Source organism: Drosophila hydei, unplaced genomic scaffold (genome assembly GCF_003285905.1).
Source record: "Drosophila hydei strain 15085-1641.00,03,60 unplaced genomic scaffold, DhydRS2 tig00000211-arrow-pilon, whole genome shotgun sequence".
NCBI lineage: Eukaryota > Metazoa > Arthropoda > Insecta > Diptera > Drosophilidae > Drosophila > Drosophila hydei.
Window position 1 is genome coordinate 1567065 of NW_022045685.1, and position 144179 is coordinate 1711243.

The 144179-nt window shown below is 43.6% G+C and overlaps 7 protein-coding genes across 7 annotated transcripts in view; 4 read left to right on the forward strand and 3 right to left on the reverse strand.

Moving 5' to 3' along the window:
• Positions 1–15141: 15141 nt before the first annotated feature.
• On the forward strand, positions 15142–71795 carry LOC111603177 (LIM/homeobox protein Lhx1). Its single transcript, XM_023320658.2, has 7 exons — positions 15142–16251; positions 34464–34659; positions 36263–36489; positions 58698–58888; positions 59247–59465; positions 70109–70370; positions 70921–71795. The coding sequence occupies exons 1-7, from the start codon at positions 16209–16211 to the stop codon at positions 71256–71258; spliced, it is 1476 nt and encodes a 491-aa protein (XP_023176426.1). The 5' UTR covers positions 15142–16208; the 3' UTR covers positions 71259–71795.
• Positions 71796–107908: 36113 nt separating this feature from the next.
• LOC111603163 (probable U3 small nucleolar RNA-associated protein 11) lies at positions 107909–108821 on the reverse strand. Its single transcript, XM_023320641.2, has 2 exons — positions 108221–108821; positions 107909–108154 (listed from the first exon to the last, which is right to left on the reverse strand). Exons 1-2 carry the CDS (start codon positions 108701–108703, stop codon positions 107948–107950), a joined length of 690 nt encoding a protein of 229 aa, XP_023176409.2. The 5' UTR covers positions 108704–108821; the 3' UTR covers positions 107909–107947.
• Positions 108822–109085: 264 nt separating this feature from the next.
• On the forward strand, positions 109086–112669 carry LOC111603152 (RNA cytidine acetyltransferase). The gene is made up of 5 exons (XM_023320629.2): positions 109086–109505; positions 109568–110015; positions 110079–111348; positions 111403–112396; positions 112506–112669. The coding sequence occupies exons 1-5, from the start codon at positions 109303–109305 to the stop codon at positions 112621–112623; spliced, it is 3033 nt and encodes a 1010-aa protein (XP_023176397.2). The 5' UTR covers positions 109086–109302; the 3' UTR covers positions 112624–112669.
• Positions 112627–114471, reverse strand: LOC111603153 (ribosome biogenesis protein NOP53). The gene is made up of 5 exons (XM_023320630.2): positions 114244–114471; positions 114001–114174; positions 113615–113941; positions 113156–113554; positions 112627–113094 (listed from the first exon to the last, which is right to left on the reverse strand). Exons 1-5 carry the CDS (start codon positions 114369–114371, stop codon positions 112695–112697), a joined length of 1428 nt encoding a protein of 475 aa, XP_023176398.1. The 5' UTR covers positions 114372–114471; the 3' UTR covers positions 112627–112694.
• A 389-nt stretch (positions 114472–114860) lies between these two features.
• Positions 114861–116832, forward strand: LOC111603116. Its single transcript, XM_023320587.2, has 2 exons — positions 114861–115697; positions 115750–116832. Exons 1-2 carry the CDS (start codon positions 115243–115245, stop codon positions 116555–116557), a joined length of 1263 nt encoding a protein of 420 aa, XP_023176355.1. The 5' UTR covers positions 114861–115242; the 3' UTR covers positions 116558–116832.
• Positions 116833–118613: 1781 nt separating this feature from the next.
• Positions 118614–135125, forward strand: LOC111603219 (tumor necrosis factor receptor superfamily member wengen). Its single transcript, XM_030223451.1, has 5 exons — positions 118614–118643; positions 126845–127521; positions 127602–127836; positions 133935–134123; positions 134641–135125. Exons 2-5 carry the CDS (start codon positions 126847–126849, stop codon positions 134757–134759), a joined length of 1218 nt encoding a protein of 405 aa, XP_030079311.1. The 5' UTR covers positions 118614–118643; positions 126845–126846; the 3' UTR covers positions 134760–135125.
• A 7749-nt stretch (positions 135126–142874) lies between these two features.
• Positions 142875–144179, reverse strand: part of LOC111603204 (cohesin subunit SA-1-like) — a 3813-nt gene continuing 2508 nt past the window's right edge. Inside the window, exons 5-7 of the mRNA XM_023320693.2 lie at positions 143849–144179; positions 143479–143781; positions 142875–143408 (exon numbers count right to left, since the gene is read on the reverse strand). The exon at positions 143849–144179 is cut by the window's right edge and continues 1174 nt beyond it. Coding sequence (XP_023176461.1) covers positions 142896–143408; positions 143479–143781; positions 143849–144179 — 1147 coding nt within the window. The 3' untranslated portion in view covers positions 142875–142895. The remainder of the gene's footprint in view (positions 143409–143478; positions 143782–143848) is intronic.

Here is a 144179-nt window from a genome sequence, read left to right on the forward strand (position 1 = left end):
ATGTTTCAGTTCTTTTGGTTGCCTTCAAATGTATTTCTAGCAGAGAGTTCTTAAGCTGAGCACAAAGCAAATGTGCCTCAAGGCAAAATCAAGTTACCCAACATAGCGACAACACAGTGAACATTGTTGTTGTTGTTGCTGCTGTTGTCAGCGTCTGTTTATTACGCATACGACGCATTGGTTGCGTCGACGGCATCAAATCACAATTGGCGCCAGCGCACGTGACCGTCGCGACGTGCCAGATCTGGTCAAGTTGAAATGCAAATTGGAACTTCCGTTAAATTGATGCAGCTGGCAAAAGGCTGAAAAGGCAATTGCAGTGCGCAGCTCGCTGTCCGCAGACTCATGACGAGTAGCCGTGCATGGGCAATCAATGCACTCGAGTGCAACAAAACAGCTGCCGTTGGCACTGCCTATGCATGTGTCAGTGGCGATGCCGATGCGATGGCGATGCGATGGCGATGGCTGTCGCATCTTCAACCTTTGGCCAAATGCTCTGGCAGTCAATCAGACGTTGCAGCCAGCTGGCAGCTGGCTGGCAGCTCGTCAGCAGACCCCCATCGGACCCACCGGCCAGCCGAATGAGTTATGAGTCTTGAGCCACAGCAGCCTTCCGACAAATGAGCTGAAACTGAGACCCGAAAACCCCCAGAGTTTGGGGGCTCTGAGTAAATCTGTTCGCTTGCAGTTTGATTTTCTAAATTGATTTATGTGTCGGCAGCGCTCGCTAAGTTTCTTTTTTAATGGCACGTTACGCTTTTAATGGCTTTTAATGCCAGTTCATTTTCGCTTTAGTTCTTTTTGGTTCGGCACGGTGTGTTGCGGTTCGGCTTGGCTCGGTTCAATTTGGTTTGGTTCGGCTGCGGTGGACTGTGGTCTGTTCCGCAACTTTTTACCAGCGTGTTCTTTATTTGATTTATGAAAAAAGTTGCAGCTAATAAATGTCACATCAACGCAAGTGTGTGCGTGTGTGTGCAAGTGCTCAACCTATTCAAATCTCTGTCCCTACAGACTCCCCTCTGCCCCCGTCTGTTGACAGCTCCTTATCACATTCGTTAGCTGGTTAGAAAATTTTCTAATTACAAAACTAACATTTACAATGTAACTTAGAGACAAGCACAGTAACAACAAAGTGTAGATGTGTGTGTGTGTGTGTGTGTGTGTGTGTGCAAACAAAGCAGCAGTTGGCAGCACTCTGCTTGTAAAATGGGCTTCACTGCGTGTGTGTGTGTGTCAAAAACAGTGCCAGGACGTTGATGCAACAAGTTGCATACACAATTAGCACACACACACACACACAGCACACACATGAGCAACGAGCAGCGTCCTTTCTGCTTGCTCTGCTTCGCCTACCCCATGCGTCCTGTGTCCTGCGCTCGGCTTGTGGCTGTCGCAGCGCCAGGAAGCGTCTGCTCAACTTTCAAGTGCTGCTCGACGATACTCATAAAATTCCCTCCAGGTAATTTAAGTGTGCCTGTGTGCGTGTGTGTGTCTGTGTGTTTCTATATTGTTATTGTGGCACTGGAGCTGGAGTCCGGGCCTGGCTACGCATAACAGCAGAAAGTTGTGTCCTCTTGCTGTCCTTCTCTGACCATGTTGCACTTTTGGCCACTTAAGAGCCATACACTAGACACAATTCGGATCATAGACGAATCTGCTATTAACTCAACTAGAAAACCAATCAAGGAGCTCGCATATAAACAAATCAATACAAAAATAAATATAATTAACATAAATAACATAGCTAAGGCGTGTGTGAAGCCATAAAATATATTCCTTATCGATCTCTGAGCTGTTGAGCTGCAACCAGACTTCTCTATGCCAGTAGCGACTGAAGCTGTGAAGCTGCTGGATTGAGAAATATATCTAGGCTTCAGTCCACATTGATCTTGAGACTTCACTATGAAAGTTGACTTAATAAAACTTTATAGTTAGTTAATAAATGCAAGAGTCAGGCGATATAGCTCGATAGGTTTATAATTAATGCGAATATAAAAAAAAATCATTTCTATAACTTAAAAGCCACAGCTTAGCCAGATTGCGCTCTCTATCACTTCCTTGTTTTTTATTCTTTTTAAATATTATACGCATAGATAACAAAAGGAAGTCACATTTCTAGTTACAAAACGCAGAGTATGCGAAAGTCGTTGAGCTGCAAGTTGTTTGTGTTTAAAGTGCTTTGGCAACCGTTGAGCAGTTTCTAGTCAGACTCATTGTTGTCGTTGAAGTTGTTGCTGCTGTTGTTGTTGTTGTTGTTGTTGTTGGTAACGTTGACATTGCTTTGATTTGCTGCATTTAATGAGCGTTGCTGTTGCGCCTGCAAGTATGCAGATAAATTTTGGCAAATGCATTAAAACGTTATTAAGCGCTGCCCCCGAAGCAACTGCATGAGTGTGTGCCGGTGTGTGTGTGAGTGTGTGGCTTGCATGTGTTTTAAATATTTAATTATATTTAGCTGCCTTAAGTACTTACAGTTTTGCGCTCTTAGTGACATAGGCACAGACAACGTCACTTGAACAAATAAGCCACAAATTGTAATCGTGTGTGTGTGTGGGAGGCTGGCGCTGTGTGCACAACGTTGCGTATGATTAACATTTGCGCTTGGACAGCTCAAAACTGGCCGTCGGCAAATGCTGTGGCAAGCCGTTGTGGCTGCCGGTGCTGCTGCGCTCATCTAATTTCTTACGCAAGAATTCTTTTAATATGCCAAGACAAATTGGAAATTAACCAAAGCTATCGGAACTGCTGGCTGCTGTTGCTGCCAGATAGGGACAGCTAGCTGTAGCCGCATAGTTCGCCATTTGCCACACACACAATTTTCCATAAATAATTTTCATAAAAACTTGTTAAAGCCCAAGACAAGTGCGAGTAAATAAATAAATGTCTGCACAAACAGCAACGGCAAAAAAGCAAGGAATACGCGAGGAATATACTTAAGCTCGTCCGCTCGCTCGCGTGTTATTTGTTGCAGCTACATGTGGCAAGGCGAGCACTTTATGCCCCGCAGCACAAAGTAAACACACTTTTTCCAGCATCTTCATTGCACTGAGCTACAATCCGAAATGCGTGGCGTATCGATTGGCTCACATTGAAGTTTGATTGCATTTCTGATTGTATTTCTTCTAAATTCATATAAAAATACTTATAAAATAGTTGGATTATATTATATCAGGATTATCTTTAAGAGTTGTCGTATAAGCAAATATTATATGTATCCATGTTGCAATACTTTGTTATTCAACTACTAGAGGTTCTTTTTTGCATTTCCTCCTTGATCTGTCTCCCCAATAGACTTAACGCAGCCAGTGAAACGATCACGGAAATCAAGCAACAACTGAACTTAAAATGATTTCTATGCCTCAAAACTATTCTGTTAGCTATAACAGAGCTCAAGAGTTAATACAAAAGAAGAGCAAACTGAGAAATTTTAATTAACTTTAATATTAAAATAAAATATAAAAAAATAAAAATAAAATACAATTTAAAATAAAATATAATAAAATATATGTATACAAAAATTAATTACTGTTAATATTAAAATGTAGTAAAATATGAAAAAATATTAAAGAAATCTTTAAAATATAGTTTAAAAATAAATTTAATTTTGTTAATATTAAAATTGAGTAAAATTAAATAATCAATATTAAAATAAGTAAAATATGAAAACAAAAATATTAGAAAAATCTTAAAATCAAAAAAATATTTGAGAATCGTGATATAGTACAGATTTTAAAAAGTGTAAAAAAGAAACAACAAATTTTAATATAGTAAAATATATGAAATGTATTATAAAAGTTTAATTTAAAAAAAAAGTTAAAAATAACAAAAAATATTATTAAGAACTTAATATTAAAATACTGTAAAATGTATAAATGTTAATAAAATAAAATGTATAAAAACTATTACAATAATCTGTGTATTTATTTATAGTAAATTATGTAAAAAATTATTAAAAACCTTCAATTTAATTTCATCTATATACAAAGCAGTTAGAAATTTGTATTTGAACTGATTTCGCAGCCTTATTTAATTCTAGATTTTTGTTAGGGGTTCTTATCCTGCAATGGATGCAATGGATGGCTTTTCGTATGCAAGTTAACTCCACTGCAATTGCAGCGCATTTTTGCTTCGAGCTGTCATTGTTTCCTTTGGGTGCTGTCGACCTGCGGATTGCTGCAATTGCTCCTCCGTTTCCTATGTCTCCCTACCACGCCCCCACTCAGCCTACCTTAAAGTGAGTGCCCGTATTCATAGTCGCATTCGCATTCGCATTCGCAGCTTCCTTTCGCATGCCATTTACTTCGTTTGGCGCGGTGCGCACATTTTTCTTCTGATTTCTCCATATATACGTATATATACATATATATATATATATATATATATATATATATTTTTTTTTTTTTAGCTTATTCTTACTTTATTTTCTTTTTGCTTGCATCGTTTTGTTCGGCAACTTTTCGTGGCCATAAACACGTACGCGTTGCCAAGCAGTATGGGCAGCTGCTTTTATCTCTTCACTCCCCGCTCACTCAAACACATGAGCACACTCTTACACACTTACACACACACACACACATTGACACACACTCACATGTTTGTAGTCCCAGCAGAGATCGTTGTTGTTGGAAAAACTCAATTTAGCTTTTTGCAACCTTACCAAGAAAAAAAAGAGAAAGAAAAAAGCGATAGAAATAGAGAGAGAGAGAGAGAGAGAGAGAGAGGGAGAGAGAGAGGCAGAGGGAGAGAGAGACGCGCAAAACGAAAGAGCAGCGGAAGAAGAAACAAAAAGTAAAATTTTTTTCTCGTGTCATTTTTCTGACTTGCTGTGCACACACACACACACACCCGCACACACACATAGAGTTAGTAATAACAGGAACTACAAAATGGCTGTCGACGTTGCTAACATAACCAAAAATGCCGAGCTGCGAGTTGCGAGCTGCGAGCACTGCTCAAATGACTTTCTGGCAACTCTGGACGTGCCTCACTTGCCGCTTATTAGAAATCAAATCCCATAAAAGCCACACTGAGCCCAGCAGCAGACCAGCACGAGCAGCAGCCATGGAACGTTAAATGACACAGAAAAACTAACCCAACCAAAAACTGACTGCTCCCGGCCCTGTACCGGCTGCCAGACCAAGCAGATTAGGCGTTGCCAAATGTGGGCGTGTCAGAAATACAAATATAGCGAAACAGCAGACAGCAGACAGCAGACAGCAGACAACGACTGCTGTTATCTAAAATATATATATTTCTTGCAGAAATCAATATTAAACAAAGTTTTGAAATCAATTCTTAAAGAATTTTAGGGGAAAGTGGACTCTGTTGGTTGTAGAATATGAATGGAAAGCAGATCAAAAATAGTATTTAAAAATAAATGCACATTTGTATGCTTGTAAGCTTAATCACTTAATATCGCCCTTCTTTGCGATTCACAAAGATTTAAGTTAGAGCTGAGGTATGATAAAGATAAGTCTGAAAGCTCTGTTAATTTCTTGATCTTTTTTCTATGCAGCCAATTCTAATGTGAGTAACTGTTAAAGCAATTGCTATGCGCCGTTCTATGTGATTCACAGCAAGTCTATTAGCTGTGCTAAGCAAAGCTGAAGCCAATCTCCCACCCTCCCTCTCCTTTCATACCCTCAATAGGAATATTTATTCAAGCAATTCAAGTCGTTTTATTTAGTACTAAATACATTAGAAAATACTGGAAAATATCCGAAATATGGTAAAAGGGATCGTTAATTCAGTGCGAATCCTTGCAGCTGAAATGAACTTCTTTGGTTTATGTCAAGCGGCAAAGCAAACCGACAAACAGTATTTATTGTGGCCACGGGGCTCGATTTCGGTGCCCAAGATATGGTCAGGAGTGTCTCTGATGCAAAGTGACCATGGAGGACAAAGTCGAGCTGGAACCTTGTAACGACTTTCGCAATGACTTGCACAATGCCAGTGCTTGTAAATCTGAAATATTGTCTTTGGCAGCGTGGCCCGAATCAGTGAGCAAATGGCCAATGCCCGAGGGCAGTTGATATGAGGCGATGGTAGGAGGCGTGGCGGGGGATGAGCTTGAGTGGACAATGAGCTGACACTGCACACAGTTGCGATATAAAACCGAAATCGAGACACACACCACACACACACACACCCACACGCGCGCATAGAAAGTTGACTCGCCTGTGGTTCGAGTGGGCGTGTGTGTGTGGGTGCGTGTCTGTCGGTCGCAAATCTGCCCCCGGAGCGGCATCCAAGCAGAGCAGAGTAACAGTTGCCATAGCTTTAGCCATTGCCATAGCCATAGCTATGGACGCACAGGACGTGGGACAAACAGGACAACACAGGACACGGACACAGCCACTGCCACAGCCACAGCTACATCCATAGCCATAGCCATAGCCATAGTCGTAGTCATAGCTGTGCGGCTGATATTTTGTCATTTGTGTCACGTTCGCCATTCATGATGATTTCGTTCGTGATGCCCGTTTTCTCTATCTACGACTCTCTCTCTCTCTCTTTCTCGCTCTCGCTCTCGCCTTCTCCCTTGCGCCACACAGCAAGTGCTCTCTCGCTCTAACCGTTGTAACTACATTTGTATCTGTATCTGTAGCTGTAGCTGTAGCTGTAGCTGTATCTGTATCTGTGGCTGGCATTTGTGCGCCATTTTATTTATGGAATGCAGCTACTCTGTGCCCGTGTGTCCGCCTGTCGGCTGTCGCCTGTCTCCGGTCTCCGGTCTCTGGTCTCTGGTCTCTGGTCTTCGGTTGGCTCGTTGGATCTTATGCCAGCTCCTGCTACGTGTGTTATCCTTTGCCAGCCGCACATTCGTTTTGCCCATTTCGAATGCCGCAATAATTCTCACGTAGCCAGCTTCGGCTCGGCTCTGTGTAAATGTATCCACTTTCAGCATTTTTTGTGCAAGCATAAATTTCCAGCATTTTTCCCATGTTCAACACAAAACTAACAAAAAAAAAAAGAAATAAAAAAATAAATCTGAAAAAGTATAAAGAATAATAACAAAATCCATAGAGCAAAACTTACCTACATTTTTGGGCTTATCTACGGGGAGAGCGGGGCAGCAAGAGAGAGAAGCGGAAGGAGATAAGCACAGTTAGCGTCAAGCTATTTTCTATGCTGGCTTGCGAGGGTTGCTTGGTTGGTTTTCAAGCTTGTAACTACATGCAGCTTCAGCTTAATCAAACAATTTTAATTTTTATCTCAATAGAATCTGAGGGGGGGATTTATCTTTTTTTCTCTCTATCAAGTGTTTTATCATTGGACTTATGACTTAATTTCCTTATAAATGCTTAGCTGTAAAGCTGACCCAATGCAACAGCTAATGTTGACTAATTCTACTGCCTTTCTATGCGATTTTCATGTATGTAATGCTTTAATGCTTTCATTATTCATTTGAAGTAGAACTCAGTTACCATCAGTGCTCGCTCTATCCCTCTCTCTTCTCTCTGTCTCTCTCTCTCACTTTCTCTCTCCATCTTTCCCTCTCTCTCTCTCTCTCACTTTCTCTTCTCTCTATCTTCTCTCTGTCTACCTGTCTCTCTCTCTCTCCCTCTCTCTCCCTCTCCCCCCCTCTCTCTCTCTTCCTCTCTTTCTCTTCTCTCTCTCCTTTTCTGCCTACGCCCTTCTATATTTGTCATTCTTTATCACCCCCTATCCTTCCCTATCTATCTGTCTATCTATCTATCTTTCACTACTTAACTTTCGTTTCTACCCTCGCCGTTGGCTGGCCTGCGGTTTCAGGCATCGTTTGGTTTTGCGCTGGAATAGGTAAGCTCAGTTTGTAGCTGGCAACGTTGTCAAGTCCATGAGGGATTCCCATTTTATTAGCCCACCAAAACTCATGAAACAAGCACGGGGCCGTGCATAGTTCACAATTTCCCTGACCCCACACGGCCCACTCGATAGGGCTTGTAGTTCAGAGTTCAGGCCGTATTGCAGTGCACGGGAAATGTATTTGACAAAATATTTCAGTTATTTACTTTTGTCCAACATAAAGGCAGCCAACTTTTAGGCTAACAAGCAGACAGCCGGAAAACCAAACATAAATCTTGTTACATTTATGTGGCTCTAACACCTTTGTCTTTTTATACGCTGAGCCCACCAAGAGTGGAACAAGCAAAGGTATAATGTTTTTCTGCAAGTGTATGTAACGTAGGCACATATATTGATGGATGCAAACGAACTTAAGCAAAGACAGGTTATTTTTGCATTCATATTATGAGCAGATATATTATTGCTTGTAATATTATAAAAAAATTAATAAGGATAATTAATTTGTGTTCTACATCTTTCTCTTGCTTTGCTTGCTTAAGCATAGTGCGCTCAGAGCGAGCCTAGTCGAATACGAATTCTAATATTCCCGTTAAATCGAAACCACTCTCGTTTATCGATAACTTTTTCGATACATAAGATAATTAAGTTTTATATTAAAATGAACTGAAAAGCAAGTTAATTGTTGTGAGAAAGCTAAAGTTGTTTAGATCAGGGAAATCTGTGGCAAAACTTTGGAAATAGATTTTTATAATTTTTGATCAGGTTTGCTAAAGTTTGCGCAAAATGTCCATCAGAATCCATTTTACAATATAATGAAATTCAAATACTCCAAATGGTGAATATTCAAATCAAAATTAGTTTCAGCTGCTGCAATAAGACTAAAAGTGTTGAAAAAAAAGTGATTAAATTGTGAAATTTTGTGAAGCTGAAGTCGAGCATCTTTAGGATATTTGCAGTTAGCCCTTGGCATAAGTCTTGCCAGAGCATCTGCTAGTCGGGCACTCTCGAGTGCGGAGCACTTGTTTATTTTACTTTTATTTTTTGGTAATCGCTACTGTTTGGCTCATTGTTGTTGTGTGGCCCGTTTCGGCTGGCCAAAGTGCAGAGCCGGGTCCGTCGGGGCTAACGGCGCTGCCCGAAAACCAAACGAAACTTTATGCATATTCAACTTTTTACATTATTCTTTGTGGCCGGCGAAAAGTTGCAGCAGCAGCAACAATAGCTGCTCAGGCTGAATATGCGTGGCAAGAGTTCCAAACTGGAGAAAATCCATTTAAGATACATATAGAGATATATAGAGCGAGAATTTAGCTTAGGGAGCTGTCTGTAAGCAAGATAATTAGGCTCACAGCAGCTGGCTGGGATGTGGAATTAAGTTCGAATCAGAAATGCCATTGGAATGGAGCTGGTATTGTGACCTTAGCCGAAGTAAAGCTGACTATTGTGTTGCAACATCTAGCAGCTGTCTGCGAACGTGTGGCAGTTGAATTATTAATCAAGCAGCAGAACTGCAAGGCCCAGATAACAATTTCTATTAATCCCAAGGCCTGCGAGTGGCCAAAAGGCCGGAGTGCGTAGAGTTGTGACAAATTAAAATCAAGTCTGCGTACCTTTTGCATATGTTGCGAAAAGTGTGTCGTCCATGAGAAGCAAAGGCTGTGGACAATGGCGAACATGGACACAATTTATGCGCAAAATGTTCACAGTTTAATTTAACAATGCATTTCGCATGCTTCACTCAGCCGATGCAGAGATAGAGATGCACAGATACTGATGCAATTGCAGATACACAGATGCAGATACAAAATGGCATTTGCCAAGCAAACGCACAGTGCAGACGACGACGATAAGACCGAAAACTGAAGACCAAAGCTGCAGCTGAAGCTCAAAGCAGAGACACTCAAATCAAAGCCAAAAACTAGACCATAAATAACAGTCTCTCTCTCTCTCTGTGTGTGGGTGGCTGTGGGTGGGTGGCTGTGCAGTCATGTCAAAAATATCATCACTGAGGCTGGCAACAAGGAGAACAGCACTGCAAACTAGGAAAATTTGAATTTGAATTGTTGACGCAACTAAATAAATGCGAAGTCGCCATGATTCAGAAATACTCTATTCCTTTCTCTCTCTCTCGCTCTCTCTCTCTCTCTCGCGCTCTTTTAGTCTGCCTAAACGTAACGAAATCAAAAATCTGAGCCAAAAACTTCCCAAAAATTTAAGGCTGCGTGCGTAAAGCTTGACTGACTATAGTACCATAGGAGGCGTGGCATGCGCTGGGAGGCGGGGGCGGCCTAGCTAACTGTATGGATAGCTATGCCCTAGCTAGCAGCGCGATGGGCGGGGCCATGCATGTCACAAAACTTGGAATGAATGACGTTACGTGAAGTTGACAACATGTCAAAATGGAGAAAAGATACCGTAAATGGACAGACAGAATGGCCAAGCCTGGGCGTTGTTGGCCGTTGCCTGCAAAAGTTACCTACGGCGATGTGGAGCAAGTTGCAAACAAGTGACATTTATGTTGCCAAAACAAATAACAAAGCGCTGCGGCAAGCCAGTGTGGTGACGGCAGGCGCTACAGTGTGTGTCTGTGTGTCTGTGTGTGTGTGACAGGGCGGGCGTGCTGTTGTGCCACATTTTGTGGCACGTGAGGGGCAGCGCTCTCGCTCGCTGGCTAAATCAGAAATCGCAAATATTAGAATAAAGACTGTGTGCCATGTGCGAGCGAGACGCAAACAGAGACAAGACACACATGTGCAGCTGTTGCAGCCATATCAGTGCAGTGCCAACACACACACACGCATACACACACACACATACACATTGTGTGCAGCTCGCACACGAAGCTAAGAACGGAGCTCAAATCTCAGGAAAAAGTATTTTTCCGCAACAAACAAGCAAAAGTGACACACAACAGCAGCTTATTGTTGCTGTTGTTGTTGTTGCTATTGTTGCTGCAACTCTTATGGCGCCAAGCATTCAACGCTAGGCGTGGCACTTGCGCACCGCCCACACAACGACAACGACAACGCTCTCAACTGTTGGCCTGGCTTTGATTTGGCTTTTAATACCCTGCAAGCAAGCCCCAGCAGAGCGGGCATATTGGCTGTGCCTGTGCTAGCAACAAGCTTATGTTCATCAGACTATACTTTCCATACGACGCTAGACTCAGCGAGAGCTCTCATCAGATTGCAGGGTAGCTGCCAGTCGTACACTTTGGCGCTGTCTGTTTGCTCCTGTGTCGATTGTTGTTGCTGTAGTCGCAGTCGCTTTTGTCGTCTCTTTGTTGTGCGTCGCATCGTTGGCCGCTTGCCGTAGCCCCCTCGCATTGGTGGGGTGCGGGCAGAGGGCGCTGCGCGCGTGTGTTTGCATATCTGAGCTCTGCGATCGCCAAGTGTTTTCGTAGTCGTGGTCGTCCTGCCAGTCGAGCTGTCCTTTAGCCCGAGGCAGTAGGGAGAGGGAGCGGGAGGGGCACTGGCACTTGACTCCTGGCCGCTGCCATGTCTCGACTACACTCGCATCCTTTTTGTTTGCCTCGTGGCCCGCGTCGCCAGAGCCAAAAGTTTATGGAGCGTCGCGGCTTTTGTTTCGCCGCTTTTGCTATTTTGGTTATCCTTGGTGTTGTTGTTGTTGCTGCCATCGAAGCGCCGCCACCAGTGGGCGTGGTGCTGGCCACAGCAAGCAGTTGGCCAACATTTTCTTGCCACTTGTTTGTCTGCGCCAGCGATTTTTGATACTGACATTTGTTTGCCGTTCGCCACGGCTACAACAAATGGCGCCCCAAAGGTGAGCAGTCAGTGGCCCAAAACTAATATTCCGCTGGCCGAAACGCTTTGAATGTGCAGCAGCAGATTGGCAGCGCGATACGCGACCAACTGGAGCGGCTGCGCTCAAGTTTAGCTCAGCTATGAGGTAAGAGCTTAGAGCAGTTCCTTGAAGTGCCCACATTGACCTACAGGCGAAGTCCTTGCGTCGGCAAGAGTGAGATAAAAACAGGAATAGATAAATTCGAATTTATTTAATGTTTGCATTGCAGTTGTAATTAATCAATTTCCACGGATTTTTATTTGTTGCTTTCGGTAATTAAGTTTTTGATGTATTTATGAAACACTCCACAGGCCAGCTAAATAAATATGAAAGATTATTTTATGCCTGCGACACTGCAGCCCAATGAGGACCAAGCAAATGTTTTTAAATACAAAATTTATTCGCCTTTCCGACATAATTCAAGCTTGAAATATGGCCAACTCTCCCCAGTCAAAGCCGCTGAAAATTAAAAGAAAATTATTCGAGCTCCAAATAAGTGAGAAAGCGGAACCGAATTATGCAAACATTTCCATATTCGCTTCATTTGATGTCACTGAAAAAGCTTTCAACTCGACTTGGCTAAAACAAAGAAAGATCTTTCAGCGAACTTACCTGGGTTAAGATACCTTAGACAATGCGAACTGCAATTCAGAATATTCGAATTGGCATTGAATTTGGCAACTAAAGCTGATAAGTTTTTCAATTATATAAGAAGCAGTCAGCGAAAGGTATAAGACTTATAATAAGAAAAAGTCGATCGGGAGCTGAATAATATATAAACATAAATATAAGAGAAGAGCTTGAGAATTCTCTTCTACATCTATGTACTTCGATCAGTTTAGTTTCAGGTGTAACAGGATCGAAAACCATTTCCATTTGGAGCTATCGATTAAACTCGATATCGATCTCAAGTTCGTTGCTTAGAGCAATAAAAATAAATAACAAATTTGATATGTAAATTGTTTGAATTGTTTCTCAATATTCGTTTCATCCAAACTTTACGTTAAAAGATAACTGATCAAATTTGCCATACCCAAGTAGAGACAGTTATAATTTATAGATGCCTCCTGCATTCCCCTCAATCTGGGAGCCTTACAGTCGCTGCCGGCCATTTCCTAGTCGGCTAATCCTGTTAAAAGCTTACCTTCTAGCCACTCCACTGATATCACCTGAATATTAATGAAGTTTTACATACAAAAAGATTGACTTTTCGTTGTGGCTAAGAAGTTTTAAGGGCTAGAAAATCCTCGTTGTTGATGTGCATTAATGACCCAAGCCAGGGTAACTTGGATATCTAGCGCTTCTTGGATGATCGCACTTTGAGAATAGCAAATTGTTGATAGCAACATCAGCAGCAAGAGCAACAATTTAGCATTAACTGACGACAGCTGACAGCTGCAGGCCGTGGAAGAGGGGGCGGCAGGGCGGGCGGCACGCGCGTAAGTCGGCCAACTGCAACGGGCAAGGACATTGACAAGTGAAACATCAGACAAATGAGCGCGCGCGGTCTAAACGCTAAAGCGCCAGTACACACAAACACACACGCACATACACACACACACACACACACACACACACACACATACGCAGAGTGGCAGACAGACGTGCTCAATGTGGCGCAGGACCAGGACAGGCAGAGGCAGCCAAGCACTTCACAGCTTAACACCCTAATGTGCAATATTTTTGACTCACACACACACACACACACACACACACACACACACACACACACACACACACACACACAGAGACAGATATACGCAAACACACAAAGCAAATGTATAAAAAGGAAATACAGAAGGCTGGCAAAGTCGCTCCCGCTTCCGCTCACGTTCCACGCCCACCCACTCATCATGCCCCAGCTGTCGAAGACGAAGGCGCGACTGCGTTGCCAGCAGCAGCACTCGCATCAGCATCAGCATCAGCATCAACTTCAGCTTCAGCGGCAGCCGCCAAGCGCCACTCACTCAGCACGCAGCGCTCCGCTCTGCGTCCCTCCTCCGTGGCAGCAGCAGCAAACGACAATGGCGCTCACACACACGCACACACACATAGCCAGATAGCGGGCGCCACCCACTGGCCAACAACAAAGCTCATTCACTCACTCACTCACTCTCTGTCGCACTATTGCCGGCTCGCTCGCACACTCACTCTCGCTCTCGGGAGTGTCAAGCAGCTGCTGCTTCTTCTTTCCTTATTTGAAGTTTGGCATCTTTTTTTGCAGTTTTTCGTGTATTTTTTTACGTTTTATTTTGGTTTTTGTTGTTTTTTTTTTGCTCATTTTTTATTGCGCTTGATCTTTGGCTTATTACCATGTCACGTTGAATGCGAAATGCGAACGCTGCCGGAATACCAAATACACACACACACACACGCATACATATACATATATATACGGCTGTATTGTGTTTTCTTTTTTTACAAATTTTTTTTATTTATTTTTTTGCTCCAATGCGTTAAAACGCCAAAGGGGCGTTGAATTTTTCTGCTTTGCTGCTGCTCCTGGCTTTGACAACGCTAACGACAAGACTCTGGCGGTGGCAGCAGAGCTTGCTGCTGCTGCTATTGTTGTTGTTGTTGCTGTTGTTGTTGTGGTTGTTATTGTTCATGTTGTTGCTCTGCTTGTGCTTAAACTTGGGCTTTAAAAAGCTACGGCTTCGTCTTACCAATGCAAAGTTGGCGCAAGCACAGAGCAAAAGTAGAAATGCAAAAAAAAAACAAACAAAAAAAAAACAAGTAAGAAAAGTTGCGACCAACAGTTGACAGTCCAAAAGCATTTGACATTTTACCTTGGCAAGGCAACAACTCACACATAGGGACACGCACATACAGAGACAACAAATATACACTCACACTTACACACACACACACACGCACACATGTGCACAGACAGAGAGACAGAAACGTGAACGTGACTGTAACAACAAGAGCAAAAGCGCCAAATGTCACATTGAAAAATGCCATTGGTTCGACAAACTTTCTGCCCCAACCAGCAGCAGAAGCAGCAGCAGTGGCGGCAGCGTCAGCAGCAGCAACAGCAACAGCAACAATAATAGCATTCGAATGCTGCCAGTGCCTGCAGAGAGGATGCGCAGCAGCAGCGACAGCGACAGCAGCAACGGCGGCGATATGCGAACGCCTCTGCCATGAAACCGAAACCGAAACCAGTTGCTTAGCAACGCCCCCTTCTAACCGCAAACGACGACGTCGACAGCAGCAGCGGCAACGGCAACTGTCGCCGCAGCCGATGACTGCGACAAATGTCAGCAACAGACTCCATTGCTATTTTTGCAGCAACACCACGTATCAGCTAGTTGTCTCGCTCTGGCCCAGGCAGCTGCATGCGCAGGGGAAATTGTTTGCCATTGAGCAGGCCCCGTATGTGTGCGTGCGTCTGTGTGAGTGAGCGCGCATGCGATTCGTACACGACCAACGTTAAGGGGTAGGACAGACGCGAGCAGCAACAGCAACAGCAACAGCAGCAGCAGCAGCAGCAGCATCAGGTATCGAACTCGGGTACCGGTTCAGTTTGTGTTTGGCTGTGTTTCGCCTTCGCATTGCCATTCGCTCGCGCTCGCTCTGCCGCCGTCGTCGTTGCCGTCGCCGTCGCTGTCGACGCAGCGAGTTTTCGGTGTGTTCGCCTCGTTGCTATTGCTGCCCGTTGCTGCCGTCGCCGTTTTCAGTTTTTGTTTGACGTTCGCGTGGTGCGCTCGCATGTTGCGGCCCGTTATCGTTATCGACATCGATACGTACCGTTACCGTTACCGTTGACGCTGCCGTTGCCGTAGTCATTGCCTCTGCCGTTCTTTCGAAAGACGTTGCCAAAAAAAAGAAAAAACAAAAGCAGTGGCCGAACACACAACAAACAAAAATTGTTAAACAGCTGTTCTCTGGCACTCTTCTTCTTGTTTCTCTGCCTCGACTGCTGCCCCGTCGCGTTGCGCGTCCTTATTTTGCGTCGCGTTTCGATGCGATTCGATTTTTTTTCGAGCACACAAGAATTTGTTGCCAAAGTTTTTTTCAAGTGAGTTACTTGCCAAGGAATACAACAACAACAACAACAAATAGCTTCGCCTGCATAAGAAAGTGCCAAGTGGATTACAAGCAACAACAACAACACCGACAACAGCAAGAAGAAGAAGAATAAGTTAACAACAAATACAAATCAAAACAACGACGACGACGACAACAACAACAAATAAATATCAGCTGCCAGCTGTCGCGTGTTTTGCCGCCGGCATTAAACAACACAACAAACACACACGTGCTCCACACAGCTCGCGCTCTCTCCCTCTCTTTCTCGCTCTATCTCTGTCTCTCTTTGTGTTTGTCTCTCTGTCCTTTAGCCTCCCGCTCTCTTCTGGTCGCGCCCGCATTCGCATTCGCATCTACGCTCTGCCCGCGTGCGAGTGTGTGTGCGCGTTCGTCGCGTCAGTGCGTGTGTGCGCCTCATTATCATCGTGACCATTATCATCTCGCCCCCCAGCCTCGATATATTCGATAACAAAATTCTCACCGAGGCATCCAAAGCGCCCCTCAGGGCTGTCGCGCTGGCGTCATTTCTGGGCGACGGTTTTGCCGCCCTCGGTAGCCGAGCACCACCCGTCAAGGATCTAATGGCATTTGGTGCGGTCCTCCACACAAACCAGCACAACATAGGTGAGTCACAGATCAAAGATCCCGAGCGAAAGTCTCAGCCAAGGACTTGCCACAGCGATCAGCCTCAAAGTTGCCAGAAATTTGATCGTATCTAAAAATCATATATATTAAGATTTGATCGATTGCTGATCTCTATATTTAGAGAGTTTGGAAATGCCAAAGATTTTTTGCAACAAGCCAAAACTTGATCAAGTTCTATGTATAAAAATTTCTGTTTTAATAAACTGATCGAGTGGATTTCAGTTCAACCACTTATATGATATATCTGATACTTGATTTATCTAAAGAACTCTTTAAAGAAGAAGCAGCTTGCTCTGTGTAGTATTGTCTCGGGAGACTAAAAAGTTCTTTGTAAGTTGTTTCATATAGTTAAACATAAGTCATAAGTTCTTGCAGCGAAGTTAGTTTTGCATTAGGGATTTGTAGTTCAATTTTTTCTTTTTCTTTTTGTTTTTTTTTTTTTTTCAAATTTCGCGTTTACAAATTGTTGCTTCACGAGCATTAGCTGTGTAGAGTGGGCGCACATGGGTTAAGGCTGTGATTGGGCTGGACAGAAAAAGTTTGGCTCGTCGGCTTTGGGTTAAGCATGAAGCAAAGTTTTGCACTTTTGAACTTGCTGCAGGGTCGGGTATCACACTACCCCAGCTAAGGCGCAACTGTCCTGGACTCTTCTAACTAACTAAAGGCTAATGTTGCTGTTGTTGCTGTTGCTGTTGCTGTCTGCGTCTTCGTCTTGCTCTTCTTCTTCTTCTGGCTCTTGGTTTGCGCCCATTTCCCATTTTGTGCGCCTTTGCAAGTTTTTGTGTGGCGGAGGGCAAAAAGTTTGCTGCGACTTGTCAAAAAGTTTTCTTGTTGTTGCTACTGTTGGTTGTTGCTGTTGCTGTTGCTGTTGCTGCTGCTGCTGTTGTTGTTTGTTGGTTGTTTGTTGGTTGTCGGTTGTTTGCTGTAGTTTGTTTGACTGTTTTCCCTTTGTTTTATTTCATTTGCTCTCATGTCAAATTTTCACTTTTGCTGACTGTTTAATGTCAGCCCAAAACTTTGAATTTTGTTACCCAGTTGACAGCTTTTGCTGCCGTCGCTTCTGTTTTTTTTTCGGTTCTTGCTGCCTTTTGTCCAAATGGCCAACAAATCGCGTCAACAAATTTGTAAACCTGCTGATTTGTGCATGCACTTCGCCAAATGGGACTCAAAGCGACTCATAAAACTGCCGACTTGCAACTTGCAACTTGCTGCTGCTGCGGCTGCGGCTGCTGCTGCTGCTGCTTTGCTGGCTGCAAGTTGCCAACTTGGTAACTTGGCAACTTGGCAACTGCCAACTGACGACTCATAAATTGCTGGGCTCGCTCGGACAGGCGCTGCACAGAGTGTGTGGCGGGTGTTAGGCGTGCCTCAAAAGGGGGGCAACAGAAGTCAAAAGTCAAAGCTGTCAACGGCACAGAGACGCGACGCAACGGGCCACAGAGTTGGGGCACACACATAGAACAAAGCGCGCAGCCCAAAAAGTCATAAAACATTGCAACCTTTTTTCTCTTTTGGTTCTTTTGTATCTTCTGGTTGCATCTTTTCAATTTTGTTGTTGCCGTTGCACAGCAGCAGCAGCAACAACAAAAGCGCAGCAACGCCTTTAACAAAGTTCGCCTGCTGTTCATCAACATTTATGACTGTCCCGAGTTGCTGCTGCTGCTGATGATCATGATCATCATCATGCTGATGATGATGACGTTGACTGGCCTAGCTGGCTGACTAACTGCCTGGAAGCTTCAAGCTGCCACAGGCAACAATATTTGCTGTTGCTGCTGCTGCTGCTGCTGGTGCAATAGCAATTGCTGCTGCTGCCACCTTCGCCTGATCTTCCAGTCAACGTTAGCGCAGTTCCAAGTACGTCAACATTTTTTATGCGCCATTTTCTTCATCATTTTTACGGTCAACAGTTGCTCAAGTCGCTTTACGAGCCAAGCAAACAGCAGCAGCAACGGCAGCAGCAGCGGCAGCAGCAGCATATACGGCAGCAACTATTCTTACTCGGATAGACAAAAAGTTGGCAGTCTTAAGTCGATTCTATGGCCTTTTCTTGCTCAGCTGTTTTGATTTATTGGACAAAAAGCGTAGCCGGCAGCCGGCTGCCGGCTGCCGCGTTTAGCCTCAAGAATTGCGCACTTCATGTTCGGCTATGCATTCTGTCACAGCCGCCCGTTTTCGATGACCAAAATGGGTGTGGCAAGCGGCTATAAATTTAGCGGCATAATGAGCCGTTGAGATGCAAAAACGTATGGCCCGCGAAGCCCACAGCTGGCTTACCCACTGGGTGGCCACAATTTGTGGCCAGTTAGTTGGGCAAACAGAAAAAAGTCGAGTACTTAAATGCCCTTCGAACTGAATTATCTGCAGGTTAACAATTAACAATACATACATACACACATATATACATATATATATATATATATATATCTATATATATATATATTTATCTATATATAGTGGTATCGTATTGTGGCAAAAAGCGTAAGTTATGAAGCAGCCCTAAAGTTGCTGGAAGGACACGCGACAACAGCGAAAGTTCCTGGAATTCGCAAAGCAAATTATGCGCCAAACTCGGTCTTAATTGTTCCCGGAACGATCGCAGCTTAGTCAAATGTCAATCAAATGTAATAATTGCCAGTCAAAATCTTACTTTGATCTTCATTTCGCATGGCTAACTTAAGTCGAATTCCTTTTGATGCCTTCAGAGCTTTGGTCTAAATTGAAGGACTTAGGTTGAAGTTCATTAAACTTGTAGCGAAATTTGATCATACATGTTTTTTATTTAGACAAAAAATACTTAACTTAAATTAAAAATTATTCTTAGTTGTTGACTTGCCTAAATTTTAGTTGTCCGATTTGGTTTTAGAACCAATCAAATCTGATTTAACTGAACTGAAATTTTTGTGGAATTCTACTTGAGAATATATTCAATATATAAATATTTATATATGCATATATATAGTGAAAATAAAACAATAAATTTTAATGAGTAAAATAGAAGCTATTTATACATATTTTTTTTAAATTTTTTTATTTTTTTTTTAATTCTTTTTCAACTTCAAAAATCCAGCACTACTATTTCTATGAACAAGCGATTTTCAATGCACTTTTTTAAAACCGTCAAATAGAAATGAAGCCTGGCCGAAAGTAACGGCACTTTTTAATAATTCTCTCTTTTGCTTTTATGCTTTATTCCAAATTGGAAAAATAACGTTTCAATTGGCTTAGGTTTTGTGTGGTGCAACGCTACTAGTTTTATGAACACAGCTGTATCTAGATATAGATATAGATATAGCTATAGATATAGATGAATATGCAAAAAGCTAAAAAAAATTGTGACAAACATGTTGAGCACATTTATCTCTCTGCCGAAATGACAGATTGTTTTCTTTATGTTAAATGTCATAATACGAATGTGAAATTAGTTTAAATATTAAAATTTGAACGAAACTCGTTTCGAGCAGGCGCTGCTGCTGTATCGGAGTATATATACATATATACATGTATATATATATATATATCTATATATAGTTAATGATAGCGCTGGCATTATAAATCATGGCTGCTCGCCCGATGGCTGTTATAGGGTAGCTAATGGCTGCCGATCTCTGGCATATTACAGATCTGAGACGCTGCCGAAAGCTGGCTTAGTGAAAATTATTTGACGGCCGTCAGGAATTGAATGCTTATCGCTAGCTGTCTCCGAAACGCTTCGACTCGCCCTGGCCGACCTGATATGCAAGTTATGGGCCCCCAACTGTTGGGAACTTTTCCATTTTGTGCAGACCGCTCGGGCCAGGACTGTGGTGCGGCAGGCACTGTGGGGCTTGGCCTGGCCTATGCCACGACATGGCCACATAGGACGTGGCTTTGGGGCCAACGTCGTCGCCTGTCTGACAGTCTATATATATATATATATATATATATATATATGTATTTATGTATGTATATATATATAAGCATATATTCTTTCTTTTTTTGGTATTTGCAGTTTAGCTTGAAGCTGAAATAGTAATTCACATTGAATGGCTCCGGTGGTGCGGCGGCTGCTGCTGCTGCTGCGTCTGTTCTCGTTTCGGTGCTGCTTCGTGGCTCTTTTATGATTTCTTTGCCGTTTTACGATTATTTTAGAGCTGTCAATAGTCAACGTGTGAGATAATTTATACGCCATAAATTTCAGTGCAAGCACAACTTGAGCCCGACTTCGAGTAGAACAACAACAGCAACAGAAAACAATAACAAAAAGCCAGGCAACTTATTTCTTTTTTTAGCGGAAAGTCCACGAATGGATTCACTAGCTGAGAAGTGGGGCAGGGGCTGCGCGGTGCGGGCTGCTGTCGACATCATCAACAGGTTCTATTGCGCTTTTTTATAAGTTATTGTTGTCGTGGCTGTTGTTGTTGTCTGCGACCATTTCGACTGGCCCACAATTCATTTGTGTAGCTTATCGCCTTTTTGGCTTGATTTACAGCCCCGGCAATAGCAACAACAACGTTAAATGCACTCAACAGGTTGTTTAACACTTGACACGGGACATTGGGAGCCATAAGGCGAGCAACCGAAACGGCAACCCACAAACTAAAAAAACAGACTTTGAAATATATAAATATTTTTAATTTTGAGCGAGCGAAAAAAGAAACAACAGAAAAATTATAAACTTTAGTTGCTCGCTTTCCTTAATTAGAGCTCAAGCAATGTGCAGCTGGCAAGTGTTGTTGTTGTTTTCTAGTTGATATTTTCTTGTTAAGATTTTATTTATTTAAGTTTTCTCTTCCGCCATGGCTGAAACGGTAGCCAAAGCCTCAGAAGTTGATTTATAACCAAAAGATTCGCGAAGGCAGAGAAACAGGCAATAACAAAAATCGAATATAAACAATAAAAAGAAAAACAACAACCAATAAAACGAACAACAATTTGTAGCGAGTGCCCAATTGAGCCACTTGACGCGCTCTCACGCAGCCGCAGCCGCCGTAGGGTGTGCTGGGCGGCGAGGGGCTGGGGGTGTAGTAATGACCTTTAACCCGCAAGTTGCAAGTCCAAGTCAGGACTGCGTCGACTGGCTCTGGCCTCTGCCACCGCCCCTGCCCAGGTTGCCCGTCTTGCGAGTTGTCTTCGCTTCGTTCGCTCATTCGGCTGCTCCGCGCTCTGCCCGTTCGGCTGGAACCAACCAAGCCCAAAGAAAAACGATCGCGGCGCAGATGACCGCAGCTAAATGCGATTAGTTCCGAGTGCTCCGACAGCAGCCACAGCCGCAGTCCCAGTCAAAGCAGCGGCGGCGGCAGCAGCAGCAGCAGCAGCGATAGCCAACCGACAAAATTGTTCTAAACGATGTGGGCTTTCATGAATAGGAAGGAGTGAGAGAGAGAGAAAATAGTGAGAAGAAGGAAGAAGAAGACAGAGAAGAGCGAGAGAGAGAGAGAGAATAATAGAGAAGAGACGAAGTAGGCAGCGAGAGAAAAATGAGAAGAGAGAGAGAGAGAGAGAGAGAGCAAGTTTACGGAGAGAGAAAAAAATATGAAAACAATGAGAATGATAAAGAAGAGAGAGGAAAGACAGAGAAAGGGAGATAGAGAGAATAAAGAGAGAGAGAGAGATAGAGAGAGTAGGGAGTGAAAGAGAGAGAGGGAGATGGAGAGAGTAGGGAGTGAATGAGAGAGAGAAGAGAGATAGGGAGACAGAGACAAAAGAGTCCAAGAGAGAGATTGAGAAATAAGTGAATAATAGAACAGTAAGACAGAGAAAGGATAGAATGTGGGAAGAAATCTCTTTTGCTATATCTATAAACAGATGTCTAGATATTTAGAGTGACTCAAAGTAGTTTCGTACGACTATCTTTATATGATTTAGTGCAACTTGATCGATTGGCGTTAATAAATGGAAATATATACGAATAAACACATTTGATTGATGCCTGTTGGCTTAACTTGTTTACAAATCAAAAGTCTGAAAGGAATATTTCCATGTGATTTCCCATATAGTTTAAACAATATCCATTACAATTGAAGAGATAAAAATAGCTGTTATTATAGATGATACAGTATGCTCTATATACATACTTATGTCCATATATATCTATGGATATCTGCAGAGATTCTTAATAATGCTGGAGCTGCAATAAATTCAAGCCTCAAACGCTTCACTTTATATAAATTGACATTTTTGTGTGGTGTTCCTATTAGGTTGAATATATATTTATTTTCCTTTTATTTTTTTTGTGTATCACTCGCTCTCTCTCTCTCCCTCTTTCTCCCTCTCTTTCGCTCTGTGTGTGTGTGCAGCAAGTGAAGCATTGCAGACGGTGCGGGCGTCCCTGTGAACCGGGTCTATATCATCAATAACCGAAAAACGCTCAACATAATGATGCGTGTAATGTTGCTGCTGTCGCTGGTCGCTGGTTGCCGATCGCAGCGACAACGGCAACAACAACAGCCACAGCCACAGCCTCACCAACAGCTACAGCTACAACTGCAATAGCAACACCTTCGCAGTGTGTCTCCATCTTCAGCTGGGTTCTCGCTCTGCTTCTTTTCGACATTTGTTGAAGATCTTTCGGATGATCGGCGATCGGCAACGGGCAATGGGCAATCGGCTCTCGCCGCCTTTTGTTCGCCGCTCCGATCTCAATGAGCGGCAATTTGTTATGCGTTTTTATTGTGCGTTTATTAATTTGATTATGGCTGCATTATAAACTTGGCGGCAAATGGTATTTATAGGCATTGGCTGCCTGCACGACATCGTGTTGCCGTTGTTGTTGACACGCCGCACAGCAACATGTTGCAGGCGCCCTCTCCTCATCATCATCAGCATCAGCGGCAGCAGCAGCAACTTAAGGCACGTTTTTACTTTTTAATACTCATATGCAAATTAATTAATCAAAATCGCGCGCATACACGTGTCGCGGCTGTTGCTCGTTGTTGTTGCCAAATCATTTGCGGCAAAACTTCAAAACGCAGCGCAAACCACAAGATAATAAATGTATATATATAAATATATATATATATATATATATAGATATACCTTTGGTTATACACATAGCTGCGTATGTGTATTGAAAGAAGAAGCAGCGGGCGGCAGCGCCGTCGTCATTACCGAAGAGCAGCGTAAACGTGAAATTTGTTTGGCAACGAACCATAGCGAATTGCAACGCATCGTTTGGTTAACCCAAATCGAACCGAACCGAACCGAACTAAACTGAAACCAGAAGCGCTCAGTTCGCTGAAACCCCAAAAGTCTTTGAAGATTTTAATTCAGCTGCCAGCCTGAAAGTTCAGCTGACTTCTCTTTTATGACAAGTCAGATCTTTATTAAGTTAAGGCCAGGAACTAAACTAACCTTGACTTTTGAGGAAGATGCTTTATCTTTGACTTTGATCTCTCACATACAAGCAACTAAAAGCTGTCTGCATATTTCTTGCAATCAGCTCAACTAAATGCCAAAACAGTTCTGGCTCGTTGAGTAAAAATTGTTACCATTTTTATTATTTTATCTCCGGCTGCAAGTGCTGTAATCAGATAGCTCTGTGTGCTGCACAATCGGCAGCTGGGCAAGATTTAGAGGCTGCTGCTGCTGCTGCTGCTCCAGATGCTGGTGCCGATAAGGCAATGTTTCTCTGTTGACTTTTGCCACCCCAAAGCACAGGCCACAGCTCCAGCGAGGGTTGCTTCGCCGACGTGCAGGCGCAGTCAAGGTTAATGCTTTGTCGCAGCATCGCCCGACTGAACCCGAGATATGGCGATAAGAACATTCTGTATTTTCAGTATTTTCCTATTTTCGAAATTTTTCCCTTTTCTCCTTTTGTGTGTGTGTGTGCTTAACTTTTTGTCGGCTGTTTGACTTTGGGCGAAAGTCGGCAAACCGAATTCCAGAATCAGAGCAGCGCATAAATTGCGCTTATCGCGAACTCTGCGGCAGCTTATGAAGCTAATGGCCAGGGGTCGCAGTGGTAGGGGCTGAAAAGAGTGGAGTGTGAAGCGGGCGGGCGCTGCAGGGTAGCTGAAAGTTTGGGCCAGAGTTTTGCGGTCAGCAGGCCGAACGCTTTGAGAGCTGATTTCAAATATTATTTTGCCTGTCAAAATCACATAACAAATTTCTCACATATTGTTTGTTATTAATTGCATTGCTCCATGCAGGCGCTGGCGGGGGCATTAATAGCTAGAAGAGCGTGGGGGGGGGGGGCTGGAGCTGCTCACTTAAAAGCAATAAATTTGCAAAATTAATGTGAAAACCAATTAAAAGACATTTGATAGCCCAAACAGCAGACTTAAGACATCTACTACAAACTGTCTACATATATTTATAGAGAGAGAGAGAGGGACAGAGAGAGACGGAGGCGTTCATAATTAGAATATAGCATAATATTATGCTACCAAGAAAATGGTTCATTGATGTTGATGCTGTCGTCGTCGTCGTCGATGTTGTTGTTGTTGTTGCTGTTAGGCCAGTTAGAAAATCAAAGCGATTTGCAATCGCATCTGGCATTGTGCTTTGAGCCAGCCCATTGCCAAAATTTCCAATTGCAAATTTAACAAAATGCACTTTGCAGCCGAGGCAATGAGGCAGCCATGGTAGCTGGGGCAGTTGGGGCAGCTGGAGCTGCGTTTGGGCCGCACGCTTTATTTGGCACAAAACTTTAAACCTTTAATCGCATTAAACGCTGCCAAAGTCATTCAGCTAAACGGGTAGGGCGGGCGAAGTGCATGTGTGTGTGTGTGTGTGTGTGCGTGCCCGTGTTGCAGCAATGTCTGCCACATTAAATATTGAAAAATGCAAATTTACAAATACATAAATTTTAAATGAATCGCCAACACCAAAAGCATTTAAAATCAATCAATGTGGCTGCTGCAAGCTGCTGCCACAACAACAGCACTACAAAAGCCAGCTATAGCTGATATTATGCTACAACATACACACACACATGCACACACATGTATATATATGCATGACATATATATATATATATAAATCTATATATATCTATATATATATATTAATGTGCAACGCCGATAGGCAATGTCAAACCGACCCCGACGACCACATCAAACGTTGCCAGTTTTTTGGGTGTGGGCCATGTGTGTGTGTGTGTGTGTGCAAAGGGTATTGGCTGCACTGGCGCAACTCCATTGATATTAACAAAATAAACAAGCAACGTCAGCGACATCAGCCGCAGCACTCTAAGAGCAGCAGGAGCCGGGGCACGAGCGTGAGGGCGGGCGCTTGGCTTAGGAGCAGGGGCCAGCGGGTCGACAGCTCTGTCGCTTACAGCTGGCAGATGTCTGTGGCTTTTGGTGGGCTTCACTTTTGGCACAGACATTCCACAAATAATGTAACCGTTGCAATTTATTTGTATAAAAAGAGGAGCAATTTTTATTTGTTTAGCAAGCGTTACGTGAGTCCGTACAAATCAGTTCGGATTTAAGCTGAAAACAGAAAATGCTCTATTAAATATATGCAGAAGCCTTCAAACTTAATTGAAGATCTTGAATTTCTACTTCAAACTCTTGTTGCTTGCTTAAAAAGAACTCAGAAGAACTTTGGATAGAGAGAGGAGAGGTCTAGGTAATCCTACTATATAGATTTATGCTTCATTCAAATATTTTAGCTATGTTCAAGTCTTGCTTGACTCAATTGTCTCTCGATATATGTCCAAACAGATGATGAAAGCAAAGACTAAACTAGAATTAATCATATGTTTAACTATCTAAATGTAGATTATAAAAAGATACAAACTCAATAAAAACTCGTTCGAGATACAGGTCCATGTTAAAGTGCCAGTTAAATTTGGCAGAAACAAATAAAAACTTTCAGCTATAGACAAAGGTAAAATATATATATATAGATATAGTTATATGTGCTCATATAAGTCTTAAGCTATGCCCATCTTCGAACAGAAACAATCAAATGGTTGGGTGGCTGCGTGTGGGGGTGGCTGCACACGGAACAGGGTGGTTGGAACAGGGCAGCTTAGGCCGGGACAGGAGCACATCACTCATACGCTAAGGCTTATCATTGGCTATCTGTCTGCTGACAAACGCAAACAGCTAAAACAGCTGAACAGAGGACGAGCCGCAGGACGAACGCCACAGCACGGACGAGCTGAGGTGCGCGACGGCGTAGCGAGGCGAGGCGAGACAACGACACGACAGCCACGCGAATCATGAAACGAGTGGGCGCATTTCACTGAACCACCCAAAGGCAGCAGAGTTGGGGCAAGTAGACAGAGTGAGTGAGAGCGTGCGAAAGCGAGAGGGAGAGAGAGACATTGATATGGACAGCACAAAATAATAAAAACAAAAAAGCAACTCTCGAGCCTATAAAAATGAAAATCTGTGCGTCCTGACGACAATGTTGATGACGATGGCAGCCAGACTGATGGCAATGAAGATGAGAACGAGAGAAATGCAAATGAAAATGAAAATGAAAATGGGAATGGAAATGTGAATGTGAATGGTATGGAGATGGAGTATGGAGTGTGGAGTATGGAGTATGAATCATGGAGCATGGTAATGCGAAGACGAATGCGAATGGAAGTGGCCATGGATATGGATATGCTAATGGTCATGTTGACGAACTGATCGTGCAACAACAATAAGCCGCTTTTCGCAAATCAAACAAAAACTGGAGCGAGACTTGCAACCTGCTGAGTCTGAAGCTGTACGCAGAGCAGAGAAGACGACGCTGGACAACGACGGAGGTGGAAAGCAAAAAGTCTTCAATGCCAAGAAGCTAAGGCTTTGCACTGAGACACTCTGCATTTGCCTACTCCCTCAGCCTGGCCCCTCCGTTTCCATCTCTTTTCCTCACTCTTTTCTCTCGTTGTCTTTCTTTTTTGCTCTGCTTTGCTGGCCTTTCCCCTGCTGCTCGGCTATATCGCATTCACATTTTGCAACGCAACATGAATTTTAATGCAGAGCAACAACAACAACATGCTTGCTTGTCCGTGGTGGGGAGCCAGGCGGGGGATAGGCAGTGACAGTCGGTCGGGCATGGCCAGATATAAGGCAGCTGATAGGCAAAGAGCGATAGCTGCAGATACTTTTATTTTATTTTATTTTACTTTTTATACATATTTTTTTTGCCTTGGCACAGGGTTCAACAAGGCAGTTGGGGCGGGTCGGGGCGTTGGGGTAGCTGACTGGCAGCCCCCTCTGGTTTTGGTTTTGGAAATATAATGGCAAAGTAAACAGTTTCGCGATGGAGACGACAACGAGAACGACAACGACGACGACGACGACGACGACGACGATGGCGATGGCGATGGCAATGGCCATTGCTTCTGGCTGCCGCCGCCTTCTTTCAACTGGCTCTATGCTTGCGAGGAGGAGCTGCTCCTTTGCTGCAGCAAGGCCTTCTGCCCACCTAGCCCCCTTCTGCACTCAGACAACAACAACCACAGCAAAACAGCAACAAAGCAGAGCCACTTTCATGTCGCTTTGTGCGCTAGCAGATACTTTATATGCATGAGTTACAGAAAAAGAGGCGTATTTTGTATCTTGTGTGCGCATAAAATAAAAACAGCAACACGAACAATAACAACAACAACAACAGCAAGAGAGAGATATTGTATGTAGCAAAATATAAATATAAAATTTACATGGCGAAAATGGCTGAAGCGCATTCAAAGCTGAGAGAGTGAGAGCGAGAAGTTGGACGAACAAGTGGCCCCAGAAAGGGATAAAAGATAAGCCAAACAAAGGAAAAACAATGCTGAAAAGAGTAGAGCAGAACACACACAACATTCGACTCATTTTTTATTGCCTTGTAATGACAACTACTTACAATGTTATATCGATAAACGATTCTTACAGCGAGTCTTTCGAACAAACATATGGAAAAACGAAGGATTGCGCTGTGAATCTGGTTGCATAGAAATTTAGCTGTATTGAAATCTAGCGACAGTGAAATATAGCTATTTATAATGAAAGTCTAGCTTTATATGAATCTAGCTATAAGGAAATGAAGGTCTAGCTATAAATCTAAATTATATATATAAATATATAGCTATATAGAAATCTACCTAGACAGAAATCTAGCTACTAAGAAGTGTAGCTATACATAATGAAAGTATAGCTATATTGAAATCTAGTTGTAGTGATATCTAGCTATATAGAAATACTCCTATAAAGAAGTCTAATTACACAAATATAAATATGTGTATATGAAAGTCTGATTCCAGAGAAAAGTAACTATATAGAAATCTAGCTATATATATATATCTAGAAATCTATGTATTTCAATTTTTAACTTTATATATATATCTAGCTATATAAAACTCCAGCTTTATAGAAGACAAGCTACATATATATCTAACTATATATCGAAGTTCTATTCATATATATATAAGTCAGCTGCATAGAAATATGGAAATATAAAAATCTAGCTAAATATAAATAAAGTAATATATAATATCGAATATATCGCATCTATAGCTAAATGTAATATATAAAGTATATGTAATCTATGTCGAAATATATACAAATTATGGCACAAGGAGATCCAGTTATATTAAAGCCTAGCTATATTGAAATCTGGCTACATTAAAATCTAGCTATATAGAAATTTCCTTCTCTACAAATAGAAAACGAAATACAAATCTAACTAAATGGAATATATAAATAAATGTCATATTCTTAGAAATCCCGACAATGGATGACGGCATTCATTGGCTGTAGCTGTGTGAATGCATTTAAAGCTTAGCTTAATAATTGGTATATATTATATATTTTTCAGCATCAGCGAATCTATCAGAATCTATCAGCTATGCATAGCTAAGTTTTATGGCAAAGTCTTTAATTCCTTGTTTCTGGTTCTGTTTTATAATTTGTGTTCCGCGACAACAATCTTAAGTCCGTTAGCCTTTAGATTTGCATCGCCGAATCGAATTCCTCAAAACAGTTAAAAACACTTTAAGATCTTCGAAGCAGCTCGACTACTGTTTGTGTCTATTCAGCTCGACTCATTAATATTCCGAATATTTGCAACGAAATCGCAACTAATTATGTAATTAAAATGTTAACAAGTTTAATGTGAGCGGCGCAGCCAGTAAGGGCAACAGAAAAGAAAAGGCCTCAGAAATAGGTGTTAAATTCGTATAAATATTTCAAGCCTATTAACAGCCGAAACAACAACAATAACGACGACGACGATGACGTCTAAGACGATGACGGACTTTAGTCTCAGATGCGCGAAACGCAACATTAAATATTTTTTATGGATTTTTCTACATTCCCAAACTCACACACACATATATATATATATATATATATATATAAAGTATATATATTATAGGTATGCTTGTGAGTTACTAATTTACTCATGCCCTCGTAGCCCTGCTGAATGTAATCAAAATGTCAAATCAGGCGCAGCGAATCGCATTAAAAATAGCAGCTCAAGTAGCCAAGGCCCGAAAGAAAAGAGGAGAAAGAGAAAAAACCGTCGGCACCGCAACACAAGATGCTTAAAACGGGGCGAAGGCGCAGTCCATGGAGAAAGGCAAATGCCGAGCAAGCATTGACTTGGATAGGTGACAACACCTCCAAAGACCCATAAAGACTTACGAGCGCTCTTTAATGTTAACGCATGGCTTTATGTGGCCAAATAATGTGCACACGCACACTCACACACACAGTTACATATACTCCATATCATATATAGCTTATCATGAAAATATTCAACTTTTTGGCTGTCGTTTTATTTTTAAAAGAAAAAATGCAGACGACTTTAAAGAAACATGCAAAACTTTAGCTTTGGGAGAGAGGGAGGGGGAGAGAGAGTTAGAAAGGGAAAAATATAGAATTAAATAGAAAGACACAGAGAGATAGAGACGGGGATGGAGAGAGAGAGAGCTAGAGGCTCTCTAGACGAAGAAAGAGTGCTGCTTCGATATAGTTAAATGAGGAAGCAGCGCTTCTATTCGCTTCTCATGTTCATTAAAATTATCTTTGAGTCCAATATACGATTCTTGATTCTTAGAGCTGGTCGGTTATTCAATATTTTATAGCTCAGTAATTACTTATCGTTCTCTTCTCTTTGCTAAGCCGCTTCCCTCTGAGTCGCTGCAGCTGCAACTTTAGCTCAATGTGTGTCTAACGTTTTGGCTGCCTCATTAGCATTCGCAAATGGCTAAAAGCCGAAATCCAAAAAAAAAAAAGAGAAAACAGCGCTGAGCAAGAGCTGTTTGCAGCTTGCAGTTTGCCGTTTGCAGTTTGCCGTTTGCCGTTCGCAGCTTTGCAGCTGGCTGGCAAACGGTATTACGCATACGCCGCATATAACCACAAATTGCTACTGGTAGAGCGCGCCTCGGCTGTCAACCACCATATCTTTCACTTTTCTGCTTTGCTTTCATTTCTATGTTTTTTTTCTATTATTATTATTTTTTTCTTTTTAGTTTTTTTTTTTTTTTTGTGGTCTGCCTGCATTTCCATTTGGAATTTTGCATAAGATTTGCTGTCAAAAAAGAGCAAAGAAAGGAGAAGAAAAGCGGGAGAGAGAGAGAGAAAAAATAATGATTGCGATTGAGCGACGGCTGCTGGTTTGGATTTTCTTTCTTGGAGCTTTAACATTTTAGTCACGTTTTATAAGAGGGCAGGGGGCAAGCAGCAGATGGCTGGGGAGCGCAGAGGGGCTAAGGGGTAAGGTGGGCTGGGTTGGGTGGAGATTTATACAATAGGCGTAACCAACATGGCGCAGCAGGCAACTGCTGCAGCACAAGTGCTTTTTGGCCGGAGTTGCAACAAAAGCTGAGCTGAGCTGAAGTTGAAGCTGAAGCAGATTTTTTGCGCTGATGTCGAATGAATTTTTCACAGTCCGCAGCCAAAGCTGAGCAAAAAGTTGCTGCTGCTGCTGCTGCTGCTGCTGTTGTAGTCGCTATTGTATATTTATATATTGTTTTGGTCAGGCAGCTGCTGCTGCTTTTGCTGCTGTTGGTGCTGCTGCTGCTGCTGCAGCTATCGTCCATCCATGGTTGCTGCCTCTTGCTGTGTTTTGGGGCTGGCCTTTTGGGTGTTGCCCGGTCCGACCCAGCGAGCCATGAAGAACCTGCTGCTGCTGCTGCTTCTGCTGCCGCGGCTGCTGCATTATAAATGCAGCTAGCTCTGCGCGGCTCTGGGAGTCGAGTCTGCTGCCTGGACACACAATTATTGGCCTTTGTTGAGCGCGGAAAATGTTGTGCAAAATGCTTTGTACGTGCTTCGTTCTCCTTGCCAGCGGTCAATGGCTGCACAGTGGCCAAAAGAGATCCATGAACCTGCGATTGCGATTGCCACTCACGGCGCGTAAGCGAGACAGCGGACGTTGAGGCGCGAATCAAGTGGGTGCGAGCGAGATGCCAAATCGTTTTGTTGACAGTGAATTTTGGACGCTCTTTCCGTAGCCTAGAGCTGACTTCGTGCCTCGCCGCCTCTGCGTCGCGCCCTGCCTGTCGCATCTGCAGTAGCGGCAATTTTTCCACATCGTTACATAAATTTCAGCGCAAAATAAATGGCCAACGGTAGCCAAAAGTGCACTCAACAATATTTAAATTGCGACACTTAAGCGACAACAACAACAGCAACAGCAACAGCAGCAGCGGCGGCAGCAACAGCAACGGCGGCGTCTGCAAACAACAATTTGTCGCGTTTTAAAAACGCGCCAGAAGCAACGAAGGCAGCGACAAAGGCGACAACCGACAACCGACAAACAACGACCAGCAACCAGCAACCAGCAACCAGCAACCAGCAGCAACAACAACACCAAACGGTGCCTGACAAAAGTTTAAAACGAATTGTCAGTGCTCTGCCAAACATCGTTAACTGAATATCAGAAAACGTGGCACAGATCATTGGAATTTGTCTTCATAGAAGTCTCTCAGATATGAGCTAGTAAGCCTAAAACTCTTCTGTATCTAGGCTAGCCAACACTTTAAAGGCAATTCATAAAGTCTAAAATCGTTGCAATTCTTCATTCAACAAGTTCGATTCCCAGAACTCTTCTTATCGGAACGTAAACTCTTTGAGCTCGTTAGGAGCACATTTTTCTTGTTCTTTGTTTTTGTTTTGGAACAGCTGCTGCTGTTTTGTGAACGATTCGCAAACTTTGCCAGGCAGTGTAAACGCCCCGAAATAAGCGCGCTGGGGCGACTTGATGAAGATGGTGATGTAGCGCAGCAACCGTTTAACCTGAGCTAAAAAGTCTTGCGGACTGCAGCAACTGCTGCTGCTGCTGCTGCTGCTGAACTGACTGTCCGTCTGTCCGTCGGTCCGTCTGTCTGTCTATAAACGTCTATAACCTTCATTAAAAATTGTCTGCAGCGGCATAAAATGATTGATAACATCCGTCAATTTTGACATATGCGAGGTCTGGTACACAGCAACAGCCCAGCCCCCTCGCTTGGCCCCTCGCTTCGGTTGGGAGTCGCCAAGTTTGAGTGGCTGTCGCTGGCTCTGTCTGTGGTTGTGGCTGTGGCTGTGGCTGTGGCTGTGGCTGTGGCTGTGGCTCGCCCGCTCTTTGCCTGCAAAATGAGTCAATTCGTCAATCAATCAGTGTGTCAGTCGCTCATTTATAATGTAGAGAGCGCAGACTGTCAGTTTGTCAGCTTGTTCATTCCATCATTTGTCCAAGCATTCACTCACTCACTCACTCGCTCGCTCACCTATTCATTCATTCATTTTGGCTACTGACACTCGGGGCGTATGAGCAACGCGAAACTTGTCTTTAATAGCATTATTAATGCGCTCGCTTGGAGTTGCTTCTCACCAGGCTTAGCCAGGATGTGAGGCCATGCCCCCCTCCCCCGTGCACCGCCTTGGCAACCCTTTGCACTTGACTTGACTCGACTCATTCCGCCTGCTTGAGCACATAAAGTGCAAAACTTTTTGAATGAAAATAAATTTCGCACACACACAATCGGACAGACAGCCAGACGGTCTGGCCGGTCTGTTACCTGAATATGGAGCTGATGCTGATGCTGATGCTGATGACCACGCCTCCGCCTATACATATATTAGCTGTGGTCCCGGCTTAAATATGCCCCGTGGGCGCAGCAACTTTTTTCTTTTGCATTTTTGGCCAACGCAAAGCGAAGCGGCCTTTTGCCCATTGACTGATTGACCGAAGCAGCCAAGGAAGAGGCAAAACTCTGAAGAATCGAGCAGCAGCAGATGGAGATGGAGATGGAGATGGAGACGGGGACGAAGACTCTTGGTGAACTATGGGTCTCTCTTTGCTTGGCGAGTGGAATCAGCCCCCGGGCCGTGCTTGGCGTCTATCATTATACGGTTGCAGTTATCGGGGTGTGCGCCACGCCCAGCTCAGCCGAGGCAGCCCCAACTGGCCGCAGGGTGGAATCGAGCCTCGGCCAGAGCTGCAGCTTCCACCATTCAGCGCTCAGCACCCAGCACTCAGCTTAAGTTTTAGCTTCAACTTCAGCTGTCAGCCCTCAGCAGTTCCATTCACAATTCAAAGTTATTCACTTGTGCGCAAATATGCCACTCAGTCGGACACTCAGTTTGAAAAAGGTGCAAATGAGTGGGCAGCCCTCAGGTGCTGCCACTGTGTGCGCTGCCCAAATTTGTCTAAGTTTTTTTCGGGTGCCAGTCGCCCCCTTCGTCCACTCTCACTCTTACTCTGCCTCCTCCTCTCTTTTGTGCATTTGTAAATTTTGTGCATTTGCAAATTATATGTGTTGCGTGCACAGTGCACGTCAAATGTTTGCGCCCAGACAAGCATTGCTCATTTGCTCACTCACACACACACACACACACACATCCACACACAGACACATGTGCAAGCTTAATGAGCGCCGCACCCCCAACCCTGCCTTACTTGAGGCACCTGCGAGGTGCTAATTTGCGCCTCAAAGGATTTTAGCGCACAACAGTCAAGACAGAGAGAGAGAGGGAGAGTGGGGCAGAGGGACAGAGAGCACATAATAACAAAGGTCAACAAAAGCATTCGAGTTTCGTTTTTCACTCGAAGCTAATTTCGTGTTGGGAATGCTTGTAAACAGCTCCTTGATGGCTTGGCATACTTACTGCAAATTGCTTTGGCAAAATTTCTAACTTTTTCCCTGTTCAAATGTGGCAAATTGAGTGCGAGCGCACAGTAAATATTGTCTTATTAAGCAGTTTAATCGTCTGTGAGGCGAATGTCGACAAGAATTTCATTTGCTTTTCATATTTCATTGGCTTTATTAACTTTCTATGCTTGTTCCTTTGCAGGTCGCAGCGAGCCGCCGGTCGGCGTTGGCGATCCTTGTGCCGGCTGCAATAAGCCGATATTGGACAAATTTCTGCTGAATGTCCTGGAACGAGCCTGGCACGCGTCCTGTGTGAGATGCTGCGAATGCCTGCAGCCTCTGACAGACAAATGCTTCAGCCGCGAGTCCAAGCTGTATTGTCGCAACGATTTCTTCAGGTGAGTTAAGTGGAGAATAGTAATAGCTCTCTGCTAATGGCCACTCAAATCAAAGCTCGAACCAATCAATCAGCAAAGCAACGGCAGAGCAATCAATCTGAAGAATGAAAGTCAAGTGTTGAACGTTAGCTCACCTCAGACTCGCAGCCTCGTTGCCTCGCAGCCTCGCAGCACGCAGCAGTTGGGGCTTCGACCCTTTGGCTTTGGCTGGCTGGCGAGTCCTTTGTGCTTTTCCATTTGATTTCACTTTGCATAGAAAATTTTCTAATTGAAAATAAAAAATAAAAAGAAGCAAAATAAAACGAGAAGCGAAATCAATTAACATGCAAAACACCTGCACAAATCAAATGAAATCAAATGCAGCCGCCAGCTGCCAACTGCCAACTGCCAACTGCCAACTGCCAATTGCCAATTGCCAATTGCCAACTGGCAGCTGACAAAGGGCTTTACACAATGGGCAATGGTTAGCTCCGGACACTCTCGACACTGGGACAGCCAATCAACAACAATAATAGCCAAGACTCGTCGCCTGCTATCAGCAAACGCATTCACAATTCAGCTTTAGGGCATTTCATTTGCATCTTTTGTGACTTTGGCTAAGCGGACGCAACGCTGGCAAGCAACCTCGAAGCTATTGAATTCCAGAGCCACTAACTAAGCTTTAAGTTAAGGCTTAAAATAGTAGCAAGTTCCTATCAATTTCCTTGTAGTGAAGCAATCGCACTCAATCAATAAATAAATTGGCCAATCAGTCAGTCTCGCTGTCAAGCAACTAGTTAAAAAGTAATTCAATCAATCAGTGAGCTGAAGAATCAGGCAACATTTATTCATTCAATCATTTCCATCATCTTAATCAACAGTCAATCAAACAGTCAGGCAGTTAGTCAATCAGCTATTGTGTTTATCTATCAATCAGTCAATCTATCAGCCAGTTCAATCAAACAGTCAGTTGGGCAGTTAATCAATCAGTCAGCTATACGCTAGTCAGTTAGTCAATCAACTATTGAGTCAATCAATCAGTCAACAATTCAGTCGATCAATCAATTATTTGGTCAATCAGTTAGGCAGTAGATCAATCACTCAATCAGTCAGCTATACGTTTTTCGGTCAGTCAATCAACTATTAAGTCAATCAATCAATAATATATTCAATCGCTGAATCAGTCAGTTGGTCAATCAGTTAGGCAGTCAATCAATCACTCAATCAGTCCGTTAATCAACTATTGAGTTTATCAATCAATCATAAGTTCAATCGCTGAATCAGTCAGTTAGTCAGTCAGTTATGCAGTAATCAATCAGTCAATCAACTATTGAATCAATCAATCAGTCCGCAATTCAGTCGATCAATCAATTAGTTGGTCAATCAGTTAGGCAGTCAATCAATCAGTCAGCTAAACGCATTTCAGTCGGTTGGTCAATCAATCTGTTAGTTCATCAATCAATCAGCCTTTGCAGTCAATCAAACTCTGAAGAACATTCTCTCTACAATAGAGACTTCTACTACGCTTATTCTACCGAGACAGTCTACTTTATATATGTCAAAAGTATCAATAAATTCTGCTAAATAATTGAATCTTATTTTCTTATCTTCTTCCTTTGCTTAGACGTTACGGCACCAAGTGCAGCGGCTGCGGTCAAGGCATTGCGCCCTCGGATCTGGTGCGTAAGCCGAGGGATAAGGTGTTCCACTTGAACTGCTTCACATGCTGCATTTGCCGCAAGCAGCTGAGCACTGGCGAGCAGCTCTACGTGCTGGATGACAATAAGTTTATCTGCAAGGACGACTATCTGCTGGGCAAGGCGCCATCCTGCGGCCACAACTCGCTGAGCGGTAAGTGAGGCCCGGCCGAAAATCGTAAATCTCTTCCGTTCGCTGGGGGCTCATCTATGCTAATTGCGCCTGAAGGGCAGGCGGGCAGGCTGAGGAGGCGGCTCAATGTGCTCAACAAGCCAGCAACAAGCTTTGCCTATTGTTTTTTTAAGGGCCGCGCGCCTCGCCCTAATGATATCAGCTATAAATACAAAATTGCGCATACGCCGCGTTGAACAAAACGCCGAACGAGGAAAGGGTCGCGGGGATGCTTAGTCCGAGCGGCTCTGCTGTTGCCGCTTTGGGTCTATTTAGGCGCAATTTGCAATAGTTGTTGCTGCAACTATTGTTGCTTCTGTTGTTGTTTCGCTGTTTTTTTTCGCTTGTTTTTGTTGCTGCTTTGGCCAAATATTTTAATTTTTGGCCAACGCCGCGCGCTGCATTTGTTTGCACTAATTGTTTATAGTTTGATATAGAAATATTTGCCATTGAAATTATCGTGGGAATAACTTTAAGCTTGTTATTCTAATTCTTGATATTAGTGGCACACGTTGTTGTTGTTAATTCGCTCTGTTTGCCATCGAAATATTTTCATTTTTATTTTATTTCGTTTTTTTTTGTTCTCCAGCAAACGCTTTAGCGCTTGCAGCTTCACAGCTAAATGCTTGGCAAATATTTACACAATACGCAAAGCGCATGCATATACTACCACAAGCACACACACACACCCACTCATACACTTGACTTCAAGTTGACTTAAGTTCAAAGCGTTGGCAACGGCAACAAAATTCTCAAAGCGCCTTAAACAGAAATAATAAATTATATTTTATTGAAAGCATTTTGTTTGCATTTGAATAGATTTTGTTAAGCTTCAAGTAGCTAATGTAGCCGAAGTTACATATAAATAAAGTATACACACATATATATAAATATATATTAAGAAAATCAAATAACTTTTCTTGTTTACAGCACGCAGCTAGCTTCCCTCTGCTTTGCAACTTTAAATAAATTTATTTTGTTCTATTTGAGCTCAGCTCAAAATATTTTTCGCTTTGACCTTTTCAGCTGTTTGTCTTATGAATTACTGACATACTTTAACAATAAGTTTGCCCGCTCACATATTATATTGACGTCGATGCAAAAACTTTCAGCTGAAAAATCTATTCGAATTTCTATGGATGTGTTTTTATCTATGTGAGCTAACAAATTAGTTCTCATTTCAGTTGGCTTTGCAGCTGCTTTAACTGCTGCCGTATGCCCGGCATTCATTTTCACTTTTCTATACGCTTTAAAACCCCAAAAAAGCTAAGTTGGCAGCGGTCTCGCACAGCCTCACACAGCCTCGCACAGTCGTGGCTGAGGCAGTCGAGCTCAGTGCTGTCTGTAGCTTAAAGGTTCTGCTTTAATGTTGTTGCTGCCGAGCGACATAATTATGGGGGCCAATTAAAGCTTTAAATGCTCAGCGCACTCACGTATAGAGAGAGAGACAGAGAGACAGTGTGAGAGAGAGAGGGAGAGCGAGCCGGTGACTGCTGTCACACGCAGCAACGCCTCGCATTTCCTTTTTGGCTGCCGCAAAATATTTTCATTTTCATCATCTTTGTTTTTCGTGTTGTGGCAATAATTTTAAATTTTACAGCAAATGTTGTTGCTGGCAGTGGCTTTTGGGATATATTTTCGTAGCATACTTAGCGGCGTTAAATATTTCAACGCTGCCATTTTTGTTACCGCTGCTCGCTGCATGGGGAAAGCAGCGAATGCAGCAGCGGCGCCGACGGCGGCCGAGCGCAGTACTCCACAGCGACTGCGACCCAAAGAGAGAGCGTAAGGGAGACAGAGAGAGAGCGAGAGTGTGTCTGCTCTGTCAGCGTTCTCCTGGCAGCTGCGCACTCGCACGCATTGTAGGGGCGCTGCGGCCTGGCGTCTGCGCAGCGACGTCGCTGCCGACGCTGGCAGCGCTGAAATATTTGCCTTATGCTCAGCCACAAAATGGCTGCGCTCTGGCTGAATTTTTATTTTCCTTTGCTTTTTTTTCCCTTTTTTGGCTGCCTTTGCCGTTGAGAGCTGCTGCCCCAATAAGTAGGCATGCTTTATTACTCACACACACACACACACTAACACGAGCGCACGCACACATGCAGGGCAATTAAACAACATTAAGCAGCTGTGCGAGAATATTTTGGCTTGATTTTATTTCGGACATTTTTTGCGTTGCTGGCCAAATTGTTGACAGCGTCAACGTCACTGCTGCCACTTACGCGCGCTCGTGTGTGAGTGCGAGTGTGCATGGCTGTAGGGCTCCAGCGTCAACGCTGACGTCAACGCTTACGACGACGCCAGCGCCGACGCCGGCGTCGACGTCCTGGCACCGAGCGCAGGTCATTAATGTTTTGATTTTAATTGCGTTAATTACGTGCAACGGATTTTTCACTTAGTGCTACGGAAAAGCGGCGCCAAGTGCAACGCGAAATCGCCGTCGGAAAGTGCGTCAACAAATGTAAACAGCGAGACACAAAAAAAAAACACACACTCGCATCTGGCTAAACTAAGCCAATTGCGTATACGCCGCATTGCACCGTCGGCAAAGTAAAAAAAACTATGGCGACAATTTCCACGAGCGAATCATAATACTAAAAAAAGGACAGTTGACGAAATGAAAAATTGAAGCGTGAATTTATGGCTTGTCATATAAATTAAACTGTTTGCCGGGCGATAAGCAATAAAAAAACAGAAAGAACATAACTAAGCTGACGACCATTTAGTTTGCAGAGCAAAAGAGAGAAAGAGACAGGGCTAGAGAGAGAGAGAGAGTGAGTTAGATGGTAAGGGAGAGAGAGAGAGGGAGCAAGAGCGTGAGAGAGCAAGTCAAGTCAAGTGCTGGAGAGCAAGTGATAAGCCACAAAGATAAGAAATCGAACAGAAGCTAAAATTGTGAATGAGAATTAATAGAGCTGAAAGTAAAGGAGTTGTTGAGAGGGAAAGAGAGGCAAACTTATAATTAAGAGAGAGAGAGTACTTGTGACTCTTCACAGAACACTGCTAAGTTTCATTTTGAATATCCTAAGGCTACAAAGCAGTTAGTCGAAAGTTAGTCAAGCTCAGTTCTAGCTGACAGCTTTGCATGTCACATTAGATCTTCATCACGTGAGATCTTCCTCATGTAGACTATGAAATCTCTTGCAATAAGCACCTCTTATCAAACTAGTTGAGAGTCAGCTAAGCAATATATTCCGGGCCTATTTTTTGATATTTTACTTGTGATTGAATTGCAAGAAATTTGGCACATGCCAATTGATGTTGGCCACACGCATGAGCCAACTAACCAAGGAAAAGAATAATATTTTTGGTCAGCAGTTCGACTGGCAGTTGTTGCTGTTGCTCGTTGTTGTTGGCTCTTTAAAGCCAAATCCTGGCCACATTAAAGAGTGCGCAGCGGCAATGCCAAAGTTCAAGCCGACCCTTTTGGCCAGCTTACAGTTTACAGCTTTCAGCTTCCAGCTTACCAACTTGGCCCAGAGGCTGCTGTTGCTGCCACTGACCATTGTTGTTGCTGTTGTTGCCTCATGGCCACATGAAAAATACCGCAGATTTACGGTTGTCGTTTGGCGGTGCACATAATATATAGTATGTGGCTTATGTGTGGTTCTGTGGCTCACTCTCTCTCTCTCTTTCTCTCTCTGTCTCGTTTCATCTGTTTCTCTCGCTCGCTCGCTCTGTTGGGTGCTTGTGTTCTGGTTGTTGTTGCTGCTGCTGTTGACCGTTCGAGGGGACTATTTTTATTTGCAGTTTCAGTTTTTGCAACTGTGGCAGCAACTGTTTGTTGTTGCTGTTGCCGCTGCTGCTCGTTTCGGTCAGTTTGTTGTATTTTATGTGGCGGTTTTTTCGCCTTTTTTTTTTGGTCATTGCTTCAAAAAAACTTTATGGCCACCTTGCGTGTGCCCACCCTCCGGCCAGTTGCCCACAGGCATGTGTTGGCTACGAATACACTCACACAGACAGACACACACGTACACGTAAGCGAAGAAAAATAAGAAAAACCGTTAAAGTTTATTTGACATTTACTTGGGCTATTTTTTATTTTTATGACTCTTTGGGTTACTTTGCACACACACATATATATATATATATATATAAGTGTGTGTGTGTGTGCGAGAGTCAAGAGCATCGTATGACCAAAAACCAAAAGCCCAACTAAACCCAACTCAGCAGTCGGCGCGGCAGCTGTAACCTCTTTTCTCGCATATTTTCACCATTTTTTTTTTGGCTTTTTTTCATTGTTTTTGTTTTTGTTTTTTTTTTTTTTTTTGCCTTTTCGACAATAAATTTGCGGCTATTTTTCGCCCAAAATAAATAAAAAATTAAATAAAATTTGATGCTGGCAAACGATGCTGTTGCGGCGATAAGTCCCCAGCTACCAGCCCCCCGTCCCCCAGTCCGCCAGTCCCCAGGTCCCAGGTCCCCTACAGACCTGCCCTGCGCCTGCCTCGCTGTCATATCTAATGCCAGACGCATTCGTAAATCATTTGCTTAAACACGCGTTGCCAACTATTTTACATAAAAGGCGCTTTGATTTGTGAGCAGCGCCAACCGGAAGTACTATATAGCCATTTTTTTCTGCTTCTTCTTCTGTTTCTGTTTTTTCTTTTTTTTGTCAGTCGTAAATCAAGTGAATATGCGAATGAATGAAATGAATAATAGACTGAAATTCGTCTATGTGTTTGCAAGCGTAGTTCATGCACTTGTTAATAACGTGTGCATAGTGAGTGTATTTGAATGTATTCACAGATCGTGGAGGTGAATACATTTGATTTACAACTAGCTACTCAAAGTTGAAGGCAATTGTAGCAGACCTGAACAGAACTGAGAGTCTATATGTGGTATATCGGTAGCAAAGTATATATATATATCTGATATATTAGTTAGTGATAGATATATGGTATGTATGGGGAGTATGTGTAGCTAGTATTCAGATATATAGACTAACTACACTCTATATAGCTCAGATATAAAGTATGTATAGATAATATAGTATATATATATGATATATAGATAGGATATATTAGATATATAGTTAGCAAAGGCAGTATAGTTCCGATATATAGTATGTATAGGTAGCATAGTATATATATTGTATGTATGGATAGTATGTGCTAGATATATAGTGTGTATATATTGTAGTTCGGATATATAGTAAGTATAATCAGTATAGCTTTGATAGATAGTATGCAAGGCAGTATAGTTTATATATATCTGATATATTGGTAGTATATGTTCGATACATAGTATGTATATATAGTAGAGGTTAGATATAAATGATGTATAGGTAGTATAGTTTAGATATATAGTTCGTATAGCCAGTATAGTTCTGAACTATAATATGTTTAGACAGTATAGTTCGGATAGGTAGAATAGTCTATGTAGTATATTAAATATTCATGGTATATATATATATATATTTTATATATATATCCTATAAATAGATAGGATAGTATGAGTGTATTCACAAATGAGTTATTTGACATATTGAATATTTATGAGACACTTTATATATTAAAGCTTGTCTTGCTCTATTTAATATAATATTGAATCAGTGCAAATAGTTTTCAAACATTTCAGTTGTATTCACTCGTATTCACGTGAGACTTGTGTGTTTATTTAAATTACATATTTGATTCAATGTTGGTTCTCTGGGCTCAGTTCACTTTTGCTTCACTTATTGTCGCTTGGCTGGGTGAGCGGCTTTTATCTGAAATCAGCTTTTGTCGAAGATCTGCGTCGGCTGCAGTCGCCCGGCTCATCCATCAATATTTGAATGAGTGCGCCCCGCCTGCTGGCCGGCAATTCGACACCTGTCCTCAGGTTACGGGCACTCATTTTATATGACTCGTGCGACACGACGACAGCTCAGTTGGGTTGGGCTGGGCTGGGCTGGGCTGGGTTGAAGTTCAGCTCGGTTCGGTTCGGTTTGAATTAGTTTAGTGCTGTGTTATTGTTTATGGGAGTTTGGCAACGACTTGCGCTTAATGACAACTCGTAAGCATTCAAAGGGTCGCCACACATCGGCAACAATAACAACGTCTAAGCATTGCGAGAGCCCCATCAAAGTGTTTGTTGATGATGTGCCAGGGCAAATTACGAGGCCATTGTCGAGCCCGTTGCCGAGGCGTTAAAACTAGAGCGACTTTTCGACCCACAAAGCGGCTGAAACGACTGTCGAGTCGAGTCGAGTCGAGTCTTTATAGATTGGGCCTGCTTGGCTGACTGACTGACTGAACTTTACAGCCAACAGGCCCATGCTTCTCTGTGGGCTCATCAACATTATAGTCAGATCTTATTATCTGTTTGTTTGCTGTTGCTGTTGCTGTTGTTGTTGATGCTGTCGCTCCTTGTCCCATAAATCTTCAATCAAAAATTGAGTGGCTATTAAATGGCTAGGGGGGTGGGGGTGGTTGACGGCTGCTTAGTTAGTATATGAATTTGTTGCATTGTCTTCGGCTGGGCATTAAAATGAAACAACTTGAGCTACAAGTCAAAAATTAAGCTTAAAGTTTGCCGTTGCCGTTGCCGTTGCCGTTGAACACATTTCTCTTGTCTTAAGCCAAGTTAAGGGACACGACTTGTGAGATTTATGAGCGTGCGAGGCGTGGAAACTGCCCAGGCCATCATTTCTTTGCTTCTGCTGGCTAGGCTGCCATGCTTGTCAGGCAACCCCGAAGGCTTTGCCCCCAACCAAATCGAGGCCAGTCCAACCCAACCCAACCCCCAGGCGCCAACGGGCAACGTGTAATCGTGTCATATTTCAAGCATGGGCAACCATTTTGAAAAGCACAACAACAACATCAACAAAAGCAGCACACAGAAACAAAAAATGGCACGAGACGCCAGAGGGCGCCACTGGTGCGTGGACTGTCGCTGAAAACATGGCGCTGCCAACGCCAACGCTAACGCCCCCTGCCCAGACCGCCTCGCACTAACAAAGGCAGCAACAACAACAACAATGGGAGCAACCCTGAGGCTCTAGCGCAGAGATAAACGCAACGCCGACGCTGACGTTGACAGCGACTGCGACTGCGACAACAACAATAAAAAAAGGCGGGCCGGCGACTAAGGCCAGAGCGAGACAGCGTCAACAAACGCGCGAAATACGCCAAAAAAAAATACACCAAGTGCAAGGGAGAGAGCAAGAGCAACAGCGAGTGAGCGAGAGCGAGAGAGGGAGAGCAAACGCGAGCGAGCAGAGAAATCGTGTTAGACACAGCGCTGGGGTTGCTGCGAATGGTGTGGGGAAGGGGCGGTGTGCTGAATAGGCGTGAGAGTGGGGGCACAGCTGGCTCGCACTAAGCCCCACAGGGTGGTTTGGCGGATTTGGCGTTGTCGGCTGGCTAAGAAAACAACAAGGCAACAACAGCAGCAGCAGCAGCAGCAGCAGCAGCAACAACAACAATTGAAGCAGAAAAAAATAGAAACTCAACTAAACGAAACAAAAGAATTGTGCGGCCATGGATGCTGCGAGTGGAGTTTTGAGCTGTAGAACAGCAGTTCGAGTGTGTGGGTGTGGGCGGGGGCATGGATTGGGGGTTGCTCTGAGGTCGCAGCACAAATCCAACTGTCGAAACCAAAAGCACGCAAAGCGCCAGAGCTGCAGGTGGCGTTTGTAAGGCTGTTGGCTCATAGACTGGGACTGGCACTGGCACTGGCACAGGGTAGGTCTGGGCGAGGGGCAAGCTGGCTTGACAGTGTTCAAATCGAGAGCAGAGCACATGGCCGGCGGGTGTCAGGCGTGGGGGAGGAGGGACTGGTGAAGACGTGTGCTTCGTGCTGGCTATGCCAAAATGCTGAATTGAGGTTATGTATACAAAACGGAAACGGAAATGTGCAGAGCTTTGTGCACAAAATGTCTGTGGAACAGGCGGCGCTGAGGTGGACAACACGGTGTGCGCTTGTCTGTGTGTGTGGAGGGGGTAGGGGCATAGGGGGAGTAGCTTGTGCCGTAGGATTGTGGCATGAAGCTGGCTTAAGGCCGCACAAAGCTGGCTAAAAGCTTAGAATTGCGAAAAATACGAAATCGATTTTGAAAATTCTTCCACTTTTTTTCTCTCTTCTTTGCTGTTTTGTTTGCTCTTGCTGCTGCTGCTGCTGCTCGTTACCATAAATAAAATACAACAGTTCTGGGCAAAGGAAATGAGGGGTCGGCCGCCAGCCAAAAGCGAGGGCGAAATTCTTGTGCTGGCTTTAACCTTTAAGGCTTTAAGCTGCGGCCCAAAGCAAAGTTCAGAGCAAATCTTGTGCGATTGGAGACAGAACTATATATGTGTATGAACTGCAAATATATATGTATATAGATAGGTATATACATATATAGTTATGTAGTTATATACATGAAAAGTTTTCGCTTCGTTTGGCTTATTTTAGTTTGTTAGTTTTGACTGACAGCCAGTTGACAAGTACAACGCACATCACAAGCTACAAATACGTACTCAAATATGTATGTGTGCGTGCGTATCTGTGTTTGCAGTCACTGACATTCGCAGAGGCTTCAGTTGAGGGCTTTTACATGCTGCGGCTGCTTTTTGCGGTTGCCTGCATCGCTGACTGAATGACAAGCTGTGGCTATGCTTGTGCGGTGTGTTTTTTTTTTTTGACATTATAATTGTTGTTGTTCATCACACACACACACACACACACATACACATCTACCCATATGCCTGGCTGCTGTCATTTGCGAACATTCGCATTTCTGTCTGTCCTTGCCTATTTTTTCTCCATTTTTTTTTTGTGGCTTCCCTCAGTCTGAAACTATCAAAGCACTTAGTTTGTTGCTACGCTGCCATTTTTATGCGCTCAACCAATTGAAAGGGGGCTTCTCAGAGTGTATAGATGAAAGCTGAAGCAAGCTGAGAGTCGAGCTAAGTCGGGCTGAGTTGAGTTGAGAACTATTAAGGCAAGAGCTAAGCATTCGCATGTGCAGTATTCACAGATTTGCCTCTGCTGTTCCGCTAACTGCTGAATTACCAAACACAAAATCCAATTAGAACCAAGGCAAACCCGCCAGGCCAATGATGTGAATCAACAGGAACTTTTCAGAGTTGGCCAAGTTCAGCTTGAGCTAAGTTTGTTAGATATAGATGCTGGTGCATGGTCGTATTGGCATTATGCTCGATGTCTTCCAATTCTGTCACGTTCCGGGCCCAGTCACACAGTCACACAGTTTGGCGCTCACCTGTACCTGTGCCTGGTTCGGTGTTTGGTGTTTGGTGTTTGGTGTCGCTCTGCTGGGCTGGCGAGAGCGCGGCCCGCACTTGGTGCGCATTTTATGTTTATTTTATTTGTAGTTTGCCTTTATTTTTACAGCCACTTTAAAGCTATTTTTAATGGGCTTTTACCACAGTGAGTAAGAGAGACACACAGCGACCGGGGAAACCTTTTTATTTCATTTTTTCGTTTTTTCGTTTTTCGTTTTTCGTTTTTTATTTTCTTGTGCTTTGTTTTTAGGTTAACTTTTCAGACTTGACTTCGACTTTGAGGTGCTCGTAATGCGCGTGAAAATAAAGTTTTTCGCTTGAAAAAACGTTAAATAGCGGCTATAAATGGAACAGCAATAACAACTACTTACGATCATAGCCAGCAGCTGGAGGAGATGCTAGTTGTGCTGCTGCTCCCAACAATTCTTAGCTCATTCCCTGTGACATGAGTCACATTTGGCCAAATGAAAAACTGGCAACTGCCAGCTGACAACTGGCGCAGCCATTGCCCAAAATGTGACTCAGTTTTACTATTTTTACTATTTTATTTTTGTGGGTGACTCTCGCTGCAGCGATCCGGCCTGCCGCCTGACTCAGTTTACAACACTAAATAAATCGAAATACGCTCGTGTTCTACTGATAAGCCAGAGCAAACACGAAAACAAATGTAACAAAAGCTGAAATACTGAAATATGGAGCTAACGACAACTGTCAGCAGTCAGTCAGGGAGTCAGGGAGTCAGAGAGTCAGGGCGTCTGGGAGTCAGCGTCAGTCAGCCATTCGAGTGGGTCGTTTTGCTCGCTAAGTGGGTCAAATGCATTTTCATGGCTCTTGCAGCGTTCGATTTGAGTTTCAGACTGGAAACTGGAGATTGAAACGTTAATTATTATGATTATGGCCAAATATGATTTCCAATTTCAGCACGAATGTGGGCCACAGCCAGAGGCAAGCCACAGGCCATAAAAACTTATCGATAGCTCAGAGACCTAGCATCAAATGGCACTAAAATACATAGCTGACATCAGCGCGATTCGAAATGATTTGACCAGGACTTGATGTCATGTATGTGGCGAACGGTAGCCATACGAAAGATAAGCTCCACGACGAGGTTGGCTTGGCATCATATAGAATGGAAAAGCTCTTAGATTTAGATATATGTATCTGGAATCTATAGCTGTCAAAACTGAAGGCTGCTTAGCTCAGCAACTCCATCTGGCTGTCCCTGATGCACTCTTTTGTCTATGTAGAACTTAAGGCATTGTCAGCTTAAGCATTTGATAGATATGTATATATCCCTAGTGCAGTTCGATCAGGTGACATTAAAGTTGCCTTGCAGCTGTTGGCTTAATCTGTTTAATGCATCAAAATCCATCAAGTTTTATTTATCATTATTCAGCTCTGCAGCAAGTACTCAACGTGCCGTTGGCTTTCATGACTCTGCAGCAGTCTTTGCCACCTGCCGCAGCAGAATCGTGCTGCTGCTGCTGCTGCCTTTGGCCAGTTACCGAGTGGGCTGCTGGGTTGCCTCCCATCAGGAACGTACACACTCGAGCCCCCCACTTCTCCCAGTGCTCTGCCGTCTGGTGCTCGCATCGGCAGCTGCCATCAAATGCACAATTCATTTGCGCATAAATTTGCGCAGATTTTTACAGTCACATAAAGCTCGAGACGCTGCAGTTTTTAAGCCGGGCAGAACTGGGGTGAGGCGCGGAGCCGTGGGGTCCACGGGCCACTCGGCTGAGGCGGCATGGCCATAAAAATCAGCAAGCTGTGACAATTTCACGGGCGTTTCTTTTGCCGTTCCGGGAGCGGAGCCCACGCGCCGCCGGCGCTATGCAAATGTCACAAATGATAAACGCAATGAGCATAAATAAATATAAATAAATAAATAAGCAGCTGGCAAAAGTGAAAAACTCGCTATTCACCGATATGGCCAAGCGAGTTATGGCCCAGCGAATCGGGCGACTTATTTATTAGTGTCGCAAATCGTTTAAAAACATTTGCAAAAAGAATCTTTTCGCAATAAGTTTTCGTTTATGTGTTAATCGATTTGCCGCTGTTGTAGTTTGGCTTGGCTTAAAGCACACACACGCAGAGACACACATAAATTTGCGATACAAAACGAGCAGCAGCCTGTCCAAAAGCAAATTTGACTGTGATTTATATTTTTAAACTTTGTTTCGATTGTTTTTCTGGCTGCGCGCGCGGGCGCAGGTGTTGCAATCCATCACACAAATATGTCAAAAATCTATGTAGGCAAAAACCCTGACAGACAATTTATGCATAAACAACAACAACAGCAACACAGATACAAAAAGAAAAAATATAGAAAAGACCAACACGAATTTGGTCTACTGCGAGCGAGTGTGCTGTTCCCTTTGAAATTGATATGTTTGACAGGCATCAGAAATCTAACAACAGAAACAGCAAAACAAACGCAAAAAGAAAACAACGCATTGTGAGCGAAGGCCGCTGGGAAAATTGGAAAATGCAGGACCTGCCGGAGCATGTGTGACAGACAAATCAATGAAATTAGATACAAAACGAACCAGTCTCACGCGGCCTTCAAAGAGTCCGGCTAGAGTCCGCCTGCTGAAATACTAAACTTAGGAAGTTCAACTCAACTGGAGCTTGCAGCCAGGTTTCCTATCACTTAGAAGTCGCTTTTTAGCTGACAAATTCCGCTTCGATATTAGCCTGGCTTCATTTACTTCACTTCATAGCGTCTTCAGACTTATTTTGTTAATTAAAAAACGTTATTAGTTTTATGATTTGATGGCTGTGCAGCTAATTTGCGGCGTTATGTCACAGCGACTTTATAGATTGCGACTTGCTAATGCCACGCCTGCTGGCTAGGCGAGTCGAGCGCTATTGCCGCCCACAGGCACGCCCAGAGCAGAGAGCTCGATTGCTCACATGACAAATTGTTGACAACACAAGCTACAGGACCACACACACGCAGACAGACACACACAGCAGGCTGGCTGGCTGGCTGACTGGCTGGCTGGCTGGCAGGAAACAAGGCCAACGACAGAACAGCAGCCACAACAACAAGAGCAACAACATATCCCATCTCCATCTGCATGAATTGCAAATGAATTGATGCGCTTTGTTGACTTTTGTCAATTGGGATTATGGCCATGGACATGCCCCGGCTCGAGCTGGCATGGCCTGCCCGCGGTCGCCCAGACCCCTTGCGCTGCGCCCATGTCTGCGGTGTAGCCCGGCTGGCGATTAACAATTGGCTTAAACCGTGCCAAACAAAGTGTCGAAAAGCGAGCCTAAGCCTGCCCGGATCGGTATCGGTATCGGAATTGGGAACGTCAACGTAAACCTAAACGAGCCACAGTCAATTGTTGCTGCTGCTGCTGCTGCTGCTGTTGCTGTTGCTGTTGTCGTCTACCTGCCCACGCGATCATAGATCAGAGATCAGCGCGCCTAGATTATGGTACAGCGAACCGAACTCGGGGGATTTGTAAAAACAGATCTTTTTACGGATTAAATAAACGGAGCCCAGAGAGCTCGAAGCTGCGGTCGATTCTGTGGCTACACGCAGACTATGCGACGGGCCGACTGTCTGGCTGACTGACTAGCTGACTGCCTGACTGGTTGACTGGCTGACTGGGTGACAATGCCACAGACGAACAATTGTTGTTGCCTTACAGTCTTAAGCCGCATGACAACAGCATTTCAGAGACAAGCCGCTTGCGAGTGTTTCGAACTTTTGCATAAGCGAACGAAATGAAATCAAAACAAATTGCAAAATCTTCATCTCTATCTCAATATATCTCTCTCTTCTTCTCTATGTCTCTGACTCTATGACTCTCTCTCTATGACTATCTCGATATGTATCCATTTGTCTCTGACTGTATCCGTCTATTCTGGCCGTCTCTGTCTGACTTTTCTTTCTCTCTCTCTCCGTCTCTGTCTCTCCCCCTCTCTCTCTCTTTCTCGCCCTCCTTCTCTCTCTCTTTTTCTCATTCTCCCTCTCCATCCAACTCAGCATCTCTCTATTTGTATCTCTTTATCTGCTCCTTTTTCGCTTGTCATTCGTAAACGTTTTACAGCCTTCTCAGCTCGCTATATATTCGCCATATTTCTCATGCTGAAAGTCAATAATTTCTTATTGGACGCCATTTTGTTTCAGCTAGGTCTTCTGTTGCTGTTTTTCTTCTTCTTGTTTTTTGTAGCTTGTGTTTTTTTGCTTTGTGTTTTTGCATGTCTTTGAGACACCTTTAGCGACCCTTTGGAAGGCGCGTTGAAATGAAAGAATAACAGAAAACACACACAACAGCAATAAAAACAACAAAACAAAGGCAATGGGGTTCGAAGTGAGAGGGAAGGTGAGAGAGGGAGAGCGACAGAGACAGAGACAGGGAAAAAGACGCAACTTAGTATCAATTTCAGTAACAGCAAAAAAAAAAGAAAAGAAAATAAAAATAAGAGCAGAGCGCATTTAAAATATTGTACAATACACACGCACAAGCACACACACACACACACACACACATAGCTGTAGGCCTGGGTGTGCTCTATGTAAATCCTTTTTGGCACAGCTCAACGCGTTTGCCAGGGCGCGTTGACTGAAAATCCTGTTGCTTTAGGCGACGGTGACGTCGACAGCAGCAACAACAACAAAAGCAGCAGCAGCAGCAAGAGGCAGAAAAAAGGTCCTGCCCGTTAAACCAACATGGCAAAAAGGATCACTTTACAAATGCCCACAAATGCGGCCGGTTTTGATGCGACTTGCGAGCAATTTTGCTGCCGCTGTTATTGTTGCTGCCATGCCAAGCGGCATTTGCCACAAGCGACAAGCCACAGCAGCAGCAACAATAACAAAAACAAAAACAAAAACAATTACAAAAACAACAACAGCAAAAGGTAACAGAGCGCATTGAGCCCAGGCCAAAAACAGAAAAGAATAAAAATAAATACAAGAGCAAAAAGCAAACCCAAACCCAAGCTCGAACCCGAACCTAGAGCAACCCCAACCCCTTGGCTGTCGCGCTATACCTTAATCATTTCAAGGCGCCTTGGTTGCCGCTGCCTCTGCCCGCAATGCCAATCAAAACCATGTCTTGGGCGGACCTTTACCGCTGGGACTGGGCGGCGTCGGCCAGCCCCACTGTAATTGGTCATAAATAAGAGAAGAGCACTTAGCCTTATATAGTTGGCCATAATAACTATTCATTTCTAGGCCAAAACTAAGGCGACTTCGTGATGCTGAATCATTATTGCTGCCAGCATAGTAACTGTAGTTATTAGTTAAGTTATTACTTTATTTATTGTCAACTCTTTCGATACATACGCGACACTGACAACACCCATGGGGAGCATTGCGAGGAAATCAGCCCGGAATTTAATAGCTCTGAACTTTAGCAAAGGGCAGACAGAGGCGTAGGCTGCGTGTTCAGCTAGGACTAGTTAGACAGCTAATTTAGCAGGTACTTTAACAGCTACTTTTGTGCGACATTCTCCAGAATTGGGCTTCCGCTGAAAAAGCCAACAGCTCAGTGGAAATATGTCAATGACTGAGGTTGCCAAGCAGCACGTGGAGCATGAGTATTTCTCTATAATTACGGCTGAGCAATTGATCGAAAATATATATTTTCCAAAATGTCAGTTGCAGACGTTCACGTCTGCTGGCATTTAATGCTCGTCGAGCGACAGCTGAACGGCGGGCATCACGTCAAGGTCAGTCAACCGCCCAGGTGGGGGCAATCAGAGGGGGTGGCGGAGGTTGGGTTAATACGCGTTCGAGGTGTCCGGTGCACCGATTGCCGGCTGCCCACAGTGAGTGACAGTTTGGCAACTCTGCCGCCACTGCCACTGCCATTGCCCCTGCCACTGCCACTGCCACTTTCTATTCACGTTAACTGTTCCAATTTCGTGTGCCTTCAGGCTGTCGTCGTCTTGGCTTGTTGTGCCGTTGTCTTTTGTGTTAGTTTGTGCTTGTTTTTCGATTTATGTTGCGTGCAACATTTAAAATTTATAGACAAATACTCGAGACGCCCCACTAAAGTCGCCCACCCACTGTATCTGCGCAGCCCCAACCACTCTTCACGCTTGCCCTTAGTCAGCCACTTGGCATGCCCAGCGATGTGTAAAGTGTGGCATGCACGCACACTAGCTCTCGCTCCCTCACACACACACACACACACACTCCTGCTCTCTGTCTCTCTGCTGGCGCAACTCCCCTCTGGCCAAATGAAGTTGCTCTCACTCCCGCCCAGCCAGCCAGCACCCACTGCCGCTGCTTCACTAGTTCATTTTCGTTGGCATTTTCATGTTTCCCTTTTTGCTGGTTGCTTTGCGCGCTTTTCATGCTTTGATGCGGCGTCACAAATTGTTGTGGTATTTGTTGTTGTTGTTGTTGTTGTTGTTGCTGCACCCTCGCAAATAGCAGCAGCTGAAATTCGTTTGTTTAATTCATTTGGCGTTCGTTGCCTTGGCTTTAACTTTGGCTGTTGGCTGTTGGCTGTTGGCTGTATCTGTCGCCGGCATTTCCTTGGCCGTCAAACAAAGTCCGCTCAAAGTGTCAAAAACAGTTTTCAGTTTTTCGGTTCACTCTTCCCTTCGACTTTTGCGGCAGTGGCGGGGCGGCCTGGCTCTGGCTGCAGCCAAACAATTGCAAAACTTGACGCTGCACTTTGCACACAATTCAACAGCAACTGCAACAAGAAGCAGCAGCAGCAGCAGCAGCAGCAGCAGCAGCAGAAGTGCTCTGAAACAGCAGGCGTCAAAGCATAAATTGCATGACAAATAAACTGTCAGCTAGCTGCTCCCCCGCTCTCTCTCTCTGCACTTGAACTATGACAATGAAAGTGAGCACAACAAAGGCCAAGCGAAATTTGTGGCTCGCAAATTTGTTTGTGCTCAGTGCAGCAGCCGCCCCCTCAGCCAACACACATAGCAGTTGCACCTGATTTCAAATCAAAGCTGCAGCTCGCAGCAAATGGCAAAGTTTTGCTATAGCACGAATAGTTCTTGAAGTTCTTGTCTCTTGTCTTCAGCTAACTTGAGAGATTCAAGAGATTTCCTTAGAGCAATATAGAAATCAATATGAGACTGCTGATTTCTAAAGAGACAAGAGATTAGAAAGATCTCTAGCTTAAGTGGAGCAGACGCAGCTATCAACATTTGCTAAGCATTTATGCTGCTCAGCTTCCCTTTTAGCTTCTATGCTGGCTAGCTTTCAGCGCAGTTTGAGTCTTACTTTTGATGCGATCGAAGTCCGATTACAAAACATTTCTTCTTGGGAGCAGCCCAGGCAGCAAGAGCAACGACATATCACACAGCTCGCATGGGGAGTCAGGCATGCGGATTAGAGCTGGCGCAATAAGCCGAGCGACAGCGGACGAAGAGACCAAAGGAGTCCAAAGCGCACTGGGAGCTGGAAGCTGCAACTGAGAACTGCAAACTGACGACTGGGAGCTGAGAGCTGAGAGCTGAGCACAGAGAGCTGAGCAGTGGGCAGTGAGCAGTGATACTCAGGCAAAGGTAAAAACGTCAACGGCCGTCAATGGGAATGGCAAAAGTAAATCCCATGGCCAAAGATGTTTGCAGCTGGGGCTGAGGCGCAGTCAAGTTTAAGTTGAAGCTGTTGTCGTTGCACTACCAGGTGCATATATCTTGACTTGTATATAGTTCGCATATATATGTGTGTGTTTATGTGTGTGTGTGTGACAATTCAAATCAGCAACGCACTGACAGGAATTAACCTAATTTTACAGCCAACAAACTTGAGCCGCAGCCGCGCTGTGCCGCCTCTCTCTCTATGCCTTGCATGAATGAAGATGACGATGTCGACGACGACGACGTCGACGACTCACGGATACTTTCAGTATGCGCTCATGTAGAAAATCCAGCGATCTGTTCCACGTCCATGCCGCATTTTTCATGCCGCGTACGTTGTGTGCACTTAATAGTTGGCCATAAACACACGCTCCCCGTCCGCTTTGCCCTACCCAATTTCAGTTTCAGTCCCAGCTGAGCCAACGCAATTCATCGACGACGTTCGATGCTGTGGCTGCTGCTGCTGCTGCTGCTGGTGGGGAGCATCATCATCATCTGTGCGTCCCCCTAAGAATCGTCGAGGGTTGCCAGCTACGGCGGCAGAGTCGATTTTTCTGCATCGTGAACCACATGATGCAAAACTAATTCGAAATTAATGTGTGTGCGCTTTGTCTATGCCCTGTTCGGGGGGTGCGGGGGTGCGTTAGGGTGGGGTAATTTGACGATAAGGGTGTGAGGGTGGCTTAGCCGCACAACCCCTGACTCACGTGCGCAGAGCCACTTGTGCACTTGTCACCGAAAAGGTGTATAGAGTTGCTCAGTTGCTCAAACAAGCTACAGCTGAAGCTGACGTGTTACGAATAGGTGGCAACCCGGACTAATCAGTAAGCCATGTCTAAGTTAGATGCGACAACCCTGACTAATAGTTAAGATGCTACTAAGATATAGAAGATTCAACGTTTTGTTACTCAGATATAGGTGGCAACCCCGTCAACTGTAAGCTACTTAGAGTTGGCAACCCTGTCAACTGAGAAACTACTCAGACGTGGCAACCCTGTCAATTGTTAAATTGCTTAGATATAAGCGACATTGCTGTCACTTCATATATAACTCAGATTTAGGTGGCAACCCTATCACATGATAAGTTACACGGATAAAGGTGACAACCCCGCCAAATGATTAGTGTTACTCAGCAGCCTTAAATTTGAATATGAACATTAATCTGTAACTAAAGGTGGTGTAATTTAAATAGATGGCAACCCTGTTTAGTTAAACACTCACGATTTTGCAACCCTGGCTAAAAGTTAAACTATTACTATGATTTGGAAGACCAACTTATCCAGTGATACACTACTTGTTATAGCTGGCAACCCTATCAATTGATAAGTTACTTAGATATAGGTGGCAACCCTGTTTACTGCTAAAACTGTTACTATGATTTGGAGACTAACCTATAAATTGATACACTACTAGATATAGCTGGCAACCCTATCAATTGATAAGTACTATAAGATGTAGATGGCAACCCTGTTTACTGCTAAAAGTTAAACTGTTACTATGATTTAGAAGACCAACCTATAAATTGATACACTACTAGATATAGCTGGCAACCCTATCAATTGATAAGTTACTCAGATATAGGTGGCAACCCTGTTTACTGCTAAAACTGTTACTATGATTTGGAAGTCCAACCTATAAATTGATACACTACTAGATATAGCTGGCAACCCTATCAATTGATAAGTACTATAAGATATAGCTGGCAACCCTGTTTACTGCTTTACCTATCTGTAGCTTGTCGGATGTCGAATGAGTTTCGCCGTCTCCATTTACTTAGATATTTTTAACCCACGTCTTTCATCTTTCTAGTATATATAGTCGTCCCTTGCATCTTTCCTATTTCCCTATATAAACTTTCTTAACTAACACAATATCGATTAGTTAACTTTCTTTTGTTGCTGCATAAGTCAGTTGCTGTGCGAGTACAAACATGTCTATTTCCCTACGGCCTTAGATAAGTAAGCCTAGCAGCTATGTTATCAGAACAGTGGAGTTACGAGAGTCTAAAAATATGCTGAGCATTTGTCAAGGAATTTCAGGGGTTGGGCGCGGAGGGTTTTTGAATGGGCTCATCTGAATGGGACTTGGCAATGAAATCAGTTCAGGGGTTGGGCGTTGGAGGTTGGGGTTGGGGGTTGTTGGTTGCTGACAACGCAACGCTCGACTGTTGCAAGATGCGTTGCCAAACATCGCACTTGACTATGCAAACAAGCAAGTGGGCGTTCAATTGGGGGCATGGCTGGGCAACATGCGCCACTGTTTATTTATTTGCCTGTCCTCAGCGGCCCCGCTCCGTCCGCTGGCTGGCTGTCTGTTTGTATGTTTGCTTGGCTGTCAGTCAAACGGATGGGCTCAAGGCTCAAGGATGCTGTCGTTGCCGTCGCTGCACTTGTGCGACTTCCTCGAGAACGCCGCTGGCTGCTGTTTGCGTTGGCCAAACAGAGCCGGTCGCGCGGGGCCAAAGGGCGGCACACAAAACGCGAAATACGAGGAAAAAAAATGTTAAAATTTACTATATATATATTTTCCTAAGCGAAAAATGAGTGTTTGAACTTTTATGGCTGCCGGGCAGGCGCGGCCAGACGTCAGGGGGTGGCAATGTGTGGCAGAGGGTTGCTCTCAATGGCATAATTGCTATTGCTACAACAACAATTACAAACAACAGCAGCAGCGGCGACGACGACGACGGCAGCAGCAAACATTGCTGCAAAGGTTTTTGTGGCAATCAAATGAAGTGTTCCTGAATGGTTTTCAAAGTTAATTTGAGTGATGCTTCAGCCAAGTTGTTGTTGCCGTTGTTGCTGGTACTGACAACCCTCCTCGTGCTGCACACACACGCACGCACACATCTAGAGCTCTTCCCACTGCCGTCTTCAATCGCCCATCGGTCGCGTGTTTATTAACATGTGTTAACAACAACTTAAAGCGCCCATATGGAACGCCATGGTGCGCCCTGGACCAGGCTTCAATGCCATATTGGATGGTTCCGCTTGTGGTCCAAGGGTTTCCCTTTGCTCTCGATTCTATTGTCAACTGGCGACATGTAAGCGATGCTGGTAAACACTTCAAGTTTCCGTTTCGTTTCACTTGCTGTTGTTGTTTTGGTGGTTGGGTGGTTGGCTGGTTGGCTGGGTGGTTTAGCTGCCTGGTTGGCTGGTACTGCGGGTCAATTGAAAGATTATAAAGAAACGCTTGATCTGAAAACCCAACTACAAAGCAATCTTTGAGCTGCTTGAAGGGGCGCACCTGACGCAACTTAAGCGAACATTTAAATTTGAAGCTCTCTCGTGGGAAACTTCCAAGGCAGAGCAAACAACTACTTGAAGCTCTTGATAAGATTGTAAGCCTTTCTTCAAAAGATAAGCAGCTTAAGTGCAGCAAGAACTGAGGTACTTCCCGGCAGAGCTAGAGGGCTTATGTGAGTGTTGCCTTAGTTAAATGAGCTAAGCCGTCGTGTTGCAGTGTTCCACAGTATTCCATAAGCAAAATGCTTTTTATTTGCATTTTTGTGAATATCTGAAGAATATCTAAAGATTGTTATCTTCTTTTGTAGCCAGCACCTAAGGCAGAATTCCTATTTTAGCAATCGGAAGTATTTTTTAGCGCTCAAGACTGTGTCTCTCTCACTTCTCTCTCTCTTCTCTCACTGTTTCTATAATTTTCATCTACTTTTGCTTGTTATATATAACATTATGAATCTTGAGCTATGCTTAAATCCATTTATGCCTTTTTCGCTTCTACCGAACCTGCCAGTCGCTTCGCCTTTCAAACTGCCTTTGCCTAACGCCTAAGCAGCCATCAGCTCAGACACAGTTCACAGAGTTTTGGCATTTCCGACTGCAGCATCGCAGCAATTTTGCAATTTTTTCCGCTGTCCGAAACGCTCAACAGTTCTATCATCTGAGTGCAATTAACCTTCACTCGCTGGCCTGGCTGCTCGCTTGCATATACGCATATTAGCATTTGTATTTGAATCAAAGCGGGTTCTCTTCCTGCTCGTCACTTGCGATTTGGCAAGCGATACACAGCTGCATTATGGTCATCATCTGGCTGGGATTTGCATGCTGATGCAAGAGACAGCAACTCGTAATGCGTTAAGCTCTGCTTTGCTTTGCTTTGCTGATGGTGATGGTGATGGTGATGGCAATGGCGATGGCGATGGCTACCCCCTCCGGGCGGCTCAATCCTGCCTCGGTCTCCAGTTACCAGCTGACTGTCTGACAGGTGGATGACTCGCCTGGGACTTTGAATTAAACAGTGACTGGTGCTGCAACTGAGGCTAATGACTTCGAGCCGGGCGCCAAATTCAAGGCATATTGCGCGACAAGCAGCACAAATCACAGCCACAGAGCCAGATCAGAGTCTGGCATGCCACCCCCTTATCGAGTGATGTGCGCCGGTCGGAAGGGGAGGCGGCTGCTTGTCCTTGTGCTTGTGGGCCGCATCTGCTGCGGATTAGATTATGCATAATAAAGTGTAATTTATTTTTCGGCAAGTCTCAAATGCTGCCAACTGGCGGAGAGGCCAACTCGTGCACTGGCCTGTCAGGCCCAGGGGAGTGCCACCAGCCGCAACCCTTAGTCAGGTGGATGCGCTGTCTGCAAACTGTCCCCAGGGGCACGGGCGCGGGCACGGCACAGATTTGCCCAAAGGGGGCTAGAGGAGATCTGAGAAGACAATCGAATCGAGCCATTTGAGTGACACGTTTCAACGCTATTCCAATGGCCATGGACGACTCTGCGGCCTCGTGCGGCGCTTATCTAGAGCGCTGCAGGATGACGATGATGTGAACGCGAACGTGAATGTGAATGTGAATGTGAATGTGAATGGGAATGTGAATGGGAATGTGAACGTGAATGCGAACGACGCGTGTCAGCATTTTATATGGCATACAGCTCAGCGATAAGAGCTGCGGACGGACGCAGGGACGAGCCCACGACCAGGCATACCAGAGACTGGTTCCGTTTGGCAAAGGAAAGGGCCTTAATCAACTTATTTGGGCTTCAGCGGAGCGGCAAACACCAGAGCGCTAGAGCACTGCATTTGACACGTGACTCCACGGAACGAGCCGGAGTTTGGGCGCACGGAAAGCACATGGGGGCGGGGGCGGGGCGCCTGGCGCGGTCTCTGGGTTTGGGCTACTTAGTGCATGAAATGGCGACACGTGACCGAAACGAACGCTCGGGGCGTCGTTTTCGGCTTAGCCCAGCACAAATATTATTTATTGCAATTGTATTTTAAGTGGCTCTCGGCTCGCCTTGCATTGTAGAACAATTTGTTGAAGAATTCGATTCCAATTCGTTGTTGAGCTGCTTCCATTTGCATTCTGCTACATATTCATAAATATATCTGTGTGTATTGTGGCCATAAAGAGGGCAAAGAGAAACTCATAATCTTTCATCTCTCGCACAGATTCATTAATGGGCTCGGCGAGCGAAGACGAAGACGACGATGATCCGCCACATTTGCGTGGACCGGCGCTGGGATTGGGCGTGCTTGGACCGAATGGGCCAGACTCAGCGGGTGGACCGTTGGGCACCTCGGATATATCAGTACAAAGCATGAGCACCGATAGTAAAAATACGCATGACGATTCCGATCAGGTAAGTTCGCTTGATAAACACCGAATGTGTGGGGAGTTAAGTCCAAACTAACTCTGCATGCGTGTGTGTGTGTGTGTGTGTGTGTGTGGTGTGGAGTGAAGTGGATTGGCTTGCATCATTAACAGGTTTCCGTTTCGATCCAATACATGTGCATGTATACAAAGTAATGAATGGAATTGAATGCCATGGAGTGGGAAAGCGGGCCGCACTTTGTAGACCCGACGTCAGCCCCTTTTGATTAATGATTGGCAAATGATTATGAGCAGCTCACTCCAAACTACACACATACATGAAGATATATAAAATATGTATCGAAATATGTTACTTATATAACTATCATTTTCGTTGGTGTACGCAGGGCTCCTTGGATGGTGATCCCGATGGACGCGGCGATTCCCAGGCGGAGAACAAAAGTCCCGACGATGCCAACGGCTCGAAGCGACGCGGACCCCGCACCACCATCAAGGCCAAACAGCTGGAGGTACTGAAAACGGCATTCAATCAGACACCGAAACCGACACGCCATATTAGGGAGCAACTGGCCAAGGAAACGGGACTGCCCATGCGCGTGATACAGGTGAGTTTCCTCCGTTCTCCAATGGCTTGTCTATTCGAAACACGGTGCCACAAGGCCCCCAACGAGCCGCACATATTCAATGTGTGCTCAGGCGTAGCCAACAACTGTCAGCTGCAGCACATCAACATGTTTGCCGTATCCAAAGTCTAAAACAGCAAACTGAAGACGGAGAAGCAGTTGATCTTTCTAGTTCTCATCTAGCAGAAGGATTCCTTCTCTCTCTGGTAGAGCCAGCACAATAGCTTCACTCTGTCTTCCGAGCTTTGGCTTTTTGCTAGAGCGAAATTCAAGCGTTGAATTTTTGCACTTTAGCGCTACAAAATTTGTCTTCAGTTGGACTTCGGCTAGGGTTTGGCCTGGGCCCCCCGAGTGACCGAAAAAAAAGAAGACTTTGTCTTAGCTGTGGTTTGACGCGGTTGGCTTTGCCGAGTTCCTGTCTGCGTTTCATCAGCATAAAAAACGCATAAATTAAGCGCGTTTCGAGTGGCAAATGTTTAAACTAAAGCAAAGTTGTTGTCGTTGTTGCTGTTGTTGCTGCTGTTGCTTTGAACATTTTTTTTAAAACCAAATCATAAAAAATAGTCGGCCGCGATATTTCAACGTCGAGGTTGCCGCCTTGCAACGCTTCATTACACTGCTCTCTCGCTGTGGTTTTACGAACAACAACAACAGCAACAGAACAATGGAAAAATGTCAGTAAAAACAACAAACCAAATACAATAAAAATAAAATTAATGCCGGCTATAAGGCGGGGGCGCGCATAAAAACGGAAGTTCATTGCGCCGAGCCAACTGCAAAAAACACACAGACAAAGTCAAGAAAGAGCCCCAAGAGCAACTAGTACGCATACACACACACATATATATATATATACTGATATATACATATATCGTACATCAGAATTTATGTGAAATGTTTGTTGAGAAATTCCTCAGTCCCAAAAAGCTGCATCGCACCGCCCACCGAAATAAAAGGGCTGTCTTAAAGGCATTAAGAAAGCAGTAAGAGAGTCAGAGGGTAGAGAGAGACAACAGAGTGGAGAGTGGAGAGTGGAGAGTGGACAGGCCGTCAAAAACGTTTAAAAGCTTTAACGAGCTTGTTGCTGCTCGCCATGAGAAGCGCTGAGAGCGGCTCAGCGGCTAACATCCATGTAAAATGCGAATGTTAACTAACATGCGATGCCAATTAAGGGGAAACTCACGTGAAAATGCCGCAAGAGACGAGCAGAAGTGACTGCCATGCCGATTAGCCAGCGACCGCAGATGAGCCATTGTCATACGACGGCTTAGCTGAACGCCTTATTAATTGCAGACGAACATGTTGGGTTGTTCAAGCACTTAGCACAGCGAATGAATGAATGTGGCCTCGTTGGCGTGTCTCGCGCCCAACAAAATGCCCAGCAGCATAATAGAAACACAAAGCATAGTAATGCTGGCTAACGAGAGCTGTTCGAGTTGGCCTGAACAGATTGCCTCAGCTCACATATGATCAGCACAACTAGAGCAAGGCATTGACAGCGGGTGCGACTTCTAATTCGTATGCTAGGCGAACCGTTGACAGGATATCATGGCAGTGCCATGGCTAGCCCTGGCTGAGCTGTCTGGCTGCCTGGCTGTCCGTCAGGATCGCTGGCATCTGTTGGGCTGTCAGGGATATCCGCAGCATATGCCGCGTCAGGGCAACAACATCATTAGCGCTGTGGCAGCATTGATATGCACCTTGTTCTCGATTTTCAACAGGTTTGACTTACAAATTTTCATTGCCGCGCCCCCACACACACACACACACACGCACACACAGCTAGAGCTCTACACAGATGTTTAATGTGCTCAGCTCTTGTTGCTTTCCCACAAGAAAAACGAAGAAAAACGAAACATTTAACGGGGATTACGCATGCGCAACCGTTGCAGGGGCAGAGGCAGAGACAGAGGCAGAGGCAGAGGCATTCAGAGGCAGGGGAAGGGACAGTGGCAAGGGCTGTGCCGCCTTTGATGTGTCATTGGTTACAGTTAAAGGATATTTAGGCGGCGTGTCGCGTCTTTTTTAGTTGAGTCTTTAAACGCGACAAGTGTGACACAATCAACACCTCTTTATGGGCAACAGTTGTTGTTGCTGTTGTCGTTGTCGCAGTTGTTGCTGCTGTTGCCCTCTTCAAATCTAAACGAAAGTGACAAATGCCAACAAGTTGAAGAGGAGGCGACGCCTGCTGACGATGTCGCTGACGTTGACTTAATCGCCTTGCTTCGAGCAGCTTACACACACACACATACACACACGCACACGCACACACACACACACAGCTGTGCGCTGTCAACTTTTGCATCTTCATTAATGTTGCATTTTTTTGTTTTTAAATTTTATTTAATTTTTATTTTGATTTTTTTTTGTTGTTTTCTCTCACTTTTTGCGCGGCTTTAAAAACTTTGCGCCTGACAAGCAGCTGACAGCTGAATCACTTGTTGTTGTTGTTGTCTCTTGTCGGTTGTCTGTTGTCTCTTGTCTGTTGTCTGTTGCTGCAATCAACAATATCCAATAACAAGTTGTCAGTCAGCTGCAACTACCAGGAAAATGCATGCGGCGCGCCCAAAAAGTGAAGCCATCTGCCAGAACGCCTTCAACTCAGCCGCAGGTTGAACGGACAGAGCTACAAATGTTAGAAGTTCGGTAATCTGATCTGTGGCTGGTGGCATCAAAGAGTTGCCACAGTTGCCACAAAGCTTGCAGCAATTTGTTCTTGCAGCTACGCGCAACATCTAACAAAAATGTCAACGCCAAGCGATCGAGCCGAGGCTAAAGGCAAAACCGATTCCACTTTCTGGCTGTCTCCCAGCATGCGCCACGTTTTATAATCAATTTTACAACAACAGCAACAAGCAACAGGCAGCAGCAGCAGCAGCAGACACAGACACAGAAGCAGCGTGACACAAAAACTTGCTTAGAACTTTGCCGACAGCGCACAGCGGGACAGCCCTGACACGCCCCCCACTTGACTGTACAAAAAAGGGGCGAGGGCGGGAGTGGACCAGGCCAGGCCAAAGGGTTTGGGAGAGAAATTTTGCATAAATTTGAGGCGCTGCTGCGATTGGCAGGCATAGCTCGTTGACATGACAGGTGAGCTGCTGCTGCTGCTGCTGCTGCTGCTGCTGCTGCTGCTGCTGCTGCTGCTGCTGCTGCTGCTGATGCTGCTGCTGCTGCTGCTGCTGCTGCTGCTAAAGATCCACAGAGGAAAGAGAGAGAGGGAGAGGGTGAGCGAGAGCGACACATGTGAGAGTCAGAGAGCGAGAGAGAGGGTGCGGGGGAGGGCGAATTTAGCCATTGGCCAGTTGTATTGCCAACACAAAGAAAAAACCAGCAGCAGCCACAAAAACCACAGCAGACATAAATCATTGGCATGTTTTGGGCATTATAGCCAAATGGCTATCACAACATAATCAGAGTCGAGCCCATAACAATGAAGAGTTGAAAATAAAACGAAGCAAAACAATAATAATAATAGGCAAAAGTTTTTGATTTGGTTTTATAGGCCGACAGATTTGTTGGGCAACTTTCAACGGCCATTCAAAGCTTCAAATACTTGACTACTGATTGTCAAATTGCGGCATTTGCCAGCTGCGCGTGATATTTGATGTTAACGACAAGTTGATGCCTCCACCTCGGCTGCTGATCAAGGCGTCCGATTGCGGCTCCATCAAACTGGCAGCAGGCCCAAGCCAAGGCTGAGTGTCGAAATTGAAAGTGATATTAATTGGAAATCCCAGAGACGATGTCATAAACAGAATCATTCATAGTTGGAATTTATTCGCTTCAACTTCAAATCGAATTGAAAGCAGACCTTAATATGGACAAAAAGAATGTTGAATTTCTTTTGGATATACAAATTTTATTTGACTAATTCATTTACTACAATTTTGAATGTTGCATAATTTGTATGTCACGTGAGCTAAAGTGCTACAATTTTTTGTCTATTAGACTCGGTTTTCTTCTGCCTAAAATAAAACCAAATTGAATTCCGTAACATTTCAGCAAATATTTATAAACATTTTCTGAAAAAACCCTTCGAAAACTTAGTCATTATTCAAGAACAAGAGTTCGGCTTCAATACTATTATTTAATATAGTATAAACCTCTTTACCGTCTTTGATCTGCTCTATAACTTCTAACCATGGTTCACAGTCTTGTCTGGGGCATTGCTGAAGAAAGTTGGTGAGTTTATCGAGGCATTCAATCAGCCTTCGGGCTTTAATTTGAAAGGCTTGTTCACACTCGATTTGTCAACAATCAAATTAGAGATCTTCAATCGGTTGTAATAAAAGAGCAGAGTAAATTTTATTTAACTTCCGGCAAGGCGTTCGAATTCTTCTGGGCATCTTTATTCAAATTGGCCACGACTCGAGCGTGGCTGTCGCATCGTGCAACCTGTTGCAGCTAACGATAACATGTGGCCGACAACACTTGGCCCAAATGGATCACCCATTAGGCTGAAGTTCATTTGGCTTTCAGTTGGCTTTTCTTCTTGTGGGTTTCGGGTCGGTTGGAATCTTTGGACTTTTGTTTTATGGCGTGCGCTCCATTTATGCCAGCGTTTAATGCGGCATCGAGCAAACTAAGCTTTGAAAAATTATAAACAAATAATGCGGGAAGGGGGCAGTACAGCGCCATAGCGGGTCAGCGGCGGGACAGCGGGAGGCAAATCACATGGGCGACCGACGCGTCGCTCGAGCTGGGGCCCCGCTTAATGTGGCGTGCGTTCGCTGCTCGACTGGCGCCACTCGGCGACGATCTGTGCGGAGATACAGAGACTAGAGACCAGATGCGGATGTGGGGGAGACGGCGGCGCAGTCGCCGCGAGGCATTTGTCAAGTGTCTCCCAGACGAGCCGCTCGCAGAGGCGTTTATTTGTCAACATACGAATCTCGAGCGCTTTTCGAGTTGATTTACATTTTGCTTTATCGCAGCGACGATTTATAATAATTTTTTTATTCGACTTTAGTTTTTTTATTGTTGTCGGTTTCTTTTTTTTCGATTTGCATTTTGGGCCACGGAAGTTGACAAATTTTTGTTTGTCTCCCGCCCTCTCTCTCTCTCTCTCTCTCTCTCTCTCTGTTGCTCTGTGTCTGTCTCTGTTTCTTTTAAAGTGGCGTTAAAATTGCTGCACTAATTAGTCGAAGATTCGGTGAACGACGCGTTTATTAATTGAGCGGAAATTGTTTGATTGCATTTCACGTTTTATGGCCAAAACAAAAATAAATAAATTAAGAAACAAAAAAGTTTAGAAACTGTTGATCGTGGCTAATTATGTTATCTGCGAGCGGCAACCGCAAGAGAGAAGTTTTGGCCATTTGAAAGCAACAATTAGACTCGTTGCGGCCAAAACAAATAACAACAGCAACAAACCCCATTCAAAAGAGCCACAAAAGCGGCTAATTTAACGCATTTACCCGTGGAACAAGATGTGAAGAGCTCGCCGCGCCACAGCACAGCACAGACACTGGAGGTCGAAATGAAAATGGAGTTGGCCAAAGTTACAATTGGAGTTGGAGTCTATACCCGAGTCTAAGGCGGCGCCTGGGACAAGCATGACATGGCATGAATATCAACATATATATATATATATACGTGTATATATGCCAGGAGATTGGGGGAGGGTCGAGCAGCGAATCTGAAAATTATAATTTCAACAACTCATCAGCTGGCTATTAATTCTCGTAGGGAAGTTGCGACGAGGCGCCAGGCAAACGACAAATGAACAAGAAAGAGAGAGAGAGAGAGAGGGAGACAGAGAGGGAGAGAAATGCTAGTTGAAATACACATTGAAATCGAAACCAACATTTGAGACCATTTCATCTAGGGTTAAGCGAAAATTGCCTTGTCACGCAGCTCGAGGAGCCGCTCAGCCGTTCAGCAGCTACCTCGACTCGAGGCTGACTGATGAGCGGCAGCAACACCTACTAAACTATGGGAAAAACAACAGCTACCAATGGCCAGCAGCAGCAGCAGCAGCCAAAGTTAATTATCTGTTAACTCTTACTCGCAGCCAATTCACGCCTGTATCTACAAGTCTATATATATATATATATATATCGGGCAGCTGCTGTAGTCGGTAGTCGATAGTTTTTTGCTTAGCTGGTAGCTTATGTACTGCCACGATGGGGGCGTGACAGGCGCTACGATAAATGCCCAGTCATGGCCTCTCAGCAGGTTCGAGCCAGGCCAACAATAGTCCAAAAAATCAGCTAATGAAACACAAGTGCAGCGTTGTACAGCGAAACGTATCATTAGCTGAGCCGCAGAGCTGACTAGAGAGGAAATCCAGAGTAAGAAGTCCAGAGTTCATAGGTGTAGTGAGCCTTAAGCAATGATCTGCTCAACCAATGCGCCTGCCCAAAGCTGGCAACAAGGGGTTAATGCTGATGAGCATCTTAATCTAAATGCTCGCATCCACAAGTCCTCGAATGCCGACTGCCGCATGCTCATATATCGCATTACGAATGGAGCCGCAGCCAAATCATGTCAATCAGCGCGCGAATACGTGACACACATTTGCAGCATGCCCCCAAATGTGGCAGGCACTGAAATCGAAACCGAAACCGAAACCGAATCTGAAGCTGAACCCAAAACCCAATCGGGTCACAATGAAGCAACTTTGACTTTTGACTGAGCGGTTGCCCAAATTATATGTTAAGCTCTTTAATGGGCCACAAAACGGGGCAAGCACGGGGGTAAACGGCGGCCAAAACGGGGCGATTGGGGCGAACCCGAGCCCCACCCGCGCCGAGGAGCTGCCGTTTAACATAATTTGCTATAATTTTCAACACAACGCCGAGCCGAGGAGCTGCCAAGTGGCAGCCGCCAGCCAACAGCCAACAGCCAACAGGGCCGCCTTATCCACTTGCCCTCCAACTTGCCACCTACCCCTCCTCCGAGTCAAAAGCGCAATAATCATTTTGTTATGTTTCGCTTGGCGAGGGGCGCGGGCTCAGGCTCTGAGCCTGATTGCTACCACGGCCATTATGCTACGTTGTTTGCCCTTTTATGTCAGGGCCTAACCTATAATTTAACTAAATGTTCAAATGTTTTGCGAGCAGTGCCGCCCCGACGCACCCCGCCCCAGCTCTTGCCGCCGCCTGCGCCTCAAACAACAAATTTGTTGAAAGCTACACGAAATTGAAAACAAATTTCTCATCTCTTGTTGCGCCTTGCTCCCGACATCCCGAACTCCCAACTTCCCCAATTGCCGCTCTCAAGTGCGGAAATAAAATATTATAAGCGCTGCCCAAATTACCGCACAACAGCCAACAATTTGGCAGGCAGCGCATTATAACGTATTATATCATAACATATCGGAACACAACATAACTCAAAAGCTCTTGTGCGGCACAAGTCGAACGTCAGGATCAATAGCCAGAACCAAAATTAAAGTTCGATCTCACTCACACAGACTGACAGACAGAGAGCGGGAGGCATAAAGAGCGCAATTTGCAAATGGGTTTTTAGGGAACATATTTCACATGTATTTCACATGCATGAGTATTTATAGGAAATGAATTATGGAATACGCTGAGGGATAAACAGAGCAACAAGTTGGAAGCATCTTTAGTTAGACTTAGCATTTTGTGAATACCCAAGTCGTAGGCAAATTGCAACTGAACATTGAGCTAAGACACTCAGAGCAGAATAGCTTTAGCTGCAATAAGCCATATAAAGTTGTTGTCATGTAAGGCATTCGAACTCGTTACTCTTTTCTGGTAACAGGTCTCTAGACCTAGCGCTAGATCTGAAGTCGACATAAGGACGAACGAACGGATGAACGACCGAACGGACAGACGAAGAGACAAACAGACGGATAGACAAAAAGATCTAGTCGATCTAGATCTTTTCGTCAATCTTCATCTTGATCCAGAATATATGAAGTTTACTTGGTTTGCCACGCCTCCTTCTGTCCCTTACAAAACCATTAAAGCCCGCCTTCCCATTTTCACTTTGCACCGAGTACAACGAGCTGCATCCATTCTCAACGCCATTCAATTTCCATGCAACTTCAATAGTGGATAAACATATTTGTATGCGCTGTCCATAATGGATTTGGCTCTGGCTTTGGCTCTGGCTCTGACTGTTAACCGCACTCAATGCACCCAATGCGCCCCGCCCACTGCCCCAGCCACTTTCCTCTCTAAACGCCCACATGCAATTGCCATTATTCGCATTTTATTTGGTCTTTTTTCCCGTTTTCTTTACCATTTGTTGCTGTTTTTCTTTGTCGAGCAGCAAAACAATGGCGAAAAAAGTGAGAGAAAACAAAAAGAAAACAGAAAATACTAAAACTTCAGCTGTATAGCAAAAGCAAAAAGAATGGAAATGGAAATGGAAATGGAAACGGAAACAAATACCAAATAACAAACTATTGTAAATGCATATTTTAGAAAAGAGTTGTTGCTTCTGTTTGTCCTCTGGCCCCGCCACTCCCTCTTCGCTAACCATTTTCCAGTTTGTTTTTCGCTCGATTTTGTTTTCCTTTATTTTCTCTGTTGTTGCGCATATGAAAATGAAAAATTGTGTGACCGCAGGGACCAAAAGGGGCAAATAGCTAAAATAAAGTTAACAAACACACCAGCATTGACATACGTGTGCGTGTGTGTGTGTGCGTGCGCTTGTGTGTGTGCGCACCTTGCCTTGGGCAATGGCCGATGCGGGAGTAGGGTCTGCATCTATGCGGTTTTATTTATTATCTTGCGGTTTCCAAGTAATTGAAATGTGACGTCTAGTAAATGCAATCAAAACCTGTAATGAACTAGTTCCAGTTCATCAACGAAAATGGAACCAGTTCTTGTGAGTGATTCGCAAAAGAACTTAGGTTGCTATCTTAGCTATCTAGCTATCTGAAGTGAACTAACTGAACAAGTTCCAGTTCATCTTGTGGTCAGCATAGCAAATGGAACTAGTGTCGGAATTAAAGCTTTTACATATATATGTAATTCACTTTTTTATCTGCTTAGCAAGCCAACTGAACTAGTTCCAGTTCATCAACGAAAATGGAACCAGTTCCTGTTCGTGTTTAGCACAATTACTCATCAAGTTGATGTTATCAACTTACCAAAGTTAGTAGAACTAGCTCAAGTTCATCGCATGCTCAGCACAGCGAATTGAACCAGTTGATTCGAATCCAGCCTAGGCAGAAAAAAATTAGCACGAAACCAAGAAAGTTGCTAATGCTCACTCGACAGTCAAAGTCAGATTCGGATTCAGAGACAGATTCAAATCCGAGTTCAGAATTGCTGTCAAGAGAGTCACACGCTTGACCAACTGCTCGACACGGACTCGGACTTAATGTCAAATGCTGATGTGAGCTTGTGGCCAAGCTGGGTGTCGGGCCATGCACAGCGTGTTACTTCCTTTTGTGTGCATCCTGTGCGCCGACAGCCGCACTCGATGCTCAAATTGGAGTTCTCACAGGCCGAAAGGCTTTTCTAGCGAAATGTGTGCTCGTTGTGCCACAAAATGTCAGTTTCTTGTGGAGAGTGTGTGTGGGGTAGGGACAGGGGTAGGGGCAGGGCCAGGGACAGGGACAGAGCACCCCAGCTCATATGCATGTCTATGCTGTGGCGGAGACTGGCGTAGGTTTCGGCCGAGTTGAGTTCATAAAAATGCTCTGAAATTCAAATGAACTGCAGACGACGACGACGACGACGACGTCGGCGGCGGCGGCGGCGGCGCTCATCATTAAAATTCACGCTTAAATTGCCTCTAAGAACGGGAACGGGAACAGCTGCTGGTGCTGCTGCTGCTGCTGCTGCTGCATAGCCCAGGCCCCCAGACGCAGAATCCGCAGAATCTAAGCCAAATTCATTGGAAACTATTTGCCAAAAAATAAAGACAAACAGCCGGACCGACAGAAAGGACACACAGAGTACGGCAAGCTGAAAAGAGAAGAAAAGCACAAAAACCAAACACATAAATCAAATCATTTCATTGAGAAAACTTTGCCATAGCCAAAATACAAAACAACAACAACAAGATACAGAAATCAGTTCAAGTCCAAGTTGAAAACAGTTTCGTTGACCGCCAGCAGAAGATCATTAAAATGCGCGTCCAAGATATGAATATTAAAATGCCAAAAAAACAACAACAACAACTCAAAATATTAAAAAATATGAACCGAAAACCAAAAAAAAAAAAAAAAACAAAAAATAAAAAAAGGGAGACAAAGCGCGGCCCGGGCGAAAGGCGAAAAGCGAAATGCGAAAAGGTGCCACTAAAAATTTTGAAATATGTTTTTATTTTATTACTTTGCATGCTGTGCACGGTGCTTCTGGAGCACCCGAAACGATGCAGAACCTCGTAAAATGCCTGGCCCGGCTCCGCAAACACGATCCGCTGCACAGAGCGGGGCTGGGACTGGGGCTGAGACTGGGACTGAGACTGGGACTGGGAGTAGGACTGGAACTGGAACTGGGGCTAGGGCTAATTTTGCAACGGCCGCCCGGTGTGGTTGGCGGTAGCATCAATGCAGCAACAAAACAGTTGGAGAGGGGCTGAGGGGACAGCCCGACAAACTGACACACTGGCCATACAGCATACAACATACAACATACAACATACAACACACAACACTGAATGTTGCTCACTCTCCGCTTATCTATCCGCAGGTCTGGTTCCAGAACAAGCGATCCAAGGAGCGTCGCATGAAGCAAATCACCAGCATGGGCCGTCCGCCGTTCTTTGGCGGCGCGCGCAAGATGCGCGGCTTTCCCATGAATCTCTCGCCGGGCGGGCTAGACGATGGACCCGGCTTTCCCTACTTTGCTGCAGATGCTAAATTCGAGTTCGGCTACGGTGGGCCCTTCCATCCGCACGATGGCCCATTCTTTCCCGGCCATCCCGGCGGACCGATGCCCTTCAATGCGCCAGGTAATATAACAATATCTAGAAATACTCTTCACAATATTATCTATACAGCTTGAGTTCCAGATCCAATAAATCATAACTGCAGAAATTAGTTTTTCAAACAGTTCACACAAAATTCTCCCTTGTCTTAAGATGAATATGACCTGAAGCCATATAAATTAAATTGTTTATCTTATGAGGAATCCATTTTAAATAGAGTTTCATTCTCTAGATAAATATTTATTGTTTTCCATTTAGTTTGGCTCCCTTTATCCGCTGTATTCCAAGCAAATTTTCAAAAATACAAAAATTTTAATTATAACTTTGATTAGAGAACAATTAGAATAGAATATTTTTCAAATAGAAATTGCAAATGATATTATTATATAACCCATAGTAAATAGACAAACCTATTTTAGTTATTTCCTAGCAGTAATTTATCAGCTCTAATTCATGGATATCTAGAATGACATTAAGTCAGAATCGAGGATACATAACATCTAAACTGCCAGACTAACTCAAATATCTATCTCTCTCTCCGTCTCTCCCTCTCTCTCTCTCTGAAACCGAACAGGTGGACCAATGGATCACAGCGGACCCATACCGATGGTGAACGAATTTGGTCTGACGCCCGAGTCAACATTTCTGAGTCAGGCGGGCGCACCGCCAATGCAGCTGCAAACGGCTGTGGGGCCACCGCCGCCGCCACCGCCAAATGCCGCCGAGCACTTGCTGCAACAGGCGGCCGCGCAGCAGCAACAGCAGCAGCAGGCGGCTCAGAATGCGCAACAAGCAAGCCAAACGCAACAGCAGCAACAACAAAATGGCCCGCGCACCGCATCTCCAGAGTTCATGAGCTCGGCGAACTTCAGCGAACCGCAGAATATGCAAAATGAAGGGCTTGTTTGGTAATATACAAAACAGTTGGCAAAGCGCCTGCTGTTTCTCAAGACCTACACGCAGCGGCAGCAGCAGCAGCACCACCAACAACAAGAACAACAGCAACAATACGAAGAGGAGTAGCAGTAAGAGCCAAAACAACAGCAACAACAACAGCAACAGCAGCAGCAATGACAAAGCTTCGTCGCTTCGTCGACGTCATCCTCGTCGTCGTCGTCATCGTCGTTGTCGCTGTCGTTATCGTCTCTGCCGCCGCCCACTGCGCGTACACTATTGCCATCTCGCTTCGACCCACTAGCGACTCGTAAGCAGCGCACGTCGTATTAGAGCGAGAGAGCTGTTGCATTGTGCGCTCGCTCTCTCGCAATTCAAATGAGGAGAAGTCTCGTCGTCGGTTGGCTGGCCCTGCCCCGCACCTCCGCCGCAACGCCTATAACCCATAAACCAAAATGCGCTGCCTTTGGCCAAAAACAGCTGCTCAGCTTTGGTTTTCTTGTTTTTATTATTATTCTGTTTATTGTTTTAGTCTCTTTTTTTATGACTGCGCCAAAATATTTGTAAATTATTTTTAAAAATTCATAGCGAAAACAAAGCAAAAACAAAACAAAATCTCTAAATGTACATTGAAATGGGCGCTGCACATAAAGCTATATATATATAAATAAATATATATATATATAAATATATATAGATGTTTTTTTTTATTAATCTAACTAATGCAAGGAAAAAAAAAGCTAAAAATGTAAAACTTAAAGAGTAAAAACATTAACTAAACGTCTTGTCTGTAATAAACTATTTATGTGTATGTGTGTAAAAAAATAAAATGCAAATAAAACAAAAAACATTAAAAACAAAATCACAAATACGTAGCCTAAAAATCGTGTTAGCAAGCAAAAAGAAAATACAAACAAAACAAAACAAAACAAAAATAAAAAAAAATAAAAAAATCGCTAAACAAACAAAATATAATTTTTTTTTGTATATTAGCACATTTTTTATAATTAAAAGCAAACTTGTTTGTCAAAAGTTTTTTTTTCAATTTTTTTAAATTACATATAAATATATAAATAAACATATTTTATAATCGTTGTCTAACAACATAAACGTAACTAGGCATGTACTTGTGTAGTTTTCTAGCCACTAAGTTCATGTATACACACACACATATATATCTTTCCATACATATGTATATGTATATGTATATATATATATATATACAGCATATATATATATATATATATATATATATATATATAAGTATGTTTATACAGAATATATGAAAAGAAATATATATATATATATATATATATATATATATATATATATATAAAAGAAAGGCGTATGCATATATATATAATGTATGTATAGCTATATAAAACAGCGCACATAGCAAACTATTTTTTTTTTTTTTTTGTGGTCCTAGCTATTAAGCAACATAATTTATTATAAACAAATCTATGAATGATAAATAAAAAATATATAAAACACAATATTTGAAAAAGCTAATTAAATGTAATATCAAAATGTAAAACTAGCAAAAAAAAATATATATATAAACATATATATCTATATATATATATATATATATATATATATATATATATATATATATATATATATATATATATATATATATATATATATATATAAAACAAAATAAAAGAAGAAATTAAAAAAAAAAAAAACAAAAAGAAAAATGCAAAATCTAAGGAAAAGACGAGAGCAGATGCAAGAACAGCTATAAAACAAATATAAATTTCTATATATCTCTATAAAAACGAAAAGAAAAAACAAAATTATATATATATATAGAAAACATAAAATGAAACCAGCTAACGATATGAGTTTTCAATTGATATTATTATGGATTGGCCCCGGGAACTGAAGCTGGGTCTGTGGCCGCATCACCCTATTACACTTATTATTGATATAATTATTATTATTATTATTATTATTGTAAAAAGTATTTAGTGTTAGCTTAATGCGTAAGTTTATTAATTGATGCAAACACAACAACAAAAACAGCAACAACAACCAGAGCTACAACAACCACTAGAAGAAGCATAAGGACATCCGTATATTTATCGTGGAAAATCTTTTAGATGATAGTTGGAGAAGCCAAGCAAATCAATAATAAATAAACAAAACAGAATTGTTAACAAAACAAAAGGTAACAGCAGAAAAACCACAACAAACGATAAAAAGAAAACTTTGATGAAAAGAAAAAAATATGAAAATAAAAAATTATGTAAAAATATTTGCCGTCTTTTATGAAACCAAAAACAAACTTTGTTTTCATTGCTTTCAGCTTCCTTAAGGATTCCACAATTTCATTGATAAGTCTTCGACATTTAGCATCAAAGCTCTACTTCTTGTTACATTCCATATGCGGTCAGTAGATATAAAAGTATCTGCAACTTAAAGATACTTTCATTATATTATGTCAGGCATTTCAAGCTCATTTAACTGATGAATAAATATCTCTTAATTAAGTTTATTTCATATAAAGTTATTTCTAATACTTTCTCAGATGCTTTCGTATCTGATTGTATTTTAGGTAGTTCATTCATTGAAACACGTTCAGATACTTTTGTATATTTTAATTGAGATTAGCTAGAAGTTCAGTTGAAGCCTCTCAGATAATTTTGTATCTTTACAACTGCATTTACTTGCCCTCAGATGCATTTGTATCTTTAAACATGATATTATTTCAGCTAGTTCATACAGCTAGAATTGTGTGTGAAAACTTAAATACAACTGCTTTTACAAGCAATCAGATACTTTTGTATCTTTTAAATGTGGTTCTGTGTATTTGTATCTTAAAGATACATTTCATGTGATTTCATATTTAGTCTGGCAATAGCATAAAGCAGCAGCAATTAGGAACTGTGCACATTACATCTTAAATCGTTACCTTAAACATAAACACACACACACACACACACACACACACACGCACGCAGGGCACAGCCATAACAACAATAGGCGTCTCGAAACACACACCGATACATGGGAAAGTTAATATGCGTGGCTAATATCGGGGCAACATTATTAATGTTGTGGACATGCACATGCGTGTCTGTTGTTTGCGAGCAGAGCCCCAGCTCCAACTACGATTCACCACACACACTCGAACTGCGCAGAGAACCTTAAGCGGCTCCACACTTGAAATGGTCGATGTTGCTGCTCGTGTGCGTGGGCAGCTGAGGGGCTGTGGGACAGAGCAAGGGGTTGAACGGGCAGGCAGGTGGGTTGGGGTTGACTGCGCCTTTGTTCGACACATGTGCGCGCATTCACACCTACGACTAGCCTCAAGAAACGAGCAACTGTGGCTGTGTGCTGGGGGCTGGGGCTGGGACATTAACACACAAACTATGAACAACGAGCCGATGGAACGATGGAACGCTCAACGTTCAACGTTGGATGTGGCCTGGACACGGCAGCATGATAGCATTTAATACAAAACAATGCTATAGAGTGGATGTTGCTGTTGTTGTTGCTGTTGTTGCAGCTGACCAACATCTCTGGCCATGACGAATTCGGTGCCCAAATACATTTACAGGCGTTGCAAAACGAGCCACGCACTGGCTGGGCAATGGCGGGCGGCATCGGTGCTGAAGGCCATGCAACGAGGCATACAGGCAGCCAGTCAGCCAGGCAGGCAGGCATTGCACTTCTCCAACACACCCATACACACAAGCACACTCGAGCTGTGAGGTATATCCTTGTCTAAAACGCATATTAAACGTCCATCAGAGCCAGGCAACAACAACAACAGCAACAACGTGCTATGTTCAATCTGTCCAGCCATCAATCCACAAAGGCAAAAAGGACTCGGACTACCCAGAGCTGACGTGTGACGTGCGTTTATCAGTGGCAGGACAGTCTGGACAGGTCAGGACAGCCAGCGCAGCCAGCACAGGATGCAGGCTGTCCGAAGTGGAACTGGCGGGGAGGGTTCGCAAGGCCTGCCTACCGCTTGACTGATGGACATTCGCCATGGCCAAAGGGCGACGCAACAGTGAATGGATGAATGCCATGGTATCTACTCTCAGCTACAGCCCTTGGCTCAGCTCAGCTCTGCAATGTTTCCGTTTCCGTTTGTCGCCAAAAATGAATTTGTTAACATTAAATGGCATTCGGGCACAACTGAAACTCCTCCCAAGCCAACCCGCCTCCCGCCAACTTTCGCTCAGCTCTAATCATCATTCATAGCACATGTCATGATGAGGCGACGGCGGAGGCGGAGGCGGAGGCAGCTGGCCATCGTCATGATAAATGCTTCCGAACTTGCAACTTAGTCACGCGCTTCGCTAAGCCCGATCATCATTCAGAGCTACATAACATACGTGTGTATGTACATATCCATGTATGTATGCATATGTATACATATATTATATATATATGTGGATGTTAAGCCACAAAATTGACTCTTAAAGATGCTTTGATCGTTTAATGGGGCTGGGTCTTTGTTGCTTGCTGCTTGCTGCTTGTTGCTTGCCTGTTGATTGCTGATTGCTCCTCTGACCGCCTAATGACTCAATTTTTACCAAAGCAAGGCCAATTATGCGGCAAACAACACACTCGCTTCCCATTCACAATTAGCAACATGACTCAACTCGCTTGCAGCTGGCGGCGAGGCAGCGAGGCAGCAGCAGAGCCTGCAGGAAGTCGCAACTTGCAACTGCATTTGTTGCGTGCGTGCCACGCAATGACAGTAAACGGCAAACTGTGTTTGATTTGAAGCTGTCGAGCGCCAGCTGAAAGCAACAACAGCAACAGCGATTGCCACATGAACATAAATAATGAATGGACTGACAACGAATTCCTGATATCCTTATGAAAAATTGCAGAGCGAAGCGAACAATAATTTTTTAAAGCAATTTGTTATAAATCATACTGCATGTGAATATAGTTAAAAGCTGTATAACTGTAAGCTCAGCTCTTAGGCCAGAATCAAGCTGAAGACATCAAGTCAGATTCTCACAGTTTTCATCGTTCCAGGACTACTTCTTGACGTTAGCATATCTCACAACTCGAAGCGGCAGGCCCAGACCTGCAGCCAAGCAAATTGAAAAGCAGACAAAAAGTGGCAGTCAAATGGAACTGAACCGAACCGAACCCAGTCAGCGCGAACCGAGCCGCCTTCAGCTGAAACGGAACTGCACTGTGCCCTGGCCGCTGGTGGGTGGGGCCGACTCGCTACTGTTGCTGCTGACATGCAAACCTACTCCAATTTCCAGGACGACGTGTCTGCCAAGTGTCAGGCGAGGCACAAAGATTTCACTGTGCAACAACGCTGACACTCCGTTCGCTCTGTCCCAACGGGGAGCTGGGGCAGACAAGAGACATATGGAGAGAAGGAGTGCGAGAGAGAGAGGACTTACGTGTGGCACAGCCAGTGCACAATGCCTTCTCGAGCTCATGTTTTGTCATTAAAGCGCTGCAACTGCAAATGCCAAACAGCAACAACAACAACAACAGCAACAACAACCACAATAGGCAGCAATTGTTGTGGGGCTTATTAGTTCGGCTAAGTGGTCGATTGTTCAAGTGGTTGGCCACAAAAGTTTATGGCTTAGAGCCAATCTGTTAGCTAATTCCTAGCAGTTAGCCAGTTGTCCTCAGTTGTTCATACTCAGGCACGCCCAAGTCTAGCACGTTTCGTTTTTGTCTAAGACTCGTTTGATTTGTTCACTAGAATTGGGCTTTGAGATAGGCTAGGATTAAAGCTGCTTTGCAGGCTTTCAGCTGGCTCAAGCCAGCCAATCGAATATAAAACTGAGTATGCCTGAGCTTCATCTCTATATTCATCTTCACTCAGACCATTTCTATACTCTCTGATTACACGAACTTTCATATGGATTATGCCGAACTGTCTCAGGTTCTTTGCTGGCGCACCTCGTAGACGAGTCGCATATGCAGTGTACGGGTTAGGCGCTCTGGATGATATATGAGCCAAGAGCTGGGACGTCAGTTAACCGTTTGTTTGGGTCTGCCGTCTCCATTGGCTTCCACACATGCAATGCTACTGTGCTGTGTTCGGTATTTGGTATTCGGTATTCGCTATTCGGTAGGCAGGTCTCAGTGTTCGGTGTTCGGTGTTCGGTGTTTGGTTTTTGGCCGCGTTTCCATTGTGAACACGCAATGTCATTTCACGCTAAGCTCGCGACATGGACATGAACATGGACATGGACATGGGCATGTCCAACAGCGGAGACCCGGTCCTGACGCGCCGACTAGAGGGCACGTAACGGCGGAAGCCGACGGCGCTTGCGCATGCGTAGCAGGGGCCAAAGGCGGTTAGGCGGAGGGTTGGCGAGGCCCGCATATGTCAGCGCTCGAAAATGTGTTAATATTTGATAAGCTCAATATGTGGTCGAGCCAGAGAGCTGCCACCTGGGGAACTGAGCAGCGAGCGCAGCCAGGTCTGGCACTGGGAGAATTGCGTGTCGCATGCACATGCACATGCTCCAGCTCCAGCTCCAGCTACAGCTACGGCTACGGCTGGGGGCCACGAACTCGAATGACACCAAAAACCCCGTAAAGTTGGAAAATTGTTACGAAAAAGCATTAAAGGCTGTCAGTTTGACACCTTGCACTGCCGTTGATGCCGCAGCGGACATCGCTGCTACCTCAGCTCAGCGATTGGACATGCGACGCTCCAATTTCAGCTTCAGCTTCAGCTTCAGCGTCAGCTTCAGCTGGCCAGCAACTACAGTGAGGGTTGCTCCACACTCGCTTTGCTGGCTCAGCTGTAACTATGACATGAGGCAGGCGGGACGCGCAGCTCTATGGTGCTTGCTGATCAGCCTTAGCTAAGTGAGAGTCCCGGGGCAAGGAGAGTGGGAGATATCTTTGATTGCACTTCCGACTCTTGTTAACTGAAGTATACAGCCTTAGACACAGACTTAGTCAGTTGGGAATCATATATTCTATTCAAGCTTTTGACAGTTGATAGACTGATTTTCGGTTTGCGAATCGCCGAGAAGAGCGCTTGGCATTTTAATGAAGCGCAACGGCGCCAACAGGGAAAACATCAATTTGCACTAATCTTTCGACTCGACGCACTTGAGAGAAACCAAACGAAATGCCAGCTCGATGCGAAATGGCTGGGATGCCTATTCTCATGCCCTTGTCCATGTCCATGTCCATGCCCAATGCCTTGGCCGCTGGCAGTTCCGTTCCGGTTCGCAATTCTCAATGCTCTCAGTTGGCATTCAGATGGAGCGCTTAGCGCTACGGTTAATTAAACGATAATTTCGCATGATTTTAGTATTTTGGTATAGCATTCGGTCTTCGCCGTACAGCTTGGCTCCACTTGTTCCATGGAAATCACAAACGGGCCACAGGACGAATCTGATTGCTCCACCGAGCGCCTGAGCATAAAGCGCTTAAATGGAGCGTGCCGCTGCTGAATTTCAGCTTATTTAATGCAAATGAAGCGGCCATCTCTCAACCGCAGTGCCTCCAGCAGCAGCAGCAGCAGTAAAGGCGGAGCAGCAAATCAGACGCCAAGCTGATGCAGCATGCTCCTCAGCTTGCTGGCCCACTCTCAATGCCGCTGGCCATGGTGCAGACCATTTCACAGTCAAGACAAACATGCGTACTCGCACTCGCATTCGCATTCGCATTCGCATTCGCACCCGTGTGTACATATTGACAGGCACTGTTGACGGTTACGCCTGCACCCGGACATGCCCCATCCTGTCCTCGCTTCCACCGTCTTTGTCTCCAGTCTCTGTCTCTGGCTGCCTGTGTGCGTCTGTGTCTTTGTGTCTGTAATCTAGTTCAATCTATCTAGACATCTAGGTGGGGCACCGACTTCTGCTTCCTGTCCCTGCCGCCGCCCCAGCTGCAGTTCCAGTTCCCGCCCTGCTGCATAGGGCCACACACTTTTTACGTAGGCAGCCGGGCTCGTTGTTGTTGCTGCTGTTGTTCGATATGTGTCGCTGACACGTGTTCGTTGCGGGCGACAACAGACAGCTTTATTACACGAGTTATGAACACACAGATACAAATCCAGATACATTGCACGCACACACTGAGAGGAGGCGGCAAATTTACATGCATCGCATTGTCAAGGTGTGTTTCGATTGTTCCTCTCGTTGCTGTTGCTGTTGATGTTGCTGTTGCTGTTGCTCTTGCTCTTGCTCTTGCTCTTGTTGTTGTTGTTGTCGCTCAAATTGTGCAGCACATCAATATTGAAATTAATGCAAATTACAAATATCTAATTGATGGCGAACAACCTGCCGTCGCACAGATACCCTGGCCAAAGCAAGCTGCATTTTGAATAAATTGAAGCCGAATGATGTTGATTCAACTTAATTTTGATTCACTTTGTTTGGCTTTAAGTAAGGGACAAATCAATTTTGATAGCTTATCATTTGCTTTGTCTATTTGAAAGCTGTTCAGAATTAGTTTTTCTGTTTTTTTTTAAAGCCTTACAGCTTTGAGTTGGCCACATTGATTTATTAAATAACTTATTAAGGAGTCGATAGTTGCTTTTTATTGAACTTGGCTTGACATTTTATTATAGTTTACAGTTTATTGAAATTTTGTATTAAATTATACTTTTTTCCGTCAAACTCGTGCACTTTGTCCATTTTAAGGCCTATATCAAAGATGAAGAACATTTTTGGCTGCATTTGGTACGTAAATAATGTGTAATGTGGCATTTCAAGTTAGGATTAGCCACGAAACGCCATTACAAAAGTGTGTAAAGAGTGCTTAATAGGCTGGCAGAGAAATTGGCCATTAAATACTTATTTTAACGCCATTTCACAGCTCGGATTAGCTGCCCAGCCTTGGCCGTCTGCGCACCTTAGAACGAACCTAATTTACTTTAGCTTGCAATATTTTATTTATATTTGTTTTGCATTCATTGATAGGGCTTCTGGCATTCTGTGGCCATTGTATAAATCGTAGTAAATTCATGAAACATTTTGAGGATTGGGATTCCAGAAGCAGCTGCTGGCGCGTAGGCATTAAAGCTAATTTGCAAATTGTTGGTCATCAATAAAACTCTTTTTTTATGACACACACACACACACACACACACACACACACATACACATGCACACTTGTCTAACTTGCCTAATTGTGTGTGTATTATGAATTTTTATGAGTTTTGTTCTTTTGGGGCGGGCGAAGTGGAGAAGCTGTTACTTGATTTTAATGTCTTTTGTCTGGGGCTTTGCTTTTGTTTAGTCTTAAATTGCTTCTTTCTCTTCTTTTTTCTGTTGATCTAAGCGCATTTTGTGGGACTCTCCAATTTCTGCTGAACTTGTGCAAAACGAATGTGTTACAACAACAACAACAACAACAACAAAGTATTCACATTGAATTGCAATAAAAGCAAAATCAACACAAAAACCGTAATAAAATCAAAGCAAACAATGCGAAAAAAGCGACAGACTGAAACCAAAAGCAAACACAGACGAGCATAGAGAAAGGAGCGACTAAGTGAGTGAGCGAGAGAGAGATAGAGAGTGGAAAAGAGAGAGAGAGAGAGTAGAACAGTGCTGTCAGTCCAAAATATACGAATGTATGAGTGTGCGAGGGCATATCTCTTGCTGTATATCTTTATAAGCTATGTGCATATGTGTGCGTGTGTGCGTGTGTGCATGTGTGTGTGTGCATGTGTGTGTGTTTATACAACCGACGCCATATTTAATAACATATCAATGACTATTTCATTTTGTTGTGTATTTGGTTGGGCAATTTAGATGACAGCCACAAAAACTATATTGCTAGTTATATCAGCGCGCCCCTCCGCCCACGCTGTCCCCCTCTGCTTCCGTGGTCAAACACCCTCCGAGCTCAGTCACAGTTTTATGACATGCGCCACACACAAAAGGAAAAATAATTGTTATCACAATTTCCATTTGCCTTTTGTTCGCTCTAATTCAATTTTTACAAATCTTTTTCCTTGACTCAAATCGAAAGCGAATTCCACTGCACAAAACTAACTGCAGATAACTAATTAAACACTTATTCAGTCTGTAAATATTCCTTTGAAGGCTGTCTCCCGAGTCAAATCGAACAAAAATAATAATCATAAATGTAAATAAACTTATTTCTCTATATATATTTCCACATGAGCTGCTCGATATTGATGGCTAAAATCAGCAGACAAAACTTCAACTTGCCAGTGTCTGTTTCCTCTCCCTCTCTCTACCTCTCTTTCACTGCCTCTCTCTCTCTCTCTCTCTCTCCTTGCCGCGCTGTCTCTTGTTGGGTCCACCGCGGTTTGGTTTTGGTTCGAGATTTGTTGGCGCTTTGTGTTTGTTTTGTGTTTAGCAGACAAACAGCAAAAATGAAAATCAACAACAGATTTGCAAAAGCGCTGAAGCCTCGTTTACCCATCACACACACATACAACACACACAGACATAGCCTGCCCCCTGCCACTGCTCTGCTGCCTCTGTTTGCGTCCTATGCCAGCGGTTTTGTCTCTAAAAATATCATAAATTCTTATTACAATTTTTCATTTATTTATTTTTGCAGTGCTTTATTATTTGTTTTGCCATTTGCCCCCACACCACACACACTCAACACACACACACACACACACACACAGCAGCAGCAGCTGTAAAAAATGTTCATCTGTATGCAAAAAGGAAACGGAAAGCAAAAATTTATGTGTGTGAAGCATTTAAAAGCTTTACAAACATTAAAATGTCTGTCTAACTGTAACTGCGTCTGTGTGTGTGTGTGTGTGTGTGTGTGCTTATCGGCATCAAAAATTGTGTGTGTGTGTCTCATGTTTGCGCAAATCGTTAGAGCGAAGAGTTGTGTAAATATTTGTGTGAAAAATTTTTCCGAACGTGGATTAAAAACTTTTGCCATGTTGCTTGGTTACAGTTTTCTGTGACAGACGCCCGGACACGCAGCCAGACGGAGCGAGCATCAGTTGGAGCCAGCGAGAGCGAGCGAGAGAGCTGCTGCAATGCAAATGCATTTAGCTCGACGCTGGTTATTTTGTAGCTCTATCTGTTCTATCTATTACAGATTTATTTTGAAAATTTTATTAGCATATTTATTTACTTTCAGCAGCGTGTGTGCGTGCGTCGCTATGCGTGTGCGTGTGCGTGTGTGTGAGCTTTGAGGTTTTATGTCGCTCTCTGTTTGGGTTTTGTGTTTTGGTTATTTTTGGCATTACGCATACGCCGTGTGTTGTCTGAACAATTTTGCGAACGGCTGGCTCGACGGAAACAGTTGCCGCAAATGATGAAGCTTAAATATGCATTGCATTTAAAACAAATAGCTAAGGCAGCAGCCATTAAAGGCCTGCAGTTAAAGTTCTTAAAGCCTGAATTGTGACTGAACACCTGAAGATTCTGCAGTAGCAATAGCGTTTGGATCGAACTAAGCTGAGTTCAGCTCAATTTGCCCGCGCTAAATGGGCAAACGTTTGTCATTATTTGAGGCTTATTACACGTTCCATTTCGCAGCAGCAACTAACTTGTAATTCGAGCAACTTTTTCAACTTTCACAAGGCTAGGGCTGGGGCTCGTATGGCAAGTGGCGAGTTGTGAGTGTCCAATCAAAGTTAGCCTATTTTATTTTTGCCATTCAGCGCTGGGCTTCATCTACGCAACTTTAAATTGAGGCAGCAACTTTTTCACTTTAAGCAACAACAGCAACAGCAACAGCAACAGCAACAGCAAACGGCAACAATATAGCAGAAGAAGGAAAAAAGTGTGAAATTTTAAGTACTTGGAGTGCCGCTGGCGCATCCACAGCCGCCACCAGTGGTGGAGACAGCCAGGCAAACGAGGCGTGGCATTCACGCTGCCACCTGAGTGGGCACACACACACTGGGAGAGAGAGATACAGCAACATGCAGACGTATATATAAACAAGCAATACGTATTCATAACGCGTATACGCCATGTTGTTGTTGACAGCCATTTTGTAGATGTGCGCGCCGTCGCTGCTCACCACTCGAACTGCGTTCCAGGCACCGTTCGACTCTAGCTCCCGCTCCAGTTGCTGCTCCAATCATCAGCTCCCACTCTGGTCGCCATCTCTAGCTCGGAGTCGCCCCTTTTCGGCTGCAAACTCAACGAGGCGTTCGTTTATTTGAGCAACGGCACCTTTGCGTGGCAAAAGCTCATTTGAGGGCGCCCACCCAGACGCTGTCTTGGGCATCGGGGTGGGCACGTAAATAAACACAGCTCAAGCGCAATATATTGACGATGTTGAAGCGGAAGAGCATCATCATAGCGGTAATCATGTTACCTCAATTCGAAATGAATTCATAACTGAATTTTCGCATTTTCCACCCCAGATACCCAACTAACCAGACCCTGGCCAGACCCTTGAGCGCTGCCAACGTCAACTGGCTAACCCTGTGTCGCCCTCCCCCCCCCCCCACGCCGCTCTGGCAGCAACAGCATCAGTGAGAGGCAGCTGCGGGGAGCAGAAGTCGCAGAGCAACAGCCAACACCGAGCGGCAGACAGACGGACGGACAGACAGACAGCAGGATATATGTAGAACGTGTTGCTGATGGGCTCTCCTGCCTGTCCCGGCGTTTGTCAAACCAAACGAAATGCTGTTTTAAAGTGTTCTTCGCGTGCTGGCAACAAAACATAAAAATACACAAAACAAACAGCCCGACAAGCTAAGCCGCTCATTGAACTTCATATACTCTTCCGCTCCTCATCGCGCTCGCTCGCTCTTTCACTCCCTGATGAACTGAATGTCTAATTGTCAGCTTAAGTTTTCCCGCCTGGCAATATCTGTATAAGATAAAATAAGACTTCTTTTGCTGACCATTTCATCAGCTATTCAAGTATTCAAATAATCCATTGCATGAGTGGCTGAAGTTTGATCTTTACCCCTTTGTGAGGACAGCAAATCCATCTATCTGAGTAGGAGACATATCAAGGTGAGACATATCCTGATAATACTTCCTTTCGATATACATAAATAAGCTAACTCGTTCTCAAAGCACTAAATACAAATAACAAATGGAACAGATACAGGAAAGAAATCAAAAAAGATATTAAGCCAAAGGGAAACCAACATAAATCCGCTCATGACAAACCCTATTTAGTAATAACTGTATGAAGCTGTCTATTGAGGCATGAGTTGGAAGTTGCAAATGAGCTAGACCAAGGCAAGCTGGCTAGGTAAGCTGCTGTATCCCATGAGAGTGTATAAAAATGGCAAAACTCGTTAACTGGGATTCCATTGCGCTGGATTGGCAGCCTGGCTGCATGGCAGCGGGACCATGGCCGGGTCCTGGCCTCGTCATCAACACGCCATCACCGTCGCCATCACCATCACCGTCACCGTCACCGTCACCGACGGATTTGCAACTGGCTGAATGTGTTGGCTGAGTGGTGCCTGTCTGCTGGCTGGGCGGTGCTGCTTGCTTTTGGGTCCTTGGGCGGGTGGTTTCTATTTGCTACCGTTTCATGCTGGCTGGATGGCTGGCTGACTGGCTGCTTGGACGGCTTGGCTTGTGTCCGCCAGCTTGTCCCTGTCGCCGACGAACGTATAATGTATTTTGTGCTATCCTGAAACTGGTTCTAGGCATGCATTTTATCTTGTTGTCGTCATCCTTGTTGCTGCTGCTGCTGCTGCTGCTGCTGCTGCTGCTCCAGCTGCTGGCGCCCATCCTGCCCATGCACAGGATGTTGCTCGTTAAATTTTCTTTATGAAGTTAACTGTAAATGCTGCGACGTTGCCTACCATTCGAGACCGCCCCCACCTCCGCCACCAGCCCTGATCCAGCTACACTTCCACTTCAATTTCATTGCAAACTGCGCAAAAATAAAATGTAAGAAAAAGGCAAAAACAAGCAGAGAAAATGCAAAAGAATTACCATGTAATGCAATTTCGCAGCTGGCGCACGAGCAAATGCTTAAAGCTTTAAGGCCACGCCTCTTCAGCCCTTGCCGAAGATCAGAGGCAACAGCAACAGCAAGAGCGCATTACACGTGCCATGAATTTCCATTTTCAAAACAAATGCAAATATTTAAATTGCATTCGCGACAGTCACCGCCATTCGCCAAAATCTCTGTTGCCTCTGGCACCCACCAGCTCGCACCACTGCCACTCGCGCCCCACCCGTTCGCCTGCCGCACACTTCGTTTAACATTGCCTCGCGAAGCAGCAACAGCAGCACCAGCAGCAGAACATGCACCTTAAATCATTCGTTCTACAAACAGATAAATTATGTTTTACAAGAAAATTCACAAAATACCAAAAAAAAGCAAAGAAATTTATAAGAAAGAAAATACAAAAAATAATACAAATAAAAGCCATTGAGCAAAGGTGGGCAACGGAAAGCCCAGAAGTGCGACTCACAAAGGAAACCAAAAAGAAGAAAACGCGACACATTAGGCTATAAAGGCAAGCCAAAGCCATTGCAAAGGACTACTTAGCGAAATAAAATCTGGAGTTCAGAATATGGCTATGATTATCATATATATGTGAATACTTTCACATATATATGTGACTGATATCTTGGAAGTATTACTGCAGATCAGCAGAGGAATCTGCATCTGATCTCATATCTTATATCTCATATCTCATATCTTATATCTTATATCTTATATCTCATATCTTATATCTTATATCTTATATCTTATATCTTATATCTTATATCTTATATCTTATATCTTATATCTTATATCTTATATCTTATATCTTATATCTTATATCTTATATCTTATATCTTATATCTTATATCTTATATCTTATATCTTATATCTTATATCTTATATCTTATATCTTATATCTTATATCTTATATCTTATATCTTATATCTTATATCTTATATCTTATATCTTATATCTTATCTTATATCTTATACTCTTATATCTTATATCTTATATCTTATATCTTATATTATATCTTATATCTTATATCTTATATCTTATATCTTATATCTTATATCTTATATCTTATATCTTATATCTTATATCTTATATCTTATATCTTATATCTTATATCTTATATCTTATATCTTATATCTTATATCTTATATCTTATATCTTATATCTTATATCTTATATCTTATATCTTATATCTTATATCTTATATCTTATATCTTATATCTTATATCTTATATCTTATATCTTATATCTTATATCTTATATCTTATATCTTATATCTTATATCTTATATCTTATATCTTATATCTTATATCTTATATCTTATATCTTATATCTTATATCTTATATCTTATATCTTATATCTTATATCTTATATCTTATATCTTATATCTTATATCTTATATCTTATATCTTATATCTTATATCTTATATCTTATATCTTATATCTTATATCTTATATCTTATATCTTATATCTTATATCTTATATCTTATATCTTATATCTTATATCTTATATCTTATATCTTATATCTTATATCTTATATCTTATATCTTATATCTTATATCTTATATCTTATATCTTATATCTTATATCTTATATCTTATATCTTATATCTTATATCTTATATCTTATATCTTATATCTTATATCTTATATCTTATATCTTATATCTTATATCTTATATCTTATATCTTATATCTTATATCTTATATCTTATATCTTATATCTTATATCTTATATCTTATATCTTATATCTTATATCTTATATCTTATATCTTATATCTTATATCTTATATCTTATATCTTATATCTTATATCTTATATCTTATATCTTATATCTTATATCTTATATCTTATATCTTATATCTTATATCTTATATCTTATATCTTATATCTTATATCTTATATCTTATATCTTATATCTTATATCTTATATCTTATATCTTATATCTTATATCTTATATCTTATATCTTATATCTTATATCTTATATCTTATATCTTATATCTTATATCTTATATCTTATATCTTATATCTTATATCTTATATCTTATATCTTATATCTTATATCTTATATCTTATATCTTATATCTTATCTTATATCTTATATCTTATATCTTATATCTTATATCTTATATCTTATATCTTATATCTTATATCTTATATCTTATATCTTATATCTTATATCTTATATCTTATATCTTATATCTTATATCTTATATCTTATATCTTATATCTTATATCTTATATCTTATATCTTATATCTTATATCTTATATCTTATATCTTATATCTTATATCTTATATCTTATATCTTATATCTTATATCTTATATCTTATATCTTATATCTTATATCTTATATCTTATATCTTATATCTTATATCTTATATCTTATATCTTATATCTTATATCTTATATCTTATATCTTATATCTTATATCTTATATCTTATATCTTATAGCTAGCTAGTCAGTCCATTAATTATGAGTTGGGATTAGTTAACTTTCCATCTTTATGCATTTATCGTATTAAATCTTTACCTTTATACAAAACCAATGAGCTCCAATCGAAGCGTATTAAGCTCCAAACGAAAGTAGCCAAACAAAACGACGTCATGAAAATATGTATATGTAGATGTAGGTGTATGTGTGCGTGTGTGTGTGTGTGAGTGTGGGTGTACATAAGTAAGAGTAGAGGAAAATCATGAAAAATTTCCCAAGTAGTCAAAGTACAGCAACAACTACTGCAAGCACAGTGGCAAAAGAATAATGTGCACAAAGGCGTGCTGCCAAAGAGGGGAAAGGGGAAAGGGGAGGAGGGGAGGAGAGGAGGAGGGGCTGAAGAGAGAAAGCAAACAGAGCCATGAGTGAAAAAGGCAGGCAGGACGCAAGGATGTTATAGCCAAGGCGAACGATGTTAAGTGGCAAGAAAGCGTTCGGCTCTAGAATCAGGGAAGGCGCACAGTGGTACGAAATAGCACGTGCTTTTGCCCCAGAGTCTCTTGACATTTTATATATTTCTAATTTATCGGTCAATGCGAGCCAGTTGCAAATATTAAAATCTCGTAAGATCTCGCGTTTATAATTAGTTGAAGTCTCGTCTTCTATGAACTTGCTCCACTGTGCACTGAAGTAGTCTCAATTCAGCTGAGGAGGCAAAAGGAAAAATGAAACGAAAATGGCAAAGGAAATGAACCAAGAAAAATTACAATTCTCAACTTGTTGTTGTTGTTGGGGCAACTGCGAGTGGGGCTGGAATTGAGTCTTGCTACGCGGCGTCGGCGACGTCGACGCCATTTTGTATGCAGGTGATTTGGCAAACGGCAAAGCTGCCACAGTGTGAGTGTGCAAGTGTCTGTGTATCTGTGTGTGTGTGCGTGTGTGTGTGTAATTTTTATCTGGCAACTTTTATCATTTTTTATTTTTACACACATTTCGTTTGCCTTTGCACCAGCAAAATCTCATAAAGCGCGTCAAGGTAAACGGTAAACGAAAGACGGGCAGCGGGCAGCGGGCAACGGGTGTAGATACACCTACACAGCCACACACACACACACATGCTAGCACAGAAGTGAAAGAAAAATTGCGTTCAACTTTGAATGAGTTTTCACGCAGCAGCCAAAGAAATGAACTAAAGATGCGGCACACAAACGAAACGACTCTCTCAAGGCTGAAGGGCAGAGCCCAAGACCACGACCAAGACCAAGACCAAGCTCTGGCCCTGGCCCTGGCCCAGCCCGCCACACGAGACCCATCAACGGCAACAAAAACTGCTATTGTCATCGTTGTTTTTGTTGCAGCAACACAATTACACAACAGTTAAAGGTGGCATACAGAGCTGTACGTACATAAGTACACAATATATATGTTCGCCTCCAACTTGCCACACAAAATATGCTACGATAGAAGGAGCTCAAGAAAGTAGAAGTATAAGAGTGTGGCAAGTCCTCATGAAATGCTTCTATTGCCGCTAATGCTAACAGTAGTTGACAGATGTCCCCTGGACCCACTCGGAACTGCAGTCTGCTCTCAGTTAAAGCCCTTCTCAGTTCTGCTTAACTATTATCTGATGATTTTTCACAGGTTTTGATTGAATTTTTAAAGCTTGAACATTCACTCAGTGTGAAGACAGAATAAAGGAGTGAAATCAAAGCAAGAAAGTCGTTCTGCAAGTGCTTTTGTCTTACGACTTGCTATCTGTTTGGCAAGAGTGTTTAAAGTATTTGATCGAGCAGGGTCTACGGGGTAGTTGAAAGATAAGACTATGCGACCAGTTTAGGCAGCGAAACCTGTAGCAGGCCTTAGCTAACAATGCGCCAATCGTATTCTATTGCCAGTTGTTTTCTCTGTCTACTTTTTCTTCTAATGCCAACCCCCAATCAGCCCCGAGGCTTAACGAAATGGATGTTGGGCGGGTGGCCGTGTGGTTGGGGTTGACTGCGGCCTATGGAAGCCATATCAAGCGGCGGGCAGTCAAAGCAAATTTAGCTGCGTTGCCAGTAGCTATGACCAGGGACCAGCAGTAGCCCCTATTCCGGCTATCTGACGGTCTGCTGAACAGCTCCACGGCCTCACGTCAAGCTTGGCCAGGAATTGTCAATGAGCTTTGACTCAGGTAGCTGCCACAGCAACTGCCACAGCAACTGCCACAGCGTGCCATCAAATGTCTTCAAAGACTTTTCCTTCATTGGGGCGCAAGCAGCACAACAGCAACAACAACAGCAACAGCAACAGCAACAGCAACAGCAACAGCAACAGCAACAATAAAGCTGGCAACCATTTTGAGCGACTGTTGACTCGTCCTGCCGCTCTACTCGTGCTCGACTTGTTCCATCTATCTGTCCGTTCATCCGTCCGCCTGTTTATGCCTGAATCACTTTTGTAACTTTTGCCGAACCAAAAAGAAGGGCAAGGAGTGGGAGAGCGGGCAAGAAAACTCATTCTGAAATCATTTTTGGAAAATCGCCTACGGCTGTGTTTTGTTAAAAACTGAAAAACGAACTGAAATACACCCGAGCGCGCTGGGGCGTCGCGGGGGCGTGGCTGGCAGCATCTTCCTTGTTTAACTTTTACTCAAGTGTATATATATATATTTTTTTGTAACTGTGCTAAAGGAAACCCAATGCCGAACTTGAATATGCCCTAGACAAGGTGAGCTGCCAGAGATCAAATGGAAATAGAAGACTTCTGCTGACTTCTCTGCTGATCCAAAGGATATAAGCTGAGCGCTCAGTTGGCAATGCCATTGCAACCCTTTATGAGCATTAAAAGCTATGTTTTATTAACTGAAGTGAGATTGAGAGCTCAGCTAGATAGCTTTGGCAGCTGGAAGCTTGACAAGTGGGCAGGGCCATTCAACTGCTGCCTGCAGAGTTACTTGGTTAGGGGAAGAGAGAGTAGAGCGTAGAGAGAAGCGAGCAGAGATCTTAGAATAATAAGAAAAACGTAGAAAATGTTAACATTTCGCCATGGTCTTGGCAAAAGTTTTGACTGCCTTTTCACTCTTTCAGTTCAGTAGCTCCTTTCGCTACTCCCCCGTCCCGGAATGGAAAATTTGCATGAAATAATGATGACGATGATGCTGCTGGTGACGATAATGATGATGGTGATGATGATGACGTTCTAAAAGCAATTGCCACAGCAGGCTAATCGAAAACGATACAGATGCATTTCGTTGGCCACATATGGCACATCCTGGAACGAAAGCGAAAACAACAAGAATGGGAAATGAAATCAAAGTAATGTGATATATAGCCGATTGTCTCTGTAATTAGATGATCCCCAAATCAGCCGCTAATTTTTCCGCAATTTGCTTAGTAATGCAATCTAAATACAAACAAAATAGTGCCCAGCGAGGGTTGATGGGAGGGTTGAAAGCGATGCGGTGCGAGGCGAGGCGAGCAGAGATCGACGGGCCGTGAAATACACACTCCAAACTCAATGGCATATGTACACACACGCACACACACACACACAGTCAGACGTATATGGCCTGGAGTGTTGCACATGTCCCTCTGCGGCAAAACAAACACGAGCCATGTCAAAGCCATCCAAGCGATGTCAGCGGCGCATCTCTCAGATCCCAGCGGGAATTCTGCCCGAAAATCACAGCATGTACCAAAGCCAAAAAACGGGGCTGGGGAATGTCCTTCGTTCTGCGTCGTTCGTCCTTCGTCCTTACTCTGCACTCAGTCGCCGCAGCAATCGCAATCGCAATCGTTGTCGTTGCCGTTGTCGTTGTCGTTGTCGTTGCCGTTGTCGTTGTCGTTGTCGTCGGCGTTGTCGTGTCTGGTGTTTGGCTTTAAGCTGGTGGGGTTGACCTGTGCCCGGAGACCCTTTGCCGTGCCATCAAGGGGCCCACATGCCGAGCACGCCGGTTCTTGTCTTTAATTTTCAGCGCATTTGGCTTTTATAACGTGATTATCAGACGATTTGATTTGGCGCTAAATGCAATTGCCAAATGCCAAAGTCAACGACGGAAGCCATAGAGACGCACCCATAGCAGGCGACGCAGCCAGTCCGAAATATAGACAAGTGCCAATGGGGTGTTGTCCCATCTGAGATACGTCCAGACACGAAGCATTTGACCGCAGCCAGGCAGTATATTGATTTCTTGATAGCCAATCTTTGGCATTTCTAATTGATAAACTACGTTAAGCCAGTCGACAGAGACTTTTGTGTTGCTTTAAGCTCTTCGCGTAGATTTCAGAGTGACATCTACATTCACTTCTGAGCTACATTCGAGCTAATTGTTTTTCCCTATCTATGTAGTCCTAGCGGGAGTAACTTTATTGAAGTTTTCCTATATCCCATGGCTTAAAATGTATTTTAAAGTGAACAAGCTCAGCTTCAGCCTTCGAACTCGCATTTATTATAATTTCTAAGACGGATTTCTCAGCCCAACTCTACCAAAGTCAATATAATCCTTTTTCATATGCAAATTCATATTTGTTAAAGTCAAAAAGAAGTTTTCATATAAACAAAAATCAACTGCAACACGCACACACACACACACACACACATACTCATGTGTAAGTGCTGCAGAGTTAATGTCGATAGAGCAGCCTGTTGCCAATAGGGCTCTCCACTATCTACGGGCGACACCATTAACACAGCTGCTGTGACAACACACTTCAGATGCAGTGCATGGAACACGGAACACGAACCACGGACCAAGCAGCACGGCCCGTGGCCCACTCCGGACAAGCGAATCAGCAAATAAACGCACACAGAATGCGGATGCGGATGCGAATGCGAATAGGGATTGTAAATGTGAATGTGGATGTGAATGTGAATGTGAATGTAAATGCGAATGTGAATGCGACTGTGAATGGGAATGCGAATGCACCCGTCGAGACCTTCGGTCAGTTGTTTAGTGGCTGCTGCTGCCGCTGCCAGGACGGCTTGGAACAGAAACAAGTGGGCTCGACGGGGCTGTTGTTGTGGAAGTTGACAGGCAGCAAACAGTGTGAGCGAAGGCCGTCAAGCGGAGGAAGGGCAGCTTCGACACATGTTGCAATCTGTAGAGCGAGTGCGAATGCGGGTCTATCAGCCTAGACATGGAGACCATAGAGATGCAAGCAATAACAATTTTGTTGTTGCTGTTGCTGCTGCTGTTGTTGTGGCTCGGCTCGACTTTGGCTCAATCAAAAACTCATCATTGCCATTGTTTGGCGCTGAAAGGCAATTTGATTGATCTTTTCAGCGCGAGACGGCCAAAGAGCCGCCAAGACGCAAACCCCGTCGCGCCATTGATCGAGAGCGCTGCATGGGGGCGCGACAGCAACATCTACAGCAGCAACTCTTGATGATCCGGCAACTAATTTTTCTTGCCCCGCAACGCTTTGCGTAACGTTTTTTCATAACAGATGCTAACTGGTCGACCAGGTCTTTGGGCACGGCACCCGGGGGAGTTGCTTTAGCTGTAACAGTTGCAGTAGCCAACCCAGAAACAACAACAGCAACAACAACAGCAGCAGCAGCAGCAGCTCAACAACAACACCTTGCTGGCTGCCACACAGGTCATCTATATGTATCTATATCTTTGGCACTCAATCTCCAATGCCAGGCGAGGCGCACATAAATATGTAAAGCAGACAGCAACAGCAAACAGCCAAAACATTCAAAAGCAGAAGAAAAAATGCAAATCACTGAAGCTCAAAAGCCCAACGAGACGCCAAAAAAAAAAAAAAAAGAAAGAAAAAGAGAAGAAAACCCAGCGCTGGGCGTTGGGCTGACTCGGCGAGAGATTGGACTGGATTGGATTGGATTGGCTTGCCGTGGCTTGGTGCTGGGTGGGGTCTGGGGCTTGAGTGGGGCTGGGGACTGTTTGTGGCACGCAGCGACGCGTCGCTTTGCCGGGTGGTTGGCAGCAAAGTCAAGCCAGGCAAAAGTATTACAATAATTATGATAATCTATGCCATAAAAAAAGCACCACCCAAAAACTCAAATCGACACCAACAGCAACAGCAACAAAGCCCATTTGTGGCTCGCCCACACACACACACTAACTCAGGACTTAAGCTGTGGCAAGAGCAAGATATGCAGGGAATTAGCATACTTTAAGCTACCGCAAGGCAAACGTGGCACAGTGTTTGAGACCTGCCACGCAGTCCACAAAAATTGTCCAAGTTTTCAATATTTGCATATATATATATGTTTATATATATATATATATAAATATATATAAATATATATATATATATATATATATATATACATGCATAATTAGTGAATCCACTATCGTATTTGATACATTGCCCAAAATTCTGTCTGGCAACGAGAGAACTACGAGTTCATAGCTTCTAGAGCTATACTATAGCATTATAGTATTATATTCAGCTGTTGAATTTGTCAGAGATGCCAACAATCTTCGAAGAACTATCTAAGCACAGCAATAGAAGCTCAAGCAGAGTAGCAAATCATCCAAATTATTTGGCTTTATTATTTGTCCTCTTGTTGACATCAGACAATCTTTTTAAGGCAATCTCACACAAGAAAATAAAAATAAAAATATAAGTTGAACTAAATGTAAATATATTAATATAAAAAATAAATTTTACTTATTTTAATTTTATTTATATTTCCTAATTTATTCATATTAAATAAAATAAATAATAAAAAAAGTTTTAAATTAAAATAAAGCTACGCTTAAAAGCAATACTAAATTGAAATCAATAAAAAAGCATAAATTAAATTTTAGAGAAATAATGATATCAATATTAAAAAAATATTATACTACATTTAAATTAAAAATTTAAAAAATAATAATTAGTATTAGAAATATAATATTAATTTAAATAAAGAAAAATATAATTTAAATATAAATAAATTGATATACACATAAAAAAAAGGAATAATTTAAAATAAAATAATATTATTGAGATAATATGCACATATTAAAATAAAATATATACATTTATTTTTATAAAATATTATTAAATAAATATTATATATTGCAAAATATAATGTAAATATATTAAAATACAATATTTAATTTATTATTATTTTAATTTATTTAAAGTTTGCTTTATTATTATTTGTTATATTTTATAGCAATATGAATAAATGACTCAACTAAATAAATGCCCATGTTCAACATAATTTATTATTGTTTATCTGAGTCCTTAAAATATCATATGTAAAGATAGAAATATAATCCTTGTCGGCTAATGGAATGTTAACCATTTTTACACATTTAAATACGAAAGCAAAGCAAGATAATACAAGAAGGTAAGGGGAAAGCGAGGCTGCAACTTTCTCCTGACTTTAAGTCACTTGCAGCTTATCAGCTAATATGTCCTGGCTATCCTTGTCCCGTCGAGGTAGTTGGATCTTGAAACGATTTGCTAGTTGGGCCATTGCTGCCACTAATCCTGTTTGGATAACTTTGGCTGGACTAGAAACTGGTGCATCTAGGCATCAAGAGCAGGTGTCCATTAAAGGTAACTGTTACTTTTAATGCGGCTGTTGTGTTAATGTTGCTGTTGTTCTTGCTGCCTATTACTGACTGCTGCTGACGACTATTGACTGTCCGTTGGCTATTGGGCTTGAGTGTGGGTGAGTGTGTGCTGTGTGCTTTGTGGGGGTATCTGTAGCTTCAGCTGCAGTTTTGGAACATTGTGTGTTTGATTTTTATCTGTGTACGTGGCGTCGCATGGCGTAGCCATTCCGTAACGTCAGCTGGACGCGAGACCAGTTACTTTGACCGCCCACACACGCAGGCCAGCAGAGATAGAGAGAGAGAAAGGGAAAGAGAGAGAGAGAGACAGTGTGGCAGCAATGGCCACGACCCTGGCCATCGGTGCGCTCCACTGATCCAACTGGCCACATCGACATATCGACAACAACATTGTCCCCGGAGTGCGAATGCGAGTTGGCAACGTTGGCAGTTTCCAGTGCGATGACGCCTACATATCCTTGTGGCCTGCCAGTGTTGTTGTCAACATTGTTGTTGTTGCTGCTGCTGCTGTTGCTGTTGCTGTTGTTGTCGACAGCCCATCAAAATCAGGCAACTGCGCTGCCAATGCTAGCGTGTGGCAGCCGTTCCCTCAGCGCTCGTATTTCGTTTACAATTTGACCCTTGAAAGGCACACAGACAACAACAAACAGCCGAACACCCACACACGCAGCCAAGCGAGAGTTGCTTAGTAAGTTTATGGCCTCTCGACTCGGCAATATAGGGCTAAGCCTTGTTTCTATACAAATATGTAGTAAGTCCATCCAAGATCCATTAAAAATCATCAAAAGTTGCCAAGCAAAATCGACTAAATATTTCTAGAAAACTATGTAATATTGGACTCCTAGCAGGATATTGAGTAAGGATGAGGATAGCTTAGTACAGCTATATTGCTTTAGATGAGCACTTAGTTTTCGACCATGGCATATTCATAAGCCGAGCAACTATGCGCAATCTAAATTGCTTGATAAAGCTTACAAAATAATAGATGAATATAGGGCAAAGCGAAAGTAAAATCAAATCTATGCAAAACTTTAGGAGGGAACCTCGCGAGCAAAGCCTGAAACCTGACAATGGCAATGGCTGGGAAGCGGCAGGCGAGGAGGGGGCAGCGCCGTGTGGAGGTGGATGGCAAAGTGTGAGTTGGACGACAGGTTGTTTCTGTATGGGTTTGGCAGCAAAGCCATTGCTATCCAATGGCTCCAGCAGCGGGCTCCAATTCTCCATTTGCTGCCGTGGGTAGTTTTGATAAAACGTTTCAATGGCTGAGCACATAACAGTTGACTGGCTGCCTGCGCCGTGTCTCTCACTCTTTGTGTGGGTGTGTGAGCGTGTGTATGTCTGTGTGTCTGTGTGTGTGTGTGACAAAGACCATAAACTCCAAAAAAGCTCGACATACAACCAGGACAAACGTTGTTCCTGCTGTTGGCCCGATTCGCCTGCTCCAGCTACAGCTACAGCTGCTGCTGTTGACGATGCGACGCTGACTGGCATTTTGAGGGTGGCAGCGGTGATAAAAAGTTGTGCTTGTTGTAATAACAACAGCTCTCGATGCTCTGGCAACGACAACAACAACAATAGCAACAACAACAACAGCAGCAGCAGCAGCAGCAGCAACAACAATGACAAAGGCAAAGGCAATGCCAACTCCCAAGCCGCATATACAAACATGCTCAAGTTTTTTGCCTCTGTGTGTGTGACTGTGTGTGGTTGGGGCAACCTGGGCTGGCATTGTGGGGCGTGGCATTGATAGAGCGAGGGTTGGAGGCAACAAGATTGGGAGCTGTACGAGCCGGCTCAATGAGGCTATTTGGAACACAACGATTTCGCGTCGTTGTTGCTGCTGATGTTGATGACGATGATGATTACACGTTCACGATGAAGACTGTGTCTATGTGTGTGTATGTGTGTGTGTGTGTGTAGTTGTAGTTGGGCTGCAGATATTCATCGAAAGCAAAATGACAGCCTAGAGACACATTCAACAGCAATAGCAACAGCAACAGCAACAGCAACAGCAACAGCAACAGCAACAGCTCCAGAGCCAAGATAAGAAATGAATGACAGGCTAAGGAAGATGAAGAAGAAGAAGATGCCGCACAAAGCACAAAACCAGGAGCCACAAATACGAGCATGGAACCGAGGCTGAAGCTGAGGCTGGAGACGCACTCCTGGCAGTTCCATTATGCTGCTGGCATATCAGTCAGTGTCAGTGTGAATGCGAAATTGCTTTGCTTTTACGATGGCTCGTCGAGTGCTCGTTGGCTCGTTGGGTCGTTCGCTCGTTGGCTCGTTGGCTCGTTGGCTCGTTGGCTCGTTCGGCTTGTTGTTGTCATTTCGTGGCACGGCAAAGGTACATAAAAGTAATGGCTAATGGATATTATGTACCCAGAACGTTCCGTACTCTAAGGTAAGCACAGCTAGTACACCCAGCCCCTAGGACCTCCTCTTATAAATCACACACAGACGCATTTTTCAGTGCCCCATTGGGAGACGTGCGATGATGGAAATCTCGCCAAATTTCTCTGTGCCAAATAGTTACAGCAAAATAATCATAATAATAATAATAATAATATAAGCAAAATGTGCGCCCAGCTTAGCACGTGGCACAAGATTTCCAACTTGAGACTACGAAATTTGATGATGCCTGAGAAGCCCATTTGAGCTAGTAACTACCTTAGTTTAGATTAAGTCAGCTCTGCATTAAAGTTAACTAACGCCTCCCAAGCAGAGCTCTGGCAACGCCAGACTATGTCTAGCAGAGCAAAGGTCAAGCTGAAGCCAAAGGAAAGCGTTTCTATCGCACATCTAGCTCTATGTAAATAACGCCTGAAATTCATTAAAATATTTAAGCAAACTGCCAGAGATGATTTCTCGATATCGTTCCTATATACCATATAAAATCTAAGAGCATGAATCGAATCGTAAGCCAGCCCAGCAACGAGAGGAGCTGCACAACAAATACAAGCAATGGCGTTTCAGTCACGTACCACAAGGAAGAAAGAATAAACGTATTCAAACAACGTTGAGGCGACCCCAAAGCAACAACAACAACAACAACGACAACAGCTACAAGAGCAGCCACAATTTCTTACGGCAAAAATGTCGGCCGGATATCAACAAAATATAGTTACACCCCGCTTAACATGCTTAGTGTGTGTGTGTGTGTGTGTATTTTTTGGGGCGTTGCATGTCAAGAGTGTGTGGCACGAAGAGAGAATTGGCCGTATTGGTGGTTGCCACGCTTTGGCGGCCATAAACCCAGTCCCAGCAACCGCCCCACTCCCAGCCCAGATCTCAGCAGCCCCTCAAACAGTCAGAAACTGTAAGGCCGTGGGCCTATCAGTCTATCTTTATATCTGCCACACACACACACACACGCACACACGAACGCACAGCACAGAGACCTCAATGAGTCCATATATATCAGTGTTCTATCTATGGCTCTGAGCTTCAGTCCCTTGCACCGTGGTCAAAAACGCATTAAAACTGAATGAGTCTGGGCAAAAACAAGAATTTATCTTCGAAAAGTCCCTGCGAATCCATCAATTTTTATATTTCAAGCATCAAGCATAGCAATACGAAGCTGAGCTCATGCCTATTTCGTACCACTGTGCCATTTCAGTGGCAGGCCAGGCCAGGCTCGATAAGGCGCCCATCGACAAAGGCGACACCCAAAGCTCATTTGTTACGCTACCCGAGAGATGGCTCTGGCGCTGGCTTTGGGCTTTGGGCTTTGGACTTGGGGTTTGGGGCTTGGGGTTCGGGTTCGATTTCAGTTTCGAGTCTGGGACAACGCCTTACACAGCAGCAGCAGCAGCAGCAGCAAATATTTTTGCTTCTATTTGTAATCCTCGGTGCTGAATTTTGTTACCTTTGGCTCAGGCACTGGCTCTGCTCGAGTAATAACTTTATGCTAAAGTCGTCAACCAAAATCGGACTCAAACAAGCATAAAACTTTGCCAGCTGTGTGCGTGTGTATGTGTGTGTGTGTGTGTGTGTGTGTGTGCCAACCCTCGAGATAGCTTGGCCGGATAGTCAGGCAGTCAGCCAAGCGACGTTTCATGTCTGGCTCTGTCTGTAGTTATATCAGTGCCGTCATCATCGATATAAACTCTTGACTGACTGTGCGACTGACGAGCGGACCAACTGACAGACAAACAGACACACACAGAGAAGACGGAGGCGACGCAGGCAGCGGAGGCAGCGGGGAAACGGAGGCGATGGCTGGTTAGATAGTCGCCCCATTTGCCATTCCCGGCTGGCAGCGCGCCTTGACTCGGCCTGAGCGCTCATTCATCCATTCATTCATGCCAGCCAGTCAGCCAGCCAGCCAGCCAGCAAACCGATACACCGCAGTAATCGGTATCTGTGTGTGTGTGTGTGTGTGTGTAGCATTTGTGTGACTTACTGCATAACAGTCGACAGCAATACCGAGGGCAGGAGGGTGTTGGGGGTGAAGGCGAATGTGGGCGGGGTGCAATACAGGAACCCACCATGCGTATACGTAATCTGGTATTAGATTACTGATCCATGTCAAATCTTTAGCTTAGGTCCCGGTCCAAGCCCACGTCTCTCAGCAAGCGCGTCGTTTTGATTGATACGAAATAAACTGAACTCCAGCTTCAGATCCAACTGAATTCCAGTTGGCAGCTGTGAAGGCGACTGCCTTCGAGCTGGTGTCGACACAGCTCTGGACACATTTAGCAGCCTCTCTCACTCACTCCCTCTATCCCTCTCTCTCTCTCTCTTCCTTACCCACTCCTTTTCACTACTCTGTTTCATCCTGTTCCTTACGCGCTGCTGATTTTATGCGCATCGCTTCCGCATCACAAGGCAGCCAAGTCCAAGTTCCAAGCTGATGGGCACAAATGCTGCCCCACCTGCCACTGCCGCTGCCACTGCCACCTCACCTCGCCTCCCACCCATTAACAAAAAAAAAGGTAAGAGAATCGAATGCATTACTTATAAAATTAAGCAGTGGCAAACGTACAAAACAGACAGAAGCCCAAAATCAAATCGAAGGTAACACAAGCTGAGGTGGCGGGGTGTGCGTGGTGGCTTGTGGTGTGGCTGAACAGGTGAATTATTAGACAGCGGGACGGTGGCTACAAGCCAAACTGCCAACTGCCAACTGGCAACTGGCAACTGGAAATGCCAGTTGATTGAACTTTTTGTAGAGCGTTCGTCAACGCTGTGGATGTTGGCCATAGTTGAATGAGAACTAGGTGGCACTTGGTCTAGGATTTACTGAAATGCCAAAAAAAGACCAGATAAAGCAGCAAGAGTGCGAGGCAGAGAAGGAGGAAACAAAAAGCAATCTCGCACTCTGATGCTCTTACATTGAACTGCATTGCATGGCATGCAAATTGCGCTCGAGGACAGCGCAGTCAAAGATTGGCAGCTCGATAATCGAAGCGTTTGTTCACATCAAATGCTCTGGAAGATCAACATCAATGTAATACTCAACGTGGCGACGGCTTTAAGCTATAGCTTAAACAGCTTGCCAATGGCTTGCCGTTGACAAACGCAAAGATATGCCGAAAACACTATGAAATAGCTCAGAAATTTGATGCAAAACTTTTCCCTCTCAGCGCTGGCAAGCTAAACGGGGCTTAGACACAGCTAACAGTTCTACTCGAATTCTGGAGAGTTGTGGCATGGAGAAGCAGTTAACCTAGCGCCAGTGGAGTTGATGCACTGAAGAAAGGTTCTATATACAGTTGAAGTCTTTTTAGTTTTCCGACTAAGGGTTAAGATCTGCAAGTCGTACGAGTTCCGAGAAAGTTTGAATTTATTGATCTTTGTGTGGAAAAATAACTATTGATGTTTGGCACACGGAAGTATCAAAAACTCAGCTCAAGACAAACCAGTATAAACTATATCTAAGGCTCACATTCTTCTATATATATATATTGATATCTTGCAGTAAACTAGAACTGCTTGACATGGAAAACCCTTCGCCTCAGCTGCTTTTGACTCCTCTGCGGTTTCGGTCTTATGAACGCGGAAGTATCAAGGATTCAGGCCAAGTCTTAGGACAATCGGCCCACATCACTATCACGAATTCAGTTTAAGACAAAACCATTCTAAAGTTCATAGTTATCTTCATGTGACTAGGTATTACAATTGAGCTGCAGTCCCAAGGCTCTATTTGCTTAACCTAAGCGACTCTGTCAGTTGTTCACATTTGGTTATATCAATAGACACGTTTGGGAATTATGTCTCCGCTCAAGCAACTGTAGCCAACCTCCGCTTCTCCCCCAATCAACCTAGTATCATTAATAATGCACAGTTTACCTTAAGAGGATTTTCAACGCCTCCCCAAGATAATAAGTAAGGACACAGAAACGCTGCACGCCCGCTCGCCCCAACTCCCCTTAAAGAGCCCCCCTCCTCCTTGTGAATCCCCCACGCATTAAAAGCAAATATGAATTTATACGTGGGAATATGATGTGTTGTTGCTGTAGTCGTTGATGTTGCTGTTGTTGCTGTTGCTGCTGTTGCTGTTGTTGTTGTTGTATCGGTGAGTCCACAGCACGCCCTAATTTTTGGGCTTATTATTAACCAGCTCGCTTGGCTCTGGTTATTCGCTTGTCCTCGTTTTTGTGCTGCTTTGTGTGTCGCCGCCTTTGACGGAGGCGTGGTGTACCAAGCTGGCAGGCCGGCGGGTCGGCGGGCTGGCGGAGGGCGTGGTCCCAGTTAACGGCAACAACATCTGTGAAGATGCTGCCAAACGCCGAAACGCCAGCATAATTATAATAATCATTTCATAATCATATTTTATTTTAGTTGTATGGCCCGCCCGCTGCTCGACCCCCTCCCGCCGCCTGGCCAGCGCCGCCCCTGGGTTGTCCCAGCAGGTTTCTACGCCTGCTTCTTTTTGTTGTTGCTCTCGTCCTGCCTCCTTAATATGTGTGTATTTCTGTTTCTGCTCGTTTTTTTCTCTTTTTTGAAACAGTTGCCAAAAACGCAGAAGGAGTAACTTGGCGTCGGAGTAGAAGCGGCGCACAGTTCCTGGGCAGGGATGGACGACGACTGGAAGGTCTGGCCGAGGTCTGGAGTGCGACAGATGTGTTTCTCATTCGATTTTTAATATGCGGCCAATCTAACTGTAATTGGTTTGTTATTGTCTCCCGGCTACGTAGCATGCGGAGCTGCCAAACCTCAGGAGACTTTTTCTGCATCGCTTCCCGAGGGGTCGCTGCTCCCTCACCCTCAGAGCATCGCTCGCTCCCTCTCACTTTCTCTAGCTGCTGCTGCCGCTGCCGCTGCCGCTGCTGCTGCTGCTCGCCTGCTGTGGTAAATATCTATCGTTTATTGTTATTGCTCTTGTTCGCTCTATTGTTTTCATTGTTCGTCCTTCGTACTCCGTGCTGGCCGACCTGTCGCCTGCTTCTCCTGCTTCTCGCCTGCCTCTGCCTGTTAAATTTATGAAAAATGTTGTTCACACTTTCCTTTCGCAACATTCATGTGCAGCCAAGCGCCCGGGGTTAGGGCCCAACCTGAAGGGTGCGCTGGGCCATGCCAGCGCTCGCCTGCTGCCTTTGTTGCTGCTAATGTTGGTGTACCAAATGGGTGACATGCTTGCACATGTTGTGTACTCCACCTGCTCGTCGTGCTGCTCTCGTCCTGCTCGTCCCTCGCCCCTCGCCCTCTCGTGACCCGAAAGAAACCAGCACAAGCATCATCAACTTTTGGAGCGTTTGGTCTACGATTTTAATAGGATCAAAGATTTTGCTCGGCATTGAGCAACCCAAAAGGAGACAAACAGACCGACGCTCGGACGGACAGACAGAAAGTTGTTACAGTTTTAGTTACAAGTGCTGCCCATTTGGGCCTAAGGCATTGTGGCCAAGCGATGCAGCGTTGGTTAACGCCTTCCACAGTAATTTGCTTTTTCGTTTCATATCTAAGCTTAAGAGGACCATATCTGATTATAGTGTGACCATATAATATCGATTACTTGAAACCAACTTGACTGAAACAATTAAATCCATACGGAAGGACGGACACACAGAGGGACAGACAGACAGGCAGAGGAAGAGCAGGACGTACGGACAGACAGGCAGCCAGACGCACGGAACTAGATCGACTTAGCTTGCCCCTCTGATCAAGATATACTTAAAAAGATCTGCCACGCCTTCTTCTGGCTGTTTCGCACCTTGTTCAATGGGTTCAAGGTATAAAGACATGAGATAAATTTTATGCCGAATGAACTGAATCTGAGTCGAAAAAACTTAGCGCACAATTATACAAAAAATGCCATAAAATATGTATATATATAGCAGAAGTGGCTTAAATATTGGCAAGGGATAGTTTGAGTATCCAATTACAAAATCGAAATAAATTTTTTAACACGAGATTCCAATCAAACGAATGTGCAGAAAACACATTCAACAGTCGTTGAAATGATATGAATTTAATATATATATCTATTTATATATATTTATATATATATATCTATTTATATATATTTATATATATATATCTATTTATATATAAATATATATATTTAGAAACAGAATCATGCTATATTGTATACAAATATTAATTCTTACAAACATTCAAAGCTCTGCCCAGTTGTAGAAGTTTCCTTTTTTCATTTTGCAGTTTCAAGCCATGGAGAGTTAAAGATGGGACTTCTTCTAGTATATCAAATTGTAGTCACTCAATTCTTATTACTATATGTTAGGGCTGGGACCGCAACGAGAAACTTATATGGCGTAACGAATGCCGAAAGCCCGGCGAAAGGGTCAAATGCGTGCGGGCGTAGGGCGGGGGCATAGGCCTGCGCGGATGGGACTTCTCGTCTAGCGGTTTTTGTGGGTGTGCGCTTTATGTGCGCTTAAGCCTCGTCTCGGGACACATCTGATATCAGATTTGTCGCCGTGTCACTGTCGCTATCGCCAGCGCTATCGCTACTGAGTTATCCGACTGAGCAGCCGCCCCCATGCCATGCCGTTCCATCTAACCTAACCAGAGCCTGTGCCCAGGGTCTCTTCATTCTAAACGATTGATGGCAGCAGGCAGCAGGCAACAGTTCCTGACAGAATCCACACATATACGCAGCATCATTCCCCCCGCCCCCTTCCCTGTGCCCCACCTTCCTTTATTCTTGCCACGCTTTGGTGAGGAAATGATAAATTGCGCATTTGGGAGTTTTAAAGGTCAATTTAGGGGTTAGTCTGTGCCTGTGCCTGAGCCTTTGCCTGTCCTGCTTACAAGCTGAGTGACAGGCAGGCCCAGCTAAGGCCACGGAGCAGGGGTACAAAGTGTTCCGGGGCAGGGCGCAGGGGTAGAGACAGAGGCAGAGGGTTTGATCATCTCTCTGCATATGCAGAGAAAAGGGGCACTTGCGCAGCCCATAAACAGCGACACTTCAAAGTTAACTCGCACAATAAAAAATACTTGTACGATTTCACACAGACACACACACATACGCACACACACACACATACTCACACGCACACATTTGCAGCACATTCGTAACAGTTTATAAAAAAGCAGCGAAAAGTGCGCTTAGCTTTCGGGTTTTTTGGTGCGCATAGCGGAGACTGAAAAGGGGTTGCACTTGAGCACCACTGCACCACTGCACCGCTGAGCTGGAACATTTGCTTATAGGATTTGCCAGCGCCTGTTGACTTCTAGTTGGCATTTAAATTAATGGCCTCGGCGACTGCTGCGCGACTCAAATTTCTGCAGGTTCCTCAACGATGGCTGCTAGAGCTAGAGTGGTGCGAGCTGACCCACTAGACAAATCAGCTAAGCTTAGTTAAGAGTCGCAAAACCAATCAAATTGAGCAGAGAGAAGCATCAGAGTTTCTGAGGCCACAGCAAATCAAAAACTGTGCTGAGCTCTTGTCTTTAGCTGCCGATGATAAGGATATTGCATGAGCTGAGTATCGAGTATTGAGTATAGAGTATAGAATATTATACTATATTATATGGTATTATTATATTTTATATTATATGATATTGCCATACTAGAGGCATATCAATATCAAACTCTTCTCTCTATACAGACAGGCAGGCGAACATGCCTACTTTAGGGGGTCTGCCATGCCTTCTTCCGCCTCTTCAACACATCTTGAAAAAGCTCTAAGCAGCTGAAAGATTACGAAGGTATTGTTATCAGAGAACTGCATAGTGTACTATATTTATACATAACTCCAGTCGAGTCCGCTCGACTAGCAAATACCCTGAGGCCTGCAAGTAGGCGATATTGCAATCCTTCTACGATTCTTTTCTACAGACATTGCAAACGAAACATGCACACAGCGTGGGATGATGACATTCATATCTGTATTTTTGCCAAGGCTCAAGTCTCTAGTATTTAAAAAAGGTTTATTTTCGAAAATTTTAGTGAAAGAGGAGCAGGTATTCCAACAGCAATATTCAAAAAGTCTGCGTATTCATAACAGGAACAGAGTACAGAGTAAGCCTGAAGCTCCTAACATGGACGATATTCAAGCTACGCTTAAAAAACAAAGTCAATCGATTTTTATCGGAATAAGTTATCATTTTTATCGGAATGCTCATCATGTTTTCGATAAGCTCGTACAGCGTAAGGCACGCATGAGTAAACAATTTAAATGTCAAGTCTCTAGCTTTTGTGAATAACGAGATCGCTGCGTTCACACGGACAGACGGACACTTGGACAGATGGACAAACATGGTTCAATTTAGCTTGTGCTGATCGTACATATATATGCTTTAAGGGGTCTGCCCTACCACCTTCTGCCTGTTACATACATTTTCACAAAGTCGGCCTATTCAATGGGTTCAGAGCATAGCCAAAGATAGTCTGAAGACTAAAGTAGGTAAAAGTTGAGCTGCATTCAAATTCGAAGCCATCGGGAATAAGTCAAAAGGAATTCTTCTTGAAATGCTTTTGGCATTCATTACGGTTATCATTTTTATTATTTAGTATTCGCTCAGCTTTGGTTTCTCCTGCTCTTCTATACATAGAGATATATTCGATTTAGCTCTGGGTGAGAAACTGTCCAGGACTTTCTCAGGGTTGGGAGGGGCAGGGGGAGGTGTGTCCGGGCAATGGGACTGTCGCATTTCATTTAAAAATTCTCATGTCAAAAGCACACGATTAACGCGTGTCGTGGGCGGTGAAGCGGCGAATTAAGATATTTACGTTAACAAAACCATCGATTCAGAGACTGAGGCTGAGGCTGAGGCTGAGCTGTGCAGTCGTAGGCTGCGTCTGTAGTTGACGCTGCCTTGCCCGCCTCGCTCTCGTTCTGTTGGGCTGTCCGGCTGTCCCTTTTAGCCGGCGGCATATCAAGATAACGGAACGTCAGAGTGTCGCTCGAGCAACCCAATTCCTGTTGCCGTAACCTGGTCTTTGACATCTCGCAGCAATTGTCAAAGTTGCGCTTATCGCAGCAGCCCAGCAGCCGGAAGGAGAGAGCGGGGCTCGAAGCGGGGACAGCAGCGGCTGCTGGTGGCACGTGCGGTCACGTGTCGAACTGTTTTACACGTGCAGCAACGACGCCGCTGCTGTCCGATATGCTGTGTCACGGCTGCGAGTGCGGATGCGGATGTGGGCGTGGCCGTTGCCGTTGCCGTTGCCATCGCTTGCTCATTCCACAAGCTCCTGCTGCACACCTCAGTCCCCAGCAGCGGACAAGTGGCAAAGGTGCAAAATCCATTTGCAAGCTAATTGCACGCTGACTAACAAATTTGACTGAGAGAGTCGGCTCTCTCTCCCTCCCTCTCTTTCTCCCTGTGTGGCCATAAAAACATATGACAACATTTTGATGAAACGCATTCGCCGCAGCAAATGATGCAGCAAACCGTTTGCCGTGTTGACACTCACCCGGAGAGAGTAGGGGTTGATCTGGGTCGGGATTGGGCTTGGGACTGCCTAATCGGACTTGTCATGCGGTCGTCAAAACAAGCGGCGCACTCAGCCCAGGGGTTCGCCCCACCCAATTCCAAAAATCAAAATACAAAAGGAATACAAAAACAAATTCAAACCAAAAATCCACGCATCAAAATCTTTTTTTCTCTTTTTCTTTTTTTTTTTAACTAGCTTCAATTGGGTTTGTAATTCGAAACTGGGCGCGACAGGGTGGCTGAGGTGGGTTGAGGTGGCTTGACTGGCTGCTGATGAGTTGGCCTCAGTGCCCCTCCCCCTCCCCTTCTCCATCCCCTTCCCCTTGCTTCTCTCGCTTCTGTGTCAACAACGCGCGCGTCTCCTGTTCATCGAGTGCTGTTCGCATGTCAACAACAGATAGATAATGTCAAGATCAAGGCTTTTGCACTAATAATACAGTTATAACTTTTCAACTTGAAGGATGACAGACGCCCACAGAGCGAGATTCAGGTTCAGATTGAGCAAATCAAATTTCTTAAGCCAAAGGAACACCAAATTAAAAATAATGGTATTCCAGAGAAACTATTGCATTCCTAATAATAAAAATTAATAAAGCTAAGTTTACTTTTAAAATTTAATGGAAGCATTAAATTTATATGAACTTCTATTATAATCGAAGCTAAGATTCTCTTGCAGCGCCCTCTATTGGCGTAAAGCATAAGCAACTAATTCGAATATCGTAAGGCCAATAAAGGTTTATGTCCTCGCTAATGTGAACAGTTAACAGTCCACTGACAGCTGCTAACATTTAACAGTTCATTGACAGCTGTGCTAATTCTAACAGTCCTCTGCTAGTGCTAACACTTAACAAGCCACCGATAGCTGTGCTAAACATATTAAATTTAATTTAATGCATCTGTTAGATTCTAATATATTCAACTTCACACACACATTCTGTAACATTTACATAATATTAATATTTTTCCCACAATTCCCTACACAATACACAGCTGTTTATTTTTGCCTCTAGAAAACGATATATTTATGGCCTAACTTGAGTACTCTACTTCTTGCGCTCATATTTAAACTTATAGACGGGCGCGCTGTCCTTGGTGCCGCGCTTCTCTTTTTTGGGCTTAAGTAGGCGTGGCCGTTTGAGGGCGTGCTTCATTTCCAGTTTCTCTTGGACAATGGTTAGTTCGCGTACGCGCTGCTCGCGCTTCTTTAACTCACTCAATAGCTGTTGTCTGTGGGTTCTGGTGGCCGTGTCCTATACGAATTGGAGCATTTATATATAATGAAGACGCCTATAGTGTGCCTTAGAGAAGCTACTCACTGCGCTTTCGCTTGCCTCCAGGCGCTCTCCAAGCGTGGCGGCTGTCGCTGGCTGTGGGTCACCCTGCTCATTGAAGGTATAGTGCATGTTCTGGTTAGCTTTGCCGTCCACATCAACGAGCGTGGCGCGTAGCCGCTCCAGCTTGCGGCGTTCCACGGTGACTTTCATTATGACGTACTTGAGATCCTGGGTCTGCATGAGCGCTAGTTGTTCGGACGTATGTTCGTCCTTTTCCTCTTTTTCATGGTGCACATCGTCTGTGAGCTTGGAGTTGATCATGTGATGGTAGAACTCATCCGGATTCTTGTTTAATGCCCTCTTGTGGAGCAACTTCAATGTTTTCTCCTTGCGGTGGGCATCATTTGAACGCTTCTTGTAGTCCTTTTTCTTCTCGAGCAGGCCGAGATGCTGGCGGGCCTCAGGCTGGTGGCGCTCGCGATGCACCTTTTGATTGCTCTTCGATGCCTTTTTCCACGACGACATTATGTTCTTTTGCCAGAAACGCTAGCAAACAATTGTTTATTAAAAAAACGTGTAGCCCTCAGCAGAAACTCAAAATTGCGTTAACAGAAATTGCAGCGCATAAATGCGTTTTATGGTATATACTTATCGATAAGTAAAAGGTCGTCAGCTGTTCTGCACCCATATTTTTTGTTTGTTGCTAGTTTACATCTACCAGCTGTTAGTAGCGGCAAGCGATTAGCACGAAACGCGTTTTATGTTTATTACCTATCGATAACTCATACTGACACCTGTTGTGTGTGTTATAGGTTCACTACATAAACGGATTTTGTAATTCCTTTTCTTACTCGCCTATTCTTTTGTAAATTAAATTTATTGGCAGAAGCTCAACAGTGAGCAGGAATGATGACATAAATAGACTTTTTCTAATATATTTATATCGATAATTGGAATAACAGCATATGTTATTGGTGGAGTTGTCTGCTAAGCAGAGGAGCTGAACTCTGCGCACTTAACAGTGCAGTGAATCGCACGTGCATTTAAACTGACCAAAGAGGGACCAGCGATTTGAATAATCAAGCTTTAGTTCAAGTTATTCCGGCACTTTCAATTGCAGAAAAATGGTGAAGAAGAAAATAGATAATCGCATACGTGTTATGATTGAGAATGGCGTCAAGCTAGGCCATCGCACCATGTTTATCATCATTGGAGACAAGGCCCGCGATCAAGTGCCTATTCTTTACGACATTCTCATCAAATCTACCGTGAAGGCTCGTCCGACTGTGCTATGGTGCTACAAAAACAAAGACGAGGCCATTTCCAAGTAAGTAACAGTTCAATTCTTATTTTATGTCCATTTCTTATCCCTGCCATTTAACGTTTTAGTCATGGCAAGAAACGTGCAAAGAAAATCGCTCATGGTAAAGTGGACGTGAATGAGGTGGATCTATTCGATGCTTTCCGCGTAGCAACCACAATACACGGCCGCTACTACTCCGAAACACATGCCATACTGGGACGCACATATGGCGTTTGTGTACTGCAGGATTTCGAGGCACTCACACCCAATTTGCTAGCGCGGACGGTGGAGACCGTCGAGGGCGGCGGCTTGATCATATTACTGCTGAAGACGATGCAGTCACTCAAGCAACTTTACACCATGGGCATGGATGTGCATAAACGTTTCCGCACTGAGGCCCATCAAACAGTCACCTGCCGGTTCAACGAGCGCCTGATCCTGTCCCTTGCTGACTGCAAACGTTGCCTGGTGGTCAACGATGATCTAACTGTGCTGCCGCTCAGTTCTAAGACTATTAATGTCCAACCGGTGAATGTGAGAATAGAAATTATTGAAATTCGCACAGAAAACTTTATATTAATTTTTATTCCTACATAGCCGGCAGACATTGTCAAGTCAGAGGATGATAACAACTTAAAAGAGCTGCAGCAGAGTCTTTTGAATGTTCAGCCCGCTAGCGCACTGGTGAGTCTCTGCAAGACCTACGACCAGGGTCATGCAGTTGCCCAGTTCATTGACGCGCTGGTCGATAAGCAGCTGAAGCCTCCAATGTCACTGACCGCCGCTCGTGGACGCGGCAAATCTGCTGCCATGGGTTTGGCCATAGCAGCAGCCGTTTCATTTGGGTATGTGAATGTGTATGTTACCTCGCCACATCCAGAGAACTTGATTACGCTCTTTGAGTTCGTACTCAAGGGCTTCGATGCCTTGGAGTACCAGGAACATGCGGACTATACCATCATACGCAGCACCAATGCGGACTTCAAAAAGGCCATCATACGCATCAACATCACGCGCAACAGCCGCCAGACCATACAGTATATAGCGCCTAACGATACGCATCTGTTGAATGCCGCCGATCTGCTGCTGATCGATGAGGCCGCTGCAATACCCTTGCCGCTGGTCAAGAAGATGATGGGGCCCTACTTGATATTCATGGCCAGCACAATCAATGGCTACGAAGGCACGGGACGCTCGCTTAGCTTGAAGCTAATCGCCCAAATACAGAAGGACAACAATGCACGTCCGCCGCTTACGCTAAGCGAATCGATCCGTTATAAGTGCAACGATGACATCGAACGATGGCTTATCAACCTGCTCTGTCTGGACACCAGCAATGTGGCGGTCGTTAGCTCTGGCTGTCCGCTGCCTGTGCTTTGCGAGCTTTACTACATCAATCGCGATGCTTTATTCTCGTACCACAAAGCCGCGGAGACTTTCTTGAACCGCTTGATGTCCATCTACGTGTCGTCTCACTACAAGAACACTCCCAACGATCTGCAGATGATGAGCGATGCGCCCGCCCATCACTTGTTCTGTATGTTGGCCCCAGTGCAGCGCATGGATCAACTTCCGGAGATTCTAGTGGTCATTCAGGTGGCACTCGAGGGACAAATCTCGTCACAGAGCATAAGCGAGTCCTTGGGGCGCGGTAAGAAGGCCGCTGGCGATTTGATACCCTGGAACGTGGCGGAACAGTACGGAGATCGTGATTTTCCTAAGCTTTCCGGCGTACGCATCGTCCGCGTTGCTACGCATCCCAACTACCAGCGCATGGGCTACGGACGAAGGGCAATCGCATTATTAAAAGACTACTACGAAGGCTGCTTTACGAATGTGGATGACAAGCCTGCGAGTAATGACAAAGGTGAGTCGATGTTAATTGTCTAATCTCAAGCTAAAGTTTTGCTGTGCTCTCTAGTTGGTATCGAGGAGGTCGAGGAAGAGGAGCTGAGCCTACTTAAAGAGCAGATTCGTCCACGCAAACATATTCCCACACTGCTCGAACGTCTGCACGAGCGCTTACCGGAGCGCATTGATTATATTGGCACCTCATATGGCCTGACCTCGGAGCTGCTTAAGTTCTGGAAGAACGTCGGCTTTGTGCCAGTTTACCTTAGCCAGAAAGCCAACGAGCTGACCGGTGAGCACAGCTGCATCATGCTGCACACACTGAAGCGAGCTCCTAGCAGCTGGCTGCCTCTTTATTACCACGATTTCCGCCGGCGTGTTCTCAAGCTGATGGCCAAGACGTTCCGCGAGTTTGAAACTAAATTGTGCCTAGCGCTCCTCAAGAACAAATCTGTGGATGACTCTGGCACAACGATTGCCACGCTAGACAAGCCCACGCTGGACGTCTACTTTCTGCCGCACGATCTGCAGCGCCTAGAGAGCTATGCGCGCCAACAGTCCGAGTTCCGGCTGATCATCGATCTGCTATCCGATATTGCCCAACTATATTTCCAGGGTCGCGTCGAAGGGCTCCAGCTGGACCTGGTGCAACAGAGCGTGCTGTTGGGCCTAGGCGTGCAAGGCAAGTCTGTCGACCAGATAGCCGCCGAGGTTAATATGCCGGGTAACCAGTTGCTTGCCAAGTTTTTTGACGCCATGAAGAAGTGCAATCAGTGCTTCCGCACGGTGCTCGAGGAGCACATCGAGGGCGGCATGTTGCAGGAGTCTCAGCTGCCTCGTGGCGAGGAGCTGCAACCGCTGTCGCTATCCATTGACCAAGAGTTGGAAAAGACAGCGCAAAAGCTGAACAAGCAGCAGCGCAAGGAACTAAAGCGCCTGAAGGCCGAGGCGACATTCAATGAATACCAAATCAAGGGTAGCGAGGATGACTGGTCCAAGGCGCTGGAAAGCAATGGCAAGGACGCGACTGTTGGCGCTGGCAGCGGTCTACTTTCGGTGAAGAGGTAAGGTAGCTATCACCTAGAAAGGGATAGCGAGAACATGGACTGCTCTCGCTCGCTCTATCTCTCTCTGTCTTGTGCATAAACATAATTTTTTTTATATCACCCACAGCGGCATCAAGCGCATGGATGCGATCGTAGAGCCTGATTCGAATTTGGGTCCACCGCAGACGAAAAAGAGTAAAAAGAATCCCAAGTTAAAAAAAGGCGCGGGCAAGTCGCTCATCTAGTGGGCACAATTGGGGTAGATCTATATTTATAAGCTTTCTTCAATAAAAAAATTATGGAGAGTTGACGTTAACTAAATCTTGATGGTGTCATTGTTGGCCTTGGCAGCAGCAGCTGCCGCCTTCCGACGATCGCGCAGATCCTGGAAGCTAACGCCGGCCTCTTTGTGTGTGCTGCGTGGGAAACGCTTCACCTTGGAGCGTTTGCGTGTGACAGCCACCGTTGTGGGTAGCATGTTACGCTTCTGCAGCAGTTTGAAGCGGTCTGTCAGCAGATTACTCTCGGTTTTCACGTTGCGCAGATTGCCTGCCAGATCCTCGGGCATATTCACATCCAGATCGGGCTCCTCGAACTTGTGCCGGCCCAACCGTTTTGTCTCGAACTTCTTGCGCTCTGCTGCCGCTTTGCGGCGTTTCTTTAACTCGTTCAGCTCCTCAGCCTCTTCCTTCACTTCGGCGCGTATGGATTTAATTCTACAAATAAAGTCAATTTTAGATCTGTGCATGCTATGTATTTGCTCTCCTTGTTTCTTACCTAATTAGATCTGCGGTTTGTTTCTTGAGCGCTTTCTTGGCCTCATGCAGGCGCTGTAGCTCCTTTTGCTTGAGCTCCTTGTTACGTGCCTGTTTGCTCTTCTTCTTGTTCTCGACGGGCGCATTGACTGTGGAATAATTGTTGTCTGTCGGCTTTAGATCAGCCTCCTCCTCTGACTCTGGCTCGCCCTCCTCCTTGATGCCCTCGCTCATTTCTTTCAGACGGCGCCTATCGCGCTCCTCAGGTGTCACCTTGCTAAACATGGTGGTTGTGACGCGCTTGAGGTGCTGTTCCTTCTTGATGATGGATTCCTCACGGTCCACAACTTGCTCAATTAGGCTCTGGTGCGCCTCCAGCGAGGGATTGTAGCTCATGCCAGGATGCGGCGCCTCAAACTTTCTGTAAGTGATAAATAACACGTTACTATTAAGCTGAGTTTTGTTTCGGATTTGCACTTACTTGGCCTTGGTTGTCTTGTGCCGCAGGCTGGCATGCGTTTTGACCACCTTGCGGCCGATGTTTCCAGCAACGTGCACGGCCAAATCGCGACTTATCCAGCCCTTCTCATCCTTGAGGCCAGGTATTTTGTCCCTGAAGTCTACCTCCTCCCAAATATCCTTGTCAATTGTAGGCGCCTTCTTGCCACTATGTCTCTCCGCTAGCTTCTTATCCAGTTTCTCGTAATAGAGACCGCGATCCTTGTTCGCCTGTCGATGTCTTGCCTTGGTTGGACTACACACCTCCAGCTCTATGTTGCGCCCGTTTTTCTTCTGCCTCACATGGTTTCTGCAGCAATTAATCAATTTCAGAAATTGAGCTATGTAGTGTTGGGGTAGTGCACTTACCGCTTTGCAATGGGATCCTGCACCTTGGATGTGTTCTCCAGTGCCTGATGGGTACGCATGGGCTTTAGGGCATTCAATTTGCGTTTCTGCTTAATAGTAAGCTGGCTGGGCGCAGTCTTTAGCGGCGAGGCATCCACCACGAACAGATCCTCATTCTGCTTGTCTGTGAAGGTGCTGCAATCAAGCGAGGCGGCGTTAACGTTAACTCGTGGTGCGAATTGTTTACCATTTGCTTTGGCTTACCCGATGCGCTCTTCTTGGCGTTGATCCTCTAGAAATTGTTCGACATCTTGTATATCTGTTTTGCGCCAAGCGGATTTGTTTTTCTTCGAAATGCGCTTCCTCTTGGTAACGGGGTCCTGCGCAGCCATGGCGCAAACAATTTCAAGTAATTCGTACCGCAACGAAAACAAAACTTCAATCCCAACACGTGCAATCCTATGACGATGCACAGCACTAGTGGTGAACTGAACGTGCCTAGCGTATTTACCAACACTGAAACTAGCAGTGAATGTTGTCAATCAGCTGTTTGGTGAGCCACACACGTTACAATTTCAAACGCAGCAAACGACTACAACTGAATTTTCTGTAAATCACAATAAACTGCAAATATTTGTACGTAATTGAATATTAAATGTCACCAAGCTGAACACTTATGCAAAAAAAATTAAATATCAGGAATTTACGTCTTTCAATGCTTGCGTTACAGCTGATTGTAACATGACCCACACACGATGCAATGATAAATCAGCTGCATGCAAAGCACAAGCAAGTGAATGCACTTATACACACGCACCACTTCAATCCAGTACAGTTAAGTTTGTCTATCTCTGTTGCTTGGGCGTGTTGTTTGTTTTTCCTTAATTCGCATTTCCCCCTAACAAAAATTTGGCGGCAAATTTGAACTGCAGCATTACAGTGGTCACAATCAAGCTAGATATATGTATCTACATACGTCTGTGTGTTAGCGAACGACCGCAGTCTCTCGCATTGTGTTGACCACGTCAGACGTTCATTTAGATGTAAATTGATCTTATCGCTGATACAAATAGTTTTTTTTGTAAAGGTTCATACACACACCTACATCGCAGAATTGTCTGACGTGTACCTCTCGCACCACTCGTTTAAATCATTTAAACTCACTTGTTGATTACGCATTATCAATTTTGCGTGTTTACACAATAGTTTTATAAATCGCGGACAATTTGCAAGAGCCGGCACAGTAGGAGCCCAGTAGTCAAGATGAGCCAGCCAACATTTGCCGACATCTCTGCCAAGTTCAACGAAGCGACTTTGGATGAGATCGTTCAGAGTGCCGGTGGCACCAAGCACACCTCGTACAAGTTTGGCGAGGGTGGCAAGAAGGGCGACTCTTATCTGAGTCGAGTGTTTCGGCTGTGTGTCTATGGCGTTAAGGAGCCCGAGGGCAAACAACTGGAGGTGAATGTTATTGTCAAGGGCATGCCGGACAACATGCACAGGCGTCGCCTGTTCCGCTCCACGGACTTCTTCCGCAACGAAATACATTTCTACACGAAAGTCATTCCCGCGGTGGAGGCTTTCCAGGCATCAAGGCAGCCCAAGCCCAAGAAGCCGTTCGTTGAATACCCCAAGTGCTATGCATCCTTGTGTGACGGCGTCAACGATTTTATTGCTCTCGAGGATGTGGGCTTCCGCGGCTATCGATCGCCCAATCGGTAGGTAGAGATTTTCCTCTTTCTTTCATCTCCTAATTTGTTTCACTTTTAGTCAGAGCTACATCACGCTGGAGGACGCGCTCCTCACCATGCGTACCATGGGCCGCTATCATGGCGTGGCATTAGCCTTCAAAGCGCTAGATGCGAACAACTTTGAGAAGGCCGCCAGTGCTCTGGAGGAGACCTACTATGGCGAGCACACGCGAGAGTGGTACAAGGGCTTCCTGCAGCTGGCCCAAAATGTTGCCCTCGATGCAGTAACCAAGACCTTGCCCAACACCAAGTACGAGACATTGGCAAACAATTTCCTGCAGCCTCAGATGTTCGACGATATGATTAATCTGGTGTCAACGCGCTCCAAGTTGAGTGTCTTTGGTCATGGCGACTGCTGGACGCCCAACTTCCTCACACGGTACAGCCAGGAAGGCGCCCCACTGGAAATCATCATCATTGACTATCAGCTGGCACGCTGCGCCTCCGTGGCGTTAGACATCAGTTTCTTTATATACTCTTGCACCAGCCAGCAGCTGCGTGAAGAGCACTATGATGAGCTGCTGCGCGCATACTTGGAGAGCGCCCAGTCGCTCATCACGGATCTGGGCGGTGATGCTGAGGCGATCATCTCCTGGGATTCGCTGCAAGAGGAGCTACAACAGTTTGGCCGCTTCGGCTGCGGTATGGGCATCGAGTCGTTACCGATGTCGCTCATCGAGGACGACGAAGTGGCCGATCTGGAGGGCATTGTCGAGAGCGCCGTACTCACAGATGTTTGGGATATAACGCCCTTTGAGCAGCCCGCCAAACAGCAGCGCATCGCCGAGATCTTCAAGCATGCCATTGACCAGGGATACATCAAGTAGGCCAGCTGGGCACCTATAGACGCACTCCTCTCAAACATTCAAGACAATAATTTGTACATTATATATATTTCTATGGGTGTGGGTGCGTCTGCGCAATATACCCTATAACTGTATTTTGGCCAGCGAGAAGTCGACTCGACTGTTGCCTTTTATTCTTTACCTAATTTGATCAAATGTGACGACTAGCTAGACGAAAACTCAAGTACTAACGATAATGTAATATACCATTAAGAGGCATAACAGCACATGAACATAAATATATAATCTACTGACAACATTGGCTGAAGATATTAAAGTACAAACATTAATTATAGCAAACAAAATAAGGTTCGCGAATTGGCTAAACCATGTTCACGAACCACAAAGACCATTGCTAGATATCTTGAATATGTAATAAAAGATCAAATTTTTGAATATTCAAGTTATGTTTTCAATGAACCAAATAATTTAGTAATATTTACAGCAGCACACGAATAGTACGACTTGATCTCTTTTTGTATATACGGGTATACAGCTGTATTTAGTCGGTCATGAAAGTTTAGTTTAGCTATAGTTTATATGAGTTGAAAAAGAAGAAAGAAAGTAAATGTACCATAGAGTAACTTCATAAATTATATTTTACATATTTTTTAATCAAAGGATTGTCAATATATTATTTCTTATGTGGGAACAATGAAGAAATTTGTTCCTTGAAATTCACCTCTAAAAACCATATAAGCGGCCCAAAAGTATGCTGCAAATGTTATTAATCAAGGCAGAAGGAAAGTATGATTTAAGTATTTGATATTAATTATTTAAATTTTTAGGCCATTCGTGAGCGAACATTGAGTAGATCAACAAGAAAAGTTGATGCTTGACAAAGTGACTTGACTTTTACCTCTAGAAATTTGCAAGGTGTGAATAGAGAGCGAGGCAGAGCTAAGTCACCCCCAAAAATCAGCAAAGTTCACAATGCTGGATCGCAGTGCGCTCTCTCTCTCTCTCTTTTGACCTCGCTCTCTCCGTCTCTCTATGCCTCGCTCTCTTTTACGTTTTAAGTTGAGCGACAACGCGACAGTGTTGTCAACGACAAAAAGTAGAAGAAGAAAATGAAACCTCAAAAAGTATTTACAATAGCCGAAGTGAAAAAATTCAAATATAAATCAAATGTTTTTTATAAAATGTAATTATTATATTTGTATTTAGCCAAGGTTAAAAATAAAAATACAAATCAGATGTGTTTTATAATATATAATTATATTTATTTTTGATTTTTTTTTTTTATATATATAAAAACAATACTTAAAACTAAATCAGACAAATTTCAAAGCTAAAAATGCAAAATGTTAGCTGTAGTTAGAGGGCTTGCTGCGGCTAGATCTAACGGGAAAAACCCGCTAGTTAGCCAACACTGGCGCTCGGCGTCGCCTTAACACGGCATCGCTCGCGTTGCATGCCTCAGTCTCTCCACGCACGCGACGAGCTGCGGATCAACGCTGCGATCGTCGTTTGCTCCAAAGTGGTTCTGAAATATTAGCATTAAAAGCAACGTATTTACTATATTTAACAACTATTTTTTTGCGCTATTTATTTATTGTTCTTTTTTTCTTGTTGTTTAAAACATTTACAATCGCATGTGTGGAAAACGCGACGGCACTTGAAACGATGCCATTGCCATGCCTGGTTGTATACTTACCTAGATGCTTAAATATATGCGATTATATATACATACCCACACACACACACAAGCGCACACACACATAGTTTGGCATAGAATGTGAATTAGTTGCTCCGATGCGTTAGATTAGTGAATCGCGAGTGATTTTATGTTAATTTTTTTTATGTTTTTTATGCACTCAAAATCATGCAAGAAAAGTGTCAACGAAATGAAAACGAAAAGTTCAACAAATTGTGAGTGCAAGGCGACTAATTGATTGATTGTTGATCGAAGTGTAACAACAACAACAAGAGCACACAAATATAAAAATGCAAGCAGCAAATTGAAGAGCCAACAACAGCAGCAAAGCAGCTATACATACGTACATATATGTCCACATACATATATACATAATCAAACCGCAAACGAGCAAAAAAAAATACGAAAAAAGTGAGTGATTTATTTAATACTTGTTCACATATATATAAACATACATATAGATATAAGGCAGATATGCACATATATAGTATCATGTTCATATTTTACTAAATACATATACAGACCGACAGATGGACCGGGGGCAGAGCGCACTCATGAGCTTTGCTACGGTTATGATTATGGTTATGCCCGGTTTCGGAAGCAGCAGCCCGCCAGTTGCCGTCAACGATCATCATGATGCTGCTTGCTCTCCTTCTCTCTCTCTCTCTCTCTCTCTCTCACACACACACAGTCAGTCGCTGCTGCGTTGCCGGTCTCGTTTTAGTATATGCGAGGGGGGCTGTGGCCGGCTCTGGCTTTAGCCTGGGGCTGAGGCTGGGCCTGCAGCCGAAATGAAATGGAATTAAATTAAATCAAATGATAAAAAATATAAATCGAGCGTAGAAACAGTGGCAGCCCTCTGTGCCAGCGGTCCAAAGCAGCGCAAAAAAACAAAAAACACAAAAAAAAATAAAACAGAAACAAAAACAATCGGAATCAGAATCAGAATCGGAATCTGAGTCTGAATGAGAAACCCCCACAGTCCGACAACTGACTAACTGACAAACAGGCAAACTGTTGCACTGCCATTAGGGGGCACTGTACGCATACAAATGCAAATACGTGTGCGACTCTGTGTGTGTGTGCACACTCGTATTCATAGACGCACAACAGCTAATGGATATGCTCGACGTGCTATTAACGTGCACACATGCCATAAAGACCCGAAGAGCGGAAGGAAAATCCAAAGGGTAAACATCGGTAGCCGTAGCAGACCCTAGACCCTAGAGTCGGCCATCGACTGTAGGGAGTCGGGAGTCGGCACTTGTTGTGCAGTGCTCCTGCAACCGGTTGCCATCGGCCATAAATACATAGATAAATACATTGAACTCTTCTGCTGCCGTTGCTTACATAACGCGCGACCCTCCTCCATTTTGAATATGTCAAAAATCTGTCAGAATATAAATAAGTCGCCCTCCAAACTGCATCTGTATCCGTATCCGTACTCATATCCGTATTTCAATCTGTGTCTGCATTCTGGCTCTGCATTTGTACCTGCTGCAACTGCATCTGCATCTGCAGCTCTATTTGTTTATGTATCTGTATTCGTATCTATATTCATTGCAGTAATTGTAGCTATATTTGAAGGTGCTCCCTTTTCTGAAACTGTATCTGTATCTGCAGTTTCTATCTGTATTTGAATCTCTACTTGCATCTTCATCAATTATCACTTTTATCGTCATCTGCAAATGTATCTATCCCTCTATTCGTATCTGCATTTCCATCTGTATCTGTTTCTATAGCCTACTTTGTATCTGTATCTGCATCTGATCCTGTAAAAGTGCCTGTAACTCAAATGTCACCAGAATTCATAGCTGGATTCAGTAATTGTATCTATAACTCAAGCAGTATCTTTATCTTAAATTATATCTCTAACCGTATCTGCATTTGAAACTGCTTCTCAAACTGTATTTGAAACTTAGATTGTATCTGTATCTGTATCTGTATCTCCAACCGCAACTGTATCTGTATTTATTTACGAATTCAAATCTCCATTTGTATCTGTATCTATATATGCACCTGAAATTGTATCTGTATCTATATGTATGCATCCGAAACTGTTTGTATCTGTTTGCTTTTCAATTTTAACCTATAGCTGTATCTTTATCTGAGTCCATATGAATTATATTACCATTTTAAACTGCATTCGCATCTGTATCTGTGCCTAGATCTGCATCTACATGCTGTGAACAGCATCTGCTGAAGTTATTAACACATCGTCTGCCATTTGGCATTTGTTAAAATATGCATAAAGATATATATTCATATATAAAATACAAATATATACAAACTTATACAGACACTTCAATACACACATGTATCTACACAGCAACTGCTGGCCGAACATCATTCAGATCTTTTGTTTGTTTTGGCCAGAGATCCGCGAATCATTGTTTGATATTGCAGCTGAAACGCTCACAACTTGTGGTATACCCCGTACGCCCTGGAACGTCGTGAAGTCGTTCTAATTGTTGAACTCTTAGGGCATTTAGCTCTAGGTATATGTATGATAATAGGCAGACATTGAATATATTTTTGATTTTTTTGCTTTCCTATTAAATATGTTTGCCAGTTGTTGGCATCGTCGTACAGCGTATACTATAGTCGGATAGTTCCTCTCGTTTATCTTATTTATTTGCAGCTTTTGATAAATGATTTGCAAATTATTCTTAAGACTTGTCTGTCTCGCTTCCAATTCTAAAGCTCATTTTGAGTAGCTTGAAAAAAAGAAGAAAAAATGTGTTTTTCCTCAAAAACCAAAACAAAACAAAAATAAACTAAAATTGGACTTTGCATTGGGGGTATTCCATGTGCGGCGAAATGAAAATAAATCGCGCAACAGCTGTCGGCACAGGCTAAGAACATTTTAGATGTTTTCAAAGTGCAAGAAACAGAACTTTTATTTGTTTTTTATTGAATTGCGATATCGTTGGGCCAGCGTCGCGTTGATTAGTTGCAAAATGCGTTAACTGCAATGTCAGCATATCAATTGTATTTATAGCTAATCATTTGAAGTGTGCTTTACAATTTTTAATAATTTTGCAGTCTTGATTGCCTATTTGAAGTATTGCGAATATTTGCTAAGCATATTACGGATTAGTTCGAAGTGTTTCTCCATTTTGTGTGGCTTTTCACAAGCTCACAAGGCCTATTGTCAGGGCTTAAAGAAAGCTTGAGTCGCCTAGTCTATAAGTCCCAGGGTATTTAGAGTGCCATGCACATATTTCTAGCTTTGTTTGGCTTCTACAATTGTTTTGTATCGATATTATATTGAAATTTCGCAAGCATACACACACATACGAACACACACACACACACACACAATCAATACGCCCACACATACTAGCAGAGAAGCTCTAAAGATTTCCACTAAATTGTTGTTGAAACAACACTGATCAGTCAGCTTTGCTGTCGTTGTTGTTGCAGTTGTTGTTGTTGTTCTTGTTGTTGCTGTTGCTGCTGCTGCTCATGGCGCGTTTCATTAAATTGTTGCTTTTTGCTCATGGAAACGTTTTAATGGCTTGTCGCGCTTGGAATTTACACATCAGCAATAGGCAGCAGAGAGAGAGAGAGAGACAGAGCGGGGGCGGCTGGAGGAGAACGAGAGAAAAACAAAAGCCAAAGCCAAAGCCAAAGCAACACCAACAACAACAACAACAACATTCAACTAATACTAATCAACAAAAACAACAATAATCATAAAAAAGCTGTGAGCATTCAGTTGACATTTTAATAATGTCTGTCTACATGCTTTTGTTGTCGTTGTCGTTGCTGTTGTTGCTGCAATTGTTGCTGTTGTTGTTGTTGTTCTTGTAGTTGTAGTTGAACGCGTGAAGAAAACTGCAAATATTTCAAATTGTTGCTTAAATTGCCCAGAAGATTTTAAAATCAATTTCTTAGTATTATTTCTGGCATTTATTTTGCGCAATTCAATTTTTGGAAACTTGCTCTCAAACGGGCATAGCCGACCAACAGTTGCCCTGTAGCAGTAAGCTATATATATATTTATATATTTATATAACGTTTATTTAGCATCTTTTGTAGTTATTCGTTTGCTTTTTTTGTATATTATATTTGGCTACTTTTCTGGCAGAGTATCTCTGAGTTGGCTTGCCGATTTTCTCATTATAGCAGCCATATTGCAGCTATCAAATGGTTCGCTTTACTTTGGTTTTTGGCAAACATTTCTGGCGACAGCCGCCAGCTGTTGGCCTAAAAATACAAACACTTTTGCAGCAGCAACAACATCCGCCAGCAAAAGGGTTGTTCAGTAGTTAGCTATAGCATGACTTGCACATACCCTATGATTAAATGTTGCTTGCCTTACATACTATATATGTTCACTTGTATTTTGGGCTTAGAACATCAACTAGAAGTAAATCATTTTAAGAGTAGATATTAGTGGTATTCCTCTTGGCTTTCCTATGATCAAAGATGTTGGCTTGAAGCTCGAGTCTATTAAAGGACTTGCATTTGTACAGCTGTTAGAAATAGCTACGTATTGGCATCTATTAAGGACTTAATCTAAAACATTTCCTTCTCAATCAGACTTGAACAGTATTTAAGGAATTCTTACTCAACTCCCATCATCAGAGAGATTTAATCAAGTTTTAATTGGAGGAATATACTTTTGGTAGATCAATCAGTTTGCGTGTTCTGTGTTCAGGCTACACTGACTGACCCATTTTGTGAGTTGCCTTTAGCTTATCCGTTCACTCTTCCTCGCTCCCTGCCTCCCACTCCCTCTCCCCCGTCATTCTCTATGTCCCCTTTGTTCTCTCCGTTGAGCGGTTAGTTCAGTTTCAATTAGCACAGAGCTGAAAATGCAACATGATTTAAATTGTTGTCGCTGTCAGTTGTCAGACAAGAGCGATAACAACAGAGACAGGGCGCAGCACGCCTCACTCGGTCGCACCAAAATGTATCTTATAGATACATGTCTCTGACATAATAATGTGCGACTGTTATGCTCTGTTGTTGTTGTTGTTGCTGTTGTTGTGGCTGCTGCCTCAATGTCTCTGCAGTTGCCTTTGCGTCTCTCAAGTTGATATGTGTTGGTTGGACTACTTGGAAATGCTCGTGTGCTGCGTGTCCCAATATACATATCTATATATGTTATAAATATTCACACATATATATATAGATATAGATACGCATGTACGAGTCTTGGTAAATCTCTGAGTGCGCTAAAAATACGCTACACTTGATTTTCTCCTTGTTGTTGTTGTTGTTATAGCTGACTGCGCTTTTTCGGCTCTTTTTCTGCGCGACTCGAGTCGCATCTTAACTGCCAGCAGTTGTCGCCGTGGCAGCTGCTGGCAGTTCATTTTAGTTGCACGTAGCTTGATGCTGGCCAAGATCAGGAGCAGCAGAAAGTGCGGCCACAATTGAGCGGATGTCAGGTCAGGGACATTTGAAATATTCAACTTCAAGTTTCAAGTGGCAGAGTTAAAGGCGCTGCCAGCTCTGGATGCAGTTCTTTTAACAAGATTTTCATAATGAAAAAAAAATTATAAATTAATAAGAAAAAATAATGAAAAATGATAATTTTAAAAATTATATGTAACTAAAAATAAATAAATTTTAAATATATAACTGAAAAAGTTTCTATAAAGGTGAAATAACAAATACAATTTGCCTAAATATATATATATATAGCCAAGTCTATAAATTCTTAAAAGAGATCAAATATGCTCTTTGAAGAGTTGCCAGAAAGAGAAGAAGGTGTTAGGGACTAGGAATTAGAGTAAGAGAATATATATAATTTTTAAAAAATGTTTACTTTTGAAATCGAAACAGCTAGAATGAATCAATTTATTATAAATATACTTATATATATATCAAATATTATGATTGATTATATTTATGTCTTTTATGCTTTTGATATTTGTTTGGTTAATTGCTGTACACAGCGGAATGATTGATGGAACGAGTGTCTAATTGAGCGACTGACAGATAGATTGGCACTTGGCCAATAAATAATGAAGACGACGCAAATTGGCGCATTTGTTATGTTGGCCAAAGATCAAAGCAGAGTATCTAACAAACACACTTTTAGCCATTTGTTACGAATACATGTAGAGAAAGAGAGAGAGAGGGAGAGAAAGGGGTAGAGGTAGGGGGCGTACTTAAGTTTATATGGGCATGGCAGCGGAACTACTAGGCGCAATAAACAGAAATCAAATACAACTAATAATTATTCAATTTGAATTGAAATGCATTTTTAATAGTCGAGAGTGGAAAACAGGTGCCATGCACATGGAGTGTGTGCTGTTGGGAGGAAATGCCAATGCCTTATGGGCCATTTCCGATTTGAATTTCATTAGAAATGAAATTTGTTGACCCGATCACATGGGCTTGCCAAGGCAGCTAATTAGAGACGCTACTCCCCCTACTCAGCAGCCCCTCTATGGAATTGCTTGTCTCTTTTCAATTTTCAATTGATCGATTTCCCTTTTGCGAATCGCTGTGGATTGATTGGCCGCGTCGGCTGTTGCTGATCTCGCTGACAGCTCGTAAGCCAGCGCAGCGCTATGCTAATATAGATATATCCATGTGTTATGCAGCCAGAGTACAGTATACCCCTTTATGAGCCGCACTTTAATGCTCTGCTCGCCCCCCGGCTATGCCCTTCTGTGCCTCGATGACCATCAGCATCATCATCAGCCAGCTCAATTCGTCGGTTCACGTTCCCGGTGGCCATACGAGCAATGGTTGATTTTAATTAAATATATCTTCTTCCTGTTGCTGTTTCCATTATATTCGCGGATTGTTGCTGCTGCTGCTGCTGCTGCTGTCGCTGCTGCTGTTGTTGTTTCCACTCTATGTGACGTGTGTTCCATAGAGCTTAGCTCTTTTCCTATCCACACGCAGTTTCCATTGTGTCCCAGCAACAAGTTTAGCTCAGCTTTGATTTCATTTTCTTCAGCTCTACTCGTCTGTGTCAACTAAGCTTTCATATATCTTATAGATTAATATATTTATCCATATTGCTAAAGATCAAATTAGCTTAGAGCTGAAGCCGCTTTTCTGGTTGCTTTCAATGGAAAGCAAAAGAAGACTTGGCTCTTAAGCACATTTCTGTCGCATGGACTTGAGTTGCCTCAATAGTTGGTCGATTTTCCTGTTCCTGGTTTCCCTTGGGCATAGCCAGTTACTGCTGCTGCTGCAACGGAAGTGAAGCCCAGTGGCTGAGTGGATGTGGAACCACTGTTGTCACTGCTGCAACCCCATCCCCATATAACACCCCCTGCTCCATTCTTTCCTCTCTCTTCCCCCTTCCGCCTGCTCAGTCCCTTCGCACTGATGCACTTACTCCATTGAGTGACAGCCGCTGCATAAATAATAATTGTATGCCATTTATAATAGTTTCGTTGTCGTTGTCGTTGTCGCTGATGCAAAGGAATCGGGAGACTGCAGCCAAGAGCCGGACGCCGGACGGTGGCTGAGCAATGAACCAAAGCGGAGCCGATGCAGCTTGACGAGGTAGGGACGGCTGGTCGGGGGCTTGGCGAAACGCCTAAGCACCCCGTTGACATTAAAGTTGATTGCAAACTGTACGCATTTATGATTATGACGACGGCGACGGCGGCGGCAACGGCGACGACGATGATAATAATGATAATGATGATGATGATGGCGTCGCATTATCATCATTATCAACATCATTGGCCGCCGGTCGGCTTATTAGTTTGCCATTGCGCGCGCTTTTATGGGCGATAATCCAAGCGGGCAGCCTGAAGAGCAGGAGCAGCAGGAGGAGGATGAGCAGTGCCAGGCCTTCCCTGCCCACATGCCCAAATGGTGCACAGCGTCCCGCTGTGTGGCCACTTTCCATTAGTTTGCAACTCGATGCCAACGTAAAACAGAAAACACAACAAGAGCTTTAACGATGACTGCGTGTGTGTGAAAAGCCTGGGAAAACTTGAAAAAAAAATATTAAATCTGTCTGCAACAGATGTCATTGCATGTACTCAAGCTGAAATCAAGGCTACATTCTTAAAATAAAACAAGCTTTATCTCTAATCCACTTAAATCTATAACCTATATTAGTTCGACAGCTCGAACGCGACAGAGCAGAGCAAGGCAGAGCAGAGATAACGCTATAAATAATCTTTATTTTGTCATTAACTTCACTCTGTAGCATCTATATATATAATCTATATATATATATCTATAAACTGCAGTGCAATCAGAAGAGAGCAATAGTATTAGGGCTTGAGCTAGTTTAATGTGAATCGTAGGACTATGGAAAGGTACAAAGCGGATTTAGATTTTTGATAGTTATGAAAGTTGTCTGAATTATCATATTAGAAAATATCTGAATTAGGTTTGTCTAGATTTTCATTGCATATATGCACAAATACCCTGCAAAAGTTTAAGAAGATAACTCGCTTCTGCCTTTTGTTTACGTTCCTTTTACTTATGGCATTTGTAACCACAAGAACTTTAACAAAACTGAAAGTAGACTTAAGTCTAGTTACGTTTGATTGGCATAGATAATCTCTTGGATATGTAATTATTAGACTTGAGTCCAATATGAGTTTGGCAAAGTCGTTTAGCTGCTGAATATACTCAAAAACTCGTTCATTTCCCTCTTTCGTCTTTTGCAGAGATGCAGCCGTTAATACTGCGTGGAACCGCAGCTAGCAGAGCAGCAGCAGCAACAGGCGCAGCAGTGGCAATTGGAACAGCAGCAACAGCAACGAAATTAACAACAACGAGTAGCAGTAAATGTAACAACAACTTAACACTAACTATAATGCGCCCAGCAACAAAAACAAACTCCAAATTTCACAAACGTCGACGAAAGCGGCAGCGGGGCGAGCAGTGCAACAGCAACAGCAACAGCAACATCAACAGCAACAGCAGCAGCACAGCAACAGCAACAACAACAATCCGTAGAAGATTTAGCATCCCATATCTAAGCAGAACTGGCGCCTATCTGACGCTTCTACTGCTAACTACAACATGTTCCTTGTGCGCTGTTGCCGCTGCATCCACAGCCTCCGCCTCCACCTCCGCCTCTGGTGCTGCCGCTGCTGCTGCCGCACTCACCTCTGTCACGAACAGCGGCAGCGTTGGCGGCTTTGTGCCGCCCAGCTCGCCCTGTGCACCACAGCATTGGTGGGATCAGGTGCAGGACAAGTGCATGCCCTGCACCAGCTGCCAGGACGAGATGATACCGCTGCGACCCTGCCAGCTGCACATCGACACCGTTTGCCGCTCCATCTACGAGCTGAAGATCGACTGGGTTGTGCTGGCCAAGACGGAGCCCAACTGGAAGGAGGTAAGCTCATGTTCAACACATACACACACACACTCTCAAACACAACAAGCACATCTCATTCAACGATATTGCGTTTGCAGCGCCGAAAGTCATCGGAATATGAGCATTTCGATCAGCCAACGCCGCTGCAGCACTTGACCCACGAGCAGCTGCAACAGCTGCATGAGGAGGCAGCCGCTGCACTGCCCCTCGACTGGCAGACGGGCGCCCTCTTCATAGCGGTGCTCGCCTGCCTTCTATTCTTCTCGGTCGCCGCCTGCATACTCATCCATCATATGCGCCAATGGCGCCGCATGGAGCGCCGACTGGACCAAGGTGAGTTAATCTGCTAGTTGAATGCAGCTAGAACTTATAGCATGACAGTTTCTAGCAATATACAGCAATATAAATATATATATAATTTGTGTATATAGATTCTAGTTTCTTTCTTATAATTCTCAACTAGTTTTAATATAACTCAAGTATCGAAGATGTTGCTTAGCTTAGAGCTTAATCAAAACAACGTTCAGTTCAGTTAAAATAGTCAAAAAATAATGAAATATATTTTTAATATAAATTTTCCTATAAGAAATTCCATATGAACCATACATTTTAGCCAATTTTAATTAGTTATATATATATATATAATTAGTTGATATATAATGCTTGTGTATCAGTCGTTGGGAACTGTATTAGTGGAGCGTTTGGGATTGGCCTTTGGGCTAAACTTTCACACGCCTCAACCTCGACATGGCCCATGTCAACGGGCGGTTGGTGCATTGAAATGCGCAACACGTTAGACGTTGCATTGCCAAAGGTTGCAGCGTGCTCGGAGAGTGCTTCGGCTGTTTAGCATGCCCGGCATGCGATGGCGTGTTATTTGATTTCTACTAGAAAGCTGAGAGAAACAACCTGCAGCTGCAGTTGTGCGGCTGGCCCTAAACGTGGGCAGCGCACAGCTCGGCACAGCTCAGCACAGCAGAGCGACTCGTACATATTTATAAGTTTTGAAAAAAACACGACACTTTGATGTATGGGCGCTCCGACAATCGCCAGCGGCATCTCCTTCAAGACGTGGTCGTAGTCCGAGGCCCAAGGCAAAAGACGCGCGTCCCTTCGCTCAGATTTCCAGCGAATTGCTGCACGAGCTACTGCGAGATTTGTTTGCCTGGCTGAGACTAGGGGTGCTCAGGGGTACACAGGGGTGCAGAGCTCACTCTCAGGAGCTGGCCATTCCTCGCATATTAATGAACAGCGCTCGGCTTGGACCGAGCTGCGCCTGCGCCAAAGTAGAACGAAACGTCCAAATATTTGGCGCATGTGCGTCCGTGACGTCGACTGCGACGCGTTTTGCATACAACATTTACTTGTTGTTGTTGTTGTTGTCAGTAAACTTATTAATATTTTTTGCCAGCTTCGAATTCCTTGCATTATTTTTATTTAATTTAATTTATTTACTCTTGGCACTCGTGTTCAACCTGACCGCAACATGAGCTCCAAAACAGAAAAAGAATATGGAAAAACCTCAAACCACAGCCGAACATGAAGGGTAACAAATTTCAGATGTATGTGGAGCTGACAGGCCGTGTGCAGATGCATCACGTATCTAAGATTGATAAAGAAAGAAAAGTTAACATTTGTGAGAAGACATGATATATATATCGCATTGCAAAGATATTTAGAAAAGCCAAAAGCGAGTTCTCATCGAGCAAGATATATAGAAGATTTCTAATGTGCTTTGCCTCACGATCAATGCTCATCAATGCAGTTTGCTTCCACACACAGTTGGACTGTACTTCCATGATCTTCTCTGGCCCAGGCAACGATCTCTGTCCTTGGCAATGATATTTGCCTTAAGCCAATTGGCTTTAGTTCCCTACAGGGCAAAAATTATGTACTCCTATATGCCGTGGGTTCCCTCTCATATGTCACAATAAAGCAGCATATAACAGAGACGCAACTTAAATGTGGCATGCAACACAGAGAGAAAAAAAGAGAGACAGTGAGAGAGAGATTGAGAGAGAGAGGGTGAGGCAACGTTAACTTCGGCGAGTCTCCAAATTGTCGTTGCGTTTTCCACTGATTTGAATCGAGTTCCTTAGCGAACTCACTTTCAAGTTTTATGAGCCAGCAGCCACATAAAGTGTTTGGCATAAACTTTTATTGCTCTTCTAAGTGCCAAAGAAATTGAGCATGGATAACCTTTTGCTATTTCATTCCACATATTTGCTCTAAAATATGAAAACTGAATAAAACAATAAAACATACGTTTATGTTGTATGTAGAGAAAAGAATAAAGCAAATAAATAAAAATGTATAAAAACATGTATAAAAAATATATAAAAAAAGATATATGAAAATATATAAAATAAATAAAAAAAATATATAAAAAACACATAAAATGTATAAAAGTTGTATATAAAAAAATATATATATATGTGTATATAATTACAAAATATATAATATTTATACTAAAATAAAACATAAGTTCATAAAAAAATATAGTAAATAAATAATAATATTAATGAAATATACGCAAGATCGTAAAACTTTGAAGGCATAAAAAAAAATTCGAAGATTGATAAAATATGCAAATGACTTTTCACAAATGTAAATTTAATAAATAAAGAGCAGGGTCAGAAAATCAACACAAATTCCAAATTATCTTATACTCTTCACTCAATTTAAGAGAATAATTTTTTATTTTCTGTCTTTATTAAGAAAATCATGAAAATGCGTTTTCCTTTGTCAGCTCGCCATTTGTTTCAAGAGCTAAGCGAAATCTGTCAGAAAATATTTTTGAATTACGTCGACATGTCTGTCTTTAACTTCATGTTAAATCTGACATGAACTTGTGCTGCAGCCTGTGAATGAAATTGGATATTCAAAGTGAATTTGGAATATTTCCACTTGGGAGCTCTGCTGCACTCATAACGCACAACTCACAACCAGCTGAAAGTCTTGAGCATATCTATGTGTTTATCTCCACGCATATATCATTTTGGCTGGCGTTGTGAGTGTGTAGACACATGTTGTTTGATGCGCAACAATAATAAGGAGGCAAAGAATAACAACAACAACAACGGTGGTAAAGAGCGTGAATTTTCCACGCTTTTCGCGCCCATCCACCCACGGGTCGTGTCTGCGGGGCCAACGTGAAAATTTATGCCTTGCTTTGATAGGCTCCCGTCTTGTTTTTCTTCTTGTAATCATAATTCAGCGCGTGTCGACGTCGACATCGACGCCGACGCCGACGCCGACGACGACGTTGGCGTCAGCCCACGCAGCGGGTGCAGGCATGTCCAGTGTGAACAATTTATGAAGCCACCAACGAAACGATACGTAACGCAAACAGCGAATCGAGACAGACAACAACAATGGCAACGAAAACACTTGCTTAGGATCATAAGCTGAGTGTGTTACCAAGTGCAACTGGCAGTGATTTCTGAGATTTCAAATTTCAGCTATAGCCAGTGTTAATCCAGGACCGGAAGCAGACACGCACACACACACAGACACACAAAGACCCAGAGAGTGAGAGATACCTAGTAGCCAGGTAAAAGACACGTACAGCGGAAGAGTGAAGGCCCCTGCTCGAGCCGCCTCTGTCTGCATATTGCCATGCTGCTGTGGTGCATGTGTCTAGCTCAAGGACAAGCGGATGTTTGTAGACCGCAGAGTTGAATCACTTCCGCGGCGATGTAATCAAATTCGAAAATCATGTCACAGCCAGTCGAGGGCCATAAAACAAACGAGGGGCAGGAAATGCCGTGCAGCAGCAACAACAACAACTGCATCTTTATGTAACAGATCTTTGTCAACTGTGTTCATGAAATCGAATGGCTTGCACTTGGTAAATGCCACGCGGCATTTCCCTTTACGTTTACGTCTTATTGGATTCTGTCACTTCCGTCGCACTCGTCACATATCTATAAATAGTTGGCGAATACTTCGATCCGGCCGTTGATTAAATATTGGACCAGCTGGTTCGGGTTGTACAGGAAGTTGTTGGGCATCTTCGGCGGCAGCTAAAGGTGTGACTGGGCGCATTGAAGCGCTCAATTGACAATTGCCTTCGACTCTCTCTCTCTCTCTCTGTCTCTCTCTCTTTCTGTTGGCATTTCTGCAATTCGCATTCGCATGCGTTTGGCACGCGCTTAGTGCTTCCTTCAACTTGGAAATGTGCAGCAGGCAATAAATTCGCTCAATGCGCCAGCTGAGCAAATGCAGATCGCGCAAATGCAGCCGATCTTCGGTCCCTGCATTTTACGGCCAGTCCAAAAATAGCGATGCCCGTGCCTGCCTTGCCCCCAGCCCCCAGCTGCAGGCGACAAAGGGGCGGGCACTGCACAGTCAGCGAGCGAGGGCGACTCACTTGGTACCTGAAACAAACTTGCTATTTGCGAATACTACGACCGAAGTGGGCAAATGTGACTGAATGTCAAGCAAATACTGAGCTCTAGCGGTCTCTGTTATTAATAAGATTCGTTGATCAACAACTTTATAGACTAAAGTTCAAGAGGCATTACACAATCAGAGTCGAGCTGTCTTTGATCTCATAAGTAACTTATAAAATTTGGTTTATTTTACTATTTACCAAATTCTCGTTCAATGAAGATCAGCCAAAAACAATATCAATAGACTTTAAGTAGAGATTTTTTCCATAACACCCAATTATTGATCTATATTTTCTCAAGTCAAAATTTCACTTTGTAGATCATATGATCTGCTTGCCCCTCCCCCGCCCCCTGCCTACGGGAGCCCCCTTTCTGCTGCTGTGCTGGGCACTTGGTTTTTCTCGGATTTGCTGTTTTCACTAATCACTTTGCTAGAATCTTCTTCTACATACAGTTTCCACGGAAAATTCGACTGTGCCGCTTTTCCCAATATACCAAATAAACACACACTAACACACACGCACACACGCACAAAGAGAGAGATGTACGAGTACATAAACAGATAGATGGGAGTACTCGAACCCGTGGCCGGCCATACTCTTCCTCTCAGCCTCTATGGAGCCTACTCATCCATATGTGCTTAATTTGCTTTGGCGCATTGAACATTTGAAGCCTTATTGAACTGCGCAAATTTGTAAAATTCTTGTTGCTTTTCTTCCCATTCCAATTGGGAATTTTTCTTTCTGATTTTTCTCAAAAATTGTGTACGACGTAGCTGCGTGAACATTTCGCTGGGATTGTTTATAATAAAAAGCAAAGAACCGAAAGGCAGCCGTCGCGTCTGTTGGGCAACGGAACTTAATTTTCTTGTTGATCTTTTATTTTTCATTTCTCTCGTTCGCTTTTCAGTTTTTCCTCGACGCATGTCGATTTTCTTTTTTTTCCTTCACTTCTTTTTGTTGACTACAAGTTTTAAAAATAAATTATAAATTATCTGCTGGCTGACTGAGCTGACTGCGCTGCTGCGCTGCTGGGCGGCTGGGCTGTCTGTTTTTTGGACACGCCCACCGTTTACGCCTCCGCAGCTTGTTTACAAGTCGGAAATGCGCCCCAAAGGCCCCTGAGCGACCCCCTTTCAATTTCCTGGCATCGATCAACAAATGGCTGGCAGTAATAATTGTTGATCTGACAGCGCGAATACGAAAATATAATAAATATTTTAACAGCCTTATGGCCATGTTTATGAAGGCCATAACAGTATTTTATACAGTTTGCGAAAATTACATATAACATACTATATAAAAGCACATACATCTGGCTACTGGCTACTGGCCACTGGCAGACGTGACCCGCGAGCATTTCAAACCTTGAATGCACAAATAGAAACGTTCTATTTATAGTACTTCCAAATGGGCCCTTGGGTGATCGATTGATTGAATTCGGCCAAAATTCTACGAAATACATTTTGTTTTAAAACGATATTTCAAGCATCTCATATTAAATTTTAAACAAATTTTTGTTTAAAATTTAATTTTTATTTATAAGTTATGCGAGCTTATGAAAACATCAAAAAAGCACAACAAATAAAGTAATTTATATGACCTATATATATATTCGATATGTTCAACAACAGCTGCATTGAACTGTGTTCATCTATCGATAAGCATCGAGAGACAAAGCATCCATGACTAATTTATATTTACTAAGCTTATATACAAAGTAAATCTGTAACTATGTCTAGATATCCATAGTTAAGGTATATGTTATCGATAAGTCACTTTATTGTTTATCGATTTAAAAGTTATAATGTAAATATACTATACATAAAGTTGAGATCTATGTGATCGATAAATCACTATTGCATATCGATTTATAAATTAAAACTTGTTGCTGGGTATCTGACAGTCGAGCACGCCCGACTTGAGCATAATAATTTCCACCGGATATTCCAGATGTTGCCTATAGCTAGACAATTGCTAACATTTCACATTTCTCTTTCTCTTCCTCATGCTCTTGTTCTATTCGGACTGCTTGCAGATGTGGAAGAGTTGTCCACGAAGCTAATGGCCAAGCTGGCCGAGGTGCAGAGCCTGGACGGTGGCACCTTCTTCATAGGCAATGCAGATGCCTTGCGCGGACTGCCCGCCTCGGCAATGACGGCCGCCTCGGCGGCAGCGTCCGCTGCGCAGTCGAGCCTCTTTCAGCCGCAACATGTGCTGCTGCCTGGTAAGTGTGTCAAAGGTCAAACCACTTGAGATCGTCCAGTTCGAGTGCGTTGCGCCTGGCGGGGGGCTGAGCTGGGATGTAATGAGCTGGGCTGAACTGGGCTGGGCTGAGACGCCGCGGGATGGCATTCCACAAACGAAAGAATTTCTTTTCATTTAAATGTGTGTGTGTGTAAGTGTGGGTGTGTGTGTGCATGATTGTGTTATTTTTGTTTTTGTTTCTGTTCTTTGCGCCTTTTTGGTCAAGGCGTTTGCCAATTTGCATATAAATTGGCCATTGAGCCCGTGGGCGGCGGCCTCTTGGCGGCGACAATAGCCGTTTAATGGGCCCATCCAATGCGATCGCAATTGATTCCATGGCAAATGCAAATGAGAACGCGCCCGCACAGAATTTTAATACAATGGGCCTACGGCTGTCACTCAGTTTTTGACAGCCACGCTTGTGGCCCACAGCTCAAGCACATATGTATGTATCCTCTCTCACTCACGCATCTCTCTCTTTCCCTCTCTGTTTTTAGTGGAAAAGCACGCAAAGCATCAGGAGCGTAGGATTCTGAAGACCCTGCAGCCGGGCAACGTGTATATCGAGGAGAATCAAGGACTCGGCGCTGGCGTCTTGGCCAACTCGAAGGGCTGAAGGACAGCCTGCTGGTGTAACTACTTAAGTGTACGTTAAAGTCTAGCAACACTGTAACAGCAGCGGCAGGAACAACTTTGTATAAAGTCAGCGCTGAGGGAGCTCGAGAACTTGCAAAATTGGATTACGACTAAATATATATATATATCTATTGTATATATATATATATATCTTTTTTTTGCCTAATATTTAATTTAATGTGTTAATGTTGACTTGTTTGTAATGCAAAGGCACAGCAATTAATTAATATAATTAATTATTAATTATTAATGAGAGCATTCAGTCGAAGCTTCAATTAATTCTAAATACAAAATTCAAATCTGTTTTGTTTGTGTATATATATATATATATCAGAGAGAGAGAGGGTGAGGAGCATGGGAAGATTCTTTTTTTTTTTTTTGATTTAAGTAAACAGAAGTTAAAAACTATTTGAATGCATTATAATATGATTAACAAATTTTCTACTTAATGTAAATATTAAGGCGAGCGAGCGGAACGGAACGGAATGGAATTGAACCAAGCAATATCGGGAGCATATCAGCTACTATATGGTCAATATATAGTCTTGCATATTGTATATCATACATTATATCGTTCACACACACACACATACATTGATATGATTATATATACAAATATATATAGGCGCTTATGGGAACATATTTAACGTATTTTAATTATAAATACTCTCTACACGTATATATATATATATATATATATATATATATATTTATATATATCTTTTTTTTGTATTTGTTCTTAGCGAAATGCGAAAAAATATTCATTTAGGATTATAAATATTTAATATTTCATAATTATTAAATCGCATACGAAGTGAAAACTAACATATAAACAAAACAAAAGAAAACAAAACAGAAAACAAATGAAATGAGTCGACGAATCGAGAGAGCAACAAACACACAAAAACTTGTAACATTTCACATCAAGAAAAATGTCGAAATGCCCACAAGGCAGAGCGAATTGAGAATTGTTTATATTTTAAGTGCTATAAGTGTGCAACAATAAAAAGTTTTATGAATTAATTCACTTGTTTCAACTTAATTTTCCATTTTCCCAGCCCCAACCCCAGCCACAGCCCTAGCCTTTCGGCGCTTTCCATTGTGTGAATGGAGGGCTGTCAATTGGTGGGCGGCGTAGTGGGCGCGGCGGAGGGGGGCGACCCTGAGTATTGAGCACTGAGAATTGGGAATTGGGCTCGATATTTATGGCGTGTTGTGTACAAGGCGAATGAAACGTGTCTAATTTTATTCCAGCGAAAGTCATTTATTCCTCAATTATGTATCTATATATATGTATATATATATATATATATATATTGACTTTGCGAACTGACGATTGATTGCAAATGGATATTAAGTATATACATACGCATATCTATGGATGAATCGCTTAAGCAAATTCAGTTAGCGTTAAGCTCAATGAAAATAAACATAGATTCAAATACATATTCCCATGGATGATCTAATCCAAACATTCGTAAAAGTTCCCATCGAACTATAAGTATAATTCAATGTATTTTTAAAATATGTCATGAATATTAATAAAATAAATCAATATAAATACTATACAAATTAAATGAAGAAGAATTTTACCATTTACAGTAAGAGTTTTATAAGTTCGATTGCTGACTCCATTTGTAGCTATAGCTATAGATTCGAAAATATGAGCTCTAAATATATTAATATAAAAATATCATAATAAAGAGAGTAATACATAATATTATATAAAATTGAAAACTGATTTATCGGACATATAGAATTATACGTCCTGCTCATCTATCATTCTATTTCGCCTTCTCCCTATCATATTCGCCTTCTTCTGTCTCCTCGCCCTGCCCCTCTCTCTGTCTGCCTCTTTTTCTCTCTCTCTCTCCTTTTATAGCTCTCTATGTCACCCCCCCTCTCCATATTTATCCCTTTAACCATGTGGCACCACAATGTCTGTGCGATCGCCTGCCACGCCCCACACTATACACATATATATTTATATATATATCGCAACAATATCCATATTTTTTGGTCCGGGCGACCAATCTGCCGACCGACCGAACGACCGTGGGGACTCTTCAAATGGGTGCGTGCAAGGCAGGAAACGTCTTTCAATGGAAATGAAAACGAAAATGGAAATGGTAATGGAAATGGGAATGGAAATGGGTAGGGACTGGTTGACTCGCCCGACCCCCACCCCTCAAGCAGCCAACTAGCCAATCGACTACCCCTATGTTTGGTAAAGCTGACAAAGTTGCGATTGCTGTTGCTGTTGCTGTTGCTGTTGCTGTTGCTGGGCGCATTAGTAAATTTGCATTTTGCATTCGAAATTTTTGCATTTTGCATTTTGCATTTGACGATTAACATTGAAAATGGAAATGGCAAACGACGATCGCCTTTGAATTTATTAATGTTGCACAATTAAATGCTTGTTAAGGCAAAAACAATGTTGCTGTTGTTGCTGTTGTTGCTGCTGCTGGCACATCAAAGCGCGCGTTTAGTTTGACCAAGGCAAAAACAAAATATATAAAAATAAAATGGCGATGCGCCGACTGAAAAACGCGCAAACATTTCTAATGAAAAGCCGAAGACAACAACAACAGCAGCAACAACAACAACAACAGCAGCAGCAGCAGCAACAGCAACATCAACAACATTAACAACAACAACAACAACAAACTTCGACACCCATTGGTAATTCCATGCACGAGCTGGGAGACTTTCTTGTTTGTTGCTGTTGCTAGTGTAGGTTTGCCAATGCTGCCCCCATGTCTTGACTGCCCAACAGAAATTAATTAGCTGCGACGTGGCATAAATTAGCAAAAACTGAAAACCAAAACCGAAACATCGAGCAGTATGCGTTGCAGTCATCGTCGCCGTCGTCGCTTTGCCAGCTGCTATCATCTATGCTGCTAACTGTATGAACCATATAGACCATAAAACGCGCTATCGATCGTGCATGCAACATGGCCAGCAAGAACATGGCTTAAGCAAGCATTAACGAATGTTTATTGCTATTGATTTGCGCATAACCAATCACAATCTAAACATAGATTAAGTGCGCCCCTTAATCACATAGCTTTTGTCTCTAGAAAATTCTTAATTAATACAAAATTTACTCAGCATATTTGGACACTCGATGTGAGTTGATTTGCATCCTGAATGGATTTGTTGACTATTTTTTTGTTGTTCAATTCGGCACAGATTTATGCTCGCTCGCGCAAGGAAATGAGTATATTGGCTTTGCTATGCGTCTGCCTGAAGGCAAAGCCTTTAGCTTGAGATTTTAAATGTTGAATATATAATCTGTGGCAGCTATAGATCAATAGCTTGAAGATTTCTTGACGGCGTGGCAATTCGGGAATTACATCTACAGATTGATGGAGGCAGGAGTATTAAGGCAAGGCGAATGATTGAAACTGAAATTTGAACTTCTTAATCTTGTTTATGTAACTAACAATAGCTCAATATAATGCTGATGAATAATGCATATAGTGATGTACATATGAACGTACATATGTATATACAACTTACAATAACAATGAGTGCTCTGCTGCTAATTGGAACAAGACATAATCAAAATGTTGCATTCACTCTTTAGAATGTCCGAGTGAGAGGATCACTGACAGAGCATCTGTCAGCTGATATAAGTTGAGCTCAAGCTACGATACTCAGCGTGGACGGTGAAGTAGCACAGCAAATGCCAATTGGCATGTGGCATGTGGCATGTGGCAACTGGGACGATGCAGTCTCAGCTGCGCTGAGCTATTGTGGCACATGCCAAACTCATTTCGAGTATTTTTAAAATGCGACACGGCGTCGTCGTTGGCATCGCCGGCAACTGCATTGTCGCAGCTGCCGCAAGATGTGGCTGCAACTTGGCGGCGCACTTGAAACTGATAAAGCGTCGAGTGGCGGACATAAAAAGAGAACGAATGAGAACAACAGCATAAACGAAAGCGGAAGGAAGTGAAGCCCGATTGGAAATACTAGAACGAGCCACGTGCAATGCTCAAAAGCAGCTGCGGGCGCCAAGGGGGCCCATTAATTCATATGCTCAGAGTTGTTGTTGCTGTTGTTGCTTTGTATTTGATTGCCAATTGATCGATGTATCGAAAATAGCGCCACGAACGTGTCTACTGAATGGAATTGCTAATGGCAGCCAACGTTTTGGCAACAACTCGAACGACCAACGACGGCCCTGGCCACTGGGTGTGCCAGCCTCAAAAATGTGCGGCTATCGCGAGGGTTAAGGGTTAAAAGGGGTCGGGTGGAAGAAGGAGGGGGTTTTCCAGTTTCATTCACAAAGCGAAAACGTAACGTCGCCAATGGCCGTTGGCCATTGGAATGCGACAGGCGTCCGCTTTTGGGGCTGCCAATTAGCCGCTGCCTGTTGATTGTTTGTTCGCCGTTTGCCGTTCGCCGTTCGCTGTTTGCTGTTGGCTGTTGGCAGTCCATAATGGGTTGGCAGCAGCGTTTGATACACTTTGGTTATCGATATTACTTGACGATTTTGGCTATTGCGTTTCCGCTGGCCGAGAAACGAGCGAGACACGACGGAAGCGCTGGCATTGCAAAATGTGCCGCGGGTTTCTTTGCCATGCTTTGTTTTCATCATTAAGTCACAGCAGCAGCAACAAGGTCTTCAATTATTCATACATTGTTTAAACAATTTGAATGCAATGCGTGAGCCGCTTGGCTGCTTCCACAACGGAAATTCGCAGATATCTGTGAGAATAATCCCGAAAACCAAATGAAAAACGGATGCTGCGCCAGGAAATGATTAACGGGCATTTCCTGTGGTCCACTCAGCTCATTAGATGCTTGGAAAATGCATTTCTACAAGCAAAGCAAAGGGGTGTTTTCTATTTTCATTTCTCACGATTCGAATGAAATGCTCAAGTCAACATAAGAACAAAATAATGAATAGTTCAGATCGCGAATATTCGTGCAGAAATACATATTTATATATTTATATTTACTAAATGATATCAGTTTACAAGAGCTATACGCTATATTCAGTATTACGTAATACTCAAAATTGATTTGAGGAATTCTTATTTTGCTTTTATTCTCGCTTAAAAGTAAGACTTGATGTTAGAAATCACATGGTTGGGAACATGGAAACGAAACGGAAATGTCTTTTTTGCTTTCCTACAGGATTTGGTTTGTGCACTTGCTAGACTTTCTTTCGTTAACCGTTTTCCGATAGGTGTGTGGATATGAAAAAGATAAATGTAAGCTTAAATGCCTAGTAAGGAATTGGCTTGTGTATTGGCTAGACTTGTTATTTTTAACCGTTTCCCACTTCGTTTGCAAAAGGTATGTGTCACCGCTTAGCCGGGGCGCACACATGCTCAGCTCAGACCGCTACCTTTTGTAGCAAAGACACGAACTTTTTATTTTGCGCTTGTAACATTTATACATATTCAGATCATTTATAATAAATAAAGATGAATTTAATCCAACTTTTGGCGTATGATAAATCTGTATAATGTATTGTAGTTAGTGGTTAGCTTCACACACACACTATTTCGCTGCTAAGAGGGCAAAATGGCGGCACAAACGCAAAAGCCGAGGCCAATAGAAAAATGACAAAGAGGAAACGAAGCGACGCGAATCTAACCAAATCTGTTGCAGCTGCCACATCAAGTATGTATGGTTATGCACATGCATGTGTGTGCCATTGTTGAGCTTTTACAATGGCTAAACTGGGAGCTCGATGAATGCCTTCAATTATTCATTTATAACCGTGTTTCATAACGAATTGAAATAGTTTTTGTCTCGACTTCCCTTTGTTAGGATGTTGTTGCATGTACTTCTGCATAGGGGACAGGGGTTATGATAGTCTAGCGAGATGCCAATAAGCTTTCCGCCATAGATATGGCCTCATGGCAAAGATACGTCACGATGCTCACCACCCTTGGCCCACTCTAGCAGACAGATCGACCAGCACATAATGGTCTCAATGGCGTGCATCAATCCGTTCAGAGTCAGTTCCATCTACTGACGCCTATGTGCCTTCAGCTGCATATTGTTGGTGAATGCCTGCTTCAGCTCATTTATGGTGACCGCCTGACCCTCCAATTTGAAATGGCCAATTGGATTTGCATCAGGAAATACTGGGCAGTGGCCTTTGGTTGTCGGGGTCGGTTGCTTAGGCTAGATTGAGCGCAAATCTGTTGGCTCCGCTCCTTTAAAATGCCCACACTTTTGTCTAAGCTGGGTGCACTCAGGTTGCCCTTGGCTCATCATGCTCTTATATAGACTTTCCCTTTTTGCCGTCGACCTTCTCCAACTTGATTTTGCCCAGATCATACATCAATATTTCCAGCTCTAGAGCATATGCGGTAGGCTGATAGGTCAGCTCATTCATTTTCTCTCTGAGCTCTCAGAGCCTGATCCCTTTGTGTCTCCGGAATTCATGTTACTGTTATGAACTTTGTGCAAGAAATGGGAGAAAAAAAATTAAATAAAAATTAAAAATTAAATGAAAATCTTAAAAAAACTTAAGACTTAGTTCTTCAGTCAAAAGTCTGTCAATCGCAAATGAAAGAGTTAGAAGAGCTTAGTATTGCCAAGCGGAATACAGAAAAGACAAACTGAATCTGAATTTTGGCAGCAATGTTGTAAAGATTGGTAAAACAATGAGACCATATTGAACTGCTAGGAATTGCGAAATCCTTGTTGCAAGTACAAATTGAAATGGGAATAGAGCAACTGGGATTATTCATGCTGCTATTATTCAGTATTATTGTTACTACTGCCTTCAACGTTATTATTATTATTCTTACAATGCTCAAATTAGACCTTCTTGATGCGCTCATTTTTAGCGCAAATAGAGGAGCTTCGAGCCTCAGTCTTTAGCCACAAGCCAGCGAACGGGAAGTTCGAGCCGCCATTGTTTGGCATCAGGTGGCGAAATTAGCGCGATTTCCGCCACAAGTTTTCGGTGGGCCGGAATAACCCGTTAGGCGAAGGGCTTGCAAACAAAACTATGGCTGAGGCAACAATGAGGCCAACTTGCTAAATCACCGAAATCCGCATCTTTAGCATCTTAACGGCCAATTTGGCGGGCAGCAGGCAACGGATGGGGGCACGTTGAGCGCTGGGTGCGCACATAAAGGACAACAACTGAGACAAAGACAGAACGCCGATGATAATAAAAGATAATAAAACAAACGAAATGTCTGCGCCAAAGGCGAACAGGCAACACAGGCTCAAAAGACGGGGCGCAGCGTGGCGCCTGCCGCCTAGCCAACCTAAATAAAAACACTTTGGGGAACAATAGACGCCGCTTCTGCGGCCCAGCTGACTGTGCGAAAGGCAAAAACTTTTGCGACACCTCTCGGTGTCCCGTGAGAGCCGCTAGGTGGCAGTTGAAGGCAGTTGAAGGAGCTGTGTGGCAGGGTGTGTGTGCTGATGCCGCCGCTGCTGCTGCTGCTGCTGGGCGTTTGTCATTCTATTGTTATTTAGCGACCCCTGGAGCCAGTCCCAAGTCCTCCAACTGCCTTCGCTTCATTATCTACTTGCCCCAACCACCACGAGCCGGCTCATTGTCTAGCGCCTGCACACAGCTTGCTTAATTTCGCGTGCCGCAACGCACAATTACACCAAGAACACAACTGCGAGCGACTCGACCACGTCCAGGTGAGCAGCCAGAGCAAATCACAAAAGCAACTCAAACGTGTTTGCCCGAAAGCCACGAAAGAGTTCGGATCGCATTCAGAGAGGCTGCCTGAACACCCTTCCCAACGGCTGGCTAATACTTAAAGCTCTAGCAAGAGATGCTGCAGACAAGATAAAAGCAGAATTCAAAGGGAAAAATCAGGCGATAGGGCCAATTGCGAGAGAGCTTCCAAATTGGCCAAAGAAGCATAGAAATTGCAAAGTTGAGGCTTGCCTAACTATGCAAGAGATTTTCCTATACAATTTCGACAAGAAGAGAAGCATATGGATTCCGTGAGTTGCATTCAGAACAGCTCGACTCCAGTTGCGGCTATAAAAAGGAATTTTCGAGGCGGCTTAAGGCAAACATTTTGCATATTAATAAGAAACCCAATTGGAGATACATAAAATATTTAATAGATTTGATTATAAATGAATTTGTTCGTGCGACTCTTGTCGACTAGAGTTTCGGGTTGTGGTGGCAGCTTTGATTTAGGGCAGTCTCGAGGCAGCTGCGATAAGCGAGCAGTGGCTCCCACTCATCGGAGTGGGCGCTGTGATGGTTTTCCGTGTTGGTGCCATCCAGATAGTTGAGCACGTCAAATATATCGTTGGCTAGCAAATGGGGCACAAACTGTCGCACGACCTTCAAGTAGAGCAGATTCTCCGGCCGTTCTGTGGCAGCTGTCGATCTGTCCATGGCGTAGCGTATGCCGGCGCGATGCAAAATGAGCACAGCCGGGCGGCACTTGATGAGATTGAGATTGAGCAGAATCCCAAATAGCCTGGCCAGGTTAAGCAGCTTGCCAAACTGTGCAGAGCCAGCTGCCTCGACAGCGTTAGCATGAGCAGCCCGCACGCGCTTATACACCAGCAGGCAGGTGTGCATCAGGGCCATGCCGAAGCTAGTCATATTGATGGACATGCAGCGCTCCATGGTGGCAAGCAGAATATCGCCATAGACCGCATGGAACTAGGAACCAGAATGACCAGTATGAGAATATTAGACACGCTTGGAATGGGCCGTCAGCTAGCCTGCTCACCTGCTCATAGTATTGAAACACACTCGAGGCGCGCAACACGGGTAGAATATTGTTGAAGCAGAGCTTACAGAAGCCGGCCAGGACGCGGCGTTTGCTCTGCAGTACCGAGGGCAGCTCCCCATCGTTCGCCTTGGTAAGCTCGACATCGCCGGACCCACTGAACACGTACCGCAGCACAAAGCTCTCCAGTGTCTTCAGCTCGTTGATGGACGACTTGTACTGCAGAGAGCGCAGGGCAGTGTTGCCGCTGCGACGCAGATTATCGGCGAACAGCACCAACAGATCGCAAGTGGAGACGAAAGCCTGATTTGGAATGTGGGACGTGGCATGTGGAGTCTGTGGACACAACACGGCTGAAATGGGTACTCACCTCGCAGCTGATGCTCAGCTCGTTGGAGTTTTCGATGATGCTCAAGGCAGCTACAAAAAACTCGTCCAAATGCTCGGCCAGCATTAGGCAATCGTCATCCACGTGCTTGCCAACGCTGACCGCTTCCTGGACGCGCTTCAGGTCCCAGCAGATGCCCATGTAGCATATTTCCAGGCAAAGCCGCATTGCCTCGTCGGACAGCGACACGACAGCCTCCTTCTTCTCCCGGATGGCACGCTTCAGGCTGACCAGGACGGTGTCCAATATCTGGGATCCGTTCAGATCGAAGCGTTCGTAGAGCGCCGAAATGAGACGCAGTGCGACATGCAGA

Excerpts from the sequence above, each read along its gene's own strand:
- LOC111603177 (XM_023320658.2), top strand. The coding sequence starts at position 16,209 with ATGGCATTTGGTGCGGTCCTCCACACAAACCAGCACAACATAG. Across the intron at positions 36,490-58,697 it reads CGGCCACAACTCGCTGAGCG|ATTCATTAATGGGCTCGGCG; the intron begins GTAAGTGAGGCC and ends TCTCTCGCACAG. Across the intron at positions 70,371-70,920 it reads GATGCCCTTCAATGCGCCAG|GTGGACCAATGGATCACAGC; the intron begins GTAATATAACAA and ends GAAACCGAACAG.
- LOC111603163 (XM_023320641.2), bottom strand. The coding sequence starts at position 108,703 with ATGTCGTCGTGGAAAAAGGCATCGAAGAGCAATCAAAAGGTGCATCGC. Across the intron at positions 108,155-108,220 it reads TGGAGGCAAGCGAAAGCGCA|GACACGGCCACCAGAACCCA; the intron begins GTGAGTAGCTTC and ends CAATTCGTATAG.
- LOC111603152 (XM_023320629.2), top strand. The coding sequence starts at position 109,303 with ATGGTGAAGAAGAAAATAGATAATCGCATACGTGTTATGATTGAGAAT. Across the intron at positions 109,506-109,567 it reads AAAGACGAGGCCATTTCCAA|TCATGGCAAGAAACGTGCAA; the intron begins GTAAGTAACAGT and ends TTAACGTTTTAG. Across the intron at positions 111,349-111,402 it reads GCCTGCGAGTAATGACAAAG|TTGGTATCGAGGAGGTCGAG; the intron begins GTGAGTCGATGT and ends TGTGCTCTCTAG.
- LOC111603153 (XM_023320630.2), bottom strand. The coding sequence starts at position 114,371 with ATGGCTGCGCAGGACCCCGTTACCAAGAGGAAGCGCATTTCGAAGAAA. Across the intron at positions 114,175-114,243 it reads CGCCAAGAAGAGCGCATCGG|CACCTTCACAGACAAGCAGA; the intron begins GTAAGCCAAAGC and ends GCTTGATTGCAG. Across the intron at positions 113,942-114,000 it reads CAGGATCCCATTGCAAAGCG|AAACCATGTGAGGCAGAAGA; the intron begins GTAAGTGCACTA and ends TAATTGCTGCAG.
- LOC111603116 (XM_023320587.2), top strand. The coding sequence starts at position 115,243 with ATGAGCCAGCCAACATTTGCCGACATCTCTGCCAAGTTCAACGAAGCG. Across the intron at positions 115,698-115,749 it reads GGCTATCGATCGCCCAATCG|TCAGAGCTACATCACGCTGG; the intron begins GTAGGTAGAGAT and ends TTTCACTTTTAG.
- LOC111603219 (XM_030223451.1), top strand. The coding sequence starts at position 126,847 with ATGCAGCCGTTAATACTGCGTGGAACCGCAGCTAGCAGAGCAGCAGCA. Across the intron at positions 127,522-127,601 it reads CGGAGCCCAACTGGAAGGAG|CGCCGAAAGTCATCGGAATA; the intron begins GTAAGCTCATGT and ends TTGCGTTTGCAG. Across the intron at positions 127,837-133,934 it reads GGAGCGCCGACTGGACCAAG|ATGTGGAAGAGTTGTCCACG; the intron begins GTGAGTTAATCT and ends GACTGCTTGCAG.